Source organism: Centropristis striata, chromosome 11 (genome assembly GCF_030273125.1).
Source record: "Centropristis striata isolate RG_2023a ecotype Rhode Island chromosome 11, C.striata_1.0, whole genome shotgun sequence".
NCBI lineage: Eukaryota > Metazoa > Chordata > Actinopteri > Perciformes > Serranidae > Centropristis > Centropristis striata.
This window is the reverse complement of record NC_081527.1, coordinates 18,328,413-18,472,591: the sequence shown is the minus strand read 5'-3', so window position 1 is coordinate 18,472,591 and position 144,179 is coordinate 18,328,413. Positions and strand designations below refer to the sequence as shown.

The window sequence follows — 144,179 nt, the reverse complement described above, 5'->3', positions numbered from 1 at the left end:
AGTTGTTTTGCTAGATCTGTAGAAGAAAACATCAGTCAGTTGACTGCATTTGCCTGTATTTTTAGAGAGATGAAAATAGCCAAAAACATCCTAAAATCTTCTGAATGCTTTTCAGACCCTGAAAAGCCCCTGGGAGCGGATTATATTTTTAGAAACAGGAGATATGTTTTCTCTCTTGGGGCGATTCTGAAAAGTAAAAAAAGGTAAATTATCTCAAAGACACCATGGTTGGCTCATATACTGTATTTTTCATCTGGTTATCTCAGACTCATGTCTAAATGTCGCTCATGTAGACACAACAGCAGGTTTCTCAGTTTCTTTCCGTGTGTTTTACAACTGTCTGTTTTGTTGCTGTAAGATAACTTTCCATTCAAGGGACAATAATAGCAGGGTGACGTGAAAATAACCTCTAAACAGTGTCCTATTGTCTCGACAGATCAATATTTACCTTTATAAATTATGTTGTTATGGCGTGATGATGAAATGATTTCCATCAGATCAAAGCACAACTAAATTTAAAAAATAAAGTAAAATGTATTAATTCACATTTCAAAATCAAGTATCAAGAGGAAGTGTGTCTCCTAAAATTTAGTTTTAACAAGAGCTTGACTTATTTATCAGTTGGTAGATTTCATCTATGATGGTCCATCACAAGTATTTTTTTATTCAAATGGGCAGCTTTTGAGTGTTTATCAACATAAAGTACTATTTAAATATGTATTTATATTTTTATTAATTTAAATTGTCAGCAATTGACCGATACTGAACATACAGTACTATTTTGCTATTTTTACTATTTTTTAATTTTTATTTATTTTAATGGTCAGCATTTTTGGATATTTGATACTTTTTTTAATTGGCTGAAAATGTAATACATTGCATGTATAACTTGTAATTATGTAAAATAATAATAAATAAATGTATTTGTTTGAAATTGTATAGTCATATTGGTGCACAATCCACATAGAAAAGGTCCATTTTCATTCTAGCTCAAAAGATCACTGTAAAATTATCATCATCATCATCATCATCGTCATCATCATCATAACAATCAGCAATAACCAGTTAATTTTTTCCCTCTTAAATCTGTATCAAATATCCCATATCAGCCTGGCTCTAGTTTTAATGTGCAGAAGTGCAATTTTAGAGTATGACTGTTTGTTGTTTCTCAACATTAAAACATAATGTTCTCACCCGCTCAATATGACTAAGTAAGTGTGTGTGGTAAAAAAAGATTTTAAAAAACACTTGCCTTAACTTCACCTTCACCAGCTTCCTTATTCACCCTACAAATTTAAGTATTTAGAGCACATTATGCAACATGTTCTTTTTTTTCTTCTCTTTCCCTGCAGGGGTTGTTAAAATTTAATCCAATCTAGTCTTTAAAAAAAACTGACAGAGGCTGTACATAACAAGAATACAGTAATTCACCTTCCTCAATCATCATGTCTAAAATTGGCCTTTTTGAGTTTAGCAATCAGATAGTCCTCCATCATGAAAATGCATTAAAAAGGACATGTTATGTTCCATTAACTACACTGGACTCAGCAAATAAATATCTTAGTTAAAGAAAAAAACAAAAATTCAGAGATATAAAAAGGCCAAGTGTTGTGTATGGTAGCATAAAAATACATCACTGAGCTGATTGTTGAAAAAGAAAAAAAAAAAAACACAAAAAAACAGAGCAGCACATAATCTCTGCTCATTAATTCACTACATTAAAACTTTCCATAAGCCAAAAGTATCACCTCTGGAGCTTTCCAGCTGAAAATCAGATATTATTTTTCTGCGATGCTCTCACCTCCTCCCTTAATTAAGACAGAAGGATTAATTTATTTGTATAATTTATTTTATAAATGTAATTGTTATTTATAGGATAGAGCAAATTTGCAGGACTGTTTCCACCTCTTTCTTCTTCAAATATCAGCACCTACAGCTCATGTGTTGCAGATGTGTTTCACTTCTTGATTAAAGGATGTTTTTATGTTAATTCTTTTGAGATTGCCAGGTCTGTCACCATATTAGTCCACTCCTAGCAGTGTTTCTATCAATACAAATCAGGCAAAATGGCTGTTTTGCATGATTTTTAGGTGTTGGTGGTGTATTTCCCTTCTTCTTGTTCAATGACAATGATGGTGCTACAGCTCGGTCACTTCTGCATAATAACAATTCAGAGGCTCAGCCGAGGAAGCTCAGATGTATTTTCTCTGATACCTTCACTCTTTGATTCCAGGGATTGGATGGAAGAAAATGATAGCTTATGCCAAAATATGATTTGACTGGAGATGTGCTTGTCATGTCTCAGTACCAGTAGAAATCTGCTCAGGGGTATCAGCCACCACGACTACATCATTGTGACACAGAGGAATATGTGTTTAGCAGTGTTGCCACGAAACAAATGATCTTTTCTCTTTTCCCTTAAGGAAAATAAAGCTTAGCATTTACTGCAGACGTAATATTAGCCTCTAAAGTTTCACATCTGAGCCTCGGCTTTATCAGACTCATGAAAAGCCTGGTTTAAACTTACAATCTATAACAACACAAGACTATATCTGCACTATTCCATTAATCCATAGGAGCTATAAAGGTGTTAATAAATGATAAAAGGTGAAGAAACGTGCTGAATCATCACAGCCTCCATGGCAGCTTATTTGCATGTGTTGGATTGGTATTAGGTGCACATCTATCTATTTGTAAAAAGGATTCAGAAATTTTTCCTCTTGTCTTTTTTTTGTCTTCCTGTCGTTTTTCTTCTAAAATGCAGATAAATGCCACCAGATTTTTTTTTAGATGCAATGAAATCCAGTTACAGTAGGCATGTGCCCATCTTTTCCCACACTGATAATAATTCTTCACTTCATCCACATCAGAGCCCTGCCTCAGGGGACGGGGATGGGAAACACAGATAGAGCCTGTGTAGTTCTTTTAGCGATGGCTCAAGAGAAGCTGAAACTGACACATCAATCATGGCTCCTGTTTGGTGCATTTCATGAGAGACGTCACACTTGTATACTAACAATATAAAGAGAAAGATTGCAGCCTGTAAGTGGTGACTCTTTATGGTGTGTATTTGGAAACGTGATGCTTGTCACTTAAATGCACTGTCCCATAAGCAATATATTACAGTACAAGATAAACTCAATACCTCAGTATCATTAGTGGTTGCCAGTCTTATGTAAAAAGTCTGATAAAAATCGATTGTCCAACAGATACAAATACAGGCCTGGGGTTTATTTTACAGTTTATGTTATTGCAGTCATGATATTTGTTAGAAAATAACACATTTTTTCCAAGCGTTCAGCCCTGATTCATACTTTATACATAATGTTATATACAGGTGCATCTCAATACATTAGAATATGATGGAAAAGTCAATTTCCAGTAGTTCAAGTCAAATAGCCCTAAACAAACATTTTCATATTAAACATACTTTTTAAAACTGGTCTTTTGTAATATTCAATATTTTTTTAGACACTGACTTTTAGGTCTTCATTGAATGTAAGCCATAATCATTTATAATAAGAATAAATTAAATAAATTAAGACATGAAATGTTTCATTCTGTGTGTAATGGATCTATATAAGGTGTTATTTCCACTTTCTGAATTTAATTACTGACATAAATAAACTTTTCTATGATATTCTAATTTATTGAGATGCACCTGTATTAGAGCCAGACAGAGCTATCGGTTGACAGATATTATCAACATAATAACAATATAACAATATTGACCTATCAAAGGTCTGTGTCGGTATCTGTGAATATGCTGTCCGATATGTGCCATTATGAAAACTTATTTTACACAATATATAATTCAGAAAATTTTGCTTGCCGTGATTTGAAAATATTATTTTAAATTTTGAAAAAGTCAGATATTGACTTAAACTGAACAGTAATGAGGTTTATTTAGCCCTTTATTGTATTCCTATTTATTATTTATTTTCTCAGTTATCATTTATAGAATTGGCTGACAATATTATACATTGTTCATATAATGTATAACAATGTCAAGTTTTATGAAGGAAAGTAGCTCTATGGGAGCATTTGCAGCATAGTGAAAAATTGGTGTACAATCCACATAAAAAGGTCTACTTTAATGCCAGTTCAAAAAATTACTACACCGTAATAAATGATTATGTAGTCATTTCATTTTACTTAATATATTTGATAAAATGTATTAAATATAAATGCGTCCTTGATTTTGAGGCAGTTGTTTAAAGGAACACTCCACCGTTTTTTCATATTAAAACATGTTATTCGGTCAAGTAAGACGAGTTGATACAGACCTCTTGCGTCTCAATGCGTGCACTCAATCGCCCTGGCGTGCGGCGCCACTTGGCTAGCACTTAGCTTAGCCCAGTTCATTCATTAGGATCCAAACAGATGGACAGTTAGAAGCGACCAAACTCCTCCACGTTTTCCCTATTTAAATACAGCTACACGAGTAGTTAAATGACCAAGTATGGCGACACAAAATAAAACGTGGCGCTTTTCTAAGCGGATAAAAAGTTCGACTCGGCGCAGTAATATCATCACTCCTGAGGGGAGAAGATTTTTCAGGAGTGATGATATTACTGCGCCGAGTCGAAGTGCTCCCAAGTGCTATTCCGCCATACATTATAGTTATCCTTTTTATCCGCTTAGAAAAGCGCCACGTTTTATTTTGTGTCGCCATACTTGGTCATTTAACTACTCGTGTAGCTGTATTTAAATAGGGAAAACGTGGAGGAGTTTTCGCTTCTAACTGTCCATCTGTTTGGATCCTAATGAAAGAACTGGGCTAAGCTAAGTGCTAGCCAAGTGGCGCCGCGCGCCAGGGCGATTGAGTGCACGCATTGAGACACAAGAGGTCTGTATCAACTCGTCTTACTTGACCGAATAACATGTTTTAATATGAAAAAAACAGGTTCCTTTAAGTAACTTTAATATAAAAATGTTTGAGATGGAATCTACTTATTTTGATCACATTAAATATAATCTTTATGTGTATGTAATTCTAAATCAAGAGATTTTTGAATGAATCCATCACAATAGAATTAGTCTGTTTTTAATTGACAGGCACTTCCTGTTAAGTTGTTATTAACTCAACTTGTAACGTAGTTAGATTTAATTAATAATATTACATGCAATCTGTTGCCTCAATTTTATTGACTAGCTATTGCTTATCTTTTTTTACAGTGTATATCTGCCACCATATGTGTTATCCATGAATTCAGTATCAGCATCGGCCTCAAAGATCCCATATCAGTCGGGCTTTATATGTAAACATTACAGGCACCAGCTTGCAGGTTCTCACACATGAAACATGTCATGTTCTTGTGCAGAAGATTCATATCTATTAAGAATAATATATTCTACAATTCTACAATGTCAAAGTTTTTATCCAAAGTGACGTACATTAAGTGCCATCAGGTAGCGCATACGGCCATTGCAGATAGTGCACTTATTTTATCTGTGTAAATTAAGTGTGAAGATGTTCAGTACATATATAAGGCATTCTTTTTAACCATAAGCTTTCCATCATTTACACTGCACACAAATATAATTCAGTAAACTTCAACTTCAATTCCAAATGATTTTATTAAGAACTTCCACCATTTGTTAAGAATTTTTATCGTGACATCAGTGTCAAGACCATCTTGCAGTTATTTTTGATACTATTTTTCAAACTTTTAAAGAAATGAATGTTCTACTACACAGATAAAAATGTAATTCTGTGTCACTGTTCATGGGTTAGTGAATAGGGGTGTAACCACATACCAGTATTAACGATAAGCACATTAAAAAAAATAATTTGGCATTAGGCTGATTTGAGACGTCTGAGCTTTGTGTCGGGTTAATAACTTATTAAAAAAAATAACTGACATGAAATTAGATTTTAACGTATCTATTTGCTTGTTTAAAAATTGATTTTTACTACATCTTTAAATATTATTATTTTGATTCTGATGCATTGACATCCATAGTGACAGCAGTGAATAACAGTAAAATATTTTAAAAAGCTCTTGTTGCTTCTTTAGATTTCCATCCACGTCCCAATCACAGCAATGGGCATCACCAGCAGTGATTCGGGGATAATTGTTCCACATAGTCGTCTCTGACTACTGGTTCTACAGACCAGTGGTTTAATATCTAATCAATCTGAATGAATTATGAGCTCCTGTCTGCTCTATTAGAAATACAGACTTGACCATTACATTTTTAATTAACCCCAAGTACAACATATTGGAGAGCTGTCCCAGATGTCACTGTGTATAACTCTGGGTAATAGAATGAAATGGCTTCACATATTTCACATGCTAAATTTGAAATCATATTGGAAAGTGAATGTCTTTGGCCAGACTAGAGCAGAGTTTGTACTACTTATCAAGTGATTAAGGCAATCTCTTTATTCGACTCTAGTTTCCATGGAGACGTGGTTTGATTTGATGAGCACAATGTGTGTGTGTATAATTTGCACAAAAAGTCTGAAGTAGGAAAGATACAGCTGAAAGTAAACCCCCTTTTCTTAGTGTAAAAAGCACATCCCCTACTATAAGACTTTAGGAGCCCAGTAACCATGGCAACCAAGCATATAAGGAACAAATATAATGCTTTTGTTTTTAAAAAGCAGCACGTCAACTCTGAAATAAAATACTGGTTTGTTCAACTATTTACCAAAAACTGTAATTGATTGAAACGAAACACAATCTGAATGAGACACACAGTGTCACCTCCCCGAGGCATTATACTGTCTACAAAGCCAGATGTGATGTTTTCAGTGCTGTTTTTAAAAATAAAAAAAAAAAAGTTGGAAAGCTACAGGCTGGAGAGTTTTAACCACAGGCGAGTTTTATTTGATGAATAATGCAGTCATCTATGATCAACAAAGTTGAAGCAATCCTTACAGCACAAGTTGGCACATGTTTTTCAGGCTTGGTGTTAATAAATAGGGTCTTTCTAAAATGTTTTCCATTACTTATTTCGCACACAGGGAAAGAAAATACAACAAACGTTTTATTCATTATCATAATCCATTCATTCATTTTCTTTACCGCTTATCTAAATTTGGATTGATGGAAGCTGGAGACACATACAGTACAACAGGATAGTCAGTAGAGGTGTGAATCAGCAGAGACGCCACGATACCTTTTTATCCAGATACTTGAGTCACGATATGATATTATTGTGATTTTAAGCATTTTGCAATATGGTGAGTAATGCAATACAATATATTGCGATTTAACTGTTTAACTGCATTTTTTTGTCCACAAAATTAAATTCAATCAAGAATTGTTTTGTCAAATAAAGAGAAAATTTTCAGTCTACTCATTCACTTCACTTCAGTCTTTTCATTTCTCCACAGTGAGTCAAAACCACAGACTGACCAACAAGGTATTCACTCAAACTGAACTGATATCAAACATGTATGGACAACAACTGCAGCATTTTTTTCTCAAAACTTTCCTCAATTTTAAGCTTCACTGCTCTCATTTTTTAATGAAACATTAAAAAGCCTAAATTTGCAGCGTCATTTCGACAACTTCCGACACGTTATCCCGACACATAGATCTTCTAGTTTCATATGATACCAGTATCTCCAGTATATTCCTAAAAGTGAGCCCACAAAAACAGTGAAAATACTGACAGCTACCGTCCATCAGAACACTAAATATCGATAATTGGCGGCCATGAATCCATATAATATTGTCATGCAAAATATTGGGATACTATGCTGTGTCGACTTTTTTCCCCGACCTCTAATAGTCAGGGTTGGGGAGTAACTGAATAGAAGCAACAGGATTACAGATGTATAAATACAAACAAGTGTAACTGTATTCCTTAACAGATGCGGCAGCTTCAAAAACACCCTCTCAGGCAAACAGCATGGTGAGTAACTGCTCTTTTTTTTTTCTTTTTTTTTTTAGCTTGATAGCCTTTTTATTGACATTGTAATTATTGGAATAACGAGCCTTAAATCTAATACCACTCATATCAACCATGCATTATCTGCCAGCATCAAAACACAACGTGTTAGATTTGTAAAGCCCACCTCTTAATTGATTAAATTGGCTGCCTGCATGACATTGACGAGCAAGTACAACAGCTCTGAAATGCTGAGAAAAAAACCCTGGAAAAAAAACACAAAGCCAGGTGCACCATTCCATAGGAAAACAACGGTTTTACTGGTGATGCATTTCTTGCAGCGCGTTACCATGTGATCGCACCCTTACAGTGATAATTGGTTCCATTCTGAATACTGAATCTTTAAAAATAATTACAGGGTCAAATTAGCTCAGCAGGACAATTTTTAATTATTCCAATATTTAGTTATTAGATAGATAGATAGATAGATAGATAGATAGATAGATAGATAGATAGATAGATAGATAGATAGATAGATAGATAGATAGATAGATAGATAGATAGATAGATAGATAGATAGATAGATAGATAGATAGATAGATAGATAGATAGATAGATAGATAGATAGATAGATAGATAGATAGATAGATAGATAGATAGATAGATATTTAGATTAGAATATGTTACAATTTTAGTGAATTGAGTATTTTAAAAATAACTTTCCCAACACTGAACAGCCTAAAAAAAATTGATTAAAAGAAAGTGTCAACAAACATTATTATTAGCTTCACAAAGGATGGATCTAAGCTTTTGTAATAATAATCATTGTGTGAGATATTTCTACAGAAAATGTCATATTAATGTTGGTTGACACATAATCGTTTTTAAATTAGTTTAGTTATCAGAAAAAAAAATTACAGATATTTTTGTCCTGAATGAAAGGTCAGTAACCACATCTAAAAGTAGTCGTACAGACACATAAAAACTCACATAAACACACTGAACATGTGCACAAAGGCACTGGCTTGGCTCAATAAACTGCGAGAGAAAGAGGGTTTGGGGACTGCCTGAGGAGATCCTGAATTTGCTTGATCCTAATTACAGCGTCCTGCTGAGGAGAAAATGTACATCATTATAGCCATTAGTTATAATCATAGCCAATTAAGGCCAGAGCTAGAAGGCACATGGGCTACCCCATATCAGCTAACATGGGTTCATGCACTGGAGCTGGCACACAAAATCATTACATGTGACAAAAAGCTGCTCCTTGGCCATTGTAATGTGGAGCTGCGGCTGCCCACTTTCCTCGCTCCCCTGTGGGACGGCATTGTAAGGTGTAGAAATGGCATTGTTTCATTCGACAAAGTGATTTATGATGAGGGATGATTGGTTGATGGTTGCCATGTGTCATGGGTTAATGACCATATTTGATGGATGGTGACAAAGCTGGGTCAGATTTCCAGAGCTTAGAATGCCTTTGAAGAGTGAAGCTTTGTGGCTTTAACTTCTGTCCACGCTGATGGAAAAAACCCTTAAAAACATATTTGTGGTATAGCTTTTCTTTATTTTGGTCAGGTGTTATCTTCAAAAATCACATGCTGGCTTGAGTTGCCACAAGAGAGGCCAGAGAAATCCTCTGAGCGCATCCTTTCTTCCAAGTACATCTATTACACTCTCCTCCTCTCAGGGCACCGCAGCAACACAGCAGCAGAGGTCATCTGCAGTTCAGTCCGCAATTAACTCTATGCAATTAATTTCTGATTTCAAAAGAATAAACTGTTCTGAAAAATAAGGCACACTGGAATTTGGGAGGGTATGGTTTGATTGGCTTTCATGGTGGCTTAGGCTGAAACATTTTGTGCATAATGGCTAACACTGTGCATTAGTATGCCATTAGGTCCCCTTTTGCATATGGGGATGAGTATGCGTTTGGCAGGAATATATAATCAAATACGCCTTGTGTGTTTGAATTACTGTAGAATTATTTGTCCTGCTGCCCATTAGTTATCCTTGACTTTCATATAAATTAATTTAGCCTACAGCACACAGAAGACATAGCTATTCAGTATACATTGCCTGCTACATTATGGTTGTACATTTTGTGTACAAGTACAGTTCAAAGGTGCAGGTCAATTACAACCTCCAGCGGCCAGGTGTTGTAACGTGTTTAAGCCACGAGTGAACGTTGGTTTGATCTCTGGAGGGAAGGGGTCAAGATGAGCTAATTGTCAGAGTAAGGGCATGGGTGTATTTTAAGCACTGGATACCAGAGGAAACGATGACTCCTATTCAGTCCAAGGAGAATTACTCGGCTGGTGAATTCGTTAAAAATGTTTTTTTTAGGCTTACCAGGTTTACTTCCACATTATGCAAAATGGGCAAAAAAATGAGACAAACACTGAAGATGCAATACCTTGACTGGCCACTGACTCCAAAATGAAGTAATTACACATTGACACCTAGCCTGGGTATACCCATACTGCCTTGTCTGGTGTTAGCCAGGCTAATTGACACCCATATTAAAATGCAAATCTTACAGCAAAAATAAACATTTTTAGAGACTGGCACATTGCTTTTTCTACCTTATTCATGACAGATGTGAGGGGGGTAAATTTGTCACCGGTCAAATCTATATAAAGCAGGGATCATCAAATACATTTGTCCAAGGGTCAGACTTTTTCTAAGCAGACACTGTGGGTGCTGGACTTTCAAATATAGAAAATATAATGTACTTGCCTAGTTAGCCTATAATCTCTTGCCTAGCCTTTCTTACAAAATTCACACTATCTTTATTAGTCTAAATCAGTGTCAACAGACTCCTTAAAAACATGGGGAATCCATAATGATAACTGTGATAACTTGAAATTAAAAGGAACTCGGACTTCCAGCAAGGAGGCTATAAAAAAGTCAAGAACCAGCCAGAAATCATTTTCTGAATTAATTACGCTGTTATTCAGATGATGACCACTGATATAAAGGCTTAAAACTACACATAATTATGGGCGTGGGTACCTTTATTGAGAGACAGGTGCCTTTACAGGTGGCTCGCTGCTGCATTCAGTCTACCTCAGCTAACCCCTGCTCCACGAATTTTTTCGATTAGCCAGTAGTTAGGAGGAAACAGGCACTGCCAAGATGCCAAAGAGCTGCCCAGTTTCAACTTTATTTTGGATCGCCAGAAACCTATGGGTGAAGTCACGTAGACTACGTCCATATTTTAAAGTCTATCGTTATTAGTCCCATTGAATATGCGTAGTAATGTTTTTCTCCAGTTTGCCCCACCCAGTCACAGATATAAAAACACAAAAACTACAAATATAATAACTCCATGGATCAAAGCTGTATAATGGAATGAGTCAGGGAATTTGCAGTTTGAGGTGTTCTATCAACAGTTTTATAATGGTGGTCTTTTGGGAAAATCTTTTTAGGGTCACAGGGGGATTTCTGGTTGCAGTACCGAAAGTGATCGCTGGATAGTTGTCTGCAAGGCTGTATCCAGTTCTCTAACACATCTATGAGTCAGAGCTATGATACGTAGAAAAGGGAAATCAGGCTTCTTTGCCTATTGGAAGGAAAAAGACTTTGAGGCAGAGCTCTTTACAATTAGCTCAAGGTCTGGCCTTTTTACCAGAAGAAGAAAGGACACTGTTGATTAATTTCGACAGAAAGGAGTTTGCGGCCTATAAACCATTTTAGAAATGACATGGAAGAAACTAATCACAGAAAATCCAGCAGCCTCGAAGACAAGAGAATATAAATGACAGGCTAATTAGTTTGGTTTCAGTCTGGTTCTGGATAGAAAGTAGTAGATGCTGTGCTGTGAACCACAGTGTAATGATGAGAGAGCTGGATTGCGAGTGTGGCACTGAGACCCAGAAGTTTCGGAAGGCGTGGGAGGAACGACAGCAAGCTCTCCCCCACAACTTGACAATGTTTGTTTCACCATCTGATATTTGACATAATGAGCAAAAGTACCCGTGTGTATGTTCATTTGTGCATGTGTGTGTGGGCTTGTACTTTGTTGTAGGCATAGATTGGGAAGGTGTTAATAAATTGGAAAAAGAAACTGAGCTCTCCGTCTGGTGCAAGGCACTACAAGTTCTGCTGTCAACAATCCCTAATCACTGGAGACAGGCCCTATTAAAGGAAACAGACTGAGATGTCCGGCCCTCACCAGAGCCCCCTCTGAGTGCAAATCATTACTCTTCGTGTGTTAAATAAAGAGATAGCTGAGGCCCCTCTCTCTCATCAGTGCAGGCCATTAGCCAGAGTAAATATGTACTGCTGTGACACTTAGGTTAACAAACAGTGCATAATCCAAAATCAAACTTAAAATTGGTAATTAGTAAAAAGAAAAATGTGGGAAAATGAAATAAAAATGATCAACTAGATCCATATTTTCCTGTTTAATAGACAGAGAAGAACCAAACCTAATTCAACACCAACCTTTAGCAATAATGTCTTTCTAATAAATTTGTATAAAGAATCTGGGATGTATTAATTAAAATTCAATCAAAGAAGGTCAAACATGATTCATGGAAAGTGTTTGATTTCTTAGAAAACTAATTTATTAATATTTACTCTATGCCTTTCACCATTTGTCATCTACATTGCTATGATTTAATTATGATAACTGGTGACCATTCATTTGGAGAGAAGAGGTTTTATGCTGTTGCTAATCCTACACGGGTACAGATACATCTTGATGCATTCACTGTGTGCTGCTGATTTTAATATTTCAGTGGTTAAAATAATGAGGCCATCTTTTTAAGGACATACATGTTTTACTAACAGGATCACCAAGGTTGTCTTGACATCCAGATGTAAGTACATGTGACAGCTGACTGCCTTGATCATCATGTCACAGTTAAAAAGCATGAATCTCGACCAATTCGTAATGAAACATTTACTGTCTTTCCATGTAATGTGTGTGTTAGGTCTTAGCGAAAAGATAGCTTTTAATATTTCCTGTGCACTGCTGGGCCATTCATATCTATAAACACATATCTGCATATGAATGCAGAATCTGTAGGCAATGCAGGCTTTGGCCAAAATGCAATCTCTTGGCCGTTATCTGCATATCTGTTGCCACTATAACCCCAGAAATTTTGGCCAGTTTCAAGATTGCATGGATATAAGTCATTCTGTGGTTTCTACATCAGAGAAACAGGTGTGTTTTCTTACAGACATACTGCACTGTTTTGAAAATGTACAGAACAGGAAGAAGGAGGCAGCAATAGACTGAGCCAGTTTTGATTGCTTCCCCAAACTTCTGGTTAAAAAGGGATTTAAAGATCTAGCAATCAGTCAGCCAGGCTGTATCACACATACCCCTCACTGCTTCACAGCATTCTGCCGATGGCATGCAATTGTGCAAAGAGAAATGCTGAAAGCTAAATGGAAATAACATTTCTCTGGAGTCTGTGATTTAATAATCAAGGAAAAACACAGCTGACAAGTTCTTCTCGGTGACATACTGTAGTGTTTAATGCAAAATCTGTCTTGCCAATGGTAAAAAAAATTTTAAAAAAGCTCCACTGGGGTAAAAAAGAAAAGGTACTATTGTATGTAAACATCATCACAGCAAATAAGTATAAGTTGTCAACTGCAACTGTAAACTCAAACATAGACAGTGCTTGCATGGTGGCTCATTAAATCCATTGATAGAAGCCTAATATTCCACGAATAATCTGAATAAAGGCCCAATTAGAATAATAATGGCTCATTTAACCACCCCAAAAAGAGGAGACTGAAGGAAATCTCGATGGATTTGAGAGAGGTGTTGTAAAAGCCTTGATAATTGGACTGACACCTAAAACACCTAAAAACCACATAAACACTAAGTGCGATCTTTTCTCTATCTCTTCTTGAATAAATACATTCTTTCTGCACATTAGTATAACATTCAGGGATGCTGCCCCCAGGAGGGACAAAAACATGTTGGTCTGTGTCTGATACAACTTTTTTGTTGGAAACCTTAAAAGATTAAAGATAAACAAGCCAGCTATTGTTAGCCACATGCTCATAACAACATGGCTTTCTATTCTATTCCTTCAGGGGGGGTGGAACCACCTTTGTTCAAGTCAAAAAGTTATATCCTAATACATACTATACGGTTGTAAAAATAAAAAAAAAGCTGTTTTGGTGAATTTAGGCTACAGACCACTGATCAAGGTTTAGGGTAAAAAAAACTTAATGGTAAGGCGCTATAAGAGACAGGTGGAACTTTGACAACTCTTTTTTTTAATACTTTATTTTTAAGTGCAAAGTTTTAGTGTCTTACAAATAAAAACAAGACATATTAACTAAACAAATCAGAACATTCAGGTCACCGAGGGAAAACAATCACTTTGTCTCAGGAAGAAAAGAAACACACTACAACATTGCTTCATGTAATGTAGGGCCACAAAAATCCATAGGTGAGAGGTAAAGAGGAGAGCCAGCCTATAGAGAGCCAGCACAGTCCAACCGGTCAGGAGAGGGAGTCCCTCCAAGGCAAGCCATCTTAACATCATTCACAGCACCAAGGACAAACAAAGCAGTATGAAAAGAAAAGAAAGGAACTGCTCTATTTTGTTTTCTCATTTACATACAAAAGCCATTTCAACCAATACGTTTTGGCTTTATTATGGTTCAATCTTAGAGAGAAAGTCAACATCTCCATTTCATGTATATCTTTTACAGTGGCTGACCACTCTCCCACCGTTGGCGGCTCTCTGTTAAGCCATTTAGGCCTAAAATGCCTGTAAAACCTCTGGGCGATTTTAAGATAACCCCCTAAAATCTGAAGTTTTTCTGGAAATTCAACAAAAGTGTCAACGCCTCCTAAATAATAGATTTTTCAGCCTCTGTAGCAGATAGATATGAAATTCAAAAAGTATTTGAGAGCGTATACCTGTGGCTTTCATGAGAAGTTGAGTTTATTTGTCCAAACCTTCAATAGTGTTTTTTAAAAAATCAACAAAGTCAGCAAATAGAGAAAAAAATGCCTTTTCGCCTTTTATTGAACAGGAGAGTTGAAAGAGACAGGAAATGGCAGTGAGAACTATACCCTCAACACATAGGGCAGCTTGCTCTACCAACTGAGCAGCGCTATTTTCAATCAAAAATGTAAAAATAAAGTGTCAGTACAGCATTATTTTAATAAAAATGTAAAACATAAAGTGCACTAGTATGACTGTATATGGACTGTAAGCTACTGTTTAAAGTTGTATGTGATGATGCCTGAATAAAAATACTATGCATAATATATTATCTATATTGAAATTACATTGGACTGTAAGCTACTGTTTATACCTGTATGTGATGATGACTGAATAAAAACCCTAGCATAATACTAATACATGCCTATTAGCAAGATGTAAAAATTATATGACCATTGGAAGAAATAGACATAGTTCTCATTAGCCTACTGTAATAAAAATAATAAGAATAAATAAGAATAATAATACATTTTATCTATATTGCACTTTTCAGGGTACTCAACGACGCATAAAGCAATATAAGAAATAAACAGTCATGATTTCTTATATCATCATCACAATCAATTAGTATTATTATTGTTATTTACGGTTTACTGGCGCTCCCTCCGTAGGTGGAGTCGTGGTGGCTAGCGGCGAGCTAACCCTCCGGATGGCGTTGATTAACGTGCGGTCCCTAGCGAGCAAAACTTTCATGCTGAACGACTTCTTTATCTCTCGGGAGTTGGACTTTCTATTTCTGTGTGAGACCTGGCTCTCTACCGGTGATAACACACCGTTCTCTGAACTTCTCGCACCGGACTGTAACTTCCTTTACTGATTTTTTGTCTAGGCTATTGGTGAAGTATGACCACTTAATAATTTGTGGTGACTTTAATGTCCATGTTTGCTGCGAGTCTCAATCTCTGACCCGGGACTTTCTGAACCTTCTCGATTCATTTAGTCTTAAGCAAGCTTAAGACTAAGCTTGTCCCCAACACACGAAAAGGGTCACACACTTGATCTTGTGCTGTCTTATGGCGTTTCTGCCTCTGTAACTGAAATCTGAGCCATGTCTTTCTCTGACCATTCCCCAATTCTGTTCACTGTATCAGTCCCAGACGCAGATAGTACCCCTAGTGTCTTCAAACAGATCTCACGCACAATTAACTCATCGACTGCTGGGCAGTTTTCGGCCGCTTTTAACAACTCACCCCTATATGGGCCGCCACTGGACATTATCTCTGAGTGTAGTGATGATCAGCTTCATTCTGCATTCTCATCAGCTTGCACTGACATTCTGGACTCTGTTGCCCCTCTTAAACCCAAACGCGCTAAAGCCCAGTTACCTCCATGTCTTCAGACGCTCCTGTAGGCAAGCTGAGCGCAAGTGGCAGAAGGACCACCTCCAATTGTCCCTCCAAATCCTCCAAAGCCGCCTAGCGGACTACCAACGAGCCGTTAAAACAGCCAATTCACAGGACATTTCCACCCTGGTCTCCAGAAACAGTCACAAACCTCAGTTTCTCTTCAGTACTCTAAATTCTCTCTTAAATCCTTGTAATGAACCCCCTTTTGTGCCCTCACCCGCCCTCTGTGAAAGCTTTCAAAAATTCTTCATTGACAAGATCGCAGCACTCAGACCCTCTGATATCTCTGCCAGCCCCCTTCCCCAGCCGGCTATCCTCGAGCAGTTTGAGCCCATTACCCTATCCTCCCTCTCCGATGCAGTCAGACACCTGCAGCCTTCCAACTGCCCCTCTGACTGTCTACCCTCCCGTCTACTTAAGGATGCTACAGTTTTCAACACAGTTGCCCCCTTCCTTCTACTGTTGATTAATTCCATCCTCTCCACTGGTTGTGTCCCGGCTGACTTCAAGTTGGCCATCGTGCAGCCACTACTAAAGAAACCCAACCTCAACCCCTCCATTCTCTCAAACTTCAGACCAATTTCTAAACTACCCTTCCTGTCTCAACTCCTCGAGCGAGAAGTCTATGTCCAACTGAAAGCCTTTCTGACCAATACAAAATCTAAGAAAAATTCCAGTCTGGCTTCAGAACAGCCCACAGCACAGAGACTGCACTGCTGAGAGTGCTAAACGACCTGCTCCTAGTCGTTGACTCAGGGAGTCCTGTGATCCTAGTGCTCCTAGATCTCACAGCACCCTTTGACACTGTGGATCACAGGATCCTGCTGTCTCGGCTTGAGCACCAAGTTGGCATCAAAGGCACAGCCCTGAAGTTCTTTCAGTCCTACCTGGCTGACAGGAGCTTCTCTGTCCTGCTTGGGGATTTCTTCTCCTCCGTTGCCCCCCTCACCTATGCGGTCCCTCAGGGCTCTATACTAGCTCCCATCCTCTTCCTATTATATATTTTACCCCTAGGGGACATCCTGGTCAAACATAACATCTCCTTCCACTGCTTTGCAGACGACGTCCAGCTATATCTGCCTCTTAAGGTTGATGGGCAGGCTGCACTCCAGCCACTGCTTGATTGTCTGGCTGACATCAGATCATGGATGGGTGCAAACTTCCTCAACCTTAATGAGAGGAAGACGGAGATCATTATTTTTGGCAAAACCTCTACGGCCTTCTCCATCGATGCCCTAGGCCCTCTAGCCTCCAACATCCAGCCTTCTGTCAGAAATCTTTGACAGTTGATTTTTGACAGTGGTTTTAAGTTTGAGCAATAGTGAGGAGAAGCTTTTTCCACCTGAGAACACTAGCCAAGACTAAAGCTATGGGCTTAAATTTGTCTCATTAATACTTGTAAACACACAGGGGGTGATCTACAAATATTTTTGATTTGCACACGTGTTTTGCTATCCACAAATATAAATTTCTAATTTGTAACTTGTATTTTGGTTTTTACAAATACGAGTGTACTTGTAAATATATTGTGTTTTTGTAAATACACAATTTTCCATTTGTAAAAACAAAAAAGCCATTTGTAAAACTGAAAATTCTGCTTGTGAAGTGTGACTCAGCATTTGTGGATCATTAATCACGCACACGCATCTCTTTCCTCACTTACGCATTTTTGAGACGTTCCTGTCGCAGATCCACACAGATCCACAAGCAAATAGCTCGTGATTCACAAATGACCTGCCCTCCTCACCAGTAGGTGGCAGTGTTGTTGTATGCATACAAATATTCCTTCCACAAACACAAATTTAGGATTTGTAACTTGTGTGTTGGTTTTTACAAATAAATGTCTATTCGTAAAAAAAAGCCATTTGTAAAACTGAAAATTCTGCTTGTGAAGTGTGACTCAGCATTTGTGGATCACCAATCACACACACGCATCTCTTTCCTCACTTGCGTATTTTTGAGACGTTCTTGTCGCAGATCCACACAGATCCACAAGCAAATAGCTCGTGATTCGAGAAGCCCCTGGCTGCAGCCTGCAGATCGGGGCGGAGCTCAACGGACATTGAGGTGGGTGGAGTCAAACGTTGAGCTGGGTGGAGTCAAAAGCAGTGGAACTTCAGTCGTTTAGCTCCGGTGGATTAATGTGAGGAGAACATTGCAAAACTTTTCAATTTAATCAGAGATAGAGGTGCTACATGTGATGATAACTGGACAGAGTTAATTATGGACTATTTCACCGCACCGGTAGGTGAGGAGACGAGATGAGAGAGAGACAGCGGGACCTCCGACTAGGACGCTAACGGTCCGGCTAACGTTAGCCAAGATAATGACGGAGAGAGTGAGTTGGGGGAAGATGAGGAGGAAGGTATTGCGCTCATGGATGAGCCGATGGTAGCATACAATGTCTCTGACTGTAGTTATCTAAACGAGGACGATGTTAAAGAGACTGCGATAGCTCGGGAGTACAAGTGGAGCCGCAAACTTCACAACAACAGCGGCGCCTTCTAGCTGCTGTTCACCGGAGGAGACGTGAGAAGACGCGACCTAGTTAAAGAGATGACTGAAAAATAAAATCACTAGAGCAGGCTAAGAAAGCAGCTAATAATGCTGTGGATAACTATAGTGTGTGTAACGTTAGTCCAGGTGTGTGTAGTCAGGTGTCTACTGTCTCCTATAAATTACAGTTTCATTCACTCAAAAAAGTGTTGTTTCTGAACATAATCCAGGCAGTGATGACCTTATCACCACACAACTGAGGCTAATTATTAAACAGTAATATACAAACATAATTTGTAGGAGACAGGTTTGCTGTGAGACACAAAGATGAGGAGATATTTAGGCTATAACAAAATAAACAGCCTAAAGTATGGTAAAAGTATAGTAAAAGTATTGTTTAAAAGATCTGATATGGTGAATCATAACCTGTATGGTGAATATGTTATGTTTCTGAATATGGGCTGTATTGAATCCTGTGCTGCAGTCTGTCTATCAGTGAATGATCATATTGAATCAATAATACAGAAATGATCAGGCCTCATTCAACAATGATTCAATGTGATTTAGCCAGCCCAAAAGGTTTGTGATGACTGGATTTTTCATTTATGCTATCTTATTTTGTAGATGAAAACATTTGGTCCATCTTGTGAAGCTCCATACGACTCTGTCAGAGGATACAGTTTGAGAAGCAGCAACACCAGAGGACTGCCTGCTTCCTTGATGCATGTGACAGTTTAATTATGAAATAATAATAAACAAATATGAAATAATATAAAATATATTCTGTATTATTATATTAAAAGGGCCATTGTCTGTATATATATTTTTAATTGTATGGATATGCACTTGTAAGTAACTGTAAGTAAATGTGTGCATGTGGCTCGATATTTAATATTTTATAAATATTATTTATATTAATATTTTTTAAGCATTATATTTAAATACCCATCATATATTCTGTATTACATCATATGTACAGTATATTTTTTCATACTTTGTCATTATTGTATTCCATATGTTTTGGATACTTATCTACATGGGCTTCTAGGCCTGTACTGTGTTGTGTATTGCTTTGATTTTTGAATTAATTGGTTTATGTTGTTTAATAGATGGGTTTTTTGCTTTGATTTTTGAATTTAGTAGTGTGTTATGTTGTTTAATAGAGGGGTTTTGCTGTGATTTTTAATTCAGTTATTCATGTTATTTTTGTAAATATGTTATCTTTGATTTTTAATTGTGTTCAGTTCAATAAAGATGATGTTAAAGTCACCTCAGTCTTTGATCTCTTACGTAAGTGGTATAACCTTATGTACAAAGCACATTCACCTTGTCAGTGTGTCTGACAGAATTTTTCTAGTACAAGTAAAATGTTACAAATGACACATCATAATAGCATTGTAAATTAGGATAGATAAAGTTTTAACATTTATCAAAATAAACGATGACCCATATTTTACTAGAATTCACTAAAGGCAAAAAAAACTCGACATTAGACTTCAAAAGGATGCAAACTATTTTAGCATGATGAAAATGGGAATGACAACAGCTTTTTAAAGTTTTAATGGCGCTTCAAACTCCCTTATTTGTCATTTGGTGCATTTCTTACATCAATATTAACATTTGCACAACAGTTAGTTCAACCTCCTCAACATTTAGTCATTTGTGCTCATCATATTAGCAGTTTCTGCTTACAACAAATTATAAATGCTTTTGGACATGCATTAATTGCTTTCATACAACTCTCTGCTGTTTTATAACATTATCATTGCTTATGTCATGTCAGTCAAAATTAACTATACTTGTGAATGCTGAATAGTCATTCCATATAAAACTAATAGTCCTCATTTCTTTACTTGAGTCATTACAAACAAAAATATAAATATATATATGCTCCTTATTTGTTTATATGCGGCCAGTAATAACAACCGAACGGTGCTTCGCGCTGTCATTAATAAGTGGTGCCGTTGAGTAAATCTAACATACTCCTCCAGCTCAACGTTTGACTCCACCCACCTCAACGTCCGTTGAGCTCCGCCCCGATCTGCAGGCTGCAGCCAGGGTTACTTGCGTAGATCTGTGTGGATCTGCGACAAGAACGTCTCAAAAACACGCAAGTGAGGAAAGAGATGCGTGTGTGTGATTGGTGATCCACAAATGCTGAGTCACACTTCACAAGCAGAATTTTCAGTTTTACAAATGGCTCTTTTTTACGAATAGACATTTATTTGTAAAAACCAACACACAAGTTACAAATCCTAAATTTGTGTTTGTGGAAGGAATATTTGTATGCATACAACAACACTGCCACCTACTGGTGAGGAGGGCAGGTCATTTGTGAATCACGAGCTATTTGCTTGTGGATCTGTGTGGATCTGCGACAGGAACGTCTCAAAAATGCGTAAGTGAGGAAAGAGATGCGTGTGCGTGATTAATGATCCACAAATGCTGAGTCACACTTCACAAGCAGAATTTTCAGTTTTACAAATGGCTTTTTTGTTTTTACAAATGGAAAATTGTGTATTTACAAAAACACAATATATTTACAAGTACACTCGTATTTGTAAAAACCAAAATACAAGTTACAAATTAGAAATTTGTATTTGTGGATAGCAAAACACGTGTGCAAATCAAAAATATTTGTAGATCACCCCCTGTGTGTTTACAAGTATTAATGAGACAAATTTAAGCCCATACAAAGCTTACCTGCCTCAGAGTGACCTGGAGAGAACTATCCATGCCTTCAGCATATCACAACTGGACTACTGTAACGCTCTCTACACTGTTATGGATCAGTTGCAGCTTCGGCGCCTGCAGTTGGTCCAGAACTCAGCCACCCGACTCCTCGCCTGCACTAAAAAACATGATCGGGGCAGATCACCCCGGTCCTCGGATCCCTCCACTGGCTCCCTATAAGTCACCGCATTGACTATAAACTTATTCTAACTGTTTACAAATCCCTCCATGGTCTGGCCCCTACATACCTGTCTGACCTTCTCCACCACACCCCCTCCAGAGCTCTACGGTCAGCTGACCAGCTGCTGTTGGAGGTGCCCAGGTCCAGACTAAAAACAAGGGGCAACAGGGCCTTCTCAGTAGCAGCCCCCAGACTCTGGAACTACCTCCCCCTCCACATCTGTGCAGCGGAAAGTTTTTCCCCCGGCACGTGCTAGGGAATAGTGTCCCCTAGTAATCCCAGTGCTTTTAAAATTATCCCATCTTCTTTTAATTTATTTTAAATTTAATTTTGTTTTGTTTTGTTTTTTGTTTGTTTCTTTTTACCTTTGTCAATTCTGTATATTATTGCACTTTTTGCACTTTTATGTGAAGCACTTTGGTGCGGCTCAGCCGTCTGTAAATGCGCTATATACTTTGACTTTGACATTAGTCGTCTTCTGCCATGATTTTAAAGTTCTGGAAAAGTCCCATGTTGCATTGCGACACTCCCACATGTATTCTGATGCATTTTATTGGCCAAGAGACCAAAAATAGGTGAAAAAAACTACAAATACTACAAAACGACGTATCCGCTTTCCCGGCTTTAATGGTAGAATAACGCAACAGCGATCCCAGTTTTAATGGTAGAAATGCGGAAATGCTTTCCCGGCTTAAATGGGTTAAGCCATTTTCTTGTTATTGGTTTCTTGCCAGCTACCAGTAGTATCTTTAGAAGGTATTTATCCTGGGACGTAAGGTCAGTTGGTAGATTGCACTGATATACAGTTTGGAAATTATACTCCATGTCAAAACCGAGGATTGAATTTATTTCTTTGACTACATATAGCCAATAGAGTTGAATTACAGGACAGTACCAAAATATGTGACTGTGGTCAGCCATCACATTATTACAATGTCTCCAACAATGCCCAAATTCTGCTATGCCACTCTGTAAATATTTTCTTCTTGGGGTAATAAAAAACCTTATAACATTTTTCCATGCATATCACTTCCTTCTCCCATTTACATTTGATATATGATGATGACATTTTTTTATAAAGTTGCCGGCAGAAGTATATTCTGGAGACCACTTTCTTATGGATTTTTATGACGTTTTTGAGGGGAGACCAGTCTCGCTTGTAAATATTAGTGAATAACTTTTATCTAGCGTCCATGCAAACAGTTACATTAAAATATATTTTTTAGAATGATTTCAATTAGGTTGAAGAGATATTGTCCATATAACTGCAGCTATTGTTCGGAACAATGTGACTGACATTCTCTGAGACATTCTCATAAGCTTGTGTCAAGTATAATAAAAAAAATATATATTAAACTGACTGAATCTGTATGACCAATGAAGAATTGTATTTACAAAGGATCAAGATGGGCTTGTGTCTGTCGATATCAGATGATGTTAGTTTTCTTTTCTCCAGTCCAAGTTCCCATTTAATCTTGACAGCTTTTACTTCACGGTTAATGTGTGCTGTTGAATGTGAGAGCTTATTGGTTTGTGTGTAAGTGGATTTGGCTGCGACGATGACCGAAGCTCAGCACCAGAGACCTTTCAGACAACACATTTGAGGCCAGAGAAAGCCAGCTCTGACCGCCAGTCAACTTAAAAGCCATTTAAACAAACAGCACAGTGAGAGATGCAGGAGGAATATTGACTCGTACTTTCCTCGGGGGACGGCAGAGCAGAAGGAAAGAGAAAAATGTGAAAGAAAGGAGGGAGATACAGGTTGTTTCCATCTACCTGAAATACTTGGGGTTGTTAGACAAGACTTCTGGAGAAAAATAGAAAAATGATAGTTTCTCCTCTGAGAGAAAAGTGCCAGCAAGCTGCAAAATCATAGTCATTACAGCGTGTGGAAACAGAAGGACTTAGTCTATTCCATTACTGAGAGACTTTACCGTCCCACACCATATCTGCTCGTCACTAACTCCATCCATCATATCCTTTAATGTTAGCTTTGCAGGATAAGCAATTTAGGAGGACAAAAAGGGCAGCCTGTGTTAATTCCGCAAAGCTCCAAACTTTTAATTAGGACAAGCCACGAAACAACAACAACATTAACAATAGAATACGAAACAATAAAAGGGTAATTATCAGGAAGCCATACTCTTGCTGCCAAGAACACCATAAAACTAATTACCGATGTCTGACAGCAGATGGTTTGGGGGTGGCAAGTAAAACTAGTAAGGTATATGTACATCAGAGGATGTGCTTGTGCACGCGTGTAAAAAGAAGAGGTGTTGATACAAACTAGAGTCTTATTTGTAGTTAGCCTGAGTCCATGTCTTTATTGCAGCAAAAAATGCATTCGGAGTGACAGGAAAGTGGAGTGATTGACAGTTTCTCTTCAGAATTCAATTAAGGCAACAGGCTGGCAGCATGTTTGGCGAGCTCTAACAAGAAACACCTTTCCATTATTTGGATGGTAGATGAGAGAGCAGACATTAGAATCACAGAGCGCTGGCTGGATGGGACTCTCATGAACTTCAGACTAACCAGACTTGTCCGGCACATTTTAATTGCCTTCAGATGTTATGAAAAGTGGCCAGCATGGGTTCAAGTGGAGGTAAGGAGTCAAGGAAAGGTCACCTAATGTGTCAGTTAAAGGGAACAAGCAAACATGGCCCAGTGAAAGCAAACACCCTGGGAGTGATTTCCAGTTGACATAAAACAGTTTGATGTACACCATGTCAAACTATTAAACCCTGTCCTGGTGACCCATGCAGCTCAAAGTCTTCTCTAATGGAGAGACATATTTGTTTTTGACGGAGTAGACTAATAACACATTGGCAGGTCAGCAGACATTCTAACAAAGTCGGTGCTTCATTGAGTTTAACACTGCAGAGAGTTTATCCATCTTGCTTTTAAACGTCCGTCTTTGTTCCTTATATGGCCATATCTGCAGATTGGAAGAGGGGCACTACTTATTGAGTTTCAGGACTGATCGCTCAGACCCATTTAAAAGGCTGAACCTGGAACATGTTGAGGACACCACTTTATATTCCTGAAAGCATCATGGCTGCATTCCAAAAGCACTGGAATAAATGTAATTAACAATTATGGTCTGCCCTGCTTGACATCTCATTATTTGAGCTTTCCTGATGTCCTTCGCCTCTCCTGCCCGCATCTTTTTCTCGCTGCCACGGAAATGTTTTTAGCCAGTCAAAACACACAATGGCTGCTGGGGCGGGGGGGTGAGACTGACAGGAGTCGAAGGGAATGCTTGTGTTTAAGTACATTTTTGGCTTGTGCTTCAAAACGGAGGGTTGAAAGAATTTCCAGCAAACAAGTGGATTAGAAAATCCATTTGTGAGCCCTGACACTGTGCTGCCTGCTGATATTCTGACATAAAAAGAGTAGGTGGGTATGTGGTATGCACACATCAAACACACAGTCAAACATGCCTGTCTGCGGCAAGCCATTAGGCCCAGGTGAAGTGGCTGATGGATGATATCTCTGTCTGCCTCAAATCGTTCACATCCAGCTTAGTCCGGAGCATGACTGGATGAGGTCTTGTAGAACTTCTCAAAGTCACAGAGTGAGCCGACGGTCTCAACTAGCTCACCTCTGAGCACGGTGACAGCAACATTGCTTTTATTCCTGTGTTGCTGAAATTGCTTGAAGTTCTTGCTTAACATAATGATATGCTTGAATTTTACATATCAAACACATTCACCGAGCTAAGAAATGGATCCAAGCAATGTGCATGTAAAGGCATGTCTTCGCTCTTAGTTTATATATTTAGTGTATTCATGTGTCTTCTCATTTACCAGTCAAAAACATGATCCAATAACACCAACTGGAGGACATGGTACAGTGTCAAAATGATATAGCAATTTAAATCTGAGGACATATACCTGAGGTATCTGCAGGCTAAGAAAAACCTTGTCACTCACATTAAAAATCAGGCTAACACTACTCACCGTCATCGGCCATGTGCATCAAAGAAAAATTATGCATGACTGATGAAACTCTTGCAAAATGAGTTTTAAGCACACTACACTGAGTAGACAGAAAGCAGTTCGAACATGGTCATACAGAAGGCACTTCAGCACTCCAGACAAGCTCACTCTTTGATTTCGGGGCAACTCCACTTAAAAACTAAATTATTCAGTCTGTTTAGGAAAAAAAGCGCGCCTTAAGTGTGAGAAAGGACTGGGCATTCAAAAGAGGCCACAAAACATGGTGTACATAACCAGTAAAGAGCTGTTAAAGGAATAAGGAATTGCTCAGCCCTTATAGCCCAGCTGGCTGGATGAAAACATTTGCCTAAAGTGTGACAGCTGATCACTGAACAATAACCCTTTTTTTTATTTACTGCCCATATGAAGCACGACACTCAAAAAGCACATATCTTATGGTCTAATCCACAAACAGTGAGGTGAGGTAAAATGAGGCACTTATCCATCGTCAGGGTATCATTCACAGCATGTGGCGGTCAGCACAGCCCCAGTTTAAGGAAACAGGCAGGAGTACTAGCACGGATGCTGCTGTGGAAGCATATTTTAGCCACGAAAAAAAAAGTCAACATCAGTTGAAGTTTACATGGGGGAAACTAAAGCTGTCATTGATGCTCCCTTCAAAGCCACCAGACTCCTTTGACAAAAACAGTAAGTAACTTGCAGATCACAGCAGTTGCTGGACTACAGCTGCCTCAATCAGTTAGTTTCTTTGTGATATTGTGTGAGTTTGGTGTTAGTTAATTGTTAGTTCAGATTGACCAAAGTCACACAGTAACACAAACAAACTAACTGATCGAGGCAGTGGTAGCCCAGTAAACATCATGTTCTGTATGTTAAAACTTTTATTTTGGTCAAAGGAGTCTTGTGGCTTTCAAGATAGCATAGATCGATAAAAATATAACAGCTTTAGTTCTCCATGAGAAAGGGTGTCCGATGGCAAGGGTAAAACATAAATATAAAGGTACACTTAAAATGAAAAGAAATTTGGGCCTGATGAGGTGGTTAAAATATGTTTTGCTACTGCCCCCATCCACAGCAGTACATTGCTTACTTTCCATGCTAGTACTCCTGCCTTCTTCTCCGAACTGGGGGCAAACCGACTGCCATCTACTGTAGGTAATACACTGACATTGGAAAAGAATCTCATATAACCCTACTTTAAAAAAATGGAACAATCCCTTTAAGACGTGTGTTTTGCCACCCTTTATGACAGGTGCTTGTGTTCCCAATCCTTTTGAAACATGGCTGCACTGTACCAGCATTACAAAATCCTCCAAAAACACCATATTTTGTATGCCTTCAGATGAAAAGGGTGTAGGAAAGCCTTCTATTTTTAACTGAGTATCTTGAGTTGGCTTTAATCGATTGAAATCATCAAAGGCAGGCCTTAACCTCACTCTATATTATATATGATCTAAGCATTTGCATTTGAGTTTTTGATCTTGGCAACATTTGTTTTAATTCTATACTGCTGGTAAACATGTGGAGCTGGAAGGGGGCAATGTAACAACCTTACATCAGACTTTAGCTTTTACTTTGCTTTATTTTCATCATAATCGTATTTATAACATGCTTTAACTTCAATAATTAATAAAAAATGTATTCTATTCATATAGAACTTATTTAATCAAATAACTCCCAACAAAATAAAAGTAAGAAATGCATGGCTTTCCAAAACTTTTCAACAATTCACCTGTGTTTGAGTTATTGGATGCAGCGGTTGCATTAGTTTATTAACTTCAACTTCAAACTAGTTCAACTACAGACCATCTTGCAAAGTTATAATACCAGCCTTCCCACACCCATTTTCAAACTCACTGTGATACAATGATGCAAAACAATTTACTTGCAATTCAGCATTCTGTATTGATGCACCTCATTACTACACCTTGTCTGGATGTAAGACGTGTTGCAAGTGGGGCCCAGATAAGTACGGAGAGTAGTATTTTTTCTCTAGCTGCTACAGAAATCCCCGCTAAGGGAGAAAAAGAAGCTACACTTAGGAGAGATCAATACCAGCTCGGACCAAAGTAAAATGGATGACACGTCTGACCCGCTGAACTTGTTGGAACAAAAAGTCATCAGACCATTATCAGAGCATTCGTGCGAGATACTCACAACAACAGAGAGAACAAGGACAGACCTTCAGGAGCACCGTGTTGAGGGCACAGACTACACTCACAAGTAAAGAATGTGTTTCAGGTAGCAAGCCAAGATCACTAACCCCTTAATTTCATTTTATAGAGGAATTTGCTTGCAAAAAACTTGAATAGCATTACATTTGAAGGCATACCGGTAACATCACTGCAAATTTGAAAAAGGTCTCTGGATTAAATGGTTCTGTTTCATGACTTTCTTTCTGTCATATTAGCCAAATGTATTGCACTGCTGCTGTTCTGAATAACTGTGTCTTAATTGATTTGATGGAGCCTGTTCATGTACCTTTTATCAAACAACCTCATTGTATTGATCAGTTGAAAATGTAGAATCGCCTTGCTCTTCCATATAAGAGAGAATTACTCAGGGGAAACTGTGCTATAATTAAGAACCTGCCCAAAACCATTAAAGTGCTCAGTAGCTCAAGCCTCTTTAGTTTGGAGAGCACAGCCTCCAATAGTCCATTACTTTGATCTACAGGTCACAGAGGAACAAAACTCAATACGCAGGCTTAGATGGTGTTATGAGCTATATCAAGTTCAGTTCGGTGTCGGTTGGAAATACATGACTTTTCTACAGTATATCAGCTGTAATTTCTCAATACGATGGAGAAAGGAGATAAAAATAGCTTAAGACTGTCACAGTGCATCAATTCAGTAATACAGCTGAGCGGCTCGATGGTGACAGAATAAATGAATAGGAAACCCCAACTCCAAACAGCTTCATCTAAATCCCCATAAAAAGATAACTGCGTCTCACCACATTTGAATTTCAGTGAGGTATTTGCTGATGGTGTGCCGTACTTCAAACGACAAACTGAGGTTCTTGAACAGAAAGGACATATTGGCAGAGCTCTCTATGCCATATACAATTTTTATTATCAACTCAGACTATGTACAGCGCAAGGGCAAGCTCTACAGTATAACACTGAGAATAAAAATACCAACAAATCTTGACAATGACCAGGTTACATTTTATAACAGAAGCAGGTTAGATTTTATAACAGATGTGTTGCATCACTTTTCAAACTAGTTTAACCATCAAATAGAGACCACCATGCAATGGGAGCACACCAGCCATGGTGCTCAATAAGGCCAGGGTGTGGTGGCCCCCCTACTTCTGGTACCCTTGCTCGAACCAAACCCATCTTCAAACACAGCCCTTATTTTGATCTCAACTATTCATCTGTAAAGTTCCACGACTGCTTCTTGTACAGTTGTGAAGCTATCTTGTTAAAAAGATCTGCCCAAATACATATAAACACCCAACTGTACTGTGAACTGCTCATGTGGTTTTTCCTGCTATGGTAGGTGTCTCTCTCACACACTCACACTCACAATCACACACACACAGACTCACAAGGTGAAAACAATGCCAGCCACAAGCTGTCGCGGCTGGTGATAATGACCTTTTCAGACAACCTTATGAAGCTACTTTCTATTGACAGATTCTGTGACCTCTTTTTCTTGTATTTATAATTTATGAGGCTTCTGTTTATTGAAGAGGTCATTTCATAGAGAATTAAACACCAAAACCGCACAAAGTGGAAGTTTCAACAACGTGCATTTAAAAAAAAACCATGGAAATGTTGATCCTTCTCATTTGAAATGAGATGCAAAGAAATGTAGTGGAGTAGAAGTAGAACGTAGCATAAAATGAAAATACTCAAGTACCTCAAATTGTATAGTACTTGAGTAAATGTTCTCAGTTAAATAAAGCTGCCCACTGCCCGTCAATCTCACATGCACAGCTCAGTTTAGTATTATGTTCATAGTGGTAAGTGTTATGTGCTCTACTGTATAATTTCCTCTAAAAGCTGTTCCATTTAACAAATAGTAAATGTAAGTTTCAGGCCTGTGTGCTGCCATGTTATGTATGCAATGGGTTCTGCTGGCATTTTGTTAACGAATGGAACCAGTTTTGCCATAAGCAGTTTCTGGCCAGACACAGTCTATTACCTTCCAAACTGCAGAACCCATTTGTCAGTGGCAGTCATTTGCCCGTGGTAACACATTTGAGATGTTGTACACTCATATTTGGAGTTCTGTACATTTGTGCTCTGGAAGTGTACACCTCCTGGACATGAGCTGAAAGCCTAGCTTCGATTCAACAGTCATTACTAAAGCTGGGCAATACACTGTATGTATTATTTCCCTTTCCCACCAGATTTTTAAGCCACACAACTGATTTTAGAGTCAAATTTCATCTTTGCATCTTTCTGCAGTGTGAGATCTTGGCAGGAAGTAACCGCTGATCTCTTAGGCTGCCAGGTTATATTTTTGGTCTGATTTAGCATTGCAATATTTTGAATTGTACATTGATGATTAGACTAGACAGCATGACAACATAAATCATACTTCGCTGATGATTTACCCGTACCATAGAGTTGTAAGTAAAAAACAAAATTTCTAAAATCGTACAGTGTATTCACACATTAAAGGGATAGTCTAGAATTTTTGAAGTGTTTTATGAGCTACTTACCCACAGTTAATGTATTTCGTGCAGTAGGTGATGGTCATCGCATTCCCAGTTTGCAGATCCAGACACATGTTCCAAGCAGGACTGACTGCAGACCAGGACTGTCACTAAACCTAAACAAAGGCCCACCCTAAAAATGTTATACCCCTTTATGTGTGTGCTGTATTTACCATAAGTTCACAGAGTTGATCTGCCATCCACAGCACTTTCATTTGGCACTACTTTCTCTCACCTGTACAGCTTCCACATAAACAGGTATTTTTAGGGTGGGCCTTTGTTTGGGTGGTTAATATAAGTTTTGTGACAGTCTCAGTGTGCAGTCTGTTTCCTGCCAGACCATCTAATAAACCACCTAATACAACCCCACTTCAAAAAATCCCAACCATCCCTTCAAAGCACATTGCAGCTCCACCTGTCTAAGACGTATTCTTACATACTAATATTCATATGCAATAAGTCAAATATGTTTTATTCCTGAGCATGCAAAACAGCACCAAAGTCAAATGTGTCCAGTGAAATTTTCCAATAGCTTATGGTTTCACATAATCGTGGTCTGCGTTTGCACTGAGCGTTGTGGCCAAAATTATAACCTGTGTAATCCTTGAGTTACAGGGAAAGGATAAGTCATAGTCTACAAATGAGAAAAAGGAAGAAACTGTGAAGGTTTACAACAATATTTTTTGAAACTTATTACACCTATCAATTATTCAGCTTGTCTCATATATTTTACTTTTACTGAAAGGAGCTTGGAACAAGAATTGATTTGGTGGGAGGTAAATACTTACAATAAAACATCAAAAGAAACCTCAGCCAAAAGATTTTTCTGTCTGCTTCCTTGGACTGGTTGTTGTTTCAAAGATTTGTGCTTTCACAAGCAGTGGGATCGGTAACAAGTGTTGCAGACTCACACTCCTACTGACTGCACAATGTCCAGCAATGTCCAGAACATCCAGAAATAATAGCAATAATAACCAGAAAGCATTCAAAGACTGCAGAACTCTGAACAAAATGGATTTTAATAAAATAAAATTCACAAAATGTAACTGAAATCTGATAATACGTCTTGAGATGGGCTACTAGCACACGAACAAAGAGACAAAGAAATGGGACTGAAAACATTACGTCCTTGGTCGAGGTAATAAAAAGAAAAACAAGGAAAAGATATACATAAAGGCAGAACACAGAGTCTCTGCAGATACACAGTCTGACACAGTGCCAGGGGGCCATAAGTAATGATTGAGAAGTATAATTTAGGCTGATGCTGTTTCAGGGGAGAATCCTGTGTTGTGAATACCTTTGAGTACTGTGGTTTAAACTAACCTGCTTTTCAGATTAACCCTTGATTTTAGTGTTTTTACAGCAAATTCAGCATGAAATTGCTCAGGATTTAAGCAAACATTCCAAAATGAACTGTTCTAAACGTATTGCTTTGCTGTGTTTTTGGCATACCAATGCGAATGATGTAATGCTTTAATCTCTGAGCTCTGGCTCGCTGTGGACGAGCGAGGTGACGCTTGAAGCTTTACTTTGAATTTCAACGTGAGAAAAGTGTCCGGTCGGATTTTGATCTAATGAAAGGACAGTGTTTGAGTCAAATTCTACTAAATTAAAGGCACGGTTCACCCCCAAAATTAAAAAAATACATATTTTATGGAAGAATTATCCATTATCTTTATTCGAGAGTGTAGATTTTCAGTTTGAGAGCATGATTTTATTCTTTTTTAGTGACACAGCTGCTTCTCGTGCTCAGATTTATTCTCCTCATGCTCACATTTTGTGCTCACACTGAGATTTCTGCTGTTTTCTTTCAAAATGTGTGCTTGAACTCAAAAATCACATGCTTGTGCTCACATTTCTTCCTGGTTTGGATTTTTTCAAATTTTATATTAGCTGGATATATTTTATATACTACAGTGTTTCCCCTACATTCACATGCGCCGCTGCTGAAATTTCACATGATCATTAATGTCAATGCGTCACTAATGATTTCTACTCGCACTGTGTGAGCACAACAACAAACGACGTTATTTTCAAATCAAATCAAACTTTATTTATATAGCACTTTTCATACATATAAATGCAACACAAAGTGCTTTACAAAAAATAAGAATAAAAACAGACAATAAAAATTACAAAACCCACCCCTCCCTTCCCCACATACACATCTGTATGTACAAATACACAAACATGCACACACATGCACGTAGACACGCACGCACGCAAACACACACTCTGACTCACACACAGCACATATTGATTGACAGTGTAGAGACATGGCAAGGCACCGAGGATCCAGATGAAGAAAAAGCACCCTGTGGGAGCCTCCACACTGAGAGGTGCCAGAGCCCACAGCCATAGAGGACGCCGTCACAGAGAACACCACGACCCGGGTAGACCGGGGCGGACTCCACACATGGTGCAGAGCCGCCCAGTCCCCCGGGCCCAGAGAATCTCCAAGACGACATCCCCACGGGCAGACCGAACACACACCCCAGTGTGGAGGTCCCATGAGGGAACACTGGAGCTAAAAACTAAAAGACTAAAGACAACAGGACAGGATAAAAACTAAAAGACTAAAGGACAACAGAACAGGATAAAAACTAAAAAACTAAAGACAACAGGACACCCGGGGGTCACGTAAATAGACTAACTAATTATTAGTAGGTTCCTCTTCCATACATTTCTCATGGTACCTGTAGTGCTATTAGTATAGTTTTGGTGTGAGTTCTAGAGTGTTAGAGATATTGGTGCACACCCGCCAACCGTATCAGGGCACAAAACCAAGAGAGCGTGTGTAAACATTAATGGCATCTTCCTGTGTTGAGCTGTTATATTAGCTAGCTCAATAATTGCATGCTTCCTTCTGCATGGTGATGCGGTTGGTGGATGTAGTTCGGTAGAAAGAAAATAGTCCGGTTATTATTAACATTAACCATTAAAATTTTTATTAACATTAACCATCAAAAGTATTAGAAAGAAGGCAATATCTCAAACAACTCGCATCAAAGCAATCTAAATAGCACTACAGGTGGCAAAATGACAATGATAATATTAAAAGCATGAGTCAGTCAAACAACTACCAGTTAAACACCTAGGACACTGTCATAAATTATCTTTAAATGTCTACAATATCCTATCATAAAATAGATTTTTCTTTAACTGCATTCCATCAAGCCGAGATATCAACATGCAATGTGTGTACTGAAACTCCTTTAATGTGTTTAGAAATTGGTTTTCCACTTTTCCCACAGTTGGGATAAGCCCAAGTGATTTGTCTCTGTAATTACCACCTTAATTCTGCAGCCGCAGTCTGAAAAACCTCCTTGGCCTCCTGTACCGCAGTACCATTATAATATCTGATTTCACTGGTCTTAAAACGCAGGTACAATAAGTGGTAAATGATGCAGAGTTAGTCTCCCTATAGAGACGAACGCCCTGGCTACTGAAATACATTTCCAAAAACCCCTTGTGAGCTAATTATGTTATGTTTCGGGGTAAATTAATCTAAATCAAATCAACACAAAAACAAAGGGATAATTTCCTCTCTCACCTCCCATTGTTTCCTTGGAAAAGAAAATATAAAGCAAAATGCCCATCCTCCTTTATAGGTTTAGTATTTTTGCACAGAAATAAAAGACACTAGAAAAATCCGCCTTTATCTAGTGTTTAGTGAATGTTAAATACCTGCAAAATGCTGCTTCTCCTCCTTTTTGAGACAGAAAACCATACTTTATTGTCTTAGAGAGGTGGGAACCTTTATTTTCTAGAAATTTAAGTCCTGATTGAATGAGTCCTCTTTGAAGAAATGTAATCTTATCATTTATTAGGTGAGTAGATTTCCCATGTCAGGTGAACACAGCAATATCCTTTTCATGATAGCTTCCTCTGGATCCAACCTGTCATTGCATGTGACAACAGCAGCGGTACCCACATTTTACTCTGGGAACATTGTTCCTTAATCAGCGCTGTTCAGTGACAGTTTGACACCAAAAGATGCTTTGTTGTTCTTATCATAAGTCCTTTTCTACAATAAGCCTCCTGTTTTTGTTTCCCATATCCGCGTGGCTTTGATGATAATCATGCTCAACTAAATTTAGGCATCAAAATGCTTTGCTGCTCCTTTGAATAAGCTGCATATACCCATTAACTGCAATAAGCAATTGAGGTGTGCAGTGCAGTATATATCTTGTATCCAACTGTGGCCATCCATTCATTTAAAATCCAATCTATTCCAAGTAATGTGTAATTTTATTAACCCTAGTCAACTCTTTGTCATGCATTTTAAACATAATCTTTAGTCAAAGTAATTGGAGGTCATAATTCCCAGTGCAGCAGAAAAATTTAAACCAGGGATCAAATGCAAAACTCCACAGATTTGTTAATTAGCTTTCTTACAGCTGTTATGTTGTCTTTTGAGTTTAATGAGGATAATGTTCGGTGTGAGAACAGAAGTGAGGCATTTTCATTTAATCCTTAAATGGAAAATGATTCAAAATTCTTCTGTTCTGTCTGTATGTCTTTGGTTTAATTTATCTTGAGCAATTTTTTCATCATTGCTGCCATGATGTTAGGGAAAACTCAAGAGCCTTTACACATGTTTTATGCACATATTTACATGTTTTTCCATCTCTCATTGCCGTTTCATCCCTCTGAGGAGTCATGTTGGCTTCCCCTTCATCTGAACAGATCAATATTGATGCTATGTTAGAAGATGACTAAATTTACAACTCAAACATGGCTTCAACGTTTCAAAATAAATGGTCAATATATATTCTGTACCCTTTGTGCCATCGAAGCCCAACTATTACTAGCAACAACCAGTGATGTAAGAAGTATTCAGATCCTTAAATCAGGAAAAATACTGAAACCACACTGTGAAAATACTCTATTGTAATTAAAAGTCCTGCAATCAGAACACATTTAAATAAAAGTATGTAAGTATTAGCAGCTGAATGTACTTATCATAAGTAAAATAATTCATTGTGCAGTAAAATGTTCCTTGTGCTGCATTAACATAAATGTAGCTGTTAAATATCATGCTCATTTTAACGCAGTTGCAGTTTAATCTGCAGCAATGCATCATATTCTATAAGATCCTCTGTGCCATTCCTGTTCTGTGAGAAGCATGCATTTCAAAAAAGTATTTTTTTTTTCATGGAAAAACAGCTCTTTCTCAGCTTAGTAAAGTGAGTTAAATAGTTTATTTAGCTCAAGTAGTTACCACATCAAGGAACACTTCATCCTTCAATTTATTTAAAAAAATGTATGATAACGACATAAAAGATATATGGTTTTCAGTGGACAGGAAGGGGACTAAAAGCTGTATTCTGTAAAGTAAATCAGTCAGTTAAATGTAGTGGAGTAAAAAGTACAATGTATAGTGAAGAAGTAAAGAGCTTAAAATTAAACTACTCGAGTAAATTAAGTGTCAAACTTGTACAGTGCAGACCCAACACAACACAGGAAGTAATTTATATTATATATGTACTATTACTAGTTACAACCAATGTTGGAAGAAGTATTCAGATCCTTTACTTAAGTTAAAGTACTAATACCACAACTGTAAATGGGTGGTTGACGTGACGCTCAATTTTTGTGTTCCCAGTGACAAATATTACTAAAATTTGATAATATTTCATTAAATAAAAAAAATTAATTATATAATAATTAAAATTAATGTTTTAATATGCAGTTCATTCTTCTACATCTAATCCATCTGCAAACAATGAGCATCGTTCTTCAACTACGCAAATATTCTGTTTTGAACATGACATTTGTCCACCGGTGCAACTGTCCTAGGTAGCATTACTTATCTTTAAACAACTGTAATTTAATGAAAAATTAATCTAAATACATTAAAATACTTGAATGCATGTCATACTTAATGAATCTAGAGGATATAAGTGTCAAGGTCCCTATGTAGAGTTATTATGACACATTACATTTTGTCCGCAAAACTGGTGTCCTCCTGGAGCAACGCCATTATGTAGATATAAAACAGGCATTAATGTGACCACCCCATTACTGAGAGGGGTCCTTCCAGAATCAGGAAGGACAGAAGACATCTCTGGAGCAGGTGGACTGCACACAAGATCACTTCTGTCTCAAATATTTTCATAATATTACTATTTCCGTGCAGTGTTGGAACTGGTCGTCTTAAGGTAGTCCTTTGGTACAACGCAGTTTAAGTATTGATCTGAATATTTTTATCAATTTACATTGATTGATCATTGAAAATAATGTAAATTGATAAAAATATTCATAACTAATATGCCTTGGGTTTATCTATCTTATCTGTCCAACATTCTCTGAATTAAATAATGACATTCTTTATTTTGTTGCACCGGTGGACACATTTTAGGACTACCACACCAAAAGTTAATAATATGCTAAATATATGAAGAATTAGAAATGGACACATTCAGTTTTGAATTATTCACATATAAGGGAATATAATTGTATGTCATTTGACATATATTTTTGAATTATTCTTTTTTTCACTTTGAATTTGAGTTCACGTCAACCACCCAAATACTCTGCTTACTACAAGTAAAAGGTCTGCAATCAGAACCTAATTTAAGTACTCATTGTGCAGTACAATGTTCCCTGTGGGTGTTTTACTATTATATATGATGTTTTTGTTTTAATAATACTGCTGCATTAATGTGCACGTTGCACTTTACTGCTCTAGATGTTAAAGATTGTGCTAATTTTAACTCCTTAATATACTGTTGAGTAGCTTAATCCACAGCCATGTATCATATTCTACAATATCCTCATGTGTTTTTACCATTGCTGAACTCGGAGAACAACGAATCTCGTAAAAGTAAAGTTTTTATGAAAAACTGCTCAGTTTTCAGCTTGGAGACGATGCATTTTCCAGCTAATCCAAGAGTGCTGAAATCTCAAGTTTATTTTGCTTAAGAAGTAGGAGGATTTTCTCAGTTTCTAAATCAACCTGGAGATACAGTCATGGAAAATGATTACACCAACTTGTTTTCTTCAATTTATTGTTCATTTAAATGCCTGGTACAACTAAAAGTAGATTTGTTTGGACAGATATAAAGATAACAACAAAAAAAGCTCATAAGAGTTTAATTTAAGGGGTGATATCTCACCTTTTCCATGGTTTTCTTGATAATGATTTTGGGGTTTGTCAAGAAAACCATGGAAAATGTCTAGATATCAGCTCTTAAATTAAACTCTTATGAGCCATATTTGTTGTTATCATTATATTTGTCCAAACAAATGTACCTTTAGTTGTACCAGGCATTAAAATGAACAAGAAATTGATGAAAACAAGGGAGGTCTAATAATTTTTTCCATGACTGTATATGGTAAACAGGCAGGGGTTGAAAAACCGTAATCTGAACAGTGACTAAAGCTGTCATAATAGATAAATAGATAAATGTAGTGGAGTAAAAATACAATATCTTTCTCTGAGATGTAGTGAAGTAGAAGGAGCATAAAATGGAAATACTCGTGAAGAAGTACTTATAATGTGTACAGTACTTGAATAAATGTACGTAGTTACATTACACCACTGCTAGCAACACAACAAAGTCGAGCCCCAACACAACACAGGAGGCAAGTCAGCAAAGATGATGACAAAACAGCCCACAGCAAGAAGGGAGGTGTGAAGCAACACTGTACGATGCACAAATACAATGCAGCATAACAATGTCAGTGGGGGGAAATAACATAAAACTTTACTCACCATTAGAGTAATTGAAGACTGCTGGGGTCGGTGTGGAAAAGTCTCAGGACAACTATCCCTCGGTCATTAGTGCACATGTGGGACGGGTAAAGGTATCTCCCAATGCCAGCTAGGTCCTCATTTAAGCCCCTGGCTGCACCTTCCCAGTGTGCAGTCCAGCACGGTAAAATGTACTCCAGTGTAGAAAATATCCTCATGTGTTGCACTTACTCTGGCAGCAACTTGGTCCTCAGCAGTTTCTTGTTTCCCTCAAACCGTTTGACCTGCGAAAATGTGTATTTTTTATTTTTATTTTAGCTAGCTAACCCAATTTCCGCTCGTTTCAGGTAAGTGCTGTCACTCTAATTATCACCCCAGGGGAAAAAATACGCATAATTTGAAGTTCCGCTTTGTATTATACCGCGCAAAATTAATTATAATTTGATAACAAGTACTTAACGATTATTTATGCATCACCGTTTTGCATCAACTAGCCTCATTTAGATTTTTAGTCGACTTTATTTGTTTTATTTTATTTTATATTGGAAAGGATGCAGCTCTTCCACTGAGATTCCACCTTGTTAAATCAGTTGTCATCAGTTTAACTAATAGATATCACCACGAAACCTCCCCAGTTGATTACTTTCATTAAGACAATTATTTTTTGGTATCATGAAATTGTGTTTTAAACATGCAAATTAATATTTGTCCTATTAAATATGTCCTAATTTGCATACATTTCCAAAACACAACTCTGAACATTGTATAAAGCCAGGTTTAAAATTATTGCTTCGTTTTGTTGACATGTCAGAGTCAAAGGTTTATACAGATGATATTTTGGACATCTCTTTTTATCACTCCATAAATCAGAAAATACTGTCGTCAACCATAAAAAAAGAAGATTAAAACGTTCCATAAATCAGGCTATGAAAGGATATATGAACAAACTCCCTTGTTAAAAAAACTACATAAATTGCAAACATTTGCAAGACACTTTATGTGATAGAGTGAAAGAATAACTAATTGATATCACCCTGGATCTTAGTTGATAACGTATATTAAGATAATTACTTTTGTATTACATATTTTGTGACATTTAATTTGACATTATTTGATGTTTATGGTGAATTTAGCAGCACAAATTGTCAAAGTACAGTAAAAAAAACACCTAAATGTGTTCTTTGGATTGATTTTCTTTCCCACTAGTCCAAAAAAAGACATGTTATGTAAGCAAAATAGCTCAAAATCTCAAAATTGACTAGTGCATTAAAAAAACAATGTTTTTCCTGTAGTGACTAGCCTTAAGTTTCTTTTTCAAAAGAACCTTTCTTACATTAATCCAACATTTAAGATAAAGGAGGCGCCCTTTCCTCTGAAGAATGTATTCTGGGTTGTATTACTGTACTTTGACTGCCTATTTATCTTGTTTGCACTCCCCTCTTGTCATCACACTGAGCTAAAACACATGTGACTGTAAGCAGGGGTGGTGCCAGGTCAGGGAGGATGTGTCACTGCCGGTCCGAGGCATTTTTCAGGAGAAAAAAGCCTCTCAGGCCAAGGCCTTTAGAGATATCTCTGGGTGAAACTGAATTACTGCCAGAACTCCAGCCAAGTCTCACAATCACTGAAGCAGTTTCAGCCGGAACTTGAGTGAAAACTCAAAGTCGGGACGGTAAAGTATTCAACATGTCAAGTATTTATTCAGCCTATCTGACTGAGATTACTTCTGACCTTTTGGTTTCATTACATATTCCCCGAAGCTCGACCATTTCAGGGAAGTAAAGCTTGATGTGAGACTGATATCAGCTATTGACATCTGGAGCTTGTGAGTATAAGAACTAAAGAAAAGTAAATATATGCTGCAAAGGAATGTGCTTACACTATTTATTCTCATATACTTTACTTTAGCCTCCACTCCATTGCAGTACAAGTGGTTTAACTTTCCATCCAAACAAAGGTGAATAGGAAATGTTGCTGCAGTGTTGGATTGTTTGATTTCCAATAGGCCCGAAGTGAAGTCAGAGTCCAACTATTATTATTCCCCAACAGGGAAATAATCACCTGGAAGGTTGCAGTGCAGTTAACTGCAGTGCTCCATCTCAGGGCAGTCCTATAGGCTAAAAGAGGCCAAATGTGGGGCCACCTAATTTTTCTATTTGTGGCATGTTTTACCAAGAGACCTTGCAGGAAAAATGTCAGCTGGTGAGTCTCAGCCAGCAGAGCTTGAGCACTCTTGAAAAACATTTCTCACATACTGATGAAGTTATATTCACAGCTACATCAAATAAATAGTACGCAAATCACTTGTGTGCCTTCCAATTAAGCTTTTATAATGTCTCCACCTGATGACCACATATAGTTGCAAAAATATGGAGATGCAATAATAGAGGTCCATTAGCAAATCTGAGGTGATTATTGGAAGCAATGATGTTAGCTGCAACAAGAGTATGCAAATTTCACTCTGTAATTTGTTATTGTGCCAGCATTAGAGATATCCCATTTAACAGAGCAGTGGGGAGGAGCAAAACAGTAAACAAGCACAGACCATTGCATGCTCTGACTGGACAGCATCCTCAACAGATCAGCATGGTGTTGATAGCACCTCAGCCACATTGCTGATAATAAGGATGCATTCATTTGTTTCTAAAAAATGTGGTTATTCTTGCTGTAACCTGCAACCCTGAACCACATTCATTTTATATGTTAAGAGGAAGCACTTGGACTTGGGCGTGCAGGGGTCGATAATTCCTGAGTTGTTGACAAATCAATACTGCTGACAACTAATTTTTCAATTTGCCTCATATGTTCTGTCCTCAAACATGTGGCCAGTGCTATAGATTTATTTATTTTTATGAAATGCTGGTTACCACATCCTTGCATTCAAAAACAGTCTTTAAAGATACAAATGAAGTAACGTTTTAATAACACACGGTATTATATAATAATAGCATAATATTGCAGATTTGAATACCACTGGATGTTTATTAGTTTGTTCAGCCCAACCAGACTAATAAACAGCTTTATTTTCTGTTTAGGAAATCCATTGTCATTGGGAAATAACTTCAGCCTAAATGTTCAACAATAAATAAATCAGGAAAACAAATTGTTTTTGATATGATTGAGGAGCTCCGTGCCAATACACAGGCAGCAAGATGTTTCCAGTCTGTTGGCAGGATTAATGGTAATCATAAACATGAGTATGGCCCATGAAGGACACTGGTAGGAGAAGCCTGTTTAACATGTCAGTATTCACATAAGAAATCTAATTAGCTATTATGAGATAACACGTTTCCCCCCTACTTTGCATGCAGGGAGATGTCAGTGAGAATACAAATTAAATTAACATCATAATATTGCAAGGACAATTTTCAGCATCCTATTCATAGCGCTCGTTAGCTTTACCCAATGGGCTAAATGCATCTCGGGTGTCTGATATGATTGAGAAGGAGATGAGACACAGTAATACACGCCATGGAGTCAAGTGGAGTTTTATTGTGATGGATTTTGCAAATGTTCAGCCACATTTTCCCCAACTCTCAGCTACGGTTGGGAAAGAACAACAAAGTTGTCCGGCTTTGGCAGCAATCAGATGATGAAGCCACAAAGTTGCTTTACTGCCTGTTTGACTGCGTGACATATCATCAGTGTCAGCAGTAAATTATGAAAAAATATTTTAAAGGGATTAAGCATCAGAAATAACATGCGTTAGAAATCAATCCTTTTAATCCTATAAGTAATAATACAGGTTCTGAGAAGGTGATTCACGGCATGTAGAAAAGCACTTTAATTGAATACAATTGAATAGCTTAAAATAAGCTAAACATAGATATCTATTAACTGTAGTTAATTAAATTCAGAATTCAAATTGCAGCAATGCTTTCACAAAGAAACCATGAGTCAAGGACAACGACAGTGATAGAACCTGCAAAGAAAACACAGAATGAGAGGCGAAGAGAGATCACAAAAGCATAGATGTTACATGCAAGTTTTCTTCTGAGATTCTTAAAAGCTGGCACAGAATTGAATAGACCATAGGGTCTACATATGAGGGGGAAAAATATGAAAGCACAGTCACCTTTAGTTACTTTCCTAGATCCAGAACAGCTCAAAGAATTGCTAAAAATAAATACTGGTAATGGGAAGTGGTAAATCTCAGCTGGGTTCCTCCTCTATTCTACCACCATATTGTGTGATTCCAACATGATGCCGTGGGGAGACTGAATGTGAGACTTGTTCCAAGTTTATACTGTGGATGGGGAGGTTTGATACGCACAGGAGCTTTTAGCTTTTATCTAACTGTTTCTCTGTGACATAAAGGCACTCTGAATTGGTTTAAAAATATGTTTTTTAGATTTCAAAAGCATATGGCACTTATATGTGTGTGTGTACTCAAAACTTATTTGATAAGAGAACTAAAACTGGCACTGGGGAAATGGGAAATCATGTGGTTCACAGTGAGAAATGGAGGAACTTTAAAAAATCGCTTGGCTACACCGGCTCTTCCTCGCAGCTGCTTGAGCGGTGTTCAGCAAGCTTGTCAGGAGAGAACAGTCTCATGTGCTGACTACCTCTCTGCCACCTTGTTTAGCCTGATCCGCCAATCTTGAGCAAGCTAATGCAAGATGACACTTTGTCACCAGAATCCTAAACTCTACCCACAATACAATTTGTCATCGCACTCAGGAGCCCATGACATTCATAAGAGCTTCTCTGTCAGTATCAATTTCAGTCTTATTTTAAGAGGTCTGAGCCCTGGCATTCTCACCAACAGATGCACAAATAGCATCCCCAAGGTTCAATGCCTTTGTGTAAGCCAAGAGTGCCCACGGCCCTGGCTAACAGCTGGTAATAGCCATAGAATAATATATACATTTCCTCTGCATGTGTAAGATTGTCCCTAATTTTCATTTTAAACATACAAATGGAGAAAACATTATGAATGCCCTTCCAGTAAAGAAAAGTTGAGGAAGTGCCCATTACGGTGCCCTTACAGTGGAGAAAACGTGATGAAGTGTCTTCTACGGTGTCTTTCCATGTGGAGAAAACATGATAAAATGCTCCATTGGGTACCTTTTCAGTGGAGAAAACACAATGAAGTTCCCTCTACAGTGTTCCATCAGTGGAGAAACATGATAAAATGCTCAGATTACATGATGAAATGCCCAGTGTCCACTCTGGTGCCCTTCCAGTGGAGAAAATGTGATGAAGTGTCCTCTTCAGTGTCCTTTTAGTGGGGAAAACATGATGAAGTGTCTTCTATGGTGTCCTCCAAGCAGATAAAGATGATGAAGTTTAATTGGTGGGTTTAATTGTGACTCTAAATTGCCCGTAGGCGTGACTGAAAGTGTGATTGTCTGTCTATATGTCAGCCCTGCGATAGTCTGGTGACCTGTCCTGGGATAGGCTCCACTGACCCATGACCCGAATGCGGATAAGCGGTTCATGGGAATGAATAATGCAGTGCTTCCAGAACAGAAAACATGATAAAGTGTCCTCTATTCTGTCCTTCCAGTGGAGAAAACATGATGAAGTGTCCTCTTCAGTGTCCTTTTAGTGGAGAAAACATGATAAGGTGTCCTCTATGGTGTCCTTCCGTTCCAGTGGAGATTAGTTTATGAAGTGTGCACTATGTTTCCAGTGGAAAAAAACATGAAGAAGTGTCTTATAGGGTGGTGTTAAAATTTATAAAACATGATGCAGTGTCATCCAAGGTCCACTTCCAGAACAGAAAACATGATGTGCTTTCTAGGGTGACCTTAAATTTAGGAAAACATGAACCAGTGCCCCACAGGATGCCCTACATGCTAGAAAAACTTTGTCCACACTGGTGCCCCACCACATGCAGCTGGTGCTCTTTATTTCGCCTCGCCCCTCAGGCAGCCTGAGTCCGCCACTACACATCAACACATGCAGCTGTAATTGTACATCGATGCCTACCGCATTTATTTCTGACCTATGAAACGGAAACTTTGTAACAGCAACGTCCAATCAAGATGAGGTCTATCCATTATCAGAATTAATTTCTAACCCTCAAGGAAACAAAGCAAATTAGGCACATGATCATTAACATTTCAGCTCCTGACCCAGCCACCGTTATACTAACATTTACATTACTGTATGAGAAATGTGAAGAAGGTTTTAATTGAAGGTTGATGTAACCTTTTCATTCGTAAGGTTGGGCAATCAGTCTTAATGTAGTGTGTAATGCTCGGTTAACCTGCTCAGGTTACATCACATCTAATATATCTACCATTTGCAATCTGTCTGCATTAGAAAAGCAAAGTAATGAAGTGAGCATGGAACCTAATTAAAAGTTGACTGTGAATCTGTATGTCAAAAGGTCAGCAATCAGTCTTACTGTACACTGGACCTCACAAAATTAACCCTGTCAAGTTAGATTAGGTTAAAAAATACAGAAACACAAATAGGAGCAACACTTCAATAAAATTGATGTGGCTTTAAAGGTGAAGCCGTATCCCGCTGTAAGTTACTGCTTCCCACAGTGAGGCCTGGCAAAGTGATTAATTCTTTCTATTTTTAGATCAGTTTCCTATGTATTTATTTCTTTATTTTTATAATGTAGAAGGCAGACGGTGGCTCTGCCAACAGAAATACTTTGTCAGCAACTTGATTGCATTTACATGGTAGAGCGAAGCCAAAGCTGGAGCAAATTAGAGAGCTAAGCCACGGGCTCTGCTGAAATAACAGGCACTTTAAGAAATGCCATGTGACGAGACCTCTCAAAATCAACACCTCGGGAATGGCATTTTTTTTTCTTAACATGCCCTGAAATTATTACTGCTCACCATGTTTGTCTTACACGGCATCTTCTCACCATCTTTGCCCACTGAAATCTTTTCATACACAAGCCAATTTGTGTCCTAAAAATACTGTAACAGGAGAAGATAACAGGCTGATAAGAACAGTGTACAGCAGCAGGAGGTCAGTATTGTCACCTAAATCTTCAAGGGAAAATTTCTCGCTTGGGTACTTTAATACACTGGATATTCAATCGTTCAGGACAGGATTTGTTTTATGGTTTGTGATTTAGAGGTACTGTAAATATGGGCTTAGTACTGCAGTCAGTGAGGCTATCACAGTGTCCTTTCTGATGGAAAGCCTGACAATAAAATGTTTAGCATTGATGTTTTTAATGAAGAATTTCCGATATGATGCATTTACATTATTAAATATCTTAAGGTGACCTTGCATCACTTTACATCATTTATAAAGAAGCAATTATGTAAATACAATAAGCAACAAGCTTAGAAAAGTTATATATGCCAATGACTGAGTTTTAGGGTGGATTTTCCCCCTTTTAATGAAATATATTGGCCTTAAGCTGTATTAATTGATTTTTAGCCACTTAAGGGCAGCAAAATAAGCTGTAAACATGACATTGACATATCTACAACTACAAAGCTGTTGTTAGCAAACAGTTGCTTATTTACACATCCAGCAGAGACCAATATTCACTCTCCATTTAGTTTAGTTTTGGTCTTCACCAAACCCTGAGGGAAATACTGGGCTCTTTAACTGCTAAATGCCCCATTTTCTTCACCAGCAAGGTGCTAACTTTTTCTGTCAGCAGTTTGGTGCAGGGCAGGTAGTGTAGGGAGTTTAGCAGATCTTGTTTTGCTGAAAATAGACAAGCCAGCTCTGACTGGAAATGAGTGAAATGAGAAGTGAGAGAATGGTGGTGAGACTGAAATAAAACAGTAAAGGGGGCCGCCATACCAAAACATTGAGCTGAAAGATGCTTTATCCTGAGATTATCTTTTAACTTCATGTTTGCATAATGGCAGCCTTGCATTATGCTGAGTTTGTTTGGAGCACTGGCTGTGCATGTCCACAGAAATGTATGCTATATGTCTGCATGATCCAATGAACGGTAGGGGCAGTATTATGATGCAACAGAATCCAGGGATGGAGTTCTTGAGTCCTGGACTCTGACTCAAAGCCCGATTTTCAGGACTTGTGCATCCACTCTGAATCCCACTCTGAAGACTCTGACTCGGTGCCCGATTTTCGTGACTCAACTCTGACTTGAGTCAGACTTGAAATCAGATTTTCATGACTCAAACTCAGATAATAATGACTCAACTCAGACTTTTCTTTGTGACTCAGACTTTGAACTCGAACTCAGGTATTGATGACTTGACTCAGATTTGACTAGGGCTCTTCTTTGGTGGTTCGGACTTGAACACTGGGGACTTGAGACTGACTTGGACTCGAGAATAGGTGACAAATTGGTGACAAAACCTGCAAAAATGGGAAATGGAGTGAAGATGATGTTTTTTTGTCCACCGATCTTTAGACCCCTGAGCTGGCTAAGCAATTTTATCAATCATCAGTCTACCGAGACAAATGCTCCACAAAACAATATGAAAAATGATCTCAGAATTATGATATAGTAGTAGATTCTAGTGGAATCCTCTTGTAACTCATGTAGTACACAGGCAAGTATGTCAACAATTTAGCACAAGACGCAGTAAATAAGCAATTGTATTGTATTGTATTGTTATTCATTCTGTGTATTTTATTGTATTTTATATTGTATTTTATTGCTGTTTCTTTTCTATCCTTTTGTACGGTGTCCTTGAGTGCCAAGAAAGACGCCTCCAAATAAAATGTATTATTATTATTATTATTATTATTATTATTATTATTATTAAGTATATCTTCTGACCCAATAAGCAACCCATTTTACATTAATCTTAATTATAAATTGTTGATTAAAATGTAGTGCAGCTTTAAAGGTTAAGTGTGTTTTACATTCAACATTTTTATACCATATCCTCAAGTGTGATATATTAACATTAGACTCTTTTGCTATTTAACTTGGGTGTACTGTATATTATCAGTTGGCCCCATAGTGCTCTTATGAATAGGAAGTCTATTGTAAGGTCTGGATTTAGGTTGCCTTTTCAGCTTCCTCCAGGACTGCAGATCTAGCCATTTTTGCCACTAGAACGAAATAGTATCTCCAAAATTAAACAAATCTGAGGTCACGAAACCACCAGTGGCCCATGAAAACCTAAATCAAACAATAAAAGCCCAATTTAAATTGTGCGTTTGGATCATAGCGCTGTGAATACAACAGTTGTGTGAAGCTGATTCATGTAATATCCCCCTCTCTCTGGCTCCAGAGTCCCGCTGACACAGCAGCTGTGCGCAATACGAACGTGCGTGGGTGTGTGTGTGCACTTCTGCTAATGTGTGTCGATGTGTGCGCGTCTGTGTGTGTGTGTGTGTGTGTGTGTGTGTGTCTGTGCAGGTGGTAAGAGGGAGGGACAGCAATGCCTGTGAGCTGAATAACAAATCTAGCATACTGCACACCTGAGGAGCTGTCACTGTCATAATCAGCCGTTTATAATGCATGGCAGAAGGGGGACAGGAGTCGAGAGGAGGAAACGAGGACACAGTTGGTATCAAAGCTCTGTCTGTATTATATCCTTTTCTTCTTATCCTCTCTATTGGTGTGTGCGGAATTGAAAAGGTGGCGGTATTCTCTTTTTTTAATTTTCACTTTCTGCTCGAATTTCCTTCAAGTTATTGCTTCGCTCTATCTCATCCCCTGAGTCACAGTTGTCGCATATGGAAAGCTGGATCTCTGGCTCTACTTCCTCCCTGCCTTCATCCTGCCTCCTTCTTCACACCCCGCCTGGCCCAGCAGGTTTGTGTCCGGACACCTCCTCCAGAGAGCTCAAGGTGACACATGGCTGCTCAGGCACAGATGAGTGGCTGTGTCCCCAGGCCTCATGACGACCGCCAGTTGGCCCCTTCACTTTTTCCCCTCTACAGCTGTACGAGAGACCCCGAGCAGTGGGTACAAACACCCCCTCCCCTGGAGCCTTTTGTTGTTTCAGAGCGACGCAAATCTATGGTTCTGTTGTGAGGGCTACAGGAGCGGCAGGTTGACTCACTTCCAGCTCACTGACACAATCATTCACTGCTTGTATTGGGTGTGTGTGTGTGTTTGTGTGTGTGTGTGTGTGTGTGTGTGTGCGCGCGCGCGCAGCCAGAACAGTGCCTGTTAGACAGCCCGGCTGATATTTTTCTGCAGGGTCAGCAGAGACTTGGCCAAGCCAGCATCATGGAGGAGTAAATCAATGAAACCCAATTAGACACCAAGAAAGGTGAGAGAGGAATTGAGCAGCTAAAAAAGCCCAGACTGAGACAAAAAGTGATCCTCGAGACTTTTTGTGAAAATACCCGAGATTAAATCAAGCATCTTTGCCGTACTGACACATCCTCCTTAGGTTTAACAGTGCAGAAGCTGATATTGAAAACGACATATCTGAAGACAACATCACTCACAATAGGTGGGAGTTTCAAAAGTATTGTGTGGGACATGTTTTGTGTGTTGGAGAAGTGGGAATTGTGTGAGTCACTCTGATGCATCACTCCGCTTCCCTTTAGCCAAATAAAGCTCGGCTGTGAGTATGAAGAGCTTTTGATAACACAGTCTTAATGAACAAACATTTGGAGGCACCTGAAATACTTTCACTGGTTCACTTCAGACGTTTTGCTGCGTCCTAGTGACCCTTTGATATTAGTCATGCCGAATTCCCCAGCGGGTGAAGGGAGCAGTCATGTGTCTGTGTGGAGGGCGAGAGTAAAGGCAATATGTCTCATGATCACCTCCTGAGCGAGCCAAATGAGGCACCCTTCGCTCTGAGCAACCTGCCACTAACATCTGCTGCTTTGGCCGCAAATGCCCTTCCAAGTTATATAAATCATGTCTGCTTATTGGTTTAAGCCATTGCTACATTCAAACAATTCATCTTTTCCTAATTTAAATTATTAATATCATTGCCTGCCAGGATTTTGCTTTAGTGAAAGTAAAGGCAAGTTGAACAGTTGAGAGTCTACGACTTGGTGCAAAGCAGCTAGGATCATGGCATGTTGCTGGTATTCAGGTGTTTTATTTTTCAGCAATTATAAGAGTCAGATTAAAAATGCAGCATTATTTTCTGAATTAATGAAAGAAAAACAGCATCTTAAGCATTTGATAACCTGCTGACTGCTAATGAGCTGTGGAGATAGCATAATGCACCAGATAATAATCTTGCTCACATTGACAGAGAAAAAAAAAAGATACTAATACCTGCAGGCTAGTTTGTTGGAATAGGTAGTGTGGCAATTATCATGAATTAGAATCATATCTTAATCTCATTAAAACACAGTATATTGTGTCGAATCAACAATAATGTCTACTATAAAAGAAACAACGTTCCCTAATTTTGTTGCTGTTTGTAAGAAGGTCTTCAATTTACTATGTTTGAATATTACATATGTTTAATCTGCCAACATGATAAGGCAACAGCAAGAATAATAACAATAAAGTATCTTAATATTCCATGTTTTACTTATTATGATGGCACATTAACTAGCTTGCCTTTTTATCATACTTTTCATCATGATTTTAATTCTTTAATGAGCACACTGTACCTCTTCATGCAATCTGACAAACTCAGCGAGCAAGCCAGCCCTTTGCCACCTTCTTAAGCCCACAGTAATTATTAAAGCATTTTTGTAATCAGGCTTCTGTGCCTTTCGCATGAAAGCAATCTAATAAATGTGAAAACTAAACTCTCCCTGCTGAACACATTAAGATAACAAAAAAAAAGAATCAAGGATTTATTGAAGTAACCTCTAATCTCATTACCTCTGTGATTATAAAAAAAAACAGTGGCTCATTCCCCGGCTGCCTCCAAAATTAAGCTTGTGATAAGGGACCCCAGTGTGAGACAGAGGAAGGCGCACGGGTGGATCAGCAGCAGCAACAGTCCTTATATAAATCCATCCAGGCCCCTGTGCTCAGACAGGCTGTTGGTCCACCTCTAAATCAGACAGACCAGGCTGTCACGACCAGAGACCTTGTCTTCTTGCAAATCAATAGTGATAAGGGGGGAATACATTTCAAGCTGCAAATACTGAAGACACCAAAAAGGCACTCAGGTTGCAAGAAGCTAGAAGGTACGTATGCTGCATTCTTGAATGATATGGTGGAAAAATTGCACACGGGAACCTTTAATGATGATCTGGTTGACTACCATGAGGAAAAAAGCAAAGATGAGATTGTCATTGAGGTGGTGATGTTGTATTGCTATGCACATTGCGTTTTTGCTGTACTTGTTTGATGCGGTGCAGAATAGGGCTGTGCACAAAACAAATTATGACTAAAGCCATTCTCAATCATTTTAATTGTAAACTATTACGACAATGTGGAATTGCCTTAAACCTGCATTCTTTCTAATGGCCAGCAGGGGACGACTCCACTGGTTGGAAAAAAAGTGAGATTGTATGAATGCGAATGAGAAAATGAAGCTAATTCTGACTTGATTCAATAACTCAGTAAACATTTGCCCAATGAGTTTATGGTCTTAATTGCGAGTTTAAATTTTTCTTCAACACAGCATGGTGTTCATTTTGTAAAATAATAGTCCCATTGAGAGTAAAAAAGACAATGAAGCTTTAGGGCATGGCTGGCAAGTCGTGACCATGGTGCATAATTGTGTGGCTTTAGTTAATGAAAGTTAATTGTAACATTTTGGTTACCTAAAAATGTCTGTGTTCAGTTCTCAGATGTGAAATACATTTTAAGGAGTTGTCTGTAGGGATGCTAACGTTAGCTGATAACATTAGCATCATATGGTTTAAGGCTGCCTGATTTGTTCTCAGCATGCACTGGTTCCAACAAGCCAAGATGGCGACAGCAAAACGACCACAAGGCTTCAAAACAGTAGTCCACCAATGGGTGACGTCATGGTGTATATATGTAAATTGCGAATTTTTGCACACATTTTATGTCTGAGGTTGGAAGTGCAAGTGTATGTATGAGCACTTGAACAACTAAGTCATACTAAGTAAAACTAAATAAACCATAATATTCTATTTTTGTCCAAAAGAAATTCAGTAAATGTTTAAATAATCATTTCTACATAAAGAAAATACAGAATAACAAGTCAACAATGAATAATTGAGACAACTGCTTTTTTGCACACATGTGCCATTAGAAATCAATAGCTTCACTTTTATTGCATCACTAACTAAAGATGCTCTCTTCTCTCCTTGGGTTGCTCTGGAGTTCAACACAATTTGCCTTAATCAGGCAATCAATCACTATTAGATCTGTGTGCCACACCAGCACACAGCAGGCAGATGTGGCCCCCAGCAAAAAAACTACAATCCTCTAAATTGGGGCAGACACACACTTGTATGAGCCTCGTGACTCAGTAGACGTTGCCAAAGCTGCTGCCTGAGCTCGCAAAGCAGCATTTTGCCTTTATTTGTCGACAAGGAGGTGGCACCAAGCTGCTTTACTGACATGTCTTTTCACAAGAAATTACAGAGAAAACGCTCAGCGGAAATGTTCTTGCATGTCCCTGTCACTGTTTGTCACTCCGCATAGAATACAATATAATCAGATCCTTTTTAAAGTTATACATTTTCAGCATATTAATCACGCAATATTTTTTAAAACATGTCATGCGTTATATTTGTAGAGGATGACATGCTGTTGCCTTGCTAAAACATACTTTTGAATGCCAGAAACAACCAGATAAGATTCACACATACATACATTTACCCATAAGTGTGTAAGTGCACCCTAATACATGCACATCTCTATTTGGCTCCATTGTTCAAATCGCATAAAAGATTGAATGAGCCGATTTGGCACAAGAGGAGAATAATCAGAGCATTACTGTGGTCCTCAGAGATCTTTTATTGAATGCATAACAATGAAGCTTGATTGGAATTGATAATGGCTTAGAGGACTGGGTTGCTCCTTTCCAGTCACTAATTTGTTCCAAAGCAACCTTTGACATGCGTAGGATTGTGGATGACAAGGTAATAAGCCGAGAGTTTAGAAGGGTCAAAATATGTGTGTTTATACCAAAAGAGAATACATTCGCCCTCACTGATTAAATACTGAGTGTCATTTCAAAAAACTGGATCTGTGCCTCTGTCAATTTACATAAGCAGCCAGTGAATTCAAAAGACAGAGGCTGTATGCATGTGTGTCACTGAATTTGTCGTCTATATTTGGCTTTTAGCAGAAATGACTGAGCTCTGAATTACAGTATGTGGGAGCGGGAGTGTGAACCGCGTGATGTTCCTGTATCAACACAAAGTCAGCATGAAGAAGTGCCGCGGATGTGAAAGTGCTGCTGACCTCGTCCATTTTTCTTCCAGTGCCATCAAGGCCACCGTGCTGCAGTGCTCCACGCTGCATCCAATTGTGCAGAATAAAAGGTGTGGAATTAAGGGCCCCTCCAGGCCACTAGCCCTCAGACACCTGCGCTTATGAGAGTCAACAGCAGTGTCAGCAACGCAGGCAACATGCATCATACAGCTGCCTCACACATGCCTGCAAAACAACGTTATCTGTCCACACACAGCACAGGCCAGAGAATATATTAACCACAGACAGCACAGCGACCTTGAATGCTACATTTCTCCTTTGATTGCACATTTTAGACCATGCCAAATCCAGGTATATGCTGCACACAGAGTTCTCAGGGGGTCTCAGATTGGTTTTATGAATCATGCAACATGATATTGTTTGATTGAATGCACCAAGTCCAAATTGGATTCCCACTAACGCCTCCTCCCCTCCCTGCCTAGACAAGTGCTGATGAAAGATAACCGCCTCTGCATTAATCAAAGAGATGGAGCATTTTGATCCCACTTTCAATTAGATTAGATTACATAAATTTGTACAAAATGTGATATCAATTATCAACAGGTCATTCCGTTTGATCTCTTGCCCAATTCTGCCATAGTGCACATTGAATTTAGCTCAGGACATGATTTTGTAATGTTTCTTAATGGCTGCGATGGAAACTGGCTGTGGGGAAACCATGACCACAACAGTCTTTAATGAGCTAAGTACGTTATCTTAATTTTGTTGCACTTTCTTTCTTCTTCTGATTGCATTCATTTTCACCACAGAGACAGTCTAATTATTTTAAAACATGGGTGATCAGGTGTGCTAATCAATGACAAGAGTGTGAAGTGACAAGAGTCTCTTATTACAACACGCAAACACTTTCAAAAACTATTCAGCCCTCTCTTCCTGTAAGTGTGTGTGTGTGTGTGCACGCTGACTGTAAGTGGGATGTGATGATGCTTACTGTTTGTTTAGGATTACAAGACGCTCTCAGGAGCGGATGGTTTGATTTGTAGGAGGAGGGGAGAAGCATCGCTCCCATCACATACTCACATACACCACAAAACGCCAATAACTTGGAAAACAACAGATTGCCCAGGAGGAGGTGAACGAAAAGTCAGCCCTTGTTTATTATTTGGAGATGGAATATTTTTCTCGTCTACCAAACTGAAATATCTCTGTGTCACAGATGCAATCTATTCCTTAGCGCCTTCTCTTGATAGTTAATTAGATGTCAGCAGCGCAACCAAGGTAATTTAACCTTCATCAGCCTGTATCACATGAGAAGATAATGTAAGGGAATTATTCATTGCATATTTTAGCAGAACATGAAAAAAATCTTTACTTACAGATTCTTGGCTTAAGTGTAGATGAATGGATAGAATGCAAGATTCAAAATTCCACAGTGGTAGTAATTTGCGAAACAGTGAGCTTATTCTGCAGCAGTAATAAACCGCATGGGAGGAGAACACACACAAACACAGAGTGAGCAGCAAAACATTGACAATTAATAATCCTTTAGATTAAATGTGCAGTAAACACCAATTATCTTAGGGCAATGTGATCAAAATCTCCCACCTTATGATCAATAGAGTCTGGGTTACTCTTTATGCAGGCTGAGAGACAACTGATTCTGATCCTGAATTACTGATGACTATGACATTCAAAAGGCATTTATCTCAAAGGAGTCTGGAGCTAATAACCATAGAATTTAAATTAAAAACAACATAGCTTTACATTCAACCCAGTCCGTCATGATCACACACAACACACTGCCATTTGATCATTTCAAAATTAACTTCAAAATGAAACAAGTACATATGATGAGATTTATATAAATTGTAAGATATGTCTATCTTTGTTTTTCTATGTCATTTCAATATAATATGAATGAGGAAGTGAAACTAGACAGCAAAAGGATTAGTGACCTCAAGCTAACCTTTAAAAGGTTGAGTACTGCAGCAGTGTGTTGTACTCTGAAGTGGTGAGAGTTAATTTAATTTGGACTGGAAGGACAGCTCAGTCACATCAATGAAAGCCATATTGTAATTGGTTGTCATTGGTATTATGTAGTTTGAATCAGGATGCCAAAGCATTATCAGCTGTTTGGCTTTTTCTACCTTTTGAGGCTGATAGTTCTCAATTAAATGACATTGATATAATTTTACCAATACACATATCATAATGTCCTGTAATTAATCCAGCGCCTCTTGTGTGAAAGTGAAAGATTACATTTTTCTTCATATATTTTGGCAAAATTGTTGCTGGCAAATATTTTTTCCCAGGATAATAGTGTCAAAATTTGACATTAGTTTTGTAAATATAATTAATAGCAATTGTAATAAACATTTTTTTTAAACGAAGATACATGTTTCTTAAATACTTTACAGATCCAAGGTAATATACTAAAACAGAAAATGATTATTTAAAAAAAAAAAAAATATATGCCATAATGTAAGATAAGACCACCATAACCTCGGCACTGAATACCCCACACTTTGAATGAACATAACTATTATGTGTGAACATTATAATACTCTGTCATTTGGGATGACGGTTAACATAGGGGACCCCGGTCCGTCCCAGCAGTGAAATTGGCTATGTGACCAGTAGGGAGAGACAGTGAGATGGGCGGTTTATAGACTAGTGGCTGGGGCTTCTTTTTGTGTTTGTGTTGGAGTGGATGGGAGGGAGCAGCAGCCTCAGTACCAGGCACTGCTCTCCCTCAGTACTGACTGGAAAGATAGAGGAGGAGGCTGCTACATGCTGCCGCCGCCGCCACCGCTTCTGCTCCTGCCTTTGTCGTAGACGGACCCTTTTTTTCACCGCGGCCACACTTGTGCCAGACGGATATTCTTTTTTATTTTTCCTTCTTTCGTTTTTTTGTTTTTTTACACGGATTTCCGAAGGGGGAAATAAAGCAGTCGTGGGCGTACAAATGTACTCACTACACGAGGGCAGCGGTCTGTTTCTGCTGGCGGTCTTGGCAGGACTGCAGGTAATGTAATTTCAGAGCCGCTTCGAGCGGAGTTACACCGGACAGTTTTCGGTGCTTGTTGTTCGCTGGCGATGCTATTTGTTGAGTTATGAGCCCCGTCGAGCTGCTAGTCGCCCAGCAGGCACTTTACATGGCGTGCAGTTTTGAAACAGTGCTATAAATGTAGCAAAAAATTCACGATAAAGTAGCTTTCGCACGTGCTGCCTAACGGTAATTCTTCATTGTATGCGCGCGACATGGGCTAACGTGTTATTTAAAAATGTTGCGCACATTTACATTAATCAATTCAGCTAAAAGAGTTCAAATTTGCAATGACGTAGCCTAATTAAGAGTTCATATGGCTGGATCTTTTATTGTCTGCAAGTTGGGCGATACAGGGCCACATTAACCTAGTTCTCACTTGGTTATATTTAGTTTAGGTTTAATATTTATGTAGATTGCTGCAGCGTGTCCCTGTCCCCGGGCGAGTTAATTGCTTCTCTGGTAAAAGCCGTTATGAGCAACAATGAAAAGTAGCCTACTGTAAAATATTGTGGCACAGCCGAACTACATGCCACAGTGATGGGATAGTGATTGTTATTCAACCCCGAGGAAGGAGCCTTAAGGTATTATGGGTTGTTTTTTGGGGAAATATTTTTTTTTTTACTGTGTGGCTACTTTGTTAAAACTGTGTCCCATGAGCAACAGAAAAATAACATGCATGCAGTTGGATGGTGCCGTTTTGGCAGCAGAAATAGTTGATTTAAAGGATTGATATATATTTTATAGTATATCGTGCTAGAATTCCAGCTCTGCTCCCCCCTCCCCTCTCTGCAAGCGTTTTCCATTTAAATTCCTCTGATTAAAAATGGCAAGTGGCACGGATACCCACAATGCTCTTTTTCAGCAGGACTCCTCTCGTTTTACATTCTTTTGAGAGTGCATGCAAAGAAACAGGGCCAGGCCTCAGTTCCTAGGAGCTGAATCAATGCTGAGGTTTTGTGATGGAGTATATTTGAGACATGCCTGGACATCAGTTGATGATCAGGTGATTTCTTACTGTTAGTGATTTCTTTCTTCTGTGCAAAAGGTATGCAGAGATGCCAGCCCCAGTGATTTAGACTTTTTTATGCTTTGCAACATCCTCATTATTTCCTGAATCTTTAGTGTTGACACCCTAAACAGAGTTTTCCATTTCAAAACCAGGCAAAAAAACCCCTCCACAATATTGATCACAGTGATCGCCTTGCAGTGTTTTTTTTAGACATCAGCCGTTGTTATTTCTTGTTTGTTCAGACATTTACACATAAATGTTTATCCACACAGCAGTGGGTTGTTAGCAGTTTCTTTTTATTGCTTTGTTCCTGTCCTTCAAAGTGAAGTGTTTGTCCAGAGTAGTGTGTTGATCAGAGGGGTCGAGTGAGAGAGTTGGTCATAATCTACCCTGTGCCTGGGCCCCTCCAGGGGTACAAATGGAGCTTGTTCTTGCCTAGCCATGCTTTTTGGCTAATGCTTAACCCTTTTGGCCTCATTATCCTAATTGCAGTCCCTGCTATAAAAACAACAGATGCTTTTGTACAACTGTGGGGACTTAAGAACGTGACCAAGAGGTTTTAAAGGCAACAGAGTGCATTTTTGAAGGTTGATTTATGACTCATTGTTGCCCCCTCTTCCCCCCCATCATTACAGATTGCAGCAGAGGGCAGGGGCACCCCACCATGCAGACCAGGCTTCTCTGAAGATGTATACAAGGTTGTGGTGCCAGATATCACAGAGAAAGGACATCCTCTTTTCAACGGTGAGTGGTGAAATATTCCTACTGCTGTTCCGTGCTGGATGCTTGTTATGCCTATGCTTGTTTGAGTGTGAGTGTATGCGTGCTTGCCTCCATGTGTTACATTTCAGGGAGGATCAGAACAAGCCTGACATATTTAAACAATTATCTTCGGTGTAGTTGTGTGTTGTACTGCAAATCGTGCCTTGTAAACCAGCTCAAATGTGGTTCAACTTAACTATATAGCTCCTGTTAATGCTTGCTTACATGCTGTTTTTTCTTCTTCTTACAAAGCACAGAAACATGAACAGATTTTTACTTAAATGCTAGATTGCACATTCTGCTTAAACAATTTTTGTTTCTGCAATTTGCATTGTGTTGAGACAAATATTAACTTTTGGCTTTGTCATTAAAAGTATGTAAACTTTGTTTATTGCACTGGGGACTTGTTGCAGTGACTAAAAAGTCAATTAAACACAGATTTGAATACTTGCACAGCTTTAATCATGCAAATAACCTAGCTATTAAACATTCTATGCCTTGCGCTGGTGCGTTGAATTATTCCCATTACCATATGCCATTATTCTTTATTTGTCTAGTTCTAATCTAACATCACTTTTGTACAGATTTAAACCATATGTGGGAAGTATTTCTGCCTGTTATTTTAAACATGTTTAATGCCAAAAGGTTCCTGTGAGAATCATATGGTAGTGTTACACTGCTAAGCCCACTCAGTGGCAGTAATAACAGCAATTTAAGTATCTTTCAAAACGTTTGTTACAGAAACAGTCTTTCTGTGGAAACCCAGATGTAGTAGGTTTATATTTTATATAACCTGGTGCAAACAAGAAAGTGAAAAATAATGATTTTTTTTTGCCGTAGCCCATTACATTGCAGCAAGCATGACCAATACCACCTCTTTAGAGTTTAATATTAGCAAAATGAGGATGCAGCTACCATGAAGGAGTGTGCAGGTCTACAGACGGTAATAAAAACTGGAATATATCACCAGCGTGCTATTAGAGAGGTTAGAGCCTTGAGGTCATTTGGACTAGAAAACATTCTCACTCGTGTTGGATTTCACAGTGTGTGCCTAAAACTTACACGCTGCCGTTGGTGAGAGTCAGCTAGGTGGAGGGGGAGGTAGCAATGACGAGAGAAGAAAGGAGAGAGGGAAGAGAGTGTTTAGATGGGTGGGTACAGCTTTCACTGGGCTTTACCTTGTGTACAAGTTTCCGTTTGATCCTGCAGGTGATGGATTTCCCTCTGTTGGCTTGTGGATGAGCCGTGACCGGGGGTAATCAGGTTGCCTTTTGTTTGCCCCCCCCCCCCCCTCTTCCACACTACCCTCTCTTCTCTTTTCTCTACCTTCCCCTCCCCCAGCGAATTGTTGCTCTGTGGAGATTTCCTTGACAGAGGGGCACTCCTGTGTCATTGTAATGCAGCAGGGCTCAGCAGCGTGGGATGATGTTAATGAAACTGCATTCTCTAATGAAAAGCTCCTGTGGCATGTTTTGAAAGACAAAGCCCCCACAGTGTGGAGACTATGCCTAAAGTTTTTCAACTTTGCTTTCACCATGCTGTTTTGGGATATTGTTGTTGGCCAGGAGCTGAGTTTTTTTTTATATTGATGCTTCTATAGCCGCATGTAGTGGGCTAATGCTTAAAGTTCCCTTGCATTTCATTAACTTTAGTTGTGCCCTGAAAGACCTTAGATAATGAATAGAAAGGCATTGAGTGAATCTAGTTGGAGTCATTTCATTAACCATACCTGCAAGTCTGAATAGTTTGTCTAGAACACAAAGGCTTTGTCATGTTATAAATAACCCAGTCAGCCAATTCCAGTATGTATAAACTCCTCATTATGCTATTGGTTGGTAGTTTTGCCTTGTTGAAATAGGACCTGCTTGTATATCTGCGTAATACTATCTGTGCATTGTGTAAGGGGTCAGTAATATGAGTCTTTTGCTTGTATTGTATTGCTTTTGACCCCGGTATATGCATGACATGCAAGGGGGGTGAACTGTTGGATATCTTGTCCAATGTAATTGCAGTCTCTCCTTTTGTTATTGATTAAGACAATACACATCCTGCGGTCTCTAAAATGGGGAAATGGGGGGCAGTTAACATGTAAACAGCTGACATTGTATGTGCTAAATGAAAGACATCCTGTGGATTTGATGATGGCAATTGTGGCCAACCAGTTAGCATAGCTATTTTATTGTAAGATTTAATCACATTCCTTGGGGGCGTAAACTAGATTTTAACTGTTAGTTGGCCAAGTTTTGCCCCATTGGTTTTCAGTAGATTTGTTAAAATGCATTTCTTCCAAAGTTGCTTGGCAGAGCAGCACAGAGAAAAGCCAGGAAGGACAATTATTCTTCTATGAGAACTTCTCTCCAATGATCCATTAAAGGGAGGTTACGCTCATTGTTTGCAGATGCAAAACCACATCAGGATTAGGGGGTTACCCACTGTCTACCCTCTGGGGCCCACATGACCTTGCTTTTTGGGTTGGAATATTTGCTCTGGCCAGTTCTGAGTAGAAAGAAACGACCAAACACAGTTATTTATTATCAGACCATCATACAGATTAAAGCAGCTCAAGTCTTTAAACATTTGCGCAGTGTTTCCTCTTATCTTGTTTAGTCGCTTGATGAAGTGACTTGTTTTTCCTAAATTGCATTTAATTTCAGGTAGTCTGCAGCTGCGGGTGGTTTGCCTCTGGGTGTCTAATGGAATTCTGGTGGCTTTGGAGAGCTGACACACATTGCAGTTTTTTTTCTTTCTCCAGATGAGGCCTTTATAGCGGGGTTGCAAAGTGAGTCAGTCGGAGCATTATTCAGCAGAGGTTTCCCTCCCTAAAAACTGGGTTAATGAAAAGCCCAAAAGCCTAATTGGGCTTAATACACTCTCTTATGCTGCTGTTCTGCCATCCCTACCCCCAACCATGTATCCTGCTTTCATTTTTCTTTCCTCCACCCCACAGCCCTGTGTTTTGCTCCTTTTTCTTGACAATTATGCGAGCTCTTGTGATGAAAGAGAAGTATGTCTATGGTCGGCTTTAGCCTTTTGTTCAAGTGCTTTAAATGTGAGCGTGTCAAGAGGGTCCAGGGAGCCGGCTCTACAGATGAGTAGGGGGGAGGGATTTACAGTTGACCAGTTTAATAACGTGATTGTAACAATTAGTGTCAACGTCAGCGATGAGAACATGAACTGGAAGGCGCAGTCTGGAAATATATATCTCTGAATTCTCAGTTAATCTATTATTACGTATAATTACCTCTTTGCTGTGTTTGTTCAAGGCAAGCCTTTTAAACAAACCAAATTTCACCCTTTTGACAAGAAAAACACAGTATTCATGATATCTCGACTCTTGAATTTTGCACTGACTGAACCCATTTTTATGTTGTTCTGGTTCTCTGCGCTCTGTTAACATTCTGACGGCCCTGGGTACAGCTGGGGCCACTCAGATGTGTTTAAGGGGCCCCAGTGTTTGGTGAGACGTGACCCTGCTCGACCCTCTCCTGTAAACTGGGCCAAGTGCTCAGCAACATACTCAGGACTTTTTCCTGCTCTCAGATTTGGGATGAAGCTTGTGGGGGTTTCTTGGTGAGATGTAGATTAATGGTAGACCAGCTGAAGAGGTCTTGACCCATCTCCAGGGAGGCAACCCTACCTCATGTTGTTGTGACCTATGTTGCCAATCGCTCATTACTTGGAAAAACAGACAAAGGCAAATTTTTAAAAACCACAGGTTTTTAGGCAGTCTGCATAATGTCGCTGTTATGACCCTCGTGGTATGAGCCAAAGATTATACGGTACTGTTGCTGGAACATTGCAGAATCTCAATTTTATATATATCCTTTTTTATTGAAATATACAGTATAGGTTGATAACTTTGAGGAATCCCCTGGAATAGAGAATATCAAATATCTGTTGAAGCCCAGTGTCAGAAAAAGATTTTTTCATATTGAGATCTTTGTGTTTGAGGTGTATGAGGTCTGTGCTAATGCTGAATAAATAATTCAATAGTCAAACATGACTTTCTTAATATTTAAATCCCTGTTCAAGATGAGATTCATGAGCACAGAGGAGTCATCATACAGCAGATGAGAAAAATGAAGAGCAGCACTCTGTGAAGCTCTTCCTGTTTTTTAACTCTGTCGCGGCTGCTGCATGTTTCACATATTCTCTTTGTCATTGTGGGGAATCCAGAGCAACCAATTGACCATCCTTCTCTTTTGGTGGGGTTCAAACTCCAGCTCTACTTAGATTGTATTAGCTAAGACAGCAGTTCCGGTATAAGTTTGTTGGTAAGAGCAGTCCATTGCCCCCATCCCCCCTCTGTTATTTTCTGGAAGTGGATCAATAAATCCAGGGTCTTTGTTTGCAGTGATCAATATGTTGTAATGAAGGCTGTGCTCCAATTCCCAGCTAAAGCATCACTGGCGGGTTGGAGTTAAATTTGTTTTATACTTTATTGTTATCAGCCTGCATAAATTTATTTTCATCTCCCATCACTGTTTCTTTTTTTTCTCTGGGAGCGCCATGGCCTAGATAACCACCACATATTGTGACGACAGATTGAATTTTGGTGGTGCATGGTTTTGGGAAGTAACCTTTGATGCAGTTTGCCTCCAGTGTAACAAGGAGGCAGGGTTGGTCGAGTGCTAGTGTTAAGGCCATCACAGCCATTTGTCAGAGGATCGCAGCTCTGTTGCAGTCCTAAGGCCATATCATAAAAATGAAATAATAATGTTAGCGTATTAAAACAAGTGCACTCATCTGTGGCTAATTTGTGGGTGTGCTTTCTGAGGCCTGCTGGGTGGAATGACAGAATAAGACATATTTTATTTATGTCTGACCTTTTTAGGCTCTAAGTTCTTAACTAAACCAAATGGTAGTCTGAAAATAATCCCTCCATATTTGGAGGCAGACAGGTACTTGAGCAATGCCTAAATGGAGATAAAGTAGGACTGACATTATCCTGATGGCTTCTCATCACCTCTTTCATATCACTCTTATCAGCTACAGGCCCTGCCCTCTGCTATTGGCACCCAGCAGTGTGTGGCTCTGACATTGGGCAGCAGTTAAGGTGTCCCTCTCTTGTGCCTGTGTGAATGTGTGGGGGGTTGTCCTTGGCATATAATTAGCTTGTTTAACCCAGACAGCTCTTGGTGGTGGTGTTGAAGTGTATGGGCAGCTCCTGCTAAAGGAGACCCCTGTAACTAGCTCTTGGTAAAGGTTAATTGACATATACTGCCTCTATCAACAGAAAATTTGACGGGAAAGCACCAGCCACACGGTGCTATATAATCTGACTGGGACTAGTTAAATGTAGATTGTCATTTGTTCATGACAAGGTTGCGTGTAACTAGCTTTGCCAAATCAAAATGTCATTGCCGATCATAATCCACAGGGACCGAATACAGATCTGAAAAGCAGGCTTTTCACTGTATTGCTCCTTCACACAGTCATTTGAAGGTTAGAGGGCTTTTATAGGTTATTTGGTTCCAGATCACACCTGGGCCCCGTCCAACCGTGATGCTGTATTACTAAGGTTTTAAAAGTGATGTGTGTGCCTCCATCTAAAAGACTGTCAAAAGAGAAAAGATTTATTTATTCTTCTAAAACAATCCTTTTCTGTTTGCAGTTGGTCGTGACATGAGAGGGAGCTGGAATCATTCATACTGATTAGGGTTTAGTTAAGGTGGCACTCTGGTTCTGATGTATTTTATTTAATGTGAAGAACACCCAGGAAGTGCATAAGATGACCCCACTATGTATTGAGGCCGTGTATAAATAGCTGTATTGACCTGACTTTCTGCATATATGCCTCCTTATAACTAGGCTAGTGTAATGCCAGTGCAAGTGTGGAAAAGAAAATGCCAGCTTGCATCTTGAAGACAATACATCAGCACTATGGAGTGAATTGTTTACTTTTCTTGAGACTGATTTGTGGATTTCAGTGCCATTTTTCTTCTGCGGGCCGGCCTTTTTTGGCTGGTAGAGCAAACAGCTCCATATCTCTTTCACAGATCCTGTCTCTACAAAGAAAGCTCTGTTTGCAGTGTTACCCCAGCTGTTTATTGTGCAATACCCCCGTTCGATTTTGCCCACAGTTTCTCTCTCTGCCCTGCTTGTTTTTCTCATTATGTTAAGCTAGATGAGAGTATAGAGAGCCTTTTTTTTTACATCGCCAGATCTGTGAAGGGAAGCCACTCCCAGTCCCCGCCACTTTCTCTCTCTCGTTAAATCTTTTCTTCTAAAGGCAATACGTTTTGCTTCAGATTTGTTGCTCTTAGACAAGATTGCATTCACTTGCTGCCCAGACGTAAATTCAACAGCATTAAATGACAAGCAGACACAACGTCTTTGTGTGCAGGGTCAAACCAGGAAGCTAATACTCAAATGAATATATTAATGAGCAAACGTAGAAAATAGTAACAGAACTAGCCTTGTGTTAAGCCTTTTTCTGTATGCGAGTGACACACATAGCTTACATTTTCAAACCTCATGCTGTGTTCAAGAGGCTACATGAATTGGCACGCTGTTATTCGTCCGCCAACAAAAGAGAAATTTGAAGCAGGGACACATTAATTGACCCAGATACTGTAACCATGTTCACAAAAGCCAATATCCTGCCTGGGAAGAGACGTCTACCTCCTGCGGGCCACGCCAACTATTGTGTTCCGGCAGAGGCTTTAATTTCAACGCACCAGCGCCTCTCTGGACACTAGCCTCTGATGAGTGGCGAGGTCATATCTCGTGACATTCTCCATGCATCCTGCTTTTATCCGGCCTTCTATCACTTCCACCACTCCCTTCCCTTCTCCCCCATCCCCCCCTGCCACACGTGAGCTTTAAGATGGAGGAGCTCCCTTGGCTCCATACAATGATTGATGTGTCTTAATTGAGTAATACAAGGACAGTACTGCAGCATTTAGTCCTTTATTCCACAACTGAGTTTGTTTCTTGGAGTGACCTTGGTGTGCTCATGGCTCCAGCCATGTGTATAATGTGAGATTGTAGCGGTGTTTGTAATATTTTTGATAGATTGTTGTCGGAGGTTTTGTGGAGCTTGTGCTTTTTAGATCTCAACAATTACTTTTTGTTACACTTACTTGTGCTCTGTGTGTCCGCATCCGTCCAGATACAGGATATAAATAAGGCTGAGTCCCATTCACTATTGATCATATCATTCCAGGGACCTGCAGGGTGAAAGTTATTTCTGTGTTTTTGCTTGTCTTACAAAATAAAACATGATCATTACTCTTATTTCCAGTAAATTCATCTTTTAATTTAATCTTGATTGGATAGGTGATCGGGAACATTGCCTTCCATTTCCTCTCTGTTGGCTCATCAGATAAGCATATGTAACCCGCCATATTACTCGTCTCAAGTGATCTACTGTTAGCAGGCCTTGCTGACACCAGTGCCTGCCATCACTACACGGATATTATGATTGACCTGCAGCAATTTCTAGTCTCCATTTGAGCACACACTATGGCAGTGAACAACATATCGCTCTGCGGCTTGTGTTGTCTGAATTTATATTATCTCCGCCTCTGTCGATATTTACTGAGGCATTAAAGAGTGTGCAGCATGTCGCCACTTTATTTCCTGTAGCACTGCCGGCTCAGCAGGACAGGGGCTTGAGGGGGGGTAGAGTCTTACTGAAGGGTGTACTGTAACCGCTGCTACAAGATGAAGGTCTGCTAATTTCTCTAAACATGTTGAGTCTGTCTGAGTCTGCACAAATGAGCTTGCTAACACAAAGGCATATGGCATAACAGTTTAATTGTGATTTTCATTTGAATTTATTTTTGTTGTAAATGACTTTCTGCCTCAAGTTGCGAGCACAATGAAAATGATTGTGGGGTTAATACAAGGGTTGTATTATCAGTTGCTAGAAGTGGCTGTGTTCATTAACCACATTAATCAAGTTGCACTAAACCAAGGAATTCCTGCACAGCAATACTCCATCACAAAGAATTTTAATTTTCTGACTAGTTTCTTGTTATCTTTGGCTCTGTGCCATTTTATCCCGGACAGGTAAAATCTGTTTGTGTGAGTTTGTGTGAGGTTGTTAGCCAGGAGAACCTGTCCATTAGAGCTGCATGATTAATTGTATTAAATTCAATATTTACATTCATAACTCTGAAATCTCATTTGTACGTGACAATGAATTTGCTGTGTTTGGATTAGCAGGAGATCAGTTGCATTGAGCCAAACACTTCTAATTTCTCCCTAAATTACAAATTGAGATCAGAATGAGTCAGGAAAAAAAAGATAACCAGCTAGTTGGTGGTGAGGCAGAGGAAAGAAATTCATCCAATCCAGTTCTTCTGACGCAGCGTGCTTACAGTATATCAAACGAAGGGTTACATTGTTTTTCATGAAAACTCTTAGAATATAAGATGATGACATGTCAAAAGCACATTGGAAACATATCATAGTTGCGGCATTGGAAGCTAAATTCACAAATTTGTTCAATATGCAGAAGTGATCAAGGCTTGAAAATCTTCCAGAAAATCTTTGCTGCCTGAAGGATCTTATCTCTTGGTGTTTGGAAGAGAAAAAAGTAGTCTCAACAAAACTTTCAAGGCAGTACTTTTTGCAGAGTTGTTGCATTGCATTGCATTATGGTGCACAGGTGTTGCTATTTTCTGGTAACCTTTACCATGCTTTTTAACCCTAATAAATAAAGCACAGGGTTACTACTGGTGAAGGTTTGAATAATCCTTGGATTTTGACTGTGTGTTGGTTTCATTTAATTCATCACACCTCTGTCAAATGTTGCTCATAGCACAATAACATGTAATTTAATGTGATAAAGATGTTAAATAATCAGTATAATGTAAATTATGTTTGTACTGTATACATATGTACTTTACCACGGATATAAGGTGCCAGAAAAGCTTGAAAGTGCAACTTTTAAAAATGCTTGAATTTGATTCTGGAGTTGTAGAAACCCTGAAAGCAAATTAAGTATACCCTTTCCCAATTCCACAGATATTTGAATCAATGTTAATATAAGAAAATAACATTTGTTTTTGTAAACAAAATGCCAAAGCCATGTCTAATGATTTTTCTGTTTTATGTCCTAACACAATGCACACTGTGCACTTAGCAACAGTTACACGGGTTTCCAAATGTTTACCAGCATCCCACCTACCTTCTATCTAATTCCCCTCCCAGTGCAATGCACTCAATCTTATATAGGTCCTGTGTCAACCCTTCAGTCTCACACTAAGTGTTCTAAGCACTGTGACCTTTGTAGAAGATAAGCTTCCTTCGGCTGACTTGAAGAGTTTGGAATAACGGCCTTAACCATTAATTTATGGCATTGCTAACCATATGAGGGCTATGAGCCAAGGTTATTGACCTTTCACGCCTGTCACTAGTGATAGAGGGAGCCAGACCCAGGAGGAAAATGAATTGGGCTTATTAAGGAGCTGGGCTTTGAATCAAACCAAAGGGGGAACTTTATTCTACAGTTTTCCTCTTCATTTAAATCATTACTTTTTATTTCACATGGTTTGACCAATTGTCTTCTGCCAAAGCAGAAATTGAGAGCACATACAGCAGGAGGTACACTGAATCATAATGCTCTCCAGAATATGTCTGGAAGAGATCAGGGTGCAGCGCGTGAAATGCCTGACGGATTAACACTTGGAGCACAAAACACATTACAGCAGCACATCTTCAACTGAGGTCATTATTATCAGATGAAGGATTTTGTGGACTTAGAATAACTAATCAAAGTTTTGTTGCAAAGGCGATTTCGCTTTGCGGTTTTATTTCAGTCGCAAATCTTTTTGTCTTTATGGGTCTTTGCTTGTGATTTACTTGTAGCTGTAGTACAAAGGAGGAAAGCTGAACAGGCAAAAAAAAAGCATTTGAATAAAACAAAGCATGTAAAGAATGTTGTGTGGACTGGGGAGAAACGGAGCCATGGACAGAGAAGATTGAGAGCATGTTATTTCAGCCTTGTCCTCCCTCAGAGCTCCCAGTCTGTAAAACCTGGTGGGAGGCAAGGGAGGCATGCATTTATATTGGATCAACATGCTATGATGTTATTTTTCCAGCTCCACTTCTTGTGTTTATAATCATACCCAGTCCCTTATGGGGTTCAACTAAAACCATTTTTATTGACTCTGGAGAAGCTTATCTCGCCCGATGCATTGTTTGTACATAGGACCACAATCGCATCCCAGTGGAAATAAGCAATAGATAGAAACAAAGAACTTGTACCATAAATGTGTTTTTGTTATTAGAGGACGTCCCCAGTGAGGTCCAACTAAAGGACATTTTTTAATATTGTACATTTGTTCCGTTCATACATATACCTCACATATTTCAAGTGGACTTAGCTATAACCTAATTTAGGGTGAAAGAACATAGACAGAACCACTGATGCTATTTCAGCATCCCTCTGTAGTTTTCATTCGGAGGAGCTTGATGAATTTTTCAAGTGTTTGTTTATCTGCAATGAGATAGCCAGAGGATGAGGTAAAAGGACTAATGCGTGAGCATTTTATGCACTTGAGAATGTTATTTGTAAATGCAATGCGTACTTTTGCGTTCCAAGGACTCATTTGAATGCTGAGGTGGACTACTTATCAAAATGTTCAGTATGTACAAAATGGAAAAATAAAATATTATCTTCGCCTGTGGGTAACGGGGGCTTCGTATGAGTGGGATGGCTATTTTGGATCTGAAAAGCTCCATATCGCAAAAAGCTTATACCTCGAGCTGGGAATGTGGACAAGTGGGTGCCAGCTGATGGGGAAAACATGCACTCAGGGTATGATCACAGTGCCGCCAAATATGGTTGTCACTCTAAAGCTGAAGTTCACACACAGTTCAGTTCCAGAAGAGGATGACCACCAAATACAGATAAAGCAAAGATGCTGCTTGACATTTTCAGCTCAATTTGAGAGTGGGTTTATTTATATTCTTGAAACGTATTGGAAACGAGAAGTCTGCAGCGTCATAATCACAGCTGGCCTTTTTTTCCACCTTCCTCTTTGAGGTGTGAGTTGCTTTTTTCCATGCAAGATGCCAGTTAGTCAGACATAAAGACGAGTACGCAGTGACATCCTCACACTTTAAATCCGGGCGCTGCCGGTTGCTTGCATTGTCAGTAGCATTGTGGCGTGGGACCAAATACTGGACTTGTTTTCCTTGAAGTTACTAAATTTATCAGGAGGAAAAGCACATGAAGTCACTGTTAGTTTATCACACCACGTTGAATAAAATCACACCTTTGGTTGTTTGAGCAATCAAGCCAAGCTGAAAAAACTCTTTAGAGAGCTGCTGGAGGCACCATTTTTTTGGTCTGTACAATTGTTGCTGTGGTTACGGGTGTTAGTCATGGATAAGAACATTAATGCCATTTACCTGTTTATACTCCTCAGGCTTTGATGCGGTTGTAGAATGTAATTTAAAAATCCCTGCAAGTGGTTGATGGAGCTGCCAGAAAACTTTCAGTTTGAACACCCCCCCTTCCATTAGTCACTAGGGTTTCAGTCGATTAAGACATATTTCATCAAAGATTCAGTTTTTTTTTGGAGAATGAGCCATTAGCTGTTAATCATCCCTAGAAACCTTTTAGGTACAATAATATGTAAGAAACATTTTGACAGATTTTTAAGTTAAATCATGTTAAAGATTTACATCTTATTAGTGGACGAAAAACTTCCTCAGCTGAGAAAATTCCCCAAGAAAAGCTTTAGGTGACTTGCCAAGAACATAAACCATCAGGTTGACATGGCATTATTACTTTAGCATTTAGTGTTTGTTTAAAGTGACTCACCCACCCCTAGTTCACACACACACGCACAGCTTGTCTTTTAAAGGCTATCTTATTGGATAAATAGCAGAAAACAACAGTGGTGAAACGGTTTGAATGTCTCCCCTCTGTCCTAGCAAGAATGTGTTGTCTTGGAGAGCTGAGGTCAAAAGACACAAACAAGGCTTTGTTCAGCATTTACCAGGCTTATTCTGTGCACAGCGACTGTAGTGGGCAACACTGGCACACATTGTTCTTTTAGACATCTGTTGAAAGATTGGTTAGCTGATTGACAGAAACTATTTATTCATGAGTTATGATGCTGTATATTAAGTTTATTTCTTTTTGACTGACAAGACAGTCACACATTCTTGTCTTGTGAACTGGAAGAAGCTGAAGTTGTGCATTTTGGGGGTTTTGATGGACATGGGCAGAAAAAAACGCATGACCCACCATATCTACATACTGATGTGTGGATGTCTGTGGCTTTTCAGTAATAGATATTTGATGATCCAAGATGGGAGTACAATAAAATCCACTTTTGTGTTTGAGATTTCAGACTATGGATATATGGCACGCAAGGATGACTTAAGACTTAAATATGAACAGTTATTCACAGTGCTGAATCCACGAGCTTTCACGAAAGTACAACAGCATAAATAACAAGGCCCTTAAAATCATCCCTTTTTAAGACTATTTGTCGACATTTCTGCCCCCCTTACAAGTATAATCATCACAATCTCACTGGAAAACAGTGTGGCTGCTGTTGCTTTTATAGGTAGACAACCTAACAACCAGAGCCCTTTCACACTGAGCACCTTATGAACAAGGCTGTTGCAGGCATTAAAGGGTGTGTGAGTGTTTGTGGCACGAGGTGTTGGGCCCTGCTGACAGCTGGAACAGCATCCTATGAAACTTGGCCACAGACAATGCGGTGTCTAGCCTCTGATCCCAGGCCTTCGTTTATTGGTCCATCTGCAGGGTGCTTGGAAAATGCAATTGCGCTAGCATTGATTTGTGTCCATTTGAAATAAGGCCGTCCAGATACTGGGCACATGCAAAAGTGGTAGTTTTTTTTTCCATTTCACCCCTTTTCTCTCTCCATTTCCTTCCCTATCTCTCTCTCCCCTCCACTTTCTTGCAAATCCATTGTCAGTGTGCCACACAGGAGAAGACGATGGTTCCTTAGCTGCTTATCGTGCCTTCCACCAGACCACCAAGGGGTCTAAGCATGTGTACACAGGCAGCTGTGCACCACTGTTAAACTGTATTCTGTGCGGGATAAGTGGGGATTGGCATGTACTCTGCCCGTCAGAGCGGGTTTCATCTGCTCAGAAATGCGACAGCTGGGCAGAGCTTTTTCACTCCTCCCATATGAGTAAGACGGACAGAAATGATACATAGAGAGACAGAATGAGAGGAGGGACATGGAGTCGGGCTGCCACAGCTTCCTGACTGTGGCTTGGGGCAAAGCAAATGTTGGCACATGTGTTATGAGTTAGCACTGACATAACTGTTTTTAAGAGTGGCCTAACACATTAAAGATGTGCGGCTGGCTCCTCTGCTTTCTTTCTTTACTCTATATGCTGTAAACACTGAGCAGTAATGGGAGGAAGGGCATAAGAAGAGTAATTTATGTGTGGAGGAGAAGCCTGAGATGAGCCCTCCCTCCGGGATTAATGGGAGTCTCTGTCTCTGTTCACAGGAAATATGAAAGGCCCTTTGTTGGTAAAGGGCTTGCTGCTGCCAGCAAATAACTACCCCCGTCATATCGAAAGTCCCCCAACCTCTAAATTCATTGCCTCCTCTGCTGCTCATCCTTCACCCCTTTTTTTTTCCTATAAGCCTATGTGTTTTCTGTCAAAGTCGCTCATTTATGATTCTATGCTGTGCCTGCTGTACAGAAGCCCAGGAGACACAAGCTCGCATTGTTAGTATTCACTGTCACTTCTAGAGTTCCGGCCATTGGGTGAGCAGAAGGAAGAGTGGGAGAAATGGTACCGTACAGGTGGTGATTCATACTTTCACCATGTTCAGTCTTTTACCTCTCCTGTTTTCTGTCTGATGTGTTTAATTCCCGGAATCACTATCATATCGGGCAGGAAATGACTAGTTTGCAGTGGTTAATGTGTGACCGGTGGGCTGTGCTGGTGCTAATGGTTTATTTTTAGTGTCGGTGCCGGTGTGCGCTGGTCTGTGGGGTGGCTAAGCATACCTCCTTAGGCTACGCTAAATAAAGAATGGCCTATCAGTGAGGGGAAATGACTGTTTGGCACTACACTGGCAGTGTGTTTTTCATCAGGTCACACATTGGTCTCCTCACACCTGCGGCTCAGGACAGGAGGGTGAGAGGCTGTTGGCAGGTGTTAATTGCTAAAAAAGACTGTAGAAATCAAGTCATGATATTGTATATGGTATTTGTAGTGTCTTCTGGCTGTCTCTTGAGCTAATATCTCACACTGCGAAGAATAATTTATGAACAGAAGTTTTATGTTTGCATCACATAGAGCCTGACTGATATGGGATTTTAGAGACAGATACTAGAGGGGAAAAATACACAAACCGATTACCAAATGTAACGCTGGACTGAAATGAGACCTTTTCTATGTGCATTGTGCAGCGGTATGACTATGCTAAAGTACTCAGAAGGCTACTTTCTTAAACATATAACTTTATTAAAGAATACTTAACATTATGTTTAGGGTTATACATTACACATATAACGTATTTAATTGTCAACCAATTCAATAAATGAAAACTGAGAAAAAAAGTATAAACAAAATAAATAAATAGCTAAATAAACACCAGTACTGTATTATCAGTATCAGTCAATTGCTGACCATTTAAATAAAGAAGTAATAAATAGCTAGCACTATTTCTAAATCCCCTCAAGTATTGTTTACTGCATCATATGTTGTAAAAAAGTTTTCATAGTGTTATATATTGCACAACACAGACACATTTACAGATCAATATTGATTTGTCTGTGATAAGCCAATATAAACAGATAATATTGCAATTATTTGAGCTGCAACATCAAAAGAGAAATGGGAGGAATAAACTATTTCAAAATCGATTGTCCTGTTTTTGGTCTGCCTTGCATTTGGATTTCCTTTTTACTCAAGCACTTTAAAAAAGCACACAGTGGAATGTTTGTACAAAAATCCTCTTTTCAGAGGCTCTGAGCTTACCAATGCTCTGAAAAGAGTTGTATTCTTTTCTTTCACATGTCCAGCTTTTCATTTCTGCACAGGGGGGCTTTAAATTTTTTTCATTTACTCCTACATTGCTGGGAAGAAAAACTGTTTACTGCAACATCTTTGTCACATCTGAATAAATTTCAATGGACCAATGTATGAACTGTTGAATTTGTATTTATTTTTTTCAAAACACCAGCTCTTCCCTAAAAATATTTTCTAGCCTTAGATTAAAAAGAATTGTTACAGTTGTTTTGAGCTGTCCGTGATAGTTTCAGCTGTGCTTGCCTTCCTGTCTCAGGAGTTCCACGGTGAAAGCAGAGAATCTATTCGCTCCATATTGACTTCCCCAGGCTGTCTCCAATGGATTTGACATGGATAACGCGGTTGTGTTTGTAACGAAAGGGGGGAGGGGACTTAATAAAAGCAGGAGAACCCCTAACGGAAAAAAGAGGGTGGAAGAGTGAAATGAAGAAGAGGGGAACTTAAATAAAGAGGGCTAAACTTGGCAAAAGCCATGGGTTGTCAGGGGCAACTAAAGAGGCTCAGCCTCCCTTTCCCCTCCCTTCAGATGTAGGCATATAGTAGGAGTGAATATGAGCCTGACATTGAAAGGGTGAAACTAAATACACACATTGGATGTCTGCCTTATAAATGATTTATAATTAAGTTTTCCTGGGCTCTGCTTGGAGTGTAGATGGAGTCGGGCTTTAATGAGCTTCATAGTTTCATGTTATTCTATGCTTTAATTGTAATACTGAGGACGCCATTCATTTGTTTAATTTACTAGACTGGGAGCCGATGGCTGGGCAGGCATGGTAGGGGGGAGTTTAATGGCCATCCTCTGGAAAGGATAAGGCTTATTAGGCCTGATGGGCCTCCTGTCTCATATAACCTAATGTGACCATGATAGACAGAGGATTCTGGGTTTGGATACATTGGAACTATAAATCGAAGCATATTCCCAGGCCCTGGATTTAGTAATTGACCATTAAGGGCCATATTTGTTGATGGAGGGGCCAGAAGTCCCAGATGCGACCGAGGGTCCAACAAGGGCTTTGAGGTAGCATGCAGTTAAAAGAGAGGAGGAGCACGGGCTGGACATTGCCCCTCATTAAAGTGACCTGCTCTCTGCTAGGAGAGCCATAAAAAACCCTTTAATGTTCTTACCAGAGAAGCTTCACAATTTGCTCACAATTCCACAGCTGTAAAAAAAGGAATTGAATTCCATATGAATTCTCTGCTGTCATAGCTCATGGCACCAGCTGTCTGTCCGTGTTAAAATCTAACCCTTGGGCGCCACTCCCTCTCAGTTTGGTGTGTTCCATATGTTACATTAATCTTAAAAGCTCGGCTCCCACTGGTCTACTTGAGCAGAAGACCTTAGCCTGATTGAGTGGGACATATGCAAGGACAACATCAAACATTTCAGTATTTGGTATAAGATCCCGTGACCCTGGTGATGTTATCATGATTGATTTACGATGCAAATTGGCTTTCTCGTGTTACCACCCGCCTCATTTCTCATACTTATCCCCGCTTACTTAGTAAATATACTTCTACGTGTACTCGGTTCCATGGGACTGGCTGTCATGAAATGGTAATTTAATTTAATCTAGGCACTCTGTTAGGGATACTGTGTCACTTTCATACTGTACATGCATGGCAGCACCCATCCTCCTCTGAACACCCTATCTCTTGTTTGTGTTTGGGCTGTGAACTCCCATGCACAGCTGCCACCGGGGCACGTCTGGGGGTTTCTGTAATGCCGATGACCTCCTAATGTGGATTCCAGTGAGGCAGAAAGGCAAATGTTTGTGCTTCCAGGTCTTCCTGGTATCCCAGGGTCGCTACAGCTGTCATGTTATCCCCTTCCCAACCAGACCTTCCAGCTCAGGATGCAACACAATATCTGCTAGCGCCCCTGCTGCAGACACTTTAAGATATCTGCTGTTATTTTGACAGAAGCCTGCATACTTAATCATTAGGCTTCCGGGCACAATAGCCGTCTCTGAGGCTCAAGTCCCAACCGGAAAAACAACAACTGTAGTTTACAAGATGGAATCTGATTTAATGCACTCATAATGTCATGTCCGCCTATTAATACTGAATGAACTTTACATGAACTACATGTTTTTAGATGTATGCTCTGAATGTTATTCTGGGTAAGAGGTAGTAAACTCTGCTAAGCTATGCTTGGTTAGTGTACAAAAATCCTCCCTCCCACCAGGTCTTTAATTTCATTGTTTTCTTTTCAGTGGAATGTTATGGCCTTGTTTGTATGCTGGTCATAATGAGTGCCAATGGAAATCTTATTTACACTACATGGTTTTAGGAGTGTTGGCCAGCACAGTGGAAAGTGTCCCCTCTTTGCTAGTCTGCAGGGACCACACTGAGCTCTGTTTCTGACGGATGGGTCTTTTAATGTGACAACTGAAAGAAGCCCCACAGTTTCTGCCATGGACCAGGATACAATAAAACAGCTACTAGCAGAGCTCTGCATCTACCCCCTCTTCCTTTTCTTTGTTTCACAAGTTTTTTTTCTGCCTTATATTGTTTCCTCTCCTCCACAGCTCTCCTTACTCTCGGTTGAAAACTGATATGCAATAGACCGCTTCAGGTTACAGTGCAGGCTGCAAGATTCTTTTCAAATGGTAAACTCGGTGAATAACGGGATGCAGTAGAGGTGCGGGTAGAGGGATGGAGGAACGAAGCACCAAGGGAGGAGCCGCTCTCCCCTTTGCCGCCAGGCTAAAAGCATTCAGCTCCTGCCCATTGTGAGTCGTCACTCAAAGGGATTTGTGATGGGGCTGATCTTTGACCCCTCTACACCCACATTATGTAAATGAATATACAAAAGAGAGGGATGATACAATTATTTTCCTGCACACACGCAATTTATTTTGAGTATGTGTGCAGTGATTTAGTGAATTTGCACACAGTGAAGTGATTTAAGCCCATTTGGCATTTGCTTTATGGATAATAACGTCGTTGTTAACGTGCAACATTTCAGGTGGTGTGCCTATACAGCCGCTGTAACGCTCCCTCCTGTATGTGTGTTTGTGTTTACTGCTTAACAATCAGTGTCCTGAAGCATCTAAACAGCATGGAGAGAACGATAGGAAGATGGACCTGTTGTCATGTAATAGAGCATAGAGCTTCCGCCATATGTTGTTATAGCAGTGGTTGTGGAGGTAACCAGATCCACACTGTCAGCCATGCAGCCCCCCCACCCCCCACCCAAATACTGTTATTGTCCCTGTGCACAAAGGATGGGGGGATGTGTAACACAAGATGGAGCAACACTCTGAGGTTCATGGACAACGCCCTTTCGCAGACTGAAAAGTATCTCAGTGTATCAACTGACCATTTCTTGTCGTAGAAGTTTTAAATTTCACACCAAAGAAACAATCCGGTAAAATACTGTGTTAGTCGTTAGGGTTTTCTAACAATAGGTTCTGCCTGCTTTGGAACAAATAGGTGAACAAAGAGTATCATGCAACTATAGCAACCATACTGTGGCAGCATAGTTACTGTAATAACCCTTACGTTAATATAACCTTACCACTATATTTACTGGTGACAACTTCTACCTACCGCTGTTTTTCCACTGCATGGTACAGCTCAGCATGACTCCACTTGACTCGCTCTTTTTTTGGTTTTCCATTAGCAGAGTTGTGGGTGGTGCCACAGTTGAGGTTCCAAGCAGGCTGAGGCAATGTGAGTCAAACACTGGACAACCTGCATAAACCTGCAATTCTTAAATAGCCGAGCTAGCGTAAATAGCAACCACTATATTTCTTTTATATGGTGTACCACAGACACTAGAGCGTCAATTAACTAAGTGCAGATGTTCCTCTGTTTGTTTGTTGATGAAAGGATTCAGTGAGTATCATGTTAGAGATGATGTCACAGCAGTTGCACAAGCAGCTAAGAGCGTTGCGGGTACTATTCGCAGTGGAAAACGAAATCGAGAAACTAACCTGGTACCAAAAGTGAGTCGTGTTGAGTCTTTTCAAGCATAACCGTGCAATACAGTGTGAATATGGCATATGGATGTAAGCCACAAAGGGAATAAACTTCAGTAACAAGAGAATGTCTACAACCCTCAACCATTTTAATTGATGTGAAGATGTGACAAACCGGTTCAGCACATAAAAGGACATAACACAAGCAGTTGTTTATGGTTTCGAGGTGAGGTGAGGTCAAAGTTGACCCAGTACTTACACGTGACAAATATGGATTACATTTGGGTTGAACCTGTGCTCAGTATCTGCTTCAAATTCTAGTTGTGAGTGTCAAAGGGACAGTGGTCAACATGCTCCTAAGAAAATAAACATTTATTTTGCCATGTTTGTTTTGTAGAGACAGAAAAGCAGTCTTCCCCTGCCTTTTGTGTGCAGTGTTAATGAACACAACAGCACCCTTTCACACTCCAGTAATGGAAATTGCACAGCTGGACGAAATGGCTCTTAGTATTCAGCATTGTCTTTTTCTTTCTTTTTTTCTATTTTTTACACCTTTTCACCGCTTTTATGATGATTTTTCTCTCAGCACAGAGATGCACTTTATAACAGAATAATGCATTTAAAGAAGGAATGGCCTTCAAACTCTCTCTTCAAACTCTTAACAGCATGTAGAATAACACTGAAAGGTCTTATAAACACAACAATTCCCTGTGCTCTTGAAAACAGGCTGTGATAGCTGTATTTAATTGAAACCACTTCCATTTCTTGAATATTTCCCACCTTAACAGTTTTTTTTGGGAAAAATGTCTCTAGATACTTGAGCACTACATTATAGAGTCAGATCCTTGATTTTAAATGCATAGCACTGTTCAGTTACAGTGAGCCTCACTGTCAAATGCAATTTAAATTTAAAACAGTTTCTGAATTACACTGAATCTGTTGGCCAAGTTTTTTCCCCTCCTTTTGAATTGTGCCTTTGCATTATGTGGTCCCATAAGTACAGTGTCAGCATTTCTTCACGTCAAGATGCATTTCATGATGTGTTTTTCAGTGTTATAATTAATCCAGCATTTGCAAATACATGGGATCGTTCCTTGTTTTAAAACTCAGTATGACTCTGATGTACTTGATTCAAACCATAAGTTGAAGGGGCTTGAAAGGGTTCTACAGCTTCAGCAGACACAGCTGGCTTGCGGTCTGTGATCTCATAGCATGCCATGTTTGCCATATTTTGCTGTACTCATCAGCGTTGCCAAAGCGCTGCCTCTGCTAACTAATTATTTGCCCTTAGATGCCAAATCGCATGCTGATGAATAACCTTTAAAAGTAATCCGTGTCATGCTTTCCTGAGGTGGTGAATCAGACAATGTGGTGAGTTTGGGGAATCCACAAGTTCAAGTGACGTCACAGAACCGGTAAGCCATAAAAAGGTCAAATCGGTGTTATTTATGTGCACTGTGGGGGACATCTCTTCTCTCTCAATGTTCACATCTAGTGTTAGCATGAGAATTACAGTGTGCATTGGCAGGGAGATGGCCATGGACAGTGAGTTAAAGCCTAACTGCCCTCACTGCTGGTCATTAACAGCTCTAACACACTGGGATATTAAAGTTTGTTTTACTGCTCCCATCAACAACCATGCAGGGCTATAGACATGTGTTATTGAATTCATATAATGTGAGTTATTAGGCTATACATCTTGAGTGTCCATGTATATTGCTGGATGTGTCCGGTGTGGTCCTAGAGGAAATAGAGTAGTGGAGGACATCATATTGGTTATTAAGCAGCTGTGCCATACCCTGACTGCAGAAGATATGAACAAAAAATAAAAGGTTATTATTATTATCACCCCTGGACTGCTTGTGTTAATCCATGCACCCATCTGAGCATGCTCACACGCCTGCTGCAAATAGACTTTGTTCAAAACAATAAATAATAAGCTTACTTTTAGTGCAGGGTTTTATCAGCCAATGAAAGTAATGAGATTAGGCTAGTAAAAAAAAACATAATTCCTGTACCCACTCCAGCGAATCAGAGACGTGTGGATAAGTGGGGAGAACAGCCTTTCGATGAGAGGCAGCGTAAGAAAACCAGCCACAAACCAAGTGATGCATCCCCCATCATTCCTGTTTCTCTGTTCATGCGTTTTAAAAAAATAGGATCAATTCCAGTCTCAGGAATTGTTATTCTTATACCTGCAGGCATGAGCAGAGGAATTTTAAAGAAAATTGGACCCCACCTGGCTGGAACATTTAATCCTCCAACTATTTCTAACATAGAAACATTCCTGTGGCATGTGCCTGCTGATCAGTTGTTGCCAACTTTTAAATTCTTCCAACTTTTGTATTTCCTTCGCAATGAAAAAGCTGATCAATGTTCCTCAAAACCACAATAGCATTTTATCATTAAGTTAGCTGTGGATTTTCTTGTTCGTAAGTAAACTGCAACAAAAGAACGTCTTCCCAACTGTGTAACAAAGCCTTCCTGCCACTTTTCAAACACAACATCTTATTGTGGGATTAATTCTAAGAAGTGTTGGGAATCAACTTGTCTCTACTTATGTATATGTGAAGGAAGAAAGCAAGACAAACAGGGAGGCATATCAGGAATTGGGTGGTGGATTAGGGTGTAACAGTGTGGTTTGATGTTTAATCACTCCTATGCGTAAGCTGTTCTAAGGGGGATAGAAAGGCTTTTCAGTAAGCTCTAATGGTAGTGGGATGTCTTCCTGGTGAAGCTTGCCTCTGTTGGCATAACATGCTGTGAACCTGCATTTTTCTGTTTGCTTGAGAGTTTCCACTGAAGCAGAATGATAGGACAGCACCGACCAAACATAGCACCTCAATTCTCTCCCTCTCATCTGTCCCTCCCGCTCTCTCTCTGGGTCAGTTAGGGTGACTGAGGTGGAGGCACGGTGATGGCTTGCATTTTTGAAGTTGAAAGCCAACTTCAAATCAGTCACGCCTGGCCTGAAAGTATTGTGTAACTGGACAACAATTATACCACTAAATGACAGATCAGGCTGTTGAATGTAAAGAAATAGTCAAGTGAGAACTACAGGAAAGCGAGTCACAAAACAACAGCACTGATTGTTTCCTTGAGACACACACAAAGACCACACGACGGCACCAGAAGCTGTCCGCAGCCATTCGCATGTTGTGTGTGCCACCTGCCTGTTTGTGCCGCCGACGTCGGTGTGACCCTGGCGAACATTGCTATCACTGTGAGGCGACAGACTATTCCCACGAGTCCTCGTGTTAAGAACCCAAGGTCTGGAAACATTTCCGCAGGCGGCCTTTCCAAGCGGAGACAGATTTGTACACGGCCATGCTTGTGGTTTGGTGTTATAGCTGCAGACAAACTGAGGACAGATGTGTCTGGAGTCATTTTCCTCCCTCCTTCCTCCTCCCCCATGATCCTCTATCCCCTCCCTCCCTCCTTCCAGTTCCCCTAATCTGGGACTCATTGTGTCTGTAATAAAGCACAGCTGCACAGATCCTTCTCTGAACCCACTCAGTTCAGCTGATTACATGGGAGTAAAGAGGGCTCTCCTCTCACAGAGTCCAGTCACACAGCCATGCTCCCCACATGGTAATGCTCTGCTGTTCCCTTAACACAGATAATGCATGTGAGAGGAGACGTTTCCTTGTGTTGGACTCACGCCAAGACTAATTGTTCACACCTGATGTTGCATTTGTACCGGGCAACTGGTACAGTCGAGGGGCTGTTATATCCATTTCTATTTATGAGTATCGCAGATGTTGCTCACAGAAGGAAAATAATGTTCATTCTTTATCTATATAAGCTGTTAAAATTCTTTATTTTAGCTTTGCAGGTTGGGGATGTATATGCAAATTATTCAGTCTAGGCATGTTTTAATGGAAAACTTTTTTGGAATTATCAAATAGTTTATGTAGTTATAATGCTACTCACTCAGCTTTATGTGAAGGCGAGACTCCGATGCAGTATGTCAATTTGTCGGGTTGGATTGTGTTAAATTGCTTCTGCTCAGAAATAAAAAAAAGAAGTCATGCATATGAAAGTGAGCAGCCCTAATAGAAAGATGTGTCTCTCTTACAAATTGATGCCGCATTGAGCGTCAGAGGCTGAACTTCTGCATTAAAGACAAAAAAAAGAAAGGGGATCAATAACAGCTCTGAATTGTGCACGAGATGTCTGTATCGCACAACATCCAAACTTTCCATCCAAATCAAACAAACAACTTCATAGTCTAAAACTGACCACATTTGGAAAAACAACAAGAATAAAAACATTTAAATGGATTTATACAAGCCTGTGCTACCATTTTGATAATATGATTCATTCAGTATGGAGTTGCGGTCATTAATTGTTTTGCACAACTGGATTTTTGCTACATCCTTCTTTAGAATAACCTGCCTCCTCCCCCTTTTCTGTTCCACCCAGACGATCTCTTTTAAGCACAAACTATGTGTGGGGGAGGGTCAAGTAGGTCAAAATGGGTTTGTAGCGTGATGCATAGACGTCTCCGCTGTAGCTTGATCTTTCCAGGAACCAACGCAGTACAAAGGGATAAGCTCGGTTGACACATTAAGACAGTGTTTGTAAATTCATACAAATGCATGCTTTCCTCTCTGTTTGCCTTCCTCGACTGGAGCAGCACATAACAAGCTGTCATGTGTATGAAGAGCTGTGTATGTGTTGAATGTGAAAGCTTTTGAGAGGAACATTGGGCTTGTCTTTAATCTTGCTCCTGTGTATTTTTCGTCTTCTCTTTAAGCATGGGCTAATTGTGTTTCAAGCGGAATTTGACACATATTGATTCAAACGTGCAATGGCAAATGCACACACCCCGTGTATTGGCAGCTGCCCTAATCCCTCTCTTTGAAGAAGCTTCTTTTTGCTTGCTGTCATTGTTTTGCGGATGGATTTTTTTTTTTTACATTTTCTCTCCTCAACCTTTCACTGAAGGCTGGTTTCTAAACCCAGCATATCTACAGCCTTGGGGTTTTTTCTGTATGATGTTTTGGTCTTATGATGGGGTTGGGAGAGAGGTTTTTAAGTGTTTTATCCTGTGATGTGTGGCACAGGACAAGTGAGTAAAATGAGCATAATGGCTGGTAGCTGCCACTGTAATGGTCTGCCCACCACAATGACTCATTTGCTTTGTTTAGCTTAAAAAAGAAGCATTTACATATCCTTATGGCGTCTCAGAAAAATGCAGTTTTTTTCTTGTTTTCCTCTTCCTTTAATCTAGGTATATTTGAACTGATTACCACATAAATGCACATTTTGTACAATTTACAGATGTTGGTGTAAGCAGTAAGGCAAAATATACAGACTATATTTTTGTGTATATGCAAATGATGCAGTAAATCATTTCTCTCTACTTGGAGAGAGACGCAGAAGAAGCAACCCCTATCTTACAGTATAATAGTCTTCTCCAGAGGCTGTCAGCCTCATCTTCCTTTGTCTGCTGCTTTGTTTCCCAGCCAAAGAGGATTCACATGCCTTCTCCTTGTTTCTCCCCGTGCCCTGACTTCTCCAAAGAAAAAAGGCAAAGAAGCAGGAATTCCATTAGCTTTGTTCTCAAAAACTCAGCATGAACTTGTGACTGTGATACACATGACATAATGGCCCCAGAACTGGTCCCAGATCTCCATGCATCTCTCTACAGCCTTTATTTTACATCTTATGCCGTAGGTGAGTGCATCACAGCTTTCCATGTCTTTTCTTTTTTACACATACTGTGTAGTATAAAACCCCTCACTTTTTTAATGTGGCTCAAATTGCTGCGCTGTTCTGTTACGAGTACACAGAAGGATAAATGGAAACCGTATATGCGTGCGAGTGTGTGCGTGCACGCATCCACGTGTGCATGTAAAAAAAAGGGGAGAAAAAAGTGAACAGAAACGGCATGTTTGTGTGTGTGGTTGGGTTTGTAATTGGATTCAGTGGACCGTATCAATCTTTACCTGAGCTAGTCATTTGCATGGGTTTGATTGACAACAGAGCTATGCAAAGCAGGCACAAGTATTATTCCCTATAAAGGTAGAGAGGATGCATACACCATACCTTATTCATAGCTATCACTTTCTTGTTAATTATCCTTAAGTCATTATTGCTAAGAAAATGGTTGAAATTTAATTTGCATAAATGCATATCAACTATGCAGCCACGGCCCATCTACTGAGAGCATTTTGGCAAATTAGATCTCACCTGAGGTTAAACATAGTGGGAGGTTTCTATAAATTTGCTTAAGCCATCAAACTTTACATACTCAGAAGAAGAACCATAAACGTTCAAGTTCGTCGTTACAGGAGCAGCAAAGCTAAGAAAGAGAAACGTAAGGAAGACATCAATCAAGAAGTGGTTAAAGAAATCGTTTTGTGTGTTGTGTGCATGAGCCTTTATACATAGAAAAAAATCACACTTTTCTCTGAATATAGTTCCAAAACAGGATCTGTTTTACACCCATTGTAATCAGCAGCCTTGACTCTTAGTCACTTACGAATGTGTGAATATGACTCACGAACCAGATAGCAGGAAGCGGTGCATGTAAATTGGAATTTTATTCACATTACTGTGTACCATTGCCTTGAATTGCACATGTCCTTGCCATTGTGTTTGTCCTGTGCGATTAATTGTGTGGCACCATGTTATGAAAGTTTAAACGTGTTGGAATATGGTGAGGAATTTCAAGGTGGTCACATTTAGTACTAGGAAGAAAGCATTAGAATTAACCATGTGCTGCTGTATAGCTATGCATTGGGCCTTATGAAGAGAGGGCGCACAACCCTGTCACATGTGATGCGAGCTTTTAATGGACTTCATGTCAAGTAATGACACAGGAGGTTAGACATTTTGTCGGAATTTAATCACGTCCTAACATCTGTTTTAATTTGATCAAAACTGATAACTTGCAAATGGCTTCCTCGGAGGTCAATCTCCCGGGTAACGTCTTTGTCTTCTTGAACATTTATTGCACAATCTTTGTCAAGCGCAAATCAAAGTTTTAATGAACTGTTTGGTTTATTTGGTCCCTGTAAAAGCCATGTCTGTCTTTTAACTGTCTTATCCATTTATGGAAAAAATAACCCCACAAATTAGAGCCTGACTGATTTATTGGTATTGTCATATCTGTGCAATTTGGTGCACAATCTTCAGAAAAGGTCTATTTTCATTGTCAGTGAACATACATCAATCTGTGATTTTTTACCCTCTAAAATCAGTATCGGTCTCAGTATATATTCTGCTTCACAAAGGACTAAGTGGTAAAAGGTTTTACAAAAATGTATAAAATAAGCTGTTTAAACTTTTCAAACCACTCCAGTAGCATTATTTATTCCTCAGCTGTCCATTTGTATGCCAAAATATGGCTCAATACACAGCTTCCGTTTGTTACTCACTCACTGCATGAATGACAAATATGCAAGTGGTCAGGATTTGATTGATACAATATGTTCCCACCCTTTGCTAAGACATGCAATAGTTGCACACAGAGTGGCATTGGAGAATTTCTGTCTGGCACCAGCCATCTTCAACCACAGAGACACCAATAGTGTGTTTTCTGCAGTGATGACAGTTCTAACCACTACTCTCTTTCCAAAATAAGTGAGTACCTTAAGTGATTGTTGATATAATTTGCATAAACACGCACTCCAGACTCAGCTAAAAAGGGAGAGAGACTGTGCCAGTGCTAAGCCATAGCATTGGCCAGCAGTGTATGACAGATAGGATTTACTACAGCTAGAGACAGTGTTAAAATCACGCATTGTTAGGCTATAGGCTCCGTCTTCACTATTAGTTTTCCACTTGGTGAAAGCAGAAGGAGACATTGACATCATTGCATAAGTCACCTCTTCTGTTTTTCCACCAAAGACCCTGGATAATGATTGTCCCTGCGGAACAATGATTGGTGCAGTTCTGGGTAGAGATATATATTCCTGTGTCTCTTCTCTCAGCAGCATATCCGAGGACAGGACCCACTCTGCTTCTATGATTAAAAAGTCTTACAAGACCCAGTGAATATGCCAGCAGAGGTTACCTCATCGCTGGTCCCTGCCTCCTTCTTTGTCTCTTTGATTTTTATGATGGTATTTCGATGGGAATGATCAAGGGGAAGAACTAAATAGCTTTGAGTCTGTGCTTTCGAGATCAAAAGAACCTAATAATGTCACATTACAGGTTGCACTGAGGCAGTTTTAGTGCCCGGCCCTCGTGATCACCCTCTTCAGAAAAAATCAGCTCAGCTTGGAACCAGAGGCGTGGGGGCTCACAGGGATCAGCTGATGTAGCCGTGGGCTGCTGCCCTTTTATACTTGTATTTTGTCTTGTATTTCTTATGAAAATGAACCTCCCGATGCATTTCAGAAAAATGATCAAATAGGGCTGGGCTATATGATGATATGTATCACCATAATGGTGTAAAAATGTCCTTTTTCTATATTGTCTCTGTCACAATGTCAATCTTGACCATGCTTTAGGTTTTGATCCTTGCACATGCGAACTATAGATGTGTGTTTTTACTAAGATAGGGTATGGAATTTACAAAAAATAGGCTTTAACATGTTTTTTTATATAGACAAATACCAGAATTTGCAGAAAAATGCTATTGTGATATATATATATATATATATATATATATATATATATATATATATATATATATATATATATATATATATATATATATATATTGTTATCAAATATGAAATGACCTATAGTGCAATAGAGGATTTTGGCCATATTGCCCTCCCCTCTACACATATATACTATTAATTATTTAATCTAGTTTAAGCAAATCTTAACTGCAGATATACCTATAAAAGAATGATGAAATAGTTTCTTACTTAGAAAATGAATTCAGGTTTTTGAGTGAATCTGACTCTGCAGAATACTTCTTTTAAGCAGTATCTTTCTTTTCACAGTAGATGCATGAAAAACTAGAGGGGCTCTCAGAGAGTGCAGACCTCCACCAAGGCCATGGTTTGCCTTTCAATGTTAACAAAAGTGAAAAATGATCTTGTGTTTCCTCCCCATGGTTCAGATCCGCTCCATAATGGCTTCTTCCTTGGCCCATGCTACAAAAAAGTTTTTATGAAAATCGTAGTAGTAGCTTTGTTTAAAAGCCTGCTTAAAAAGAGACAAAACGAACCAAAGACATAACCTCCTCCGCAGAGGTAATGAAAGCGATCAATGTCTGATGTTAAATATTCATGGTTATTTCTCACTCATGAATTATGAGTTCAGACATGAGTTAGCCTCCTGTCCAGCTGAAAATGCATGAGACGCAGTAGCCCTGTAACAGCACCATGGCAAAGCAGAGATGGATGCACGGTGCAGTGGAGCATTCCCTAAAATGTGTATTACAGTGGTGTATGGTCACCAGAGAATGACCTCTGTAATACAGGGAACAATAAAAAAATGATGCATGTGGCCTCCTTAAATGGCTTATTATTCACAGTCTGATTTTCTAAAAGGCATCTCAGTGTCCCAACCTGCCTCTGGCCTCCAACCTCACACAGATTGGTTATTTTACCCTTACCTGCTTTTGTTCTCCATCCCTTTCCCCTTCCCTCCATTAATCATTAAAGCTTTTGTAGATTGAACAAAGTGGCCAATGCCAGCAGTTACAAGGTGAAAAGGAGTATAGAGAGCAATTAAAAACCTGTGACCTTTTATGGGAGGACAGAAGGAGGTCAAATAATAGCTGTTATGGTCATCAAGTTCATCACCTTATTTCAATATAACTCTGATTTACATCTACGAAGTTCTGCCAACTGGGCACTGTAGACAGAAAGGCTTCAAAGATTTAGAGACAGGAGACTACGTTGGTATTATATGGTGACATTTACCTAACACAGTCTACAGTAATTATAAGTTGCATTCCTCAAAAAGTATCAATTATTGTTCTTTGAACTTGAAGGAGAAAGGACAGTGAAACTGGAAGGCAGACTTTCTGGCAATCCGTGAAAGCTATCTGCCTTTGTCATTTTAGTAGTTTGATTTACCAGCATATTAATTTGATGGTTTTCATAATGAGCTTCACCTGTGAGTGTATGCAGGGTTCGCAGAGCTCTTCTGAAAGACATCATAAAGAGTAAGAGTGTTTGACATCCTGGTAATGTGGTCAGTTTAATACCCGACTAAAGCCTCTGTATCAAGCTGCTCGTCTCAATAACTCACAGAACAAAATCCCAGTAGCTATGCGCTGATAACTGCAGAAGGATGTAGCTTAGCCTTATCAGCTCTTGGCTCCAGTGACACAGTAATCCACACAATGCTTGGCTGTCATTGTACTGGAAAACACAGAATCATTTCATTTACCCAACAAAGGCCAGAGAATAATTGTGACGTCCTCCTGCGCTTCTTCTTCACAACCAACCCATCTAGATTGCTAATTTTCAAAGGCCAAATATTACTTATTCAAAAGAGCCAAACTGTCATCACGCATTCTTTTCCTTCACAGAGAAACCTGTGTTGCCACAGGAATAAGAGGCTCTTACTGAATGTCAGTTTAGGAAGATCACGGCAGCTGGATGCTTTCAGCTGGCTTTTTGCTCGTTCAGAACCCAGCAGGTATCTCCTAAGCATGTCGCTGATGTGTAGGCATAGGACAGCCAGTGAAGAGGGGAATGGTAGTTTCCTAAAGGCCAATCATTGCAGCAGAGAACAGTTTTTAGTGGACAGGAACAGGGAGAAAGCTTTGGCACTTTGAAGAAAATGGAGGTGACTCTTGGCCTGGTGGGGAGTCTCCTTACCTTGTAATTGTCCTTTAAACACAATGGTTGTCAGACGTAGTTGCTGTACCCTGGGAGAGCAAATGACCATGTGCAAATGTGATATTAATGCGAGTGTAAAAAGAAAGGAAAGAACACGTCAAAATGAATTAAAATAGTTTCCCTCTCCTAAGGGCCAGTTTGCTAGATCAAGGGAGCTTAAAAATCTCTGTCTTTGAGATTGAGCAAGCTCATACAGCTATAGCCGCTCAGACATCCATGCTACTTAAATTTCTCAGTGTGTATACCAATGTGGGGGTGTGTGATAAGGGAAGGTAGTATCAATACAATTTTTTGAGGGCCTCTTCATAATTCTCTAATTGAGGCAGCAGTGTTAAGGAAGGAGAAACAGCTCCAGCAATATGCATAAACTACACAAACCAAGTGTTGGGGGAATGGTCACTGCAATCAAGCTAGGAAAACGAGCCAGCTGCTTGTTAAATGTGTTTATGCTCTGATGCAATTCCTCTTTAGTTTTCTTAATTGCTAGAGACACTGAACAGAGTACAAACACTGCATGTTTTTTTCATGCAAATCCCTTACATATTTTAGGCCCGGCTATAAATGCATGGAATGCTTTGCGCGATTGAAGTGCAGTGCATTAGTAAAACGCCTTCAAGGGCTTAGTCTGGCAAAAGGCAGTATCATCATTCCCAGATCCAAGCTCCAGCTACAAACAGTTTACGTTCTCTGAAGAATACCCTGTTTTCTGTAAACAGAAATATGGCTTTCCGTCTCTGCATCTTACCTTCTGTGAATATATGGATATTTATTCTTGATTAAGTAATGTAACATAGCATCACCTCAAGTACCACGACTGCCCCTCTACTGGTGCTGGTTATTTTATTAAAAAGGATAAATGATGCCTCCACAACCCCATATTTATTAGCTTAATTCTTGACAAAATGTATAGTAGTTTTTTTAAAATATCCATTGAAATGTGCATAGTTTATAAATTATATAAAATGCATATTTATTGATTGCATCAGATCAGAGAGCAACAAAGTCTTTTTTCATTGGAAGACTTACTTGCATAAAAAGTCTTATATAAGCATCCATATGATAATAGCTATAATTATGAAGAATAGGGGGTAATAAGTTGCACAATGGCATTTGTTTACTATTATATATATATTTATGATAATAACATCAGAAAAAAAATACAGTTACAGAGAATAACATATGCATGAACAATTATACATAGCAAGCAGCCAGCCATCTTATTAAAAAAACAAAAAGAAAAATATTAGTGTATTGTGCTTTTAGCATTTTGTGCAATAATTGGGCAATTACAGAATATGCTGTGAAGGATGTTTTTGTGGTCGAGCACAAAGTCTGTCCGCTGTAAGAGAATGCTGACCTTAATTTTGCATGTTCTTCCCAATTTTGGACTGGATTAGAATTTCATATCACAGCAGTTTGAATTGAGGTACCAGAGTGCGAGCTCCACTGGGGCTTAACAGGATCTTATAAACAGTGGTGCTGGCATGGATGTCTCACGCAGCACATTCAGTTGGAGCCTCTGCTCCATATTGCATTGTCTCATCGCCAGTGCAGGCCACTGTACTAAACCTGGTCACATTCATTTGTGAATAATGCATTTTGTCAGGGGTGTTGTACCGTTTGCCAGGGCTGGGTGGGTGGGATGGGGGATTGCCACTGGGGTATTTGCCTGGGTCTGCATTTATCCACGAGTACTGATGAAACACCTATGCTGAGTATTTCTCAACTGCCAGTGACCTCACTTCCCAGAAATGAATGATGGTATATTGGGATGATCTCACATGAGAGGTTTCAGTCTTGTCACATTTACAGCACATTAGAGGGACTTTCAGCCTGCGCACTTCCACTGTATTTGGCAGGCAGGCATAAAAGCTGAGATTGTGGAACATTTAATTTGCCTCTGTGCAGTCACGGAGTCCACATTCCATGTTCCAAATTAAATGCATCTCTCTCTGCCTCTCCCTATCTCTCTCTAACTATTTGTGTCTGTCTGAGTTAGAGTTATCACGTGATGGAGCAGACAATAGAGAGGCACTCTGGCACTACGGAGAGGTTAGCCGGGGTTTTGTGTTGCTTGTCCGTGAGGGGGGGCATCTAAGCTGTGAATAGGATCATTGAGTCGGAGGTAATTTTGGGCCCCGGTGCAGGGCATTAGTTGGACAGGCCTTTCTGCTGACAGGCCTGTTTCTCCCTCTCCCTCCTCCTCCCTTTTTTTTTAACCCCCAACCCCCAGTCCCCCTCTGCTGCATCGGCATTTCTGTCCGAACCAAAGGCCTTTATCGTTGTGCCCATGACGACATGTCTGACAGGGTGTGGCAACCAAGATCACTTTTAGCCTCGCACCTTGGGGAGCCAATACATCTAGATAAAGATACGTTGTAGCACCCAGGGTTTAACCGCTGCCACACTACACATTTCTGTGGTTTTATAAGCCACCAGAGTGCTTCTGATAAATGAATAGACACATGCTGGACATTCTCATTCATTATCATTGGAAATGGTCTTGCCTGCTGGGAGTTTGTGTAGCGATTGCCGTGGGGGCTGACTGTTGAAGGGTCTCTCAGAGGTGTCCTGATGGCCAAATTTCAGACAGTGTTAAAGAGCTGGAGCTCAGCTCAATAAAAGGCTCGGGCTAAAATAACTCGCAGGGGGAACGCTGCTGTCAAGTGTACTGCTACACACGTTCACAAAAATGTAAAGTAAAAAGTGGCAGGAGGACAGAAAATGGAAGCAGATGGGCTGCAGCTTTTGTGGATCCAAAATCCTCAGAGTGGGAGACACTTAAATGAATTTAGTGATGGTTGTGCTGATAAGTAGTGAGTTAATAGCATCCATGTTTTGTTTAAAATTTTGACATCAAACTCGCTGAGCCAGAATGACATCTGTAGTCTATAAATTACTGTCTCGGGATCTGACAAGTCGGTGTTACATTACTGGTGTCCTGTTACTACTTACTGACTGGCTGGAATGCCCTAAACACAAATAATACAAAAACATTGAACTTTTCCTTTTTATCATTAGCAAGCACTGCTCAGACTCATACCTACAGGCATCTTATTTACCTGCAGGCAACTAATTTGTATAAATGATAGTGATTATTTCCATCAAGAATTAATCTGCCGGTTACTTTCCCAATTAATGTAAAAATTGCAAATGTACATTACAATTCCCTAGAGCCAAAAGTGATGTATTTAAATTATTTGTTTTGGCAAACCAAAAGTCCATGAGCCAACTATCTTGTATTTTGTTTCAATGGTCTAAATCAGAAAGAAAATAGCAAATCTTCATATTTGAGGCTGGAACCATGAAAAGCTTAGCGATTGATTATTCAACTAATTGTTTCAGCTCTACTTATACTTCCTGAATAACACAGTAGCATGTCAGTCAGAATAGCATGAGTGAGACATTACCCAGCTCCAAGTGAAATTCTTAAATCTATGAACTGTCTTCTGCTGCATTGAGAGTTATTTTGACAGTCCCTTACTCTGTATTCTAGCTCTGTCTGAGGATCTGCTGACTTTGGGCTGGCTGGTGATTGCCTGAAGGCTTTGAGTTTACAGGCGGCTGGCTTTAAGGCAAAACCTTCAGAGAGAGAAGGTCATCTATCTGATGTCAGCTTTGCCAGGTTCAAAGAGAAAAAAAGCTAATTGGTCAAGGGTAATTGAACAAAAGCAGCCTGGAAGGAGATGGTCAATATCAAGTGTATTCCAGTATGGGAGAGAGATCTTGTCATCTTCTATCTTCATTATTGGAACCGCTGGCTCTCCTGTAATGTTATTTTACCTCGTTTGCTGTTAAGCAGTATTTAGATGAATTGCAATTCTACAGGTAAGAAAGGTGCAGTTTGCAGTGCTGTTTTGTCGTCCTGCCACTGTTTAAATCTTTTAGCAGTAGCTGTAATGGAATGCAGCTCATGGTCCTTGCAGAAGATTTGTTCTCCCTGTTTTGGTTTTGATAAAGTATAGCAAGATTGCATTTTCATTCATCAGAATGAATGCATTGTGACTACACTGCATGACAAACTTATACGACCTCCTATTTTTGATTCTCTCTCTCTCTCTCTCTCTCTCTCTCTCTCTCTCTCTCTCTCTCTCTCTCTCTCTCTCTCTCTCTCTCTCTCTCTCTCTCTCTCTCTCTCAAACATGCTAGTGTTTGGATTTTTCCACTCTTTAGTTTCCCCACATTCACTTTTCAATAATAGGCTGTCCCTTTTTAACCCATTTAGGCCTAAAAGGCCTGGAAAAAATGCCTGGAAAGCCTCTGGGCGATTTTGAAAGAACCCCCCTAAAACCTGAAGTTTTTCTGGAAATTCAACAGAAGATTTTTCAGCCTCTGTAGCAGATAGAAATGAAATTCAAAAAGTATTTGAGAGCGTATACCTGTGGCTTTCATGAGAAGTTGAGGTTATTTGTCCAAACCTTCAATAAAGCTTTTTTTAAATCAACAAACTCAGCAAATAAAAGGCCTTTTCGCCTTTTATTGAACAGGAGAGTTAAAAGAGACAGGAAATGGCAGTGAGAACTATACCCTCAACATAATAAAGTGTCAGTACAATCTTTTTTTTTTTTTTTTTTTTTTTTTTGGCCATTTTTCAAAGCTTTATTGATAGTGAGACAGATAGAAAGGGGGTGACAGAGGGGAGGACATGCGGCAAAGGGAACCCGGCTCCGCCGCAGCGAGGACTGTAGCCTCTGCACATGGGGCGCCTGTGTAACCCACTACGCTACATACCACCCAATACAATCATTTTTTTAAGTGTCAGTGCAGCATTATTTTAAATAAAAATGTAAAACAAAGTGCACTAGTATGACTGTATATGGACTGTAAGCTACTGTTTATAGTTGTATGTGATGATGCCTTAAGAAAAATACTATGCATAATATATTATCTATATTGAAATTACATTGGACTGTAAGCTACTGTTTATACCTGTATGCGATGATGACTAAAAAAAAATTGTATGCATAATACTAATACATGCCCATTAGCAAGATGTAAAAATGATATGACCCTTGGAAGAAACAGACATAGTTCTCTTTAGCCTACTGTAATAATAAAAAAAATAATAATACATTTTTATCTATTTTGCACTTTTCAGGGTACTCAACAACGTATAAAATAATATAAGACATAAACAGTCATGATTTCTTATATCATCACAATCAATTAGTATTATTATTGTTATTATCCCCAGATGGCCACAAATCTGTAGTTCTTCTGTGAAAATATGTTGTCTAAAAACATATTCCTCATCCATAAATCCCAGTCAATTGATTCTGAGGGTTCAATGTCCAGATCAGCAATAACATCGCCGGTGCTATTTTCATCAAGATCGCTTCCGTCACTTACTTCTGAGCTCCTCCGCTATAGTCGTCTTCCGCCATGATTTCAAAGTTCTGGAAAAATCCCATGTTGCATTGCGACACTCCCGCATGTATTCTGTTGCATTTCATTGGACAAGAGACCGAAAATAGGTGGAAAAAACTACAAATACTACAAAACGACGTATCCGCTTTCCCGGATTTAATGGTAGAATAACACAACAGCGCTCCCGGTTTTAATGGTAGAAATGCGGTAATGTTTTCCCGGCTTAAATGGGTGAAAGTGTTTTTTTCCTACAATCTTTGCATGCTGTGTTGCTTTCAGTCATTCTTTCTTTAGTTCCTCACTTAGAAAACAGGTCCATCTGGGAGCAGGACTATCTGCCTGAAAACATCTGCCTTGACTGCTGTTACAAGCAACAAGAAAAGTGCAAAATTCAGCCATGTCATCACTGAAAGATTAATTAGTAGTAGGGTACACTTTGGGACAACTGATTGCATTTGCTTGGGTGATAGTATTAAATTAGGTCCAGGGGCTAAACGTATGACTTCCTGATCTACTGCACCCTCTCCCCAAGCCCAGAGGAACTCTATGCGCTCTGAGTGCAGATGATACTCTGAAGACATCTGTGGGTCCCCAAGGTAGCAGCACAAAGGAAGATTAGGCACCCTCCTTCAAGGCTTTTGTTAAGTAATTCCACATCTCCTTTAATAATTCAAAACGGCACCAGCAAAGCCTCCACACAAATGATATATAGTAACATTGTGGTCCTTGTGGCCGGAAGGACTTTTTATCTTTTCCTTTATGCTGTTTTGTGTGATATAAACATGAGGGAGGGGGCTGCCAGGGAAACACACCTACACAAAAGGATCACACAAAGCAGCTTTTAGGTGCTGAGGTGTGTGTGTGTGTTTGTGTGTGTGTGTGTGTGTGTGTGTGTGTGTGTGTGTGTGTCTGTGTGTGTGTCTGTGTGTGTGTCTGTGTGTGTGTCTGTGTGTGTGTGTGTGTGTGTGTAGGAGCTACATAGGCTGTGCTGTACTGTCACTCACTTGTAACATGAACCAGTGTTGTACCACTGCCACTGAGGCTCCGGTGGGACTCGAAGCCCCCATGAGCCACCTGTCTACAGTGTATGTATGCGTGCGTGAGTTTCGGTGTTTTTTTCTGTGTGAACATGCTGATGAAATAAACATCACACGCACTTACTTCTGCCTCTCGAGGAGCTGAGGATCGGTAGTCATCCGCGGAAGGCATCCCTGTATGTCATGGGGGACAAAGCTAGCATGCGATGGCCTTAGCGGGAAATAAAATAAGCCTTATCTAGCAGAATCTTAGAACGTGTTTATACATCCTGTATTTATTTTCTCAATCAAACACAGACGGGCATTTTGAGTTGTCTAATTTACACATCAGGTTTTAAACGTAATTTTGGGGGTTCTTCTTAAATAGACCTTAAGGGGCACATTTCCTTTTTTTTTTAAACTTTCCTCTCCCTCCAACTCTCTCCTCCACTGCACCTGTTTTGAGCAATACCTTTGGGGCACAGCTTGAAGTGAATAATGTATGAGTGAGAAGGAGAATCAGAAAACCTTTGTGGACCCTCTGTGTCTGGCTGGCTGTCTGTCTTCCACCTCCTTTGTCTCTATTTTTCCTCTAGGTTTCTCTTTCACGTTGGGGCTAATTTAAAAAAACAAAAACTTAACTCTGTCCGTTTCTCTCTCTTGCAGTGAGATTTAACGACTGTGGCCGAGGTGTTCTGGTGCGGTTTGAATGCAGTAACCCTTCTGACTTCCGGATAGAGGCCGATGGAGTAGTTTACGCTGCCAGGAGTATTGAGCACTCTAAGCTCCCTGCATCACCTTTGCAGATCAAGGCCAGTGACTCCAGCACTCAGCAGCAATGGGTGACCCAAGTGAGGCTGACAACCTCCACAAGCCTCAGCCAGCAGGTGAATATACCTTAACCACCTCCATCACATTTCAGACTTGTTTGTTGGTTGTCTGACTGATGTAACTGCTGTGAAAGGTGGAATGATCAATTCTCCTCTCGCATCAAATAACTTACGCTTATTAGGCACACTGCACATTCACAGATGACTAGTTCCCTAAATTGTAGCAGGTGTTCCGAGAGACTGGATGGATGCTTGCTAATTAAAACTTAATGTGTCAATTTACTAGGAGCACAAACATATACTCAACACGGTCAGTGGGTAGCAAGAGCAGATGCAAAATAGCTCCTCATAAAGTTGATTTCAGCGAGCATGCCTTGTGATTGTGAGGTTATTGCCTTATCATCCAAAAGGGGACGCACCTCTTTCAGTGCTTCGGAAGACGGGAAGCATCTGTCCGGGCTGTAGAGTACCGCTCTAACCGTTCCGCTGGACGTGTTGTGCAGTCATCTGCAATTAGTTAGAATGACCGTGTGCTCATATGTCAACATTGTGGTTGGCTCAGGATCAGAGGAAGTGCACAAAAAAAGCACTGCACATGTCCTTCCCGTCTGCCTTGTAACCAGGAAATGAAAAGAAGCTCCAAAAGGCTGTGTTATTGTAGAGGTTTTAACCTCAGTGCCAGTGGATTATGTGATCCTGCTAAATTAGATAATATCTGTCGCTTTAAAACTACAGTAGTGATGCTACATGCGCGCGCACCTTCACAAATACCAATGTGCGCCTCTTTTTATCCCTGTAATACACTTAAGCAAATGGCCACAAGTGGCCATTCCTGAATGTGCAGCAGGGCAGATAACCTTAGAAAAGGCGGGTGTTATTATTTTATGTGGGCACAGATTAAAAGTTAATACTGACAGTTACGTGTAGTTACTGTCAGTGCTGCGGGCGCAGTGGTCTGCTGGGCTGAAATTAAGCTTGTAGCCCATAATGATTTCAAGGCTTTTCAAAACACCATCGTTAGCCACTGACACTCATTTACTATAGGGACTCATGCAGGTATGTGATTTTAATGGTACCATTAGTCACTGTTGACGGTTGGTCAAAGGGAAATACAAACAGGTATATATATATTTATATGACTTTCTATAGTTTTTTTTTTAAGTTTTTAAATAAAAGTCAGTACCCCACAAGTTTGTACATATTATCAGCTGCATCATCAGCAGCCACACTCTGATCTGTATCTGTAGAGAGCTGTTGGGTTTGCCCTGATTTGTCCATAATGAAATCAGGAATTGACTTTCCTGTATCTTGCATGTTTATGAGGTCATGAGTGGTTATCTTCCCTCCCTCCCCCTAGCACAATTATTGTCATGAATCATCATGCATCTCTTAATCACATCAGCGATTACATTTTTTTTATTAGTCCATGAATGCGGCAGCCTTGGGGAAACATTTTAATCAATGACATCCAAACAATATCCTCATTAACGTGAGAGTGTCCTCAGCCACTATCTCCACCTCTATAAGAACCTCAGCTCTACCGCAGTGCGTGAGGAGAAAACATGTCAGTATCTGAAAGGGAGAATTTTTCTAAAAGGGCAAATACACACAAGCCTAATCCTTCCACCGCACACACACAGGCCATCACTCAGCCTAACACTCTCCTGGACTCTGAAGTAGACTCCCAGTCAGAAGATGGAGGGGGTACGGGGAGTGTAGATAGGTGCAGACCTCCAGTGCACCAGAGATAGATGCATGTTGTGCTGAACAAACCCACCATGCCATTCATCATTCCAGACGCAGGTTGCAAATAATTACTGCTCTCACTCGCGCCCATTTTAATAGGGTAATAGATATTTCTGAAGCATGCTCCTTCGCTATCTGTCCGCTTGCCTCTCTGCATTTCCAATGTGTGAAAGCAGTATAATCGGATTTCAAACATGATTAGTGGAAGCTCTGCGACAGCTCCCCAGATGTTAGAAGGGGGAGAAGAGTGGGATATGGGTCACGCTATGAGGTGACAAAGTGGTAATTAATTTCTGTGTTTGCATAGGAAACTATGTAGTATTTTGCAGGACTTGACTACCCCACAAACAATCAAATTTCAAATAATTTCTTGCAACAGTATAAAAGATACTTCAAGGGACATGACAGCTCCATTGAAATTCCAGCTATCATTCATTGACATTGACGGATTTTACATATTGTTTTTCTGTTTTCCTTCCTGCCTCGTTTTGTTCAAGGTTATTTTAACTTTCTCTGGCACTACTTCAGTCTCCTCAGTCTCTGGAGCAGCATAGGCAATTTGAGCCATCTGTGTGTTTAGTGTCTGGCTTGCAGGTACCATCCTCCTTTGTTTCAAATCTCATTCATTACAGCCGAGGGAGGATGGCAGATCCATTATGGAAGCTGGTCTGTCTGTGTGGGTGCATTTTATCAGGACATAAGAAGAGGTCTGCCATTTAAAGCAAACCAGTGCTGGCAGTCTGCGGCTGCTGCAGTAGCCACACCAAAGCATTCCCAGGCATAGCGTCACATGTTGTACTGTAGATATTATAAGGTACAAAGACCGTCAGGAAAAAATTGATTGCTTGATTGAACACACATTTTGAATACGTATTAAATGGCATTTGGAAGAGCTTATTAGGTTTGCAGGAAATGGCAGCCTGGTTCCTTTTATCGACACATCAATTTTTGGTATAACCAAAGGGGAAGTGTGGCTGCTGTTGCTTGAAGCTTAATGGTTACACAATCAACATTAGGTCTTTGTCTCCCGCAGGTTAAAAATGGTAAACAAGACAAAGAGTCTAGAGCAATGCTAGCAGTTATGTGAAGCTGCACTTACTTTAGCTAAACATGATTGCAGTGGTAATGCTAGCATACTGATGTTTACCAAGTCCACCATTTAGTTAGCATACTAACTAGCCAACAGAAATGAGATGGAACGCTATAGAGTGCAATTAAGTCCCACCAAATTCACAAAAACAATTCATCATGCTCCATTGACTTGGTATTGTTTAAATGTGCCTCTTTGTCGATTTGGACTGATAGCAAACAACATAAAAATGCCTAAAAGAGGCTGTGTGAAGGGATGCACTACAAACAGGGTGTAGAACCCATGACTTGTTTTTTATAAGCTGCTGAAATAAAAAAAAAAAAAGTAGCCTTTTTAGAAAGACAAAAATGCATACAGGCAATAGTGAGGGTAACCAAAATAATAATCAAAGTAAAAACAATTAATCCTGAGGAGGGATGAATGATGACATGGTTGTTTAAACATTTAAGTCAAAACCACAAAGATGAACCTCCTCTTGGTGCTTGAAGAAAATGTACTCAGGAGGTACCAGAAGCCATACGATTCATCCTCTGTGGACCATTATCCAAGGTTTCAGTCTGTGGTGGACTGTATGACCAACCAACATTACCATCTAGAGAACTACGCTGCCAGCATAGCTAAAAATGAATCCACTTTCTTTTTTTTCTCAAAGATATGATCACTAACCACCTCTTGAACCAAATAATATTCTTTTTTTTTAAAGGTCCAGCAAGTTGCTGCCCCTCCAGTCATGTCCAAGGATTTGAAGGAAATAGCATTTCCATCACGAAACACGGACAGCCAACTCAAACGCATGAAGAGAGACTGGGTCATCCCCCCAATCAATGTCCCAGAGAACTCACGAGGCCCATTCCCACAGGAGCTTGTCCGGGTAACGTAACTCACCCAACCACATGCAAGCACTGATGCACACACAGACACACACACACTCTCACAACATGAAAGAAAAGGCTTTTTGCTTGATATGACAACCTTGTAGGTCCCATTTGCCCTAAGCTCCTACTCAGTGGGTCACAGTCATGAGACTTATGCCTTCACAAAATGCTTTATATTTACAGCACTTTGCTAAAGGTCAAGGCTCTTTTTTCTGCTGTATTATTTATCTTTTGTTTCAGGGGGCGGTCGGTACTAATGTAACCTGGCATTATTTAGAAGCAGTGAGAAATCTGAAGTGCCCACCAGCGCAATTGTTCCTCGGTTGCCTGTTAAGATATTATACTCCTTTTATCATGACTCAAGGACAGGCACAGCTAAATTCATTTGCAACCATTCTCTGGTCACGACGGAATGTGGATGGCTAACAGAGGACAAGCAATATTATAGGACAGCTAAGAAGTATATCCTTTTTCAGCATATTAAGCTGACTTCCTAACCGAGTTTTAAGTCCTGTACATGCCATTTGTATGTATTATGCTTAATCCGGCCATATTAGAAGGGATGTTTCTGGGCTTTAATGGATGATATCAGGATGAGGAAATGCTCTGTTTGCTCAGCATGGATCTGGGCTGTAGGCACAGAGGGCCTCGGCTTACATCGCAAACAGGATAGACAGCCCAGCCAAGACAGAACTTCAGTACTGCACGGACGCAAACACTCTTTATATGCACTCTCTTACTTGCAAAGCAACCTATTTTAAAACTTTTACTGTGTTTGGTGCTAAAATACCTATCACATTTATACATAAACACAAGCTTTTAGCACATAAACCATGACATTTTAAAGGATCCTTATTAAAAATGTTCATGTGTCAATGTAAAAAGGGAAATATTAGTTGATATGATATCAGCCTCAAAAATCGAGTATTTGTTTATTAACAAATCTTTACACCCACAGATTCGGTCGGACCATGACAAAAACCGGTCCCTCAGATACAGCGTGACAGGACCTGGTGCTGACCAGCCACCCACTGGCATCTTCATCATCGACCCAATCTCTGGAGAGCTATCCGTCAACAAGCCCCTGGATCGAGAGCACATCCCCAACTTCCATGTATGTCAGACACAATAGTTTATAAAACGAAAAGTCACTTTAATGATTTCCTTAGAATTGCAAATTGTATTTTGAGCTTGTTTCATCAAGAGAAATGTGTTCTCGCCGCGAGTTGGCAGGTGCTCAAGGGTCACGTGTAGCCTAAACAGTCTCCTCAGACCCAATAAAGACTCGGGTCTCCCAGGAAATGTGACTTATCCGTCTGAGAATGTAGAGGATTTAACGTGATGCTTTTGTGTGTGTGTGTGTGTGTGTGTGTGTATGTGTGTGCGTGTGCGTGTGTGTGTGTGTGCATTAGAGACATTACGATAACCTCCAGCTCCTTCAGAGCTGCTTTACTCATTAGTGGTCCTCCCATTACACTGCAATAGTCTTTAAATTATATAGCTTAGTTTTTAATGTTATTCAAGCATGTGCTTTAACACAAACTCATAGACATCAAGCGAGGCTGTCGTTAAATGAAATGATAGACTTCACCAGTCTCTTATGTGATCTTTTCTAGTCACAAAACTTTCACAGCAAAAAAACATGAACTGATGTCCATACTGGCTATGTTAGCTGTATGTGAACTGTACACTGTAGAGCAACACAGGAGCAGTTTTTTTTTAGTTGTAAACAATTGGTTTGCCTATTTCCACCTATTATCTGTCATTTGTATTACTAATTTTACGGTGTGCCCTTGACACTAACATACAAAATAAGGCATTGATTAATTTACACATGAACTAGTCTGTGAGCTTTTGCATGCAGAGTCATGTGATGTGTGTCATAGCCTGTAGATTTTCAATAGAAATTGTATTACCTGTATTTATTCTAGAGCATGAATGGGCGGAATGACAACATAGATGTATCAGTGAATTGAAATCCCATGTAAGGCACTAACCTTGCAGCAAAGAGGCATTTGAAGTGCAAATATGCAGCAGATCAGACTTGTTTTTCTAAAACAGAACTGAACCTGTACTGACCCAGTGTAGGCAACAGAACTGAATAAAATCAGAGAATATCTTTTTTAAGAGACAACCAAAACAATTGCAGCTGAAATACTTGTGTTTTTGTCGACTCTTTGGCAGGTATGTGACTAAGTCTAATAATTTGTTTCGCTTTTACCACGCTCAGGCTTTAGCTTGTTGTGGGAAGACGTTAGTCTTTACAATTATAGAATTTCTCTCTTGGTCATGCTGGTATGATAAGAGGATTTTCCAAACCGTTTGCTCTTCTACATACAGTAAAGGATTTTTAGTGATGGTTAGTGGGGTTAATTATCACAGCAGTTCAGTGGGTGACATTGAGCAAATGCTTTGTCCCAATGTATTGTTTGCACAGTTGAAAATCCTCCTTGCTTGAACAGTTCTACAGTCCAGTTGTGTTTGTGTTTCCTCCAGCTGAGAGCTCATGCAGTGGACCTGAACGGCAACCAGGTAGAAAACCCTATTGACATTGTGATCAATGTGATCGACATGAACGACAACAGACCCGAGTTCACTCATCAGATCTGGAACGGCACTGTTCCAGAGGGTTCCAAGCCAGGTAATGTACCACATAAAGCCAAGCACGGCATCACACTGTATGAGCAACAACCGATTGGCTGTAGTCTGAGCCTCCGGCTTCACATGCTGCTGTAGTGTTAACAGATCAAACAGCATTGATGGCATTCCTGGGGTGGCCACTTTGTTCACTTTGCTCCAGCTGTATTTAAGCGTTTGAGATCACAAGAAAGAACATTGGATTTCTATACTACATAGAGCTCAATACGGCACTGTTCACTCAACTTTGAATGTCTCTTTGTCTTTCTGTCGTGTAGGAACATTTGTTATGACGGTGACTTCTGTTGACAAAGACGACCCAAAAACAGCTAATGGGATGCTGCGTTACAAGATCCTGTCTCAGAATCCAGAGAGTCCGACCTCCAATATGTTCACCATCAACAATAAAACAGGAGGCATCATTACTGTGGCAGCAGGCCTGGACAGAGAGGTGCTTGACACAGCTTCTTATTTCCATTATTCTTCTCCTTCTCTTTCATCCATTTATGACTTCATCTTGATTTCATACACCTTAATGGTATCACAATTATCCTCTGTATTTAATGTTTATGAATGTAGATAATGAAAATATTGTATCAGCACTTAAGTGAGATGTTCATTAGCAAGGCCACCCATTATATTCATTAATTTCTGTTTTGCATTGCCACCTGCTGTAGATGTATATCAACATATCCATTTTTCATGTTTACAAAAATGGGCTGAATACTTTTTTTTAATATGATGACAAAACACAGTTTGAGTATATTTGCTAATATCCAGAGTGTCTGAAAGCTAATGAGCCAAAGTGAATTTTGTTGATCACCAACTAAATGAGAAGTAGAAATGGACTTAGCTCTTTCACACTTATTTACTCTTACAAGGAGGCACCGTGCATCAGTGAGCAGCTAAACGTTTCCTTTCCTTCATTCCCGACTTTCTATGTCTTTCTTTCTCTAAAGCAGAAGCTATACTTGTATTTTCCTCTCTATTTCCCATGCTGTAAATGCTACCACTCTTTCATTTAATTGGATCTCATGGCTGTTTGAGAAAATAAATAAAAAAATATAGAAAGCTGGAGCCAGTTGGTGCAATTCTAGTGAGGGCAATCTGGCTAGGTGGCTGCTCAATCACTTCCGCCCTGGGGCCGCCGTTTTATGTCCGCCAGTTGCCACCATGAAAGTAATTTGCCCGACTCTCATTACCTAGCAACTGGTCCGTCACCTGAGTGGCTGTTAATGTGAAAAGAGTCATTTGTTAGCTTCATGATGGTGTACATAGCTGAGGTGCAAGTTTCACACATGCAGTCTCAAACTCACAACCCCCCACCGTAGAGAATAAATGAGATTTATATAAAAAGCCACAATTAGTCATCCTAATTAACAAGCTAGCCAGTTCAGATTTGTTTAATTTTACTCGAACACAACCACAGTCCAGAAATAAATCCTGAACTTAACATGACAATTTGTCAGAGAGGTGTGGATTCAACTCGATGGTCATTTTCGAGGCTGTAGTCAGAGGCAGTGTTGTGTTGAACTGTACTATTATTATTATTATTATTATTATTATTATTGTGGGTTTTTTTTTTAAATATTTTGTCCTAATTTGCATGCAGCATATTAGTCAATGCCGTCCTCACTACATAACCACAGAGTTAAAGATAGGAGATAGGAAGAGATAGGAATTCTGCACATAGTATTGCATTGGATTGCATCGATATGGAAAGGGTTAGCTAAAGGGCTGCAACTAATGATTATTTTCATTACAGATTAATCTGCGAATTGTTTTATAAAATGTCAGAGAATAGTGAAACATGTCCATCCATCTTTCTCAGAGTCCAATGTGATGTCTTTTCAAATGTCTTGTTTTTTTTGTCAGTCCTAAAGATAGAGATATTCAGTTAAATGTGATGTAAAATAGTGAGAAGCACAAAATCTCCACATATAGAGGCTGAAAACAGCATTCTCTGCTGTTTTTGCTTAAAAAACAAGTTGCTGATTATTTTTGTCGATCGACTTATCAATAAGTCAATAACATTGCAGCTCTAGTTGCTGAACTACAACTGAACGTTCAGCGAGGAAATTCACATTCTTATAGACTTTATTATGTTAGAAAAATCAGAGAATCATGTTTTAATCCTGTTATTGCTTCTCTGCCCTTTTCTCTGCAGAAAGTGCCTCAGTACACACTGATCATCCAAGCCACTGACATGGAGGGCAACCCGATGTACGGCCTCTCCAACACGGCCACTGCTGTCATCAGAGTCACTGACGTTAATGACAATCCACCAGAGTTTACTGCTGAGACGGTAAGAACTAAACTCATATGTGAGATATCAACGCAGCAATCTTTGCGAAGGGAAAGCACCACAAGGACCCCTATTTCACCCCTTATATGCACTCAACTGCCAGTTCTGCTCACTTACCTAGTTCTGCTTGACCAGCATTTCTGAAGCCATACAGATATACAAGTAGCCAGCCATGCGTTAAGTGTTATATCCACCTCCAAATGTTGACACATGCAACTACTGGGATGTCTGCCCAAGTGAAAGAGGCACTTACTGTGCCCGCGAATCACTGATATTTGTAATGCTACTGTTGTGCCATCAGGGGAGGACATGGAATGAGATGACCATGACGACATGATAAGTTACCTTAGATGTCTATTTACCCGAAGATTGGTCCTGCTGTGCGGTGTGAAGCTGGGCTCAGAATATTTTCTGCTGCCACAGCAGTATCACTAACAGCTCGCTGTTCTGTGTGTTCATGGTTTATTCATGCAGTTTTTCGGCGAGGTGCCTGAAAACCGCGTGAATGTCATTGTGGCCAACCTGACGGTGACTGACAAGGACCAGCCCAACACACCCGCCTGGAATGCAGTCTACAAAATCACCGGGGGCGACCCCACCGGCAGGTTTTCTGTGCCCACTGATCCGACCACTAACGAGGGCCTGGTAACGGTCGTCAAGGTAAGGCCTCCTCTTCAAACTCCACCCCTGTAATTCCTTGGGGATGCATAGTAAATGTATGTGTGCTGTACTGAGAGGTTTGGGGGTGGTTGTCTCTCCAATAATATAAGAAGAAAATAAGAAAATGTGTTACATCATTCCCTCTTAATGAAGAGAGCGAGTTAATAATCCAACTGTCCAGTTCACTTGCTTAAAGAATGGAAGCATTTTGCATAACACAACTTACAGCAGACAATTACTGATAAAATTGAAGGTCACTGCAGCTCATTTGTCACATACATTACACTTTACAATCAATTTTCTAACGATGATTGGTCTGGTGCAAGTGTTCCTCGGATTACGTGTATATTCAAAATCATAATCTATAATTAATAATTGGTACCTGGTTTTAAAATATAGACATGGCTGGTAGCACAAGTGCTCCGCCAGCTCTTTTGCTGTTGTGTATCCTTCGACTGACCACAATAGGAAAGAGTCTCTTTATCGCCTCTCATCTTCGTCTATTGTGAGCTTTCACAATAAGATTTCTCAGCCAAGAGGAAGAAAAAGCTTTCATTCTTTGGGTTGCTCACTTACCAGTTTCACACCACCAAAAATGTAATATGATTCTATTTTGTTTAATTCATCCTGTATTCTAATGCACAATCCACTCTCCATGTACTCTCTATTACTGATTTCCAGCCGATTGACTATGAAATCAGCAGGACGTATGTGCTGACAGTGGAAGCGAGGAATGAGGTTCCCCTGGCCAGAGGCATCCACTCTCCTCGCCAGTCCACCGCCACCGTCTCCATCAGAGTGATAGACGTCAACGAGAGTCCCTACTTTGAGCCCAACCCCAAGCTTATTAAACTGGAGGAGGGGATGATGCCTGAGTCAACACTGACCACATTCACTGCACAGGACCCTGACCGCTTCATGCAGCAAACCATCAGGTATTTTTTTTATCAATCTGGAAGTCCAGTTTTATAGCTGAATTTCCTAGATTGCCTCTGAAATAAGCGGCAAACAACATCAATGATGCTGGTAGGGTTATAACTGACTGATGTGTGAAATAGGTTAAGTTTCTGCATCATTCCTGCTCAACATGCATCCAGCCAGCATCTCATTCTTGTTGAACAAGCCCTATTTTTTCCCCCGGTTCCCATCATCAAACGCCTTGCCTCACAGTTGTTTGGCCGTGGAAGAGTTTATCAGACTGAAAACAGTCCATGTGAAATAAGCTAGCTTTGTAATTCCTCGGTTTGTCCTACAAATTAGTTTGAGCTACTGATAACAACACGCCAGTTTGGTCTCCCCTGTGAGGCTTTTCTCAAAAGTTGGAATAATTATGTAAAATGCATGACGTCTGAAATATTTATTCTGTGCAAACAAATATAAACAAAAGAAGAAAGATACCACAACTGGAAATGGAGACTAAATTCACTAGCAATATTTCCCTCCAGAAGACAAAATTGAACCCTTTTTAAACTTTTTCACTACTTTTAAAAAAAGAACTTGCAGATAACTCCTGACTTGAAATGCAGCTTAAAGTGAATAGTAGGGATTATAAATCACTGTGTAAGCCTCTTTTTTTCTTCTTCCCTCAGATACTCTAAACTGTCAGATCCAGCCAACTGGCTAAGGATTGACCCTAACACTGGTCGCATCACAACGATTGCCATTCTGGACCGAGAGTCGCCCTATGTGAAGAACAGTTTGTACAATGCAACATTCCTGGCTTCCGACAGCGGTATGTAATCATTCAAGTGGTCCCGAATTTACCAAAAATACCTTGTTGAGCTGCCGTGATACACCGGTTACATGGTCTAGGTGTTTTAGCCAGACTGTTACACAAGCACTCTATTCTCTGCCATTATTGTTAGAGCATTCAGGAGGAGATAATGCTGCCTTTTCAAAAGAAAGCCTCACAGATGTCTAATGTAGCCTACCTCTTAAAGGTCACTCTTCCACAAGGCAATGCTCTGACTTCAACTGTGATGTTTTTCACCTAAATCCAGTTCACAAACGCACCGTATCTATTGAAAAAAAAACTCTTAGTTACAGTCACAAAGATGTGCTCCGTGCCTGAAGGTCAACCTTGTACTAGGCGCTTGATATGTCTGGAATGCTGACCACCTTAGCTGAAGGTTAATGTGCAAGCAATCCCAGAACCATCCAGCATGTGGATATATTCACCTCTTCCCTGCACTGGCGGGATTTACCTCTGTTCAGGTTTACCCTGTTCTGCGGAGCATAGCTTAGGCCAATAGGCTTAAAAACTCTACCAATAAAGAGGTTTCTCAGCATTAATGGGTCAGGATTGGATGACTAGCTCCTTTGAGCGTGGACTGAATGGTAAAAAAGCCTCTTAGCTGAGTGAATACATAGAGGAGCCTGAGAGGAGCGACAGTGGGCTCTGTTTGTCTGCTTTAGTATTCCCATCCCGTGTCCTTCGTCAGGAAGACGTTCTTCAGGCGCACGCGCACACACACACACACACACACACACACATACACACACACACACACACACACACACACTACCCAAATGTTCTGATATCTCCCTCTTTCTGTCTACCTCCTCACTTGAGATTAGATTCTCAGATCAGTATGCAGTTTGGATGGGTCTTCTCCCACTAGAGTAAATAGCTGTTTAGAGTGTCTTATTATAGCATGAAACCCAAAGAAAAAACTCCATACTTTACTTTTTTCCTCTGTCGACTGCATAATGACTGCAAAATGAGAGCTGGCATTTGAAGAGTATATATTCCCATCCATATGTAAATTTAAGAAAAAAATCCCCTTTTCCCATAAATATGTATGTGCTGACTCATTTTCTGGCCCATGCAGGTATACCTCCAGCAAGTGGCACAGGTACTCTCCAGATCTACCTGCTGGATATCAATGACAACGCTCCCAAGGTGTTCCCTCAGGAGACAGAGATATGTGAAAAGCCAGAGCCAAATGCCATCAACATCACTGCACTTGATGGAGACCTGAACCCCAACGCTGGGCCATTTGCCTTCGAGTTAGCCCACCGGCCCATTGATGTGAGGAGAAACTGGACCATCACAAGGCTTAGCGGTAAGATACAGAACACACTGTTCTATACTAATCTTCGATTGGCAATGATTAAAGGAATACTTCATCCCTTCAAATGATCATTTGTATATCAATTACTCACCCCATATTACCTCAAATTCTTAAACAAAATGTTTTTCCTACACGCCTCCACGGGAAATGAAGAATACAAAATTTGAGAATGAGTTGAAAAAATGGGGGCGGACATGTAGCATGCCTGTGCAAGCGTGAGACTGTGCAAAAATGTTTGAAATAGTAAGGATTTTGCAAAAATGCACATTTGGGAAGTACTGAGCATCGGACTGGGTGAATAAGATTATACAGCATGGGTTGTATGACGGATTGTAAACAGATGTTTTGAGCATGTTTCATTTAGTTCATTTCATCAAGAATTTTCTCAGTTTTTGAAATCTTCATTCTGGTGGAGGCATACAAGAAAAACAACATTCACTTTACACATTCAAGGTATACAAGAAGAGAAGATCAGTATTTCTCAATTAGGTGCATTAAATAATTACAAATAAAACTGTAAGATATATAACAAAATAGTTCTAACATCCAGCAGTCTGTTGTTTAGAAGAGCTTAAGACTTTGATCTGTGGTTCTTCTGAACAACAGTTTGGAAACGTGTAAATAGTAAACTGCAGAGGGGTCAGGTAGAGCGGGAACAGACAATTTAATATTATATTAACATTTGCATGCAGGCATTAATTGTTTATGCTAATTTAGAATAAAAACACGAGCAGTAGGAAGTAATTTATTGTGTTTAGCTATTAGTGTGAGTTGAACAGCAGTGAATATATCTTAATAGGATAATGGCATTTGGATTATTGCAGCTGGGAATTTAGCCTAAGCAGCATTATCAAAAGGTATTCAGTAGATTTATAAGCTCCAAATCTAAATCCCGACCATGTTTTGGATTAGATATGCTGATGCAACTTCCAGGTAGGAATTTATGCCGCATATTTGTCGTAATAGGAGTGTAATCGTACTGTGAACATGGCATACACAAATGACTATTCAGAGTTTTGATTTAATCCCATCTGAAAGACTCCTCTACCAAAGAAACATGGTGTTATTTTATTTATATACACATTGAGTAACCTTAATCTCTTGTCTCACTACTGCTTATGTATTTACTCTGACAAGAAGCCATCAGGAATCACTTGTTCACACTGTCTTTTGTGCTCTTCATCTCTCAGGTGACTATGCTCAGGTGAGCCTGAAGATTGGCTTCCTTGAAAGCGGTATCTACGAGATCCCTATCATAATCACAGATTCAGGCAACCTGCCCATGTCCAACACTTCCTATCTCCGGATTAAAGTGTGCCAGTGCGACATCAACGGAGACTGCACTGACCAGCAACAAATCATGGCCGCCGGCCTGGGCACTGGCGCCATCATCTCCATCCTCCTCTGCATCATCATCCTCCTCAGTGAGTGTCTCAGTGCCTCTCTCGAACCGCACATCACATGAACGCACACAGGGATTATAAAGGCAGCTAAACGTTATCCGAGATACCGCTAGATTACTGTAGGATTACCAAAAAATAGCCTCGATCAGGCCCCCATCCAAGCTCTAAAACATCGGATCCGATTACATTTGTCTGAAAACATGTAAGTTATCATGTTTTGTAATATGAGATCTCTCTCTCTCTCTCTCTCTCTCTCTCTGTCTGTCTGTCCGTCAGTTCTCGTGCTGATGTTTGTGGTGTGGATGAAGCGCCGTGACAAAGAACGCCAGGCCAAACAGCTCCTCATCGACCCAGAGGACGATGTGAGAGACAACATTCTCAAGTATGATGAAGAAGGTGGAGGAGAGGAGGATCAGGTAAGAACAATGCAGTAAACACAAGTGGAGACTCCTTAAAGGGACCGTTCACCCCAGAATCATACTTTTCCTCTTAACTGTAATGCTGTTTATATAGATTGTTTCGCTGTGAGTTGCTTAGTGTGAGATGTCTGCCGTAGAGATGTCTGCTTCTCTCAAACACAATGGCACTTCAGTTGAAAAACACATTTGAAACAGTCAAGAGTTTCTTTTCAGTTCATACATTAAACTGCTCTCTACAACTGCTCTCTGTCTAGAGAGCAGTTTAATGTAGCCGGGTGGAAATTTTTTCGGATATATTTTTTTATACTTTGACCACTACAAGCAAAGTGCCATGTAGTTCCATTATATTGGAAAGAAGGCAGACATGTCCGCTGCCAAAACTCCAACCCTTGGCAACTCGCACCAAAACAATCTAGACTGATAACTAGCACTTCAGGTTAGCAAAAAAATGGTGTCTGTGTTAACAAAATGTTTTAAATAAATTAGGTTTTGGTTATTTTTAATTGAAAAGTCCTGTGCTGCTTTGTCTCCTCACATCCCGTTGCTTCAAAATAAGATGTCTCATACATTTGAGCACCAATTTGGGTTTCAACAAAATTTGAATCAGACATTTTTTTTATTTTTTATATTTCTCGTAGGTATCAGTAGTAGAGACATTTAGTGCTGGTATTTCGAAAAATGTCAAACAACACTCCAGCCCTACATACCATGAAGCTGTGCAGTGTTTTTTCAAAGGGTGACATAAAGCGAGTGTGTGGTCCGTTTTAGTGAGAAAAATTCAGGTCACATCTACAGTATGCAGCACAGTAGCAGTTTCTGTATAGCTACAGCAGGACAAGGGGGACCACCTAGACCCTTTCTGCTCGCATACATGCATCTACAATGTATTCTTTCTACTGTCAGACCTTCTTATTATGCTGCTCCAAGATGCACTTCTCGGTCAAAATGAGCAGTAGGACCGTTTTCACCGCGAACTGGAAATTGTACCCTTCTCCTTAGAAAAAAATGAGCTGTATATGGAAATGTGGAATCAATAAGACAAACACATTTTGATCCTATCAGTTCTGGAAATATTGGAACTGTTTCCTCAACTGGAAATGGTTATTGCTGCACACGCATGCATGCACGTGCGCGCACACACACGCGCGCACACACACACACACACACACACACACACACACACACACACAATAGAAATACATTGCCAGCAGCATCAATAAAGTCACATCTCTTTATCCCCCTGCACTGATCAGGCACACACAGACACAAACTCAATTGTCCTAATGACCCCTTGTTAGCAGAACGGAATCATTTTATAAAAAAGGCAGTAATATACCAAATGGGCTATTTTCTTGCTGCTGGCTGAAGTGATGTGGTGGCTTAGGTAAAGCAGATATGAGCAGGAGACCCCTGTCTGACCCAGCACATTGCCAAATTAGCCTCGGAGACTTGTAATTGGTAAGCTGATGTCATTTGGAGATAGACATCTGCTGTGGCACAATAATGAAGCTCTGTCTAAGGGTAACAATATGACTGGAAAGCCATTACACATCAGCTAGTGATTAAGCAGGAGGGTGTGCAGTGTATTCACATCCTCATTTTCACACCTAAACTTGTGGACCAGAACATGTTAAAGAGGAAACTGTGGCATGATATAACATCCCTCAAACACAAACGAGCGGGTGCAGCAATTTATTGAGGGAAAACAAGCTTCCATTTTGAGTGGCACAGAGGAAGGCAGGGCGCCAGGAGAAAATGGTCTTGTCTGCGGAATCGAGAGAGTCAGTGTTGGGTAAAAAATGGTCCTAACTTTCCCAGCGATGTGGTCTTTATAATGCCCACCTCTGTTCTCCCTATCTCCCGCTGTGGAGGAAATTGAAGTGTCAGACCATTGGGCGCACTCAGAGTATATGATTTTAGTTGCTGCTGCCATTGCCCTGGCTTGTATTGGTTTGTGAAGCACTCATTTCATCAAATGCAGACAGCTGATCTGGCCGCGCTCCCTGGACATGGAAAAAATAATGCCGAAATAATAGCAAATCAAGTTTTTGTGGAAAGGTCCGCAGGTGACAAAATAAAATGTGGGACAGGGATGAGTCACCCGCTTCTTCAAATGACCTCAGAATGATTTGATGCACATTAACCAGTATGGCTTTGGAGGCATGCTTAGAAAAATATTTTGATTTGTTTTTCAAGCCAATGCAGTAAGTGAAACAAAACAAATCCGACCCGTTTATGCAGATTGTATAAATGCTGCTGTTTTTGTCACCAGAGACAAAACAAGCTTAACATGCAGACGAACTATAACATAGCAGATATTATCTCAGGATAATCCGGTTTTTTGCAGCTTCTACGACGAATTGATTAAGAGAGGGCAGACTATCTTCTTATCAAACTGGTCGTGTTGGTCTTAGTCGACTGAGATTGCTTTAGTTGATTAGTTGATTTTCATGCTTTTATCATTCTTAATGACTTATGGGCACATCTCTGGTGACACGTGATTCCAAATGGTGCTTTTGCATGGTTCTTTATGGAGAAACTCAATTTTACTGATCCGTCAATTAAGTCAATGAATCAATTAGTTAGATTGTTAGTAGACTTAGAATTTCATATAATTTTGGCCATAATGGGGCCATAGTGAGCACACACAAAACGTTAGTAATGATCCATCCTTGCGTGTGCTCATAACTCCTCTGTGTACGAAGGTCAGACTTGTACCTGTAAGTCTCTATAAACTGTGATGGATCCTGTATCATCGTCTGTCTGCTTGTGTTTTTTGCCCCATTTAAAATATTTTTGGTGATGTTGCTGCTTTCCCAGATTCCAGAATGAATCAAGTGTGTACACTGGTTGATTACCACTAGTTATTGTGGCAAAAACTATGAAATCAATAAACCTAGTTTAGTTTTAGCTTGCTCAGCGATGTTTCATGACAGATTAAGTGTATAAGGCGTAGTATTGTTCAGTCTCCCGTGTTTGAATGTGGGTCATGAGTGCCAGGAGCAGCCATTTCAACAGGCCAATGTAAGTGTGAGGAGTCAATTCCCTGAAGGGGGGCTGGTATGTTATTAGACCTTCCTGCTGAGTTCAGCCATTATACGTCTATGTTCCAATTCCTGTCACCGACTCCTGACCCCTCCGGTGTGTGACCTCAGAGAAGGTCAAACAGGAGTCAGACTGAAATGGACCAAAGATGATGGATGGCATTATTGCGCGATGTGTGGTGACCATTGTTCTTCCCCGGCTAGCCTCAGGGTTTACTGTCATTTCCCATGAAATCAAATTACACATGAATAATCAATGTGTTTGTTTTAGGTTTGAGATGATACTTATTAGTGTGGAGTTGAGTAGGTGTTTGTCAAGTGCCCGCGTGCTTCATTGTGTTTGTATATCTGGGTTGTTTGTGCATCATCACAGGGTTTATATTTATTCTCATGTTTATTTTTACATTGGAGCGTCTGCAGCCTGTTTTTTTTTTTTTTTCCCTGGGAGTGAGCGTGCAAGCGTCTGTGTGTGTAGGTACATGTGCAACTGAGCAAAGACAATTTTGAAGGGGGATATTAGAGATGGATGGATTACCGAAAATCTTCTAAAGAGGGACAATCCATCATGCACGCTTATTAGGCACACACCCTGATTCTCAAATGGCATTTCTCTATCATATCTGCTGTCACCGTGATACCATCCAGTCATTGAGCTCAGCGCCGCTCTTCACCGCAGCCTCTCTCTCTCTCTCTCTCCTTACTCCTTTTTTTTTCTCTTCACTCTTTCTCCTCCTTCTTCCCTGCCCATGACTTTGCACAAACTGCGAGCCATTCAGGTTGCCTTGGTAATGTTAATAGGATTAGCAATGGCTTATGCATATCCACCATCCCGTGTCTGGGCATTGATTAGAGCAAAACAGTCGCCTGCACATCCTTCCTGCAGCACACCGCACAAGTACAAACACTCTGCAGCGTATGATGTGGTCCTCAGCTTGGACCCCCTAAGTGCTGGCTCTTTTAATGTGTCAAATTGTCCCTGGGCTTGTGCTTCACAGACAAGAAGATTTAAAGTTTCCCTTGTGTACTTAACTCTTCCCGCTACATTCGAACTTTAAAATCTTCCCTCCACTCAGTTGAACTTCTCTTCCTCTGCGCAGCACAAGACGTGTTTGCCTTTTCTAGATAATCACGCTCCGTTTGGGGTCTCCTTGCGCCGCTTAGCTAACTCCCATCTGTCTGTGTTCCCCAGGATTACGACCTGAGTCAGCTCCAGCAGCCGGACACGATAGAGCCTGATGCCATCAAGCCGGTGGGAATCCGCCGTCTAGACGAGAGACCCCTCCACCCTGAGCCACAGTATCCCATGAGGTCAGCAGCACCCCACCCCGGAGACATCGGAGACTTCATCAATGAGGTAAAAAGCTAAAAGCGGACTTATTGAAAAATTGAGATCGTTTTGTTGCATGGTAAAATGGAATCCCCGGAAAATAGCTTAAGTGAAAGGACCAGTGCTATTACAAAGCCTGAATATCATTTTCAAGCTGAATGACTTTCTTATAAGAAATTTGTGTCTAAATAAACAATTTGGTTTATATAACTCAAACAGTTGTGTATCGCCTTTGAGGGAGAAAAAGACTTCAAATCGAATCAATTATTATTTGAATAGTTTTCATCTTTTCCCCGCCAAATGTAGAAACTTTTCTCATCATACTTGAACATATATATAAAGCCCCAAAGTACATGATGCTAACTCACTTAGATACGATTGTTTTTTTTCCTCACTTTCCTCCAAAGTAGAGTTATAGATGTGTCAGCATAGAAATAGGAGATGAGAGAAGCGATACATTGGCTTTCTATCGGAGTGCACTGCTCAGAGTGCCCTCGTTTGCCTGAGGCCATCATTGACTCCAGCATGAAGGGAGAATGTAAAATGAAAAGAGCAGTCATGTATTTTTCACAAGCTCCAACAGACAGAGTTTCACAGCATTACAAATGGAGTTCTCTCCTAGTTTTTGGATGGCGCCCATGTTTTTAGATTAGAACTTGCTCTTTCAGCTCTGCTCCCCCGACCATCTATCTCACAGATCCCTTTATCCAGGCACCACTCATTTTCACCCTCCGCCGTGTATCATGAATACGCATAATACATTTGTCGTAACGGCCAATATCGTGTCGAAATGTAATGTTTTGCACCGCTCAATAAGGAACAGCCTGACAGTGCACACCAGCCTTCATCAGACACGTTATTTTAATGTTCTCACAAGACCTTTGAGATATTTCAAGTCTGAGCATGCTGACCCAGAAAATGCCTGCCGCAACCAGGCAACGTTGATCTGTTTTTAGTCCCAGATTTGACTGTCGCTAAAGCTCAGTCATGGTAGCTCCAGCGCTCACATGGAGCTGGAATCTGACCTAACTGATAAGGGCTAGCCGCCAGAGGAGCAGGGAGACAGAGAGGGGTGAGGGAGGGGAGGGGGGTCTGATCTCCATCCTGCAGTGCGCACACGCCCCAGGAGCCTGTGCCTCTTAATTACATTAGAGGGACAAAAAAAATTAGGTAGAGGTTTTAGCATAAGGACTTTAACCCCACAGTCTGACTATTAGTCAGTTCTCTCAAAGGTTGTTGTGGGGGGCGGGTGACATTAAATACATCAGGACCAACTTGACACGACCTCTGTTGGTCACAGGTGGACACAGTTCCACAGAGGCAGACAAAAGCTGAAGAGATTGCGTTCATTGTTTTTTTGCATAGTGCCGCGTTTCTGCCCTGGCAAGGTTGGTCTCTGAATAGAAATACCAGTGGGTTTTATTACACAGCTCTTTTGTTATCTGTGGGACAGAGTGACTCCCAAAAGTGAGTTCACCACTTCACTGAGAGTCGTGATTGTCTCCAGCACAGTGGATGACTCAGTTATTATGAAATTACGAGACTGTGATTGACTAACCTTATGAAACTGCCAGTGGGTTTTTGGTCTTAGATGGAGGGGGCTATAACCAGCAGAGCGATTATGGTTGTAATTGTAATGAACGATCCATCTGTCATATTTCCCACGAAATTATCAGCACCACAGCCCTGAGCAAATACTTAACGAAAGCTAACAAGTGGAAAATAATCGCTAAGTGCCCAGGCACTTTAATTCAATCCATCTTTTTATTTGAGAGCATTTCAGCGCTATAATGGCAGCATAGAGGAAACTATAAATCTTTGACAAGTTCCCAATGAGCTGAGGTCTAGTTTTTTTTCACTGTTATGTTGCTCCACTTCTGTTAATTCATTTATTATTTGTTGGGTTACCTCAGCTGTGGTGATAAGAGGGAGAAACCAGGCTCAGATCCAAAGTGCTTCATGGCCAAAGCACATCTCAACTCCTAGATTAGCAATCCATCAAGTCTCCTGAGTCCCGTTAGGGAATGGGGCTGGAAATCAATGACAATCCATAAGGACCTCTTGTGACGTTATGAGGATTTCTGGGAATGTCGAGAACAATCTTCAAAATAGAGCCACCCCCACCAGCAGCACGAGCCTCAAGATAACACATCTCTCATCTCTGCCTCAGCAGAGCTCAGTGCATACTGCTGCTGTTTAGGCAGGACTCTGATAAATACAATCTATTAAAGATGTTGCTATCTCGATGAAAAGACAAAGTATCAGCACTGGAGTTGTGAAGAGAGCGAGTGGTGCTAGTGGGGGGAGGGGAGATGATTTCAGTCATCTGAGGCTGCTGGACATTCTCAATCTTGGCTTTTGATCAAACGGCTGTTAATCCGACATCCCAGAAACATCAGGAGAGTTCCAGCCCAAACACAGAGAAACTCACAAAAACACTGGAGCCTTATTAATCAGATTTCCTGAACAAGTGGAGGTAGATCCACTGCCTGGTTTTAAGATAGATTAGTGTGTTTGTGTGCAGCAGTGGGGGGGGGAGGGAAGGGGGTTGTGTCAATGTGGCTCCCTCCTTATTGCAGACAGTGTTGTCGTGCAGACGTGGCTTATTCTTCTCATCTAACCATGGTTTTATTTGCTCCTGTGCAGGGACTTAAGGCAGCAGACAACGACCCAACCGCTCCTCCCTACGACTCCCTGCTAGTGTTCGACTATGAGGGCAGCGGCTCCACAGCTGGCTCCCTAAGCTCCCTCAACTCCTCCAGCAGCGGGGGCGACCAGGACTACGATTACCTCAACGACTGGGGCCCTCGCTTCAGAAAACTGGCAGACATGTACGGTGGAAGTGATGACTAGGACACACAGCCACCCGGTGATGGATGAAAATATGAAAAGAAAAAAAAATTGAAGAAAAGGAAAGATTTCCTGTTGATGGACATGGACAGCTTCTGATATTCCCTGAGAGAGTGAGGGAACTGTGACAGAAAAGAAACAAAAAATAAACATTGATTCAGAAATTTTTTCAAAAACAACCAACCTAGGCTTATTGTTGTAGTCTACGCATACATATGCTTGTTGAAAGCTTAGGCATAGGCTGTGGTCCAGTTAAGGAGGATGTGGGAGGGAACACTGGTGGACTGTCGCCACTTGGATTGTTGGTGTTGAATGCGCTCAGTTACACTTGAATTTCACAGTACAGAAGCACTGGGATATAATGTGCCTTTTTGTACATTTTTTTTGGATCTAAATGATTAGTTTTATGTTCAAGGCTTTAATGGTACTGACTTTTGGAGTGATTTCAAACAAAGTATGTTACACTCTGGTATGCTTCTACATGCTTTTTTTCTTTGGTTACACAATGCTCCTGTTTGTTGAAGATTATTTAAATAAACAACAAAGATGAAGAAATGAAGGATCATCTGTTAGCTTGGATGGAAAGAAAAAACAAGAACAGCACTGTACAGTACGCTAGACTTCTAGACTTTTTCACTAAAAAATTAAAATTATGCAGCTGGTTGCAAATAAAGGGAGTTATGACTCATACTTTTGTAGCAGATTTTTTTTTCTTTTGTTTCTGAAGTGATGTAGTATTTTACAAAAACAACAAAAAAACTGTTTTGGTCTAATCTATGTACACTTCATTTGCCTTAGTCATCATCTGATATTTTCAACTTTACTTCACTGTAAAAAGATGTGTGTACATAATGTTTTTTTTTTCTTTATCTTTTTTTCTTTTGATGTAGTATATGAAGAAGTGCAAAAAGTTCCAAACTTGTAAATGTATAATTTGGACGGCAAATTCAAGTTTTTTGCATGTTTTTATCTTTTCATGACAACAAAAATGAAAAATGTTGTTTCCCAAATTTATTTACAAAGTGAAAAAAAAATAAAAATCTGGGTGACATTAAATGTGTAGAAGTTAAGAGAGTTTTTGTATAAAAACGTGAAAAAAACACTGATAAAAATGGAAAAGTAGTGATCTTGTCAGCACAACTGTTGAATTTGTACCAAAAAGGGGGTGGGTGGGGTGGGATGACATGCTAGGCACTAATTACTGAATCAGCTTTAAGACTGGAAAAGGTTTTGGACTTAAGCCTTGAGGATAACCATGTGTACTGGAAAACAAATTATACATCTCTGACCCCAACCATCCAAATAAAATGCTAATTTTGGAGCTAAAACTAAACTGCCTCTTTATTTATTTGTTTTTATTCAAACTCAGCATTGTTGCAGAGGCGTAATTAGATTGCGAATTGTGCAATCTATCTCAAAGTACAATAGCTTTAAAAAAAAAGTTCATTGTACAATATTTTACCAGAGGGGAAAATAAATCATTTATACCCTTATTTATTTGTTTGCTCACTGTACACACGCAGAATGCTTCAGGCCCCTACAGGTCTATAGAGGATAAGTTGTGTGGCTTGCAGGCTAAGAAGTAAACAATAAGCGCATTCTGTAACACTATCTGTCTGTTCCTAAGCCAAGTCAAGGTCAAAAGCTCATGGAAATGCCAAATCCATGCAGCACCTGTCTGCTATCAGGCATGTGACCTGTAAAGTACTGTAGGTCAGATTGGGCTTGGCCTCAAATGAAGAATGCCTCCAAAAACTGCCTCTAGGGACTTTATCTGCACTCTTGGGACACGTGGCAGGATGAAGATGGGATTGACGTGTGTGTGTGTGTACTGTATGTGGCGGTGCGGTAACGATCTGTCCAGCCGTCATGTGTGCGTTGAATCCGTATGATGGAAGTCGTGCCTTTTAGCCTTCACCTGCCCTTCCCTTTCCTTTCCCCTCTCTATTACTGTGGGACTTGTAATTCACAGAGCCACCGCTTGCACACAATCAAATAGATGTGGACATGGCTTATTAATTCAACCAAATTAGACGAGAGCAAGTTTGGTTTTGTAGTCCTCACACAAAACGCAGTGAACGTCTATTAGAGAATAACCAGTGAACCGTACCTGCCTTTTGTTTTTCAGCTGGTGTAATCAGTGTAGCTGCTCTGTGTTAATCAGTTCCACATCCTGTACCTCTTAAGAACACCAGTCGTTTTCATACATCCTCCTGCATGTGGAGGAGTTATTTTTACAGAGTTGATTTCAAGTGACCTTGTCTGGCGCATATCACTTATCTCAAAGTATGCAAAGCTGTGCATTCCCGCTTGCCAGAAGCAACATGAATTTTACGTCGCCCAGTCGGGTGAAATGTTAAACAACAAACTGTCTGACCTCGAGGTGTTGTTTCAACTGCAGCTGACTCAGATTTGTTATGCCAAATCACTTCCTTTTACTTTGAGGTTTTTAAAACCACACCGCTGGCTTTAATGTGCTTCCTTTTGTTTCTGCTTTGCCATTAGAAGCGTTCTACCACTTAAACCTTTGCCTAACTGCTTTCTTTGCTTTGATCTCTGGCAGCAACAGATGTGGTTAGTGACTCAACATCTCAAAAGGGCTTCATCAAATCCTTTTTATGGATTAGATGTGCCCAAGCAGGACATATTGTCAGAGGAAGATTTTACAGCATTAAAGGAGTAGTTAGACATTTCTGGACATTTGCCAGCTGTGTATTTAACAGACAGATTTGAGAGCGATATCGATCTTTTCATCCAACTCCCAAATGTCAAACTCTTTCTTTAAAGTATACACAAAAGATGAGACACTTAGTTGCGGCATAGTGCTACAGTGTATATTTGTCCAGTTCTTAATGCTGCCTCTTCCCCAGCTTTAACTCCTCTCCAGGCTCTCCCACCCTGCCGTATTGTCATCTTGATGTTCAGATTGCTCCAATGGGTTCATATCCACCAAGCAGTCAAGTCCTGTTTCATTTTTTAACCCTCAGCAGGGGGAGAAAAAAAGAATTGATATTCCAGCACCGCACTTCAATTTCACAACATGGATTATCCCCGAAGGAAAGCTGGCAATCTAAGAGAGCCCAGGACATAAAGGCAGCGCTGCACAGCTCGCTATCCACGCCCAAAACATACAGCTGTGTACCGTTCTTAAACAATGCAAGCAAAAGAGTCTGCTTCAGCTAGATTGATGCTGTAATATATTTTATGGAGAATTAAAGAACAATGTATTTTGAGGATTATAATCATTGGTATTGACTGACTGAGCTGTAATTGGAATGACTATTGTGTGAGAAGCATATTTTCATCATTTATTTGCCATATGGTCCAGCAAGGATGGGTGAAATAATTGCTGAAAATAGTATCTCATTTGCACATTTTAGCTAGCTGTCAAATGGATAAAAAATAAATAAATAGTAATGCAAATATGCAGAAAATTATTTGCAAAGCTAATTAAGTTGGATGGGAATGACATTGGTTTCATCTGCCAGTTTATGCCTTTGACATACTAGATGCACATTTAAAAAAAAGAAGAAAAAGAAAAAGCACCTCAGGAATACAAAGATACATAAATAATGAATGTGCTATCATTTGTTGGCTAGCATTGTGGGCTTTGTTGTGCATCCTTCTGGCTCTCGTGTGCACATTGCATTCCAGTGACTCCATATCTTTTCCCATTAGATACTGCAATATGTGCCGGGCACATTGTTGTTTCAGTTTTTATCCGAAATATTAACTCCAAATGCGAGGAGGAACTCAACTTATAACCCCTGAGTACTCCCAAGATGTTCTCTTTGGAAAATGGCTGCAGATTGCTGTGCTTACAAGCACCCCAGGGCCCCTTTTATTGACTGTGAAACAATGCTTTCACCAACACCCCCTCACCATCGCAGATTTACTAGACAGCCATCCTCAGCTCCTCAGTGTGTGTGTGTGTGCGCGTGTGTGTGTGTGAGAGAGTGTGAGAGAGGATGGCTGAGCAAGTGTCACAGATCCACCCAGCCTCCGTGGGGGGACTGTCAGTAAACATGCAGAATACAGACTAGAATCCGATGCAAACCAGCTTCTAAGTTATGCTGCTCCTGACCTTTGGTGGACTTTGGGAAGATGGATGCTACCCAGGCTATCGATAGAAATTTCTGGCCCTGCAGCAGCAACAGCATATTTCTTATGGTTTCCCAGTCCCTGCATGCTACCTTCGAATGAATAAGTAAGTAGGCTGGATGACAGGGAGCGCTCACACAGGGCACATGCAGTCTTTAATGTATTTGTGTAGAGGCAGAGTCACTTGTGTAGAATCAATCAATTTAATTTCTACGCTGTTGCCCTTTAAGTGTAATATTAGATCAATTTGTTTGGATTGCTTTACCCACACAGGTTAGAAGGGACCTGTTCTTGAGTCCCAGGTCTTTGCAATCAGACCAACACCCTTCCTTGATCTACGGCTCCCTGTGTTCACCCTGACTGCAGGCAGATATCTCTCCAACAGCTCACCCTCTGTTCCAGCAGATATTGTTCTGCCTCTGCTTCGCGATACTGATTTATCAGCTCTCATTTATCAGGCCCCATCCCACCATTATTCTCAGTCCACGCAGAGCCGTGACACCGCGGTCACAGAGCCGGGGTGGAGGCAAGGGCGAGGTGGGGAAGGGGCGGGGCGCACCGAGACGAAGATGATGAACGCCATTTCTTTCATAAGATGCATATCGGCTGAGCATGAGATTTTCAGCTTGTATATGAACGTTCAATGTCACTTTCTGCTGCCTGCGAGCGCACGGAAGGAATTTCTCATCTCACTGTGGTTTCTCTTGCATGAATGGTTGATGTGCTCCACAAAAGGACATGTAATCATAAACCATGCACATTCAGACACCCAGGCCATCTTTCTCTCTCTCTTTCTCTATCTGTTTCTATTCCTCAGTCTCACACACATACACATACCTGCTTAGCACAACCAGATGATGACTTTAAAAAAAAAGAAACCCGCAAAAAACAATTACATTAAGCAAAAGCAAGTGGCAACCACACACTCTAGAGAAATGCTTTTTATTCCCCTTTGAAATAAAATATGCAAAATGGAGGCTGGGAAATAGAACGGCATGGAAAAAGAGGCGAAACAAAGAATCCCTCGAGAGCATTTAGATTTATTCATGCTTTTAAACACTTGACATTCCATCACCCTTTTGTCATTAAGGCTTCATGTCCCTCGGCCATGTCCGCACAATAACTACATAATTTCTTCAATGAGAACAAATATGTTACCCTTCTTGTGGTCTTGTTGCCGACTAGTGAGGGACTTCCATAATCAGTGGCTAATAAATGTGCTGAAGGCAGGAGATCAATGTGCAGCTGATTTTACAACTGGGTCGTTATATTATTGTCTATATGGAGGAGAAAAGAGGCCACTGGGTAGGCCAGTGTTTCCTGTCTGCTGCCTCTATTGTAGTCACCCATTCGTATGGATAGCCGAGGGCAAGAGTGACAAGCCATCAGCCAGGAAGGAGCAAAACTCCCGAGCGTGGTCGGTCTAAAGAACATCAGCTTTCATTCACACATCGACAAAAAAAGCCTAATGCGAGCACACATCAACTCAAGTATGTTTTAATCAGCCTATTATTAGTTAGACATCTGTTAAATGCATGATATACATGAATTACAGCCCATTACTGTAAAATGGGGATGAATTAGTGGCTGAAAATCATTAGTCAACTCTGACATATATGTCAAACCGTCTTCCGTGATTGGCTAAGTAGTGATAAACACAGCAATTATAAGCTCCCTTTAATCCTTTTTTACACTTTAAATTCAATTGACAAAACTCCCATGATATAATAAATAGCTCAAACTGGTATTTTATGCTAATATGACGTTGCTGCAGCAACTCTCAAAAGGTGTAAAACAGATTTACACGGCGGCTGGATGATGTTAAATGAGTTTTCACCCTGCGCCGACTAATCTCTCTTCAGGCCATCGTTTTTACAAATGCCTTCTTCTCTTGATTTGACCCTTTACCCCCAATTCTAAGTGGAGAGGAGCTTCAAAAGCAGGGTGGCTTATACTGGGAATGTCTTTTCTCTCCGTCGCAGAAAGTTCCTACAAGCTGTGTCCTTTAGAAGTCCAAAGTCCAAGCACAGATTTTACTCAGGGGAGATTTCCGAAGTGTCACATTGGGCCTTATTGCCATGGAGTCGTCGGCTCATTTGCATGTCTCTTGTGGATGGAAGAGATAAAAAGATATATACCGAGTTATTGCTGCACTAGATGAAGTAATCAGAGAGGTTGATTTATGTTGGTATACAGTCTGTACGTTATAGAGCTAAATGACTTTTTAAGTTGCATCCATGGAATATGTTTCAATATTCTTTACAGCTATAATAACACCTTAATAACTCCCACACTGACGGGAGTATGAGATGAGAATAAAACTGTGGCTGCTCTGCACTTTTTGAATATTTCAAAACATTTCTTGGATGCTTAATGTGTCGCAACAGAAAATGTATTTCTTTCTCCTTTTTCTTTTGTTTTCTGTTTGTCCATGCAAGTATTTTTAGCACACACAAAAAAGAACAGGGTTGACTCGCTGCACAAAGAAGGATCCTCAACCAAAGCAGGGAGAGGACTGCTTCTCTCTCGTCTTGTTTACAGCACGGAAGAATCGTATTATGGACAAACAAATACACAGACAGGCCAGATGCTGCCCAATCCCAAAATGCTGAGGTGGGTGTGCAGGTGAAATTATTACAGCACAACAGTTTACTGTCAAGATTAACCTTTCCACTCTGGTAGGCTGTCTATATTTACAGTATGCATCATGTTATTGGTCAAACTGTTTCTCGTACAGCGTTGTCCTAAAATGCTGCCAGCTCAGTCAGGGTGTATCTTAAAGCCCCTACAAACACACGGCTTTGAGAAACAATGTTCAGATGTTTTGTTTTCTCCTGCAGTATAGAAACTATTTCCTCCCAAAAAGAAAAAGCCGTACCAGAAGACAGATGAAGACAGCAGTGCCAAAGCTAAGAACCCCATAAACTCTTCAGTTTATAAACAAGCAGAAATGCATGCCTGCCAAGATGGATAAATCATCTTCATGGCTTTAAAGCCCCAAACACAGAACCCAGAACTCCGAAACCACTTTATTATCAGTATGTAGAACATACTGCAAGTGGTTTTGGTCAGGTGCACAGACAATAACAATGCACAAGACAAAGAAACAACAATGCAACTGTGCCTTTTTATATTGCTGTTTGAATATTGTGTTGTGTCTGGCAGCGGGATGCAGAGCAAGACGGCCAAGAAATACAAATAAGCAGTTTATAGACACAATACAGTGGCAATAAGCTCAGAATAAGCTCAAATGTATAAATTAGAAATTATAAATAATTGCTCATCAAATGGCTCAAAAATAGTGTAGAAAATACTGGTATGATACAATGTATTTAAAAAAAATTATATAATAATATAATAAAATAATATAAGAAATACACTCTACACAAACTGATAATATCACATTTTAGATATTTCATAGTGTCAATACGAGTGTAGACTGTATGAAAATAATGGATGTAGTGATCTCAATGTCGCCCACTGGTTTATTGACACTAGTTCAGCATTTTGGCAACCTTGTTTTTTTTTTTTTAAATGAGTGCATGTGCAGAACGGAGCTGTAAGGATTCTAACAGGTAATCTTATTAGCTAGTGCCAGTGCTAGTTAGCCAAAAAATGTTTAGGTGATCAAAATGTTACAATTAACTTTGACAAACCAAAAACACACTGTGGAAGAGTCAAAGAGTCAAGACAAAAACACACAGTTTGCTGTGGTAGTGATTTGGCAATAATGAGATCACCACGCCCTAAAACATGCCCTACTTTATCGTCTACTTGACTCTAATTGGGATCATAATTTACTAAATGAATATCATGTTCTATTGAAGAAGACTTACACTCATTAATACTTGTTAATAAATCAAGTGAGATGTAGGGTAATTTTCTCATAGACTTCTATACAATCAAACAAATCAGAAAGTAGGCAGTTTAAGGCACCCCCCACCCCCTCGCATTGAACAGATGAGCTCTGCCAATTTGCAACATCAGGGATATGAATTGGCCAATCAGGAAATGGGGGGGTGGAGGTGGGAGGCTGTAGATTCGGTGTTGCATTCTGGGTAGTTTGTGTCTGTTAAATGAACACTGACTGACTTAGTAAACAGCCAACTGAAATGTCGCTGGGGAAACCACAGTGATGCACAAGATGACAATAAGACTGGACATTTAGCAGATGCCTTTTTCAAGAGTGCTAAATAAGTAAGTAGTAAGTAAAGTAAGTGCATTTATAAGATCCCTAACTTCACAAGCCACCAAACAGCAACATTACATCAGAGTATGCAGCAGTACACAAATGGAACAGGGTAGCTCACAATGAGCACATTTCTGCACCTGACAGCATGTCAGGGGATTCACTTGTATTAAGCCAAAGAGTGTGATTGGGCTAATCGGTTTATTTCTACAGTTTAAACCTGTGGTTTAACAAAAAGTGTCTTATTTGTGAATAGAATTACAAATTAAATGATGTAGTTCAAGTACAGGTGCATCTCAGTAGATTAGAATATCATGGAAAAGTCCATTTCCAGTAGTTCAAGTCAAATAGCCCCAACCAAGTATTGAGTGCATCTAGATGGACATACTTTTCAGAGGCCAACATTTTCATATTAAACATACTTTTTAAAATTGGTCTTCAGTAATATTAAAAAAACATTGAGAAACTGAATTTTAGGTCTTCATTAAATGTAAGCCATAATCATTATAATTAGAAGAAATCAAAATAAATGAAGACATGAAATGTTTCATTCTGTGTGTAATGGATCTAAATAATGTGTTATTTACACTTTTTGAATTGAATTACTGACATAAATAAACTTTTCAATGATATTCTAATTAATTGAGATGCACCTGTATTTTTAAATATACAAATACAAGCTCTTAAAGTATTTTGTTACAAATTCCATCTTATTTGCAATGTCCGGCCAAAGATAAAAAAGTAATTCAATACATTTACGAATACTGCCCATCTGTGAGTATACATTATGTGAACAGAGCCAGCTCCAGAGTTGGTGTCGAAACATTAAACATATATTAATTAATCCGCTAATTAATTGAATTCCCTGTCTTACAAATTCAGTCTATATGTGCCATAATTTACACAATGTCTTATGACCTAATGCCTCCCTTACACTCACATCCACAATTCCTTTTCCAATTAGAGCGCTAACACTGTGACAATAACACAAATTCATTCTAATTAAGTGTAAAATATGGTGAAGGTGATGCCCACCATTAACACAGAACATAACAATTTCATCTCATTATCCTCATCTATCTGCACCACAGCTGACCCGGCCATTGTTAATGCAACTCCATGTGTATGTTTCATTGATTTGCCTCATTTCAATATGGACTACAAATTGCATCATTGCAGCTGAAAATGTCTGTGCATGTAGTGTGTCTGCATGAAAGCACAGACTGATGCATTTTGGCTGCAGACATGCTTTACAACCTCTGTGAAATACATCAATAGCAAGGTATCCAAGGACTAAGACATCAATTGCATATGAGGCAGAGATCAATAATTAATTTAATATAACACACCACAGTTGGAGATCCGTTACTGCCCATTAGTGTCTTAAATAGGAGCCATAGAGATGTCATTAAGACACATTAGTGATGAAATGACTATGCAAAGCCAATAATTCCTTGGTTGTAGTTGGATGGGGGCTAGTCATTAAACATTCATATGCAAAACAGGCTTTCAAAAGAATCTTAACCCCATTTTTATACAGTAAAGAATCCAAATTTGTAATAATAAGCCAAGTCAATCTGACTGAAAAGATTGTGGCGTCAGAAGCAGAGGATATTGCCACCCTGTCAAGGAACAGTACAATAATGTGGTAGCATGACCTTGTTATCCTGGCGTCTCGATGTGAGCTCCAACACCATTAATGGCATGATACTCGGATCAATCACACCTTATAATAAGAAAGAGGTGAAGCTTGTCTCAGTCCTCCACCTTATTCCCTCTTTTACCTGCATCTCTGCTCTATTCTTTCTGTCTGCTTCCTGACACATACGGCTGGTTTTATAGTTTCATTGTACCGCGGTGGGTTTTAACAATGAGTCCATATTTCTTACTCACATTTCTGAGTTTATAGTGGATTTTTCGTATGGAGATGCGGGTGTCATTTTGAGACCTGGAGCAACCTGTCACAGTGTAACTCTTCAGACCTACTGTGGCTTCCAGTGGCAGGTCACTTAGAGTTTTGTGCTAATGAGAGTTTGGAAGGGAAAACTGCATATTTTGTAGGAAAAAACCCATGGATATTTCAAAAAGAAAGACAGAAAAAGCGATGTTCAAATGCTTTATAAAAATATCCTTTTATCTTACATGTGCAGTGGAGTGTGAATGTATTGCTGCAAACTAGAATTTGCGATAAAAATTCAAATTAGGTTATCTGACTCTGGTACTATTTTCTCTGGGGAAGTGATCCTGCATGTTCTGTGTTTTCAGCACACAGACAGAAATGTGTGTATTAGGTATATTTAATGTATTTTACAAAAGAAGAGAGACAGGAAAAAAGGATTACCCATATAATCATATAATCTCTTTTGACAAAATCTCTACCAGCTTTAAAATGAGCCATTGTACAACACCATAGATAATCTGATCTCCAACTGAATGCACACAGTGAAATTGCTTTAAGTACACTGTAGGAATTCCATTTAATAAAGCACATTGTATGCATGAGTGATCCTGAAATCATTACCAAACAACATCCAACAGGTAGCCATGAATATTTCTCTTTATTTATTTATTTGCTTGCTTGCTTGTTTGCATATGTATTTAATATTTTGCAGAGCCCCTGCTTTTTTGTACTGCTACACAGAAGAAGGACCTGAGCAGAATGAATAATCTCTGCGCTGATGAGCACGTTCGGAGGAGCATTGAATAACACCCGGGTGGATCACTGGCTATCTATCATCATTGCTGGACTATTGGGCACAACCTTATCAAGGGCGACATTCATGTTTACACATTGGAAATTACCTCAGATGAATATCTGATACGGCTTTCTCTGGTGCATTACATTCGCTTCACTGATAATAAAGTGTTATAGCTATGGATTACATCAGAGAAAACATTTCCTTAAACCCCTGACACAATGTCATAAGGACAAAAGCACACAATGCATCATCGCAACATGCTTCTAGGTATGGTTGCATGTGAACAGAAAAAGAACTACTCGTTTTAGTGCTGATGTATGCATGCATTAATAAAATCCATTTCCCAAATAGTAGATGCTGGTATTAGGGTTAAGGTGTCTCCATATGGTTCAGCATTAACCATCTGGAGACACCCACACACATCCCCTGGCATAAAGGCTATCATGAAAGGACACTTACGTTGTTGCTAATGATGGTAGAAAAACATTTGACCATATTGTAGATGTGATTTGACTACATGATTAAAATTATCTCTTTTTCTATAGTGAGTAAATGTGGAGAGCCAAAGTATTGAAAAACATCATATAAATGATTACATAAACAACTGCTTCCAACTTTAGTAAGTTAGCCTCTTCAAGCTAGGCTAGAGCAATAACAATGTCTTACTGAGGCTCCTGTTCTTATTCAGCTTAATAAGGCTGCACTAAGACTTTATGGAGAATGCATCTCCTCCCACTGTACAACAGTGGAGCCAAAATATGCCGGATACAGGCGCTGCCATCTTGCACTGGTGACGTCATTAAAGCCCCGGTTTATAGAATTAATTAACTAATAAAACCTGAATGACAGTACCGGAGCAGTGTCTACACAGACAGCATTGCTGCTGATGTGCTGATGTGGCACTGCCTAACATCTACATGTCATATGCATTTGATAATGGCCACACATAATAGAGCATATTGTTTCATTTGTACCATCATATTTCCACAATTAGAAGCTGGTATTATACTTATTTATTGAGCCCTACAATTCACTGCAAATAGGCTGGGTGCTAACAAAATGGAATCCTGTTGACAAAAAAACACTACAGGGCTTTATATTGAAAGAAGAAAGGTTGAGTTACTTTTTTTTTCATGCCTGTGACATATGTATATATACACATTGAAGTTGTAATGAAAGGTGTACTGGTGCTGGTACTTTGTCAGTATGACTGTCACAATATAATTTATTGTGTACTTTTGCGGAGAATCACGAACATTACATGTAAAAATTAAGCAAGACCCCGAATCCCTAGATGTGCTGGAGCCGACACCATGCCAAAGAGAAGGTAGACTGATGACTTCAGATGATGAAACCTCATAAAAGAGTACAGATGAACCATTACCATAGATGTTGCCAAAAAGAACAAAATTCTGATTGTCAAAACTCTCGAGACACGCTGACTAAAAATGTAATAAAACATGACACTATAAAATAAAACGTAAAGTAAAGAAATGTGGTGTTATGGAATACAATGTGACAGAAGAAATTATGAAATAATAACTACCTTTTTCTTGTAGAAAATGTCTACAATTAAATAAAGTATCTATCTACCTATCTATCTATCTATCTATCTATCTATCTATCTATCTATCTATCTATCTATCTATCTATCTATCTATCTATCTGTCTGTCTGTCTGTCTGTCTGTCTGTCTGTCTGTCTGTCTGTCTGTCTGTCTGTCTAACAATGACAAATAATTAATTAAATTGTGTATTTTACACTACACGATGTGAGTATTTATTTCATATTTATTCAATAATATAGAACACTTTGTGGCTTCATAATTAAATACCCTGATTGGACATCAAGCATTGTACAAAGTCTGTTATCTAAATGGTTTAATTGATGTGAGAATATGACTGGCTACATTCCAGCAGTAACCCTGCAGTGTTTGGCAGGAAAAAAACATTGTCATCTACTTGACTTGAATCTTCCTCTGAGGTTTGATCATCCACCATATGAAGGAGAGGAGGACTGAGGGCCCTTAAGCAAAGGCACTCATTTCTTTTTGCCAATACCAGCAGTCTGCATCTCCCTGCACCCAGAGACAGTATTAAGGTGGACACGTTTCTTTTGTGTTTCAGACACTGTGATGGCTGCCAGGACTTGCAGGGACTGATTGGCGAAGAGAGGGGAACCTTTGGATGTGTGTGGGTGGGATGAAGTAGAAAAAAACCAATAGGAGCTCCTTTTACTTGAGAGGACACCCACAGACTCCGGTGGGAGATGCTCTGACTGAGCTGCCTACAAAGCTGGAGGTGGAGAGAAGAAAAAAAACAGCAAAGGCAAAAATGTAGATTATTTGCCCAATCTACAGAGGACAAACTGTGGGATACCGGGTGTTAAAGAATCTTCTCATATCCTGCTCAGCTGTCTCAAAATAACCTAATTTAGACGCTGTTATACAGCACGGGGGAACTAACCGCTCCCTGGGCCCTGCAGGCAAATTAGTGGGACACTTGTACCTGCATGGCAAAGCCTACAAAGATGCTGCTCAGCATTCACAGCACAAGGAAACACATTAAACAAGTTAACAATTTGTGACTTTGGTACCAATGCCAGTTTTCACACATTGACACAGCGAAAAAGTGAAAAAGTGACTGAAAAACATTTTTTAAAAGCCGACTTTTCATATATATTTCCAAATTCTGCTAATTATAAATGGCCCCAGGGTAAGATATTGCAACATATCAAAAATTATGCTTATAACGTTTTATAATTTAGCGCTGTGACAATTAGCAGCAATCATCACAAATTGTAATGAATGTTTATGTGAGAATATATGAATGCCAAACGATTTCATATCATAGCAATCAATGCAATGCCTTTAAAACTTCAACAAGCACAGGGGAGAAATTACAAACCATACTGTCTACTGAGCTGGTTTACTGGACAGAAAGAAAACATGAACCTGTATTTATGATAGGATATGGTTGCAGAGAGGGTCATGTCTGCTTCATGGGGGCATTAATATTGCAGGTGTCTCTAAACCCATATGTTTTTCCACAGGTGAGCAGGGAGGTGAAGAGGCACTGACCCACTTCAATAATGAGGAACAATGAGATCCATCCAAAAGCAAGCGAAGGAAGGAGTTTGACCATCCCTCGTGCACAGTCTATATTTTATTCATATGGATATTAACACTGTGCTGGAGTTGGGAAAAAGACAATGATTAATATCAATATCTTGACAAAGGAAGTGTCTCTAAAATGGTTGGCTAATTTGTGCTCTACAGAAACACTTTTATAGAAAAGACAAAAAGCTGGGTGATTAGTTCGGGCTCATTGGTCTCGGAGCTTGGAAACAAATGAGTAATGCTTTATACACCCCGTCCCCTCGTAAGCCCCCAACCCCCAACCCCACACACGCACATTCACACCCCCTTCTGTCCCACCCAAGAAGTGGTACCACCGATTAGGGCGCCATTAGTTGAGCACAGGGGAGGTTCAGCTCTGGACTGCACCAGATTTATGATGGCGGGGGCCCATGCACCAGTGACCCTCTTCAAGCTGGCCCTTTGTAAGGTACCACCATAGATACAGTTAATGGATGCACACAATGAGCCTCAATGGCCCTGCAATGATGGATCTGGGGCATTGTGTGAAAAGCTCTACAGACAAACCAGGTATTTCACATGCCTGTCAGCCAAACTTAGAAGTGGGAGGAGTGGGAGTGGAGCGCACAGTGCAGAAATGTTGCCGGGAACATTTGGAGAAATATAATTGGGACACAGTACAGTATTCCTGAGCTGTGTTTTAATTGTACATAGAGGGAACAGATTGGATTAGAATCTTGCAGAGGAACTGACCCAGAAGTGTCCGCCGAAAATGAGCTTATATGCATATATGTCAAGACTGGTATACACGATGTATACACACACAAACAGCACACATACTGTAAATGAAATACACAGCATAATCCTTCAACTAAATTACACCATAGGAACAAACATGTTTTATCTTTATGCCAAATACATAATTATGTTGCTGTAGAATCAAACAGAAACTTCATATTCAGAACAAACATTCACTGAATAATTACAGTCATCCTTATATAACATGCATATGAGGTAATTTCTTTATGTGTGTTTATGGAACAAAAATGAGCATCCACTGATGTTTTGCTATTGATTCTATTTTTTAGGTTTAAGCAATTTAGTAAATGTTAGTGCCCCATGTGTCCCAGATGTAAGGTTTCTCAACCTGCCATAATTCAAATTTTCAGGTAAATACACTGAACACAGAACTATCATCTATTTTTTAGCTTGAAAATGCTCAATAACTAAATAAAAGCCCACAATACTGACATTTACCTACCAATTGTTCGCGGATGAGTTCTTAAAGGTCTAATCCATAGCACAATTTGGCCAAAATGCATTGTTGCTCATAAAGTTGAAATAAAAATATTTTCTACCTCTTTCCATGTAATGATTGTAACAATGTGATTAATTATTGACGGATAAAGTGTATATCTCCTCAAAACCTTTTATAAATCATTCTCTTCCAAACACATCACAATGAAAATCAAACCACAATGAACAGATGATTGAGTCCGAAAACAAAATTATTCCAACTTTATGGGCAACCCTGTATGTTTCACAATAAAATATGTTTGTTTTTTTTAATCATAGGAGAGTGACAAACTATTTCCTTCATAAACTGGTTTATATATGCATCTTGTGAAACATGACCGTTCTTTCTAAGGCTGTGAAACGATCGCCCAATTGCTGTTTTAAACATGTGATGTACCCTGTTCAAACAGGAGGTGTTTAATAAAAGTAGAAAGGGAGTAAGAATAGTAATGGACTGGAATTTGTAGCTTTTTTTCCAATTAGTTATGTACAGAAGTCGTTTTCTATAACCATAACCCTGTTATTTCCCCCTAACCTTAAGAAAGTAGTTTTATTGCCTAAATCTAATAAAATAAATTATATTTCACAACATTAACAACATATTATATAAATATTTCATATTATATCATCAAATTCCAGTGCAATACTTCTACGTTGGGAAGATACAACACTGAAAATAATTATGTGGCTTGTGTAATAATCAGAAAAGCCTTCAGCTTCTTAGAGGAAAAAAGATGACATCATACTGTACGTACAAAATCAGTGAGCATTATTTACAGCTTTGCAGTCTCCAACACAATTTGGCTACCTCTAAATTACACCCAGTTAACTGCCTCTGTTTAATTACACCGCCCCATTATACGTTTTTACTTGCCCAGTCCCCATCAGCTCCTCATCCCAACGTGCAACCATTAGGGCCTAATACAGGAGTCGTCTGCTGAACTTTGCCTCCACTCAGTGTCTAATGACTGTGCATGGTGGGTATGGGTGTCACACGTTTTTCTCTCCTCCACGGGGATGCAGCTCCTAACGGGGATGCTCACTGCAGGGGAGATATGTGGTAATTATGTACAAGTAGGCAGATTGTGAACATGATACAGAATGAAAGTTGTTACATTGTCAGTTTGATGGCCGGGTCTCACCCTCTGACATCAGTTTTGTTGTTATTGTCGCTTCCTGTTGTCACACCTCAGGTAATAATATGATAAGTGAGGAAATTAAGGCTGCTGTTTTAATTACAATGCCGTAAAAGCCGTCCCGTCCTGGCTCGCCGTAAAGTTATACCCCGAGTATGAGCTCAAGGAGCTATTGCTAGACATCAGCGTGGTAGTTATGATTAATGGTATGTAACTGCAGCCCCATTCCATCCCATGAACTGCAGTGTCAGAGAAACTTTGTGTCGGTGTTTCACTACAGTGCCCTCCTCCACCCCTCCCCAATCACTGTACACACTGTTCTCTTCCACTCAGCAGCTTTGATCATGCTGAGATTGTTTGCTCGAGCCTGTCACTGCTCTCTTTTTTTTTTCTTCCAATCATTCTCAAAGCCAACAGTGTTGTCCTGAACTCTGGTGACATGGAGAAAAAGGAAATCAACAATGGGGCCTCATTTGCCAAACAAGAGACACAGAAATGTGTACCAAGAGCGTTGCTAATAATGTGCAATCAAAAATAATTAAACTGCCAGTTAGACTGTGGCTAATCTTTACAAACATTTGGCAAGATGGGATTGTGCTATGAATCTGTTTTGGCTTCAGATTCAGACGCCTGTCAAGGCACTAAATAAATGTTTGTCTTTCAGACTCTTCCCAAATGATGTAAACATAGATAAATTAGGTGTAATAAAACAAGTCTGGGTATCATGATGTAACCTTGGGTACCACATGATTTCTAATTTCTAATTTCTGATCAGTTAATGCATTAGCTGTGGAGACTTTCCAGAAAAGCAATTTTTGCATGAATCTCGTATTTTTTTTATCTGCTTGATATTTATAACATTTAGGGATGACAGGTGAAACCAAACAAACACTACCAGAGCCACATTCATGTTTTCCAAATCTTAACTTCTGCCATATGCCGGTGCAATGATAAGTGTGTTTTTTAATCAGGTTAAGTAAACACCAGCAGCAATCAGCTCCTTCCTAGAGGCATACTCCTTCTCTTTGTCATCATACAGAAACGCTGCTGCTGCCAAGGACCTCCTTAAACTGAGTTCACGGTCACTCAGTCTGAGACAAATACCAAAGCTGTGCTCAACAGACAGTGAGAATCAAAGGAGAATGACAGAAAGAAAGGTCACATTGGCTCCACAGCTAATCTCCGTCCTCTCCACTCAAGTATACATAGTGACAGACAAATGAGCCCCTCTCAGATACATTAACACCATAAATAAATCCGCCATTACGCATCTCATCTCAGTGCTGAGGTGCCACTGGAAGCTGCAGCAACAATATCTCTCCTTTGTATCCCACTGGGTGATCTCTCCATTAGCCCTGTGATTTGGAGTCTGATGAGTCTATCACAGGTGACAGTGACAAGGAGGTCCCTCATTATACTTCATATACAACTGATATGAGCACAGCTGTGCACTTCAAAAGAATTCCTGGATGTCCTTTTTGCTGCTTTCAGTCACTTTATCATCCAGACACAATGACACCATGTGGCCAATGAATTACAAGCCAAAGCGGATGCTATAAAAGTGTGTCTCATGAATTATTCTTCACATATATTTAGCCTAAAGAGGAGAAATTGTTCCATTTAACAAGGAAAATATTCTCTTCTTATCTTTGGGGCCAAAGGAACTGCCTGCCAGAAACCAGAAGACAAAAATGTAATTTGTAATGTCATAACAATTAAACACCTGAGGCCAGATACATAAAACTGAAGATTCATGACCTAAAGTGTGTAAAGATAGAAAAATGCATACGCATACTTTTTGTTAGATTTATAAAGCTGCATGTACGGCTGGTTAAGTTTTATAAATCTCAATCACTGTGGAGCCGGGGACACACGCACAAGCCTCATTTTCACTCCCACCAGCCATAATGTAGATATAGAAATGTCCTTAACTATCAGTTTGCATATCCAGAGTTCCGTCTGCCTCACCATTCATTAGACCTGTCAATGAGAAATATACGGCACAGAAAGTGTAATTTTACCGACAAGGTTCTGCAACAGCTGTCATTATGGCTGTGGGTATTTTTTTTTTAGCGTCCATACAACTTATTCATCATGTTCCTGCAAGCCACCATCATGGTTAAAATCTCAATCAACATTATTATTAAATGTCAAAAGGATAATCAATGATTTACTCATAGCGCTCATGTTGAAACAGACTTTTCAAAAGTGCTTCACAATTCAGGCGTGATCAATAAAAAGGAGATGATGGCTCAAATGTGAATAACAAAAATGATAAATTACAGATAATTTAAGTTTAACTGAAATTTTATAAAATGCTGTAGAGCCTGCAAAAATAACACAATCAGTAAGACTGAAAACAAACCCTGAAGATAATATTTTATTATAAGGTTATACCTCTCACCTGATATTTCATGTTCACCTTCATATTGCCAGCAGTTATTGGCAGCTAAAACTCCATAAGCCTGGTCTGAAGAACGCCGCACATTCTTTCTGTATAAATGCCAGTTTGTGTGTGAGAAAAGGCGTACATGTGGTTTTTGTGTGCACAGACTGTTTATACATATTGCCCCTGGAGCTGAAATATAGATTCACAAGCAACTCATCTGTACTTCAGCATCTATAGTAACTGACCTTGGTATTGATATTGTGATTTTATAACAGTTTCCCTGGCATTACAACCAGAGGTCATAAATAAGTGGATGTTAATATTTAAAAGCAAGAAATCAATCATATTTTCCCTAAATAAAAATATTTCTGTGTGTGTGTATGTGTGTGTGTTTAACGGGAAGGATCTGGCACGGAGCATATGGTTGCTCTGCCAGTCCTACTTTCACAGTTTGGTACGTGCCAGAGTAGTCAAACTGATTTCTAACACGCCATGTGTTCCAATTGTTCTCAATTTGCAGCTTCTGGAAGGAGAAAAAGTACAAAGCAAGAAGAAAAAAGATGTGCAGATATCACATTATCCTGTTTGTCTATCTTTGCTCTGCCCAGATTTGTTTAGCTAAGCAGCTTAAATTGCACGTAGGGAAAACATGTCCAACAGCATGAGCCATTTGCTACTGAGGTATTCTGACAATCCATCCATCTCTGTCTCTCCGTTTGGCTGTGGTGTTGTACTGACCTGATGCTTCTCCCTGCTGCACTGAGACCCAGTAGAGATAAACAGTAGTTCTCCTCCAGTTCACTGGACCCACACTTAAATTAAACAGCTAATACTTAAAAGAACTCAATGGAGTTTCTGTCCGGCAGGGATACTGAAAAACTCATATGCCAAACTTAACTTCTGTCAGGGACTATTGCTTTTTTTGTTGGATTGATTTTTGTACCGCAGAGACATGGCCACTGCCCCTTTGCCCATATGATGTCTACACTTTTTCAGAGAGTGGCGTGTTTGTGTATTTCTTTTTTTCTTTTTCTTTTTTACAAGAAGTTTAGATTTTTTCAATCCGGAGGTGTCACAGTAGGTCTCTCCCATAAATTTGTGCAGCATCAAATGCCACAAATACATCTCTGTATTTATACCACATTCCTCATACATGATGTGCTCGTGCAGCTTTCTGCCACAAGAAGCTTATTTACTTATACTAACTTAGGGATGCATGACATGGACTTTTTGATAATTGATCGATAATCACCTGCTTCTCACGGCCGGGACTGATAACCGATAATTTCATGTTTTTGTATTTTAAAAATAAGTTTATAACCAGTAGTGTAGATGTAGTGAGCAAAGATGAATGATTTATAACATTTCTGACTTTTTAGATGTTCAAATGTTATTTGTTATTGTTTTATTTTTATTGTAAAGTACATCAAAAAATCTTCACAACCATAGTTTGACTTTTATAGAAAATTTTTGCCTAGATATTCAAATTAAATGCTTTAACATAATCCGTCAAATCAGACATATCATTGTACAACATACTCAATTAAAAAATAAAGGCATTCATAGGATTACTACTCATAAGTTATTATAGTATAAATTGTTTGTTTGTAGACTTATCCCCTTCTCTCAGAATCGTAGCAGAACATTATGTTGCAAATTGCAATACTTTTGTCCTTTGCTGAAACTTCAACATTTTACCAGTAATATGTGATACATGGAGATCATAGATGCAGCCAGTTAAAATGTTGATAGCTAATTTAACAGCACAACTGTTCATTAACTTCAATTAAAGTTGATTTTGTTGTGACCATAAAATAATGGTGTGGTCAGGTGAACTGTCAGTCCCACTCCTCCCCAGATGTTGACTGTGATCAGTGGGTGATTTGTTAATTTATCCGGGGCAGACTCAGTTTGTTTTCTTCACCCACAACTTCCAGAAAAAGAGAATATTATGGCTCCAAGATGAAACTGATAGAAGGCCGAGGCTCAGAGAAAAAGTCGCAATAACAAATCCGTCTGCTACTTCAGCTCCACAGCCAACACCATGGATTTATCAATACACGGCACAGTTAGGCAGCTGTTATTTCAGAGCCATGGTCAGGGCCATGGATTCTAACTTGCACCAACCTCTGTCAAATAAAGGATCAATGAGTCAGGCAGACTAGACCTACATATTCAACTAAACAACCCCTGAATTCAATCTGCTACTCAGGGATGGATGATGGCAGATGGCAGGTTAACATGGGGCATGTATTTTTGTCATTTGGCTAACAAGAGAGGATCACATCTCCCCTCATAGTCCCTCCTGACTGTGATGCCAACGGAAAAAAGATAAAGAAGCAAAACTTTAGCAGTTTTTTTTTGCTGTTTGGATATTTAATTGTGAACAGGTGTCTCTACCAAACAACATGGAAATGCTAATATGATTTGAAGCTAATTAATGAATACATTATACATGTAAAAAGTAAATGTTGTTTTCCAGTTGATCATAGTCAGCTGCTTCTAAACTCAAGGTGTCAACAGTTACCTTGGACAAAGTCTTTATCCCTGCTTCCAGTCTTTGTGCTAAACTAAAGTAATTGGCTGCTGGCTATAGTTTCATATTTACCTTCCAGACACGAGAGTGTTATCGATCTGCTCGTCTAACTCAGCACGAAAGCAAAGTGTGCTTCCCAAAATGTCAAACTAATGTGTTTTAATGATAGATTTTCTCTCCTAGCAGGAAACATGACACACAACTAATTCATTAGACGTTTGATCACAAGTGCAAACGACGGCAAAGCTAATATCAAGCACACCGCTATAGCTTCTAAGGCTTTTGAGGTGCTTTTTTAGAGATGAGTGTGGCTAGCATATTGCTGCAGTGTGATAATGTGGGAGGCTAAGACCAGAGGATCACTGGCTGAGCACTATGAGCTGCTATACTGTCTCTTTAGAAAGTGGTTGTGTGTGCACAGAATGAAATCTGCCAGAAAATGAATGTGTATATAGCAAAGTAAAGTCAAAGGCTGTGTGTGTATGTGTGAGTAAGTGTCTATATAGCAGTTAGTGTATAGGTGCTTTTGCGCAGTAGTGTATGCATAATGATTCTCTGTCTCTCTCTCTGGCTACTCAGCGGAGATCAGCGGACTGTCACAGGGGAAATAAACAGCAGCAGCTCAGCAGGATGGGCCTAATTAAACACAGCGCCTTAGCACTGCAGCCAGCAGACTGCTGCAGCTTGGACCAGTCTAGACCTGACTGGCCCGGCCAAAAGACCCCGCCGTTGCCATGATCACCGGCTGCCACTGCAAGTGAATGCCAGGGAGGAAGAGGAGGAGGAGGAGGGCTAGAAGCCACTTACAGTATAGCTCATCCCTGCTCTGAGCAGCAGCTACACAGTATAGAGAGGACTGGGCAGCACTCATTCAGCACAGCATGAGCTAGTCCTGAGGAAGTGGACCGAAAACTTTGTTTTTTTTTTCATTTTCTGAGAGTGGGAAGAATCATTTAAGGCAGAAAGATAGCTGGGTCTGAGGAACCTGTAATGGAGCTTTGCCAAGTCTTTCAAAGTTGAGGAAACAGGTTTAAGATGTTTTATTCAGTATCATTTTGAGAAATCTGATGTTTTACTAGAAACCTTAAAGCTGCAAGCTCATGTTATGCAGCCACACCTTTAGTACTTTACTATAAATTCTAGTGGGGATATAAAATATGGCAGTGTGGATTGTGGGAAAATGTGCATAAAGGGCTGAGTTTGAATATCACTCAAAGACAGTATGGAAGGGAAAACGGCATCATCTTTTCTAATCTGTCTAAATTAAATCTGCTACAAACATACCGTATAGAACAACTCTGAAATGTTTAGATTACATTAAATATTTTGATTTTTTTTATTTATTTGGATTAAATATATTATATATATATATAATAATATATACAAAAATATCTTTTGTTTTTGCTTTGAGTTCATACATAACAAATACTCGATTGTGTCTTGTAGTTTCTGCGTTAAAACCATTTTCTTAGCATGCTATATTCAGTCTTTTTATAGGCATGCCCACTTTATGCTATTCCTGAGCAGTTTCATGCAAAAAATCTTGAAATTGGATGAACTGGGTATGACTGGAAAGCTGAGATTCTCCAGAAAGTAGCCATTTTATTTAAGTGAGATCATTCTGTAAAACTTGACCTCACTGTATAAAATGACCTGCTGTAACCTCTAGGATAATCCCAGCCTCATAAAACTTTACAGCGACAAAAAGGAGACGTAGAGCAATAAGATGATGTATGACAACTAATAAGATGATTTAACATGGGAATTGTCACCATATACATCCATCATAAAGTTCAAAGCCCTTATACATGCGAAACAATCAAATTTGAATAGGTGCCTACCTAAATCACAATGTTTATTACATACTTCACACAGTGCTGAACTGCATATCAAAGGAATCAGGTTCCCTGCATTCAGATGATGTACACCACTTATATGTGGCATTTACTGTTTACTTTTTATCTACCCCTGAATATTCCCTGTTGCCCACCCATCTAAAAAAATTAATTTATTTTAACTTAATTTAGAAATAGTCAATTTCCGAAGTATGTGCAACAACATTCCACAACTGCATTATACCTTAGAAGTCAGGGATTTTTTTTATTTTTACATCTCTTACCAGTAAAAAGCTATTATATCTGACAAAAATGTTACATGCTGTAAGTCCCACTTGCAGCGCAGCATAGAGTTTGTGTAATACGTCATGAAATTGGAAGAGATGTTTCACAGGCTACTTTCTCCCACCGGTCGATGAGCAGAGAAATGTTCAGCAAAAATGAAATATCAGAGCTGCCCTCATGTGATTTACAATAGCAGCCTGCAGTGAGAGCTGTGCCTGACTGTGTTTTTTTTTTAAGGTCTCACAGGAAATTACGACAAGCTTTTGTGAATGTTTGTGTGAAGGTGTGAATTGAGGAGGCTGAAAGTGAACGAGTCTCAGCTTAGTCCTAATACTGTGTTCCTGCAGCAGAACTGGAAGCACTGACTCAGGTTTCAGTTCCTCCCCGTTTCCGATAGATTTTCCTCCTTTATTGCATAGTACATAATAGAGGATGACAGCAGAGATGTCGGTGAGACAGTATAACACGCAGCACAGTGTTTGAATTTGAGTGAAACTCACAACATACCCCTGCATGAACCTCCATCATCTGATCCACTCAGCACCATATTTGCTTGTTCTAACCTTGTGTATTTCATTTGACCTTTTGACTCTCATGGTGTCACTTAAAATAAGCAGCTCCATCGCTAGTGCTATTCTTAAACCACTCGTACTGCCAGAGAGAGAGCGAGAGGGAGGAAGCTTATTCCCAGTGTGATGTTTATCTGACATTTTCCACTGGCCTGCGACTCAGTGGGCTGTGATTGCTAGCAGAACACATCGAGCTAGCAGGGGCTCTCCCAGCGTTGGCTGCAGGGCACCACTTACTGGATGCTGCATTCCTGCATCCTCGCTCACACAAGAGCCAGTAATGACAAAATATTCCACCAGGATTACTGAGGGTGGGGGCTGGAGGGGGGATTTGGACCCCTTGTTTCCGGCATCTGCATTGTGTGTGTGTGCTTGTTTTGAACGCATTCATGTGCATCTGTGCTTTTATTGTCCTGGCAAGCGCACTGTGAGGGTTTTTTGTATGTCTAAATCCAGGGGCAAAATGATTTGCTTTGTCTAAATTAATAATTCACACCCTCAAATGATTTTCCTGCAAAAAAAGCACACTTGACTACTCAGGCAGTGATTAAGATACAGAAGAGATTATAGACACCAGTAGATACGGGCTGCAACCTAGTCAACAGAATTAATTTGACTTTGTACATTTCTGCAAACAATAAATACAATGAATCTCAATGTTTCTGAATCACTTCAGCTCCTTATTTTTTTTGGGGGGTCACAGTTTTAAACACATGGTTAACATTTGATTTCAAACAAAAACAAAATAAAACACTATTGCATGCAGTTAGGTTAGTAACATACAGCGTACCCTTGCATTGCCAGACCTCTCTCCACAGCACTGTGTTAGCAGTGGAGAAAGATCTGGCTGCTCATTTCATTTCATTCTGCAATAGGGGGGAAATGCATCAACTTGTTTATATTTTTTTAAACTAATCTCAATTGTCTTGGAAGCCACTTAGCCCTGGATGCAGCGGTGGGCGCCCTTGCAAAATATATAGCAGAGATCACTGTGGACTATAATTTTTTTTTAAATACAGTGAAGGAGCCCTATTGGATGCATCTGTGGTAGATATAACATGATGAAGTGCCCTCCAGGATGCCCTTTCAGTGGCGCTGGTGCCCCACCACATACAGAAGGTGCCCTTTTTATTATTTTTGCCCCTGCTCTTCAAACATCATCAGTCCACCAGTGGCTGTGGAATGGAAGGAGAATAGTGCATTAGAAAGGTGACCAATGGCAGGTTTATATTGCAACAGTCTGAATCCAGTGAGTCAGAGTACTAAAAACGGGACATTACAATGTGACTAAAATTAACTTAAATTGACTTCAGGTTTCACACAGAAACCAAACACTGGTGTCACCCCAATATCCTCCATCTGTTAACTGTGACACACGCTATACAACGTCACCAAGGGGGAAGGGGGAAAATGTTTCATGTCTGTGTTTGCAGAAACATACAATGCCAACATGTTTTTCTGGCGACTAGGCTGGAAAATAAGGAGGTAGCCACAGAGTGCATTGTATACAGTGCAGCTGTCTGCAGCAAATTAACCTGCCCTTGTGTCGAGAGATACTGACAAGTGCGAGCTTCCGCTGTGGAAACTTAAAAGCTACAGAATGATGATAATTACTCCAAGATTTTAGCTTTTATTCTAAAGCTTCTGATCCTCTCGCTGCTCGCCTGTTTAATGATGGGCAGTGAGAAGCTGTACAGCTCCCCTGAGATGATTCTTAATCAAACAAAATGTATAAAAATCTATTTTCCTTTTTTCCTTATTAATTTCAGCTACAGGCTTGTGCTTTTTTTTGCAATTATATAATGATCATTGCTGAAAATAGACTTTGGAGAGTGATATGTTCATCACTATATGTCATCTTCTGATTAGGTTAACAAGCTTTACTGTGTAAGATTGTTCTTGTATGAGACACGGTTATTAAAAGCAAGACAAAGACGTGCAGAAATGAAGTACAGGAATATCACAGGAGCAACCTTGAAAAAACTTGTCTAAGTAGCAGCTATGTTGCGGTGTAATGGCCAGGTGTCCTGAAACAGGAGGCGCGGATGGCACTCCTCCATATTCATATTTCACATTCATTCATGTTTCACAGTAGAAGAGGGATTTGCATACATATCATGTCACATCCACCTGCCAACTTATTTCAAGTTTTATACCGCACTGGTTACTTTAACGACTCTTTCACCAAAACCCCAAAAAGTGAAATTTAATGATTCCAGATGTTGCACACTAATGCATTTAGTAATTGTATATGCTGTGTGGGTTTTACAGCATCTTGATGACCATATTAAGGTATTTTAGAGCAGGCAGCACAGCAAAGGCAAAATAAACACTTGGGGAAGGGTATTTCCTCATCCTTGATTCAGAACAGCTTTTAAGCAGTTAGGGTCATTGCTTTTGAAAACCGCAAGGCCTCTTATAATCAGAGCCACATGTGGGATGGGGGCAGAGTCTGGTCACCAAAAATCAGCAGCGTTAACAACCGAAAGCATTAGCCTTGACACCTTTTCCATCATTTTGTTTGTCTGCTTTCAGAAAAACGTCCACAGATAATTTTTCACAGCAATGAACAAGAGACAGTTTCTCTCCCCCCTTATTCATTCCTGTGGCTCTCTCTTTGTGGACACAAATTACCCGACCACATCCGCCTGCATGCGCTCTGTGTCTGCGATTATACACCGCAGTGATGAATAGACAACAGAGACACTACACAATGTCACTTCTCCTTACAGCAAGGATGACAATGAACAGAATAATCGAAGAGTAGGTATGGATACAGCAACAGCAAAGCAGTCATCAGTTGGAACGGGGGGGAGGGGGGACATGATGACACGGTTGCACACACGTTAATAAATCACCATGGTACTTGCACTATCCAAATTGCTGAACCATTAGCATTATCCGTCCGTCCGTCTGTCTGTCTGTCCAACCCGGTTGGTCTGTCTATCTGTCTCCTGTCTCGTCCATACAGTTGAGAGAGCCACACCTACAATACACACATGCGCCCCCTACACATTACAAAAAAAAAACTGCTCTTCAGTCTCTTGTTGTTGTTGCTATTGTTCTATAGATACATAAAGCTTAAACACAGGGAAGGACTATCAGTTAGCCAAGACTTGATCAGCTTTGACCATGTAAGTTCTTAGATGGGGACACCCATAATCCAGTTAATTTCATATGAAATTATATAAAATAATCTACACAGTCTCCCATAAAGTTGGAATAAAATATATTTTTTTTACCTCTTTCCATGAAAAAATTGTGACAATGCGGTTTATTCTTGATGGATAAAGTGTATATCTTCTCAAAACTTTATTAATCAATCTCTTCCAAACATATCACAAACTCTGCACAGTGTCATCAGCAACCAAAGGAGATTGTTCTCCTCCCCAAGTGCAACACTAACAGAATAAAAAAAATCCTTTGTCCCCGTGCCATTAAACTGTACAACACCATGCTCGGAGGTAGGCGGCGGCAAAGGAGGACATAGGTCTGGGAGGAGCACCAGGCCTAACCCACTACACAACATCACCACAACATTGCTTTTTCATACACTTGCACTTATTTTGCACTGTTTATGCACTCTTCATGTAAATATAGTGCAGTATTTCTTCTTGAATATTATTCCCTTGTATTTTTACTTTTATTGTCCCTTGCATCTATCTATCTATCTATCTATCTATCTATCTATCTATCTATCTATCTATCTATCTATCTATCTATCTATCTATCTATCTATCTATCTATCTATCTATCTATCTATCTATCTATCTATCTATCTATCTATCTATCTATCTACCTACCTACCTACCTACCTACCTACCTACCTACAATGTATCACAATGAAATTGAAACCACAATTAACAGAGGATTGAGTCTGAAAACACAATTATTAAACTTTATGGGCAACAGTGTATATATGTGAGCTATTAGCACCTCTGCATTTAAGTGCTGGTCTGTCCATTGGTAAAAATCAGCTCAGGTATCAGGAATTACTACAATTTTCTCTGTTGCCACACTCTCAGGCTTAAGAGTGTGCTCCTATGTTGGCCATTTTCATCTAACTGAATGTGCTGAAGGTACGCTTTTACTGTATAATTGCCTTTCATTGGTAATTTTCCTTCCTTATGCTGAGCAGTTAGTGTAAAATGAAAACAATCAGCCCATTCTCAGAATGGAAAAACACATTAAACTCTGCCCTTTATTGTGAGTTACTTCTTTTAATGGTCTGAGGGACCTTCTGTAATCTTTCTTTAATATCACTTGATATGCCAGAACCTATCTTCCAGTAACAAAACACATTTCCTCTCACTTAAGTATTATCTCTTGACTGAGAGTTCATCATGTTTGCAATAGGCTGCACTGGTCACTTGCTTTCTAGCATCAGGGTGTGTAATAATGAGAAGAGCTTAAACTGTCAGGCTTCATGACAGCAGCCTCAGTTTATGCTTTTAATGGATTAAGCTAATAATTTATGGCTAGCACATGAGCACATAAACCAGGGAAAATTATGCATACATTTAGTTTTTAATTATGGATGTGTGAGGAAATGTAGGCAGCATCTATTTTTCAACAAAAATGTAAGAATGGGGGGAAAAATCTGAGAGATCTTAAGCCTTTCATCACATATGCATTACATATCCATATATCTACACATATGTTGTACGTCATATTCTATATATTCATGTGCATTGCGGGATAGATGCTTGATATTAGCCCTCAAATTGCATTGCATTTCATTTAACTCTTTGTTGTTTTCCTATGACATCTGTTATCTCACTATCTATATTTCATTTAAAAAGAAGAAACTTGGCCCTGCTTTCATCTCTGTCTA

At 39.7% G+C, this 144,179-nt stretch overlaps 1 protein-coding gene across 1 annotated transcript; it reads left to right on the top strand.

Moving 5' to 3' along the window:
• Nucleotides 1-54,764: 54,764 nt before the first annotated feature.
• LOC131980004 (cadherin-2-like) lies at nucleotides 54,765-116,270 on the top strand. Its single transcript, XM_059344126.1, has 16 exons — nucleotides 54,765-55,090; nucleotides 56,759-56,867; nucleotides 93,621-93,841; nucleotides 97,324-97,491; nucleotides 98,454-98,609; nucleotides 99,992-100,136; nucleotides 100,411-100,583; nucleotides 102,300-102,437; nucleotides 102,912-103,097; nucleotides 103,779-104,032; nucleotides 104,687-104,829; nucleotides 105,929-106,162; nucleotides 107,362-107,595; nucleotides 107,851-107,990; nucleotides 112,227-112,391; nucleotides 115,011-116,270. Exons 1-16 carry the CDS (start codon nucleotides 54,776-54,778, stop codon nucleotides 115,215-115,217), a joined length of 2,988 nt encoding a protein of 995 aa, XP_059200109.1. The 5' UTR covers nucleotides 54,765-54,775; the 3' UTR covers nucleotides 115,218-116,270.
• Nucleotides 116,271-144,179: the final 27,909 nt, after the last annotated feature.

Bases quoted from the DNA above. Each gene is read 5' to 3' on its own strand.
- LOC131980004 (XM_059344126.1), top strand. From the start codon at position 54,776: ATGGGAGGGAGCAGCAGCCTCAGTACCAGGCACTGCTCTCCCTCAGTA. The intron at 103,098-103,778 runs GTAAGGCCTCCT...ACTGATTTCCAG, and splicing joins GCCTGGTAACGGTCGTCAAG to CCGATTGACTATGAAATCAG. The intron at 107,596-107,850 runs GTGAGTGTCTCA...TCTGTCCGTCAG, and splicing joins CTGCATCATCATCCTCCTCA to TTCTCGTGCTGATGTTTGTG.